The 138,610-nt window shown below is 51.6% G+C and overlaps 7 protein-coding genes across 45 annotated transcripts; 4 read left to right on the top strand and 3 right to left on the bottom strand.

Moving 5' to 3' along the window:
• Window positions 1-5,553: 5,553 nt before the first annotated feature.
• NAGS (N-acetylglutamate synthase) lies at window positions 5,554-13,477 on the top strand. The gene is made up of 7 exons (XM_081577308.1): window positions 5,554-7,554; window positions 8,148-8,422; window positions 8,538-8,751; window positions 9,056-9,236; window positions 10,061-10,232; window positions 10,329-10,511; window positions 11,883-13,477. The coding sequence occupies exons 1-7, from the start codon at window positions 7,129-7,131 to the stop codon at window positions 12,034-12,036; spliced, it is 1,605 nt and encodes a 534-aa protein (XP_081433434.1). The 5' UTR covers window positions 5,554-7,128; the 3' UTR covers window positions 12,037-13,477.
• TMEM101 (transmembrane protein 101) lies at window positions 13,453-16,971 on the bottom strand. The gene is made up of 4 exons (XM_081577310.1): window positions 16,806-16,971; window positions 16,301-16,481; window positions 15,281-15,427; window positions 13,453-14,499 (listed from the first exon to the last, which is right to left on the bottom strand). Exons 1-4 carry the CDS (start codon window positions 16,940-16,942, stop codon window positions 14,191-14,193), a joined length of 774 nt encoding a protein of 257 aa, XP_081433436.1. The 5' UTR covers window positions 16,943-16,971; the 3' UTR covers window positions 13,453-14,190.
• Window positions 16,972-27,451: 10,480 nt separating this feature from the next.
• On the bottom strand, window positions 27,452-46,943 carry LSM12 (LSM12 homolog). 2 transcript variants are annotated; one of them, XM_081577306.1, is made up of 5 exons: window positions 46,756-46,943; window positions 44,827-44,960; window positions 31,427-31,536; window positions 29,896-30,022; window positions 27,452-29,108 (listed from the first exon to the last, which is right to left on the bottom strand). In XM_081577306.1, the coding sequence occupies exons 1-5, from the start codon at window positions 46,877-46,879 to the stop codon at window positions 29,016-29,018; spliced, it is 588 nt and encodes a 195-aa protein (XP_081433432.1). In that variant the 5' UTR covers window positions 46,880-46,943; the 3' UTR covers window positions 27,452-29,015. The 2 variants fall into 2 exon arrangements, with proteins under 2 accessions (XP_081433432.1, XP_081433433.1); XM_081577307.1 differs by lacking the exon at window positions 44,827-44,960 and having other exon boundaries at window positions 46,796-46,943.
• Window positions 46,944-49,509: 2,566 nt separating this feature from the next.
• Window positions 49,510-54,313, top strand: G6PC3 (glucose-6-phosphatase catalytic subunit 3). 2 transcript variants are annotated; one of them, XM_081577303.1, is made up of 6 exons: window positions 49,510-49,834; window positions 52,201-52,307; window positions 52,718-52,808; window positions 52,997-53,115; window positions 53,295-53,436; window positions 53,654-54,313. In XM_081577303.1, the coding sequence occupies exons 1-6, from the start codon at window positions 49,617-49,619 to the stop codon at window positions 54,015-54,017; spliced, it is 1,041 nt and encodes a 346-aa protein (XP_081433429.1). In that variant the 5' UTR covers window positions 49,510-49,616; the 3' UTR covers window positions 54,018-54,313. The 2 variants fall into 2 exon arrangements, with proteins under 2 accessions (XP_081433429.1, XP_081433431.1); XM_081577305.1 differs by lacking the exon at window positions 52,997-53,115.
• Window positions 54,314-56,174: 1,861 nt separating this feature from the next.
• On the bottom strand, window positions 56,175-93,113 carry HDAC5 (histone deacetylase 5). Of its 33 annotated transcripts, none has more exons than XR_014078913.1 (27): window positions 92,724-93,113; window positions 87,444-87,654; window positions 80,483-80,554; window positions 68,267-68,523; window positions 68,041-68,185; window positions 67,843-67,957; window positions 67,379-67,509; window positions 67,104-67,250; window positions 66,901-67,013; window positions 66,471-66,602; window positions 66,026-66,248; window positions 64,534-64,745; window positions 63,511-63,801; window positions 62,620-62,785; window positions 61,632-61,765; window positions 60,962-61,082; window positions 60,450-60,499; window positions 60,203-60,310; window positions 59,722-59,777; window positions 59,492-59,579; window positions 58,376-58,653; window positions 58,181-58,278; window positions 57,900-58,018; window positions 57,069-57,202; window positions 56,690-56,774; window positions 56,382-56,547; window positions 56,175-56,296 (listed from the first exon to the last, which is right to left on the bottom strand). XR_014078913.1 is itself a non-coding variant. In XM_081577285.1 (27 exons), exons 2-27 carry the CDS (start codon window positions 87,463-87,465, stop codon window positions 56,257-56,259), a joined length of 3,351 nt encoding a protein of 1,116 aa, XP_081433411.1. In that variant the 5' UTR covers window positions 87,466-87,654; window positions 92,724-93,113; the 3' UTR covers window positions 56,175-56,256. The 33 variants fall into 33 exon arrangements, 27 of the variants coding, with proteins under 27 accessions (XP_081433411.1, XP_081433422.1, XP_081433417.1 ...); XR_014078910.1 differs by having other exon boundaries at window positions 68,267-68,526; window positions 80,483-80,557; window positions 92,976-93,113; XR_014078912.1 differs by having other exon boundaries at window positions 80,483-80,557; window positions 92,976-93,113.
• A 16,501-nt stretch (window positions 93,114-109,614) lies between these two features.
• On the top strand, window positions 109,615-123,250 carry HROB (homologous recombination factor with OB-fold). Of its 3 annotated transcripts, none has more exons than XM_081577269.1 (10): window positions 109,615-109,852; window positions 110,876-110,926; window positions 113,703-114,869; window positions 116,187-116,270; window positions 117,225-117,365; window positions 117,991-118,099; window positions 118,287-118,372; window positions 118,712-118,837; window positions 120,339-120,456; window positions 122,602-123,250. In XM_081577269.1, exons 1-10 carry the CDS (start codon window positions 109,850-109,852, stop codon window positions 122,691-122,693), a joined length of 1,977 nt encoding a protein of 658 aa, XP_081433395.1. In that variant the 5' UTR covers window positions 109,615-109,849; the 3' UTR covers window positions 122,694-123,250. The 3 variants fall into 3 exon arrangements, with proteins under 3 accessions (XP_081433395.1, XP_081433394.1, XP_081433393.1); XM_081577268.1 differs by having other exon boundaries at window positions 117,225-117,371; XM_081577267.1 differs by having other exon boundaries at window positions 109,615-109,951.
• A 3,327-nt stretch (window positions 123,251-126,577) lies between these two features.
• Window positions 126,578-135,372, top strand: ASB16 (ankyrin repeat and SOCS box containing 16). Of its 3 annotated transcripts, XM_081577272.1 has the most exons (6): window positions 126,578-126,666; window positions 127,624-127,867; window positions 129,998-130,265; window positions 132,566-133,058; window positions 133,387-133,500; window positions 134,008-135,372. In XM_081577272.1, the coding sequence occupies exons 2-6, from the start codon at window positions 127,819-127,821 to the stop codon at window positions 134,191-134,193; spliced, it is 1,110 nt and encodes a 369-aa protein (XP_081433398.1). In that variant the 5' UTR covers window positions 126,578-126,666; window positions 127,624-127,818; the 3' UTR covers window positions 134,194-135,372. The 3 variants fall into 3 exon arrangements, with proteins under 3 accessions (XP_081433398.1, XP_081433397.1, XP_081433396.1); XM_081577271.1 differs by lacking the exon at window positions 126,578-126,666 and having other exon boundaries at window positions 127,477-127,867; window positions 133,417-133,500; XM_081577270.1 differs by lacking the exon at window positions 126,578-126,666 and having other exon boundaries at window positions 127,477-127,867.
• Window positions 135,373-138,610: the final 3,238 nt, after the last annotated feature.

The raw sequence follows: 138,610 nt of genomic DNA, 5'->3' as shown, positions 1-138,610 counted from the left end.
CCACCCCCAGATCCACTGCTCGGGGTGCGCTCCCACCGGCCCCTCGCGCAGATCGCTTGACTGCAGAGATCGCTACACAGGCGGACGGGACGCGGCCAGTCGGAGGCTCACCAGGATCTCGTACCGCGTGGCCGGGCCGGCGTCACCCCCTCGTGGCAACAGTGTGTAATTACAGCCTGCGGGCGCTCAGGGAAACCCTCGTCCACCACCCGCTGAGGACCAGACGCGAAGTTTGGGGTGTGGAGCTGCACCCTGAGTTCCCTGAGTCCGGAAGGCTGACTATTCACCCTTAGGACAGTTCCCTGAAACTTGCTGCCCCTTAACCCCCTACCTACACATTAACCTCACCTCTAGACATGCACATCTCAGGATGAACCCCATGAAATTTCCATTAGTTGACCTTTTAAACGTATAAAGAACACACAAAAACATCTTAGTACAAATGACACGTATGAACTCTGTCCCACATCTCATCTTCATACATGCAACACACACACACACAATCCTCTCTCCTCTGGAGAACACAAGAGCTTTCAGCCAAATGACACAGAAATATCAAGTAGTACCACAATACCTTAGCCCCGAGCGCCACACAATACCTCAGTCCCTGGACGACCACAAGCACACACACAACACCCCTCGGTCCAGCTCCCCAACCCCAGCCTCTTCACCTCTCCCTCTCCTCCTCCTCAAACTCACTAGGGACCTCCCCATATCGAAAACCACCACTTCTGACCTCTAGGGACCAGCTCATGTCTCTACAGCACTGCTTTTCAGACTTTAATGTCCATAGAATCCCCTAGGGGTCTCGTTAAACTGTAGATTCTCACTTGATAGGCCTAGAGTGGACCCCAGATTGGGCATCTCTAACCATCTCCCAGGTGATGCCACGGACCATTCTTTGAGTTCCGTGGCCCTGCTTCTTTCTCCAGCCTCGTTTTCCCCAGGATTTCCATGCTATGGTCTTATCCCATGCCCCTTCCCAACTCCCTACCACCTGACTCCCCACCCTACCCCTCCACCACCCCACTGAACAGTCACAGATGAGTGAAGCCAATGGCCCTTTCTCAGGCTTTGGGACATCTACACAGAGGGCTGCCCCTTCCTTCTCGAAACATCACCATCTGCGGATTCAGGGTGACTCCTGGTGGGCCTCCTGCCCTGCACCCACTCTAACCTCTCCTCTTCCTACAGCCCTCCTTGGCAGCTCATGCCCAGGGCCCAGGGGCTCATCTATCACCCTCTCCATGCCTCTCCAGCCTTGACCTCTCTCCTGAGTTCCAGGCCCCTTTTCCAATTGTCTGCTAGGAAGCTCTGCCTATACCCTGAAAGCACCTTATGTCCACTTGTCTGAAACCAGCCTCCTAGGATCTCTGTAATAATGGTGGGGATTCCCTGGTGGTCCAATGGTTAGGACTCTGTGCTTTCACTGCCAAGGGTGCAGGTTCAGTCCCTGGTCAAGGAAATAAGATCCCCTAAGCTGTGTGGCATGGCCAAAGAAAAGTAACGCCTAGCTTTGTGGCCTTGTGTGAGAATCAAGTTAATACATATCACATGCTTAGAACAGGAAGAGTTTGCCTTGTTTGTTTTGCTGTGCTGCACAGCTTGTGGGATCTTAGTTCCAGACCACAGCAATGAAAGCACCAAGTCCTAACCCCTGGACTACCTGGGCATTCCCAGAATTTGCTATTATTATACTGCATGCTCAGTCGTGTCCAACTCTTTGCGACCCCATGGACTATAGCCCTCCAGGCTCCTTTGACTACAGGATTCTCCAGGCAAGAATACTGGAGTGGGTTGTCATGCCTTCCTCCAGGGGATCTTCCTGACCCAAGGAATGAACTCGCCTCTTATGTTTCCCGCATTGGCAGGCGGGGGTCCTTACCACTAGTGCCACCTAGGAAGCCCATTGTTATAGTAGCCCTTCCTGAAATAAATATCCCCAATACCTAGAGATTATAAACTCAAGGAAGACCCTTCTTACCATAAGGCTATGGACAAATCCTTCTTCCTCCCTCTGTTTCCTTCTGTCATCTCAGATAGAAGGGCTCTATCAGATGTTAACATGTCTGCATGTCAGCCTCATCTTTCTTAAACTGCGGATAGTTTATTCCTTTTAACAAATTCCCAGGACAGCAGGGAGAGTGAGGCAGAGAGTAGCGAGCCCCCTGCTGGACAAAAGGCTCATGACACACTTAGAACTGAAAATCTTAAAGCCATAAATCTGCGGGTTTCCTCCTCTACCTTGTACTATGTATTTGTGGAGTATTTAGTATTTCACATATTTATGCCTTGGAGGAAAACTGTTTGGAATGAGAAAACTAGTTATTATTAAGCGTTGAAATTATGTCAGACTGGGAACATGCACATTTGGGAATTCATTGAATCTTGTATTTTGCAAATGTCCAAGCATTCATAAAAGTTGAGATTATATAGTGAATCCCCTGGATCCATCACCCAGCTTCAACACATATCAGCTCCTAACTCATGGTCAGTCTTGTGGCTTTGTTCCTCCACTCCACTTTCCGTTCTCTTGGCTTTTTTGAAGCAAATTCAAGGCATCTTATCATTTCATTTATAAATATCCCATATGTACACTAAAAAACATGGGATCATTTAAAAAACATTAATGCACAATTATATCAGACCTAAAACTTAATATACCAAATATCTTTTGTGCTTCAATTTCCCTGATTGTCAAAATGCTTACTGTTTGTTCAAATCAGAATCCAAATATACAATCCTATTGTATAGCACAAAGAACTATATTCAATACCTTATGATAAACCAGAATAGAAAAGAATATAAAAAAGAATATATATATTACTACCCACTCCAGTACTCTTGCCTGGAGAATCCCATGGACAGAGAAGACTTGCAGGCTACAGTCCATAGGGTCACAAAGAGTTGGACATGATTGAGCTACTAACACACACACACACACACACACACATACACACACACATACATATATAACTGAATCACTTTCCTGTACAGCAGAAATTAACACAACATTGTAAATCAATTATACTTCAATTTTTTAAAAAAGAAATCCAAATAAGGACGAAAAGGGACTTTCAAAATACATCTTTTGATTTATAAGTTCATCGTTTCCCCTCCTCCTCTCTTCCTTGAAATTTGTTGAACAAACCAGGTTGTTTGCCCTAGAAAATTTGCCAGGAATTGGCTGACTGCATGCCCACCGAGAGCTTTACATCTTCACCATGATGCAATGAGATCAAGTTTTACGATCGTTCCCCCATTATACAGGTGAGAAAACTGAGGCTCAGAGAATACATGCCTTGCCCAAACCTCTATAACCAAAGAAGTGGCAGAGCCCAGGCCTCCTGTATTCCATTCAGGGAAAAAAAAAAAAAAAGGAACCTCATCCTCAGAGCACCTATTTCAGTACCTGGCATGTACTGAACAGGGAAAAGGACTGCCTCAGGGTAGCCTGTGAACAGATTCCACAGACCCGGCAAACCATGAAGGCAACCTTTCCTTGCCATGGGCTCCACTTTTTATTTTTATTTTTTGCCACACTACAAGGCCTGTGGGATCTTAGTTCTCTGACCAGGATGAGATCTGCACCCCCTGCATTGGAAGCACAGAGTCCTTAACCACTGGACCGCCAGGGAAGTCTCATACAGCCTCTGCTTCTTTCTCTCTGTTCTCTCTTCATTAATTCATCCAATAAATAGTTGCTGAACACTTTTCACATGCCAGATGCCATCACAGCATGTGAATGAGTGTGGCTGTGTGCCTCTGTACATGTGTAGATGGGTGTGGTCTCGAGGAGGAGTGGGGTGGGCTTCTAACTCTGGATGTTGTATATGTGTGTGTGCATGCGTGTGTACACAAGTCTGTATACATTTGAATCTCCAAATCTACATGTCCCTGAAACTGTCCATGACTACAGCTGGGTGTATACCTGCATGCTCTCAGTATCTTTGCACATATATGTACATGTGTTTCTATGTATGACACAGTTGCTGAGAAAGTCTCTGCAAATATGCAAATGTGTGTCTGAGCAGAACTGTCTCTCTCTGTACATCTGTGTGTCTACACTTGTGTATCTCTCCATGTGCACATGTGTGTCTGTGAGACTATAGATGCTGGGAGTCTCCAGGTTATGTACTCTGTGTCTCTGTACATCTGTGTGCATCTTAATGGATGGTGTGGGTCTCTGCTTTTGTCTGCTCTGTGTATCTGTGTGTGTGTGTTTCTTCCTGTGCTATGATCGAGACTGTCAGCTACCAACCCTGGCCCCTCACCTGCCCAGATTCCTGTTACCTCCATTCCACTTATACTTAAGTGGCAGCCAAGAAGGACTCTAATGGGAGGGAAAATCTTGACCCTTCAAACCTGCCCCTGTGCCCGGGGCTGAGGCCCCTGCTGAGGGGAGGTGTCTGGAGGGGTTGGAAGGTTGTGTCTGCTCCCAGCATCTTGAGGACCCAAGACCTGATAAGTGCCCTGGGATTTCCCTGATGCTCTAGTAGTTAAGAATCCACCTTGCATTGCAGGGGGTACAGATTGAATCCCTGGGCAGGGAACTAAGATCCCACATGCCTCGATGCAACTAAGTGTAGCTCGCTGCCACTACTGAGTCCCCAAGCCACAACAAAGGCTCCCACATGATGCAACAGAGATCCTATGTGCTGCAAGTAAGACCTGACGCAGTCAAATAAATAAATATTTTTTAAAAAGATAGGAGCCCAATTCTGAGCCCATTGGCAACAGGTTTTGCTCTGAAAAATGAAACATCAGCTAGTTCCAGAGGGAAAAACATAAAATTCAAGCTGGAACCATAGACCAACAGTGATCCTGCAGGCCTTCAGGTCAGAGGGGTGGGTGAGGTGAGGGTGCTGACCCCACACACCCACAGACGTCTCCTCCAGAAGGCAGGGTCAGTTCCCAACTGTAGGCTGGCCTTCCCCAGGCATAGTGACCCCAGGGTCATCTGGCCTGGAGTTAATCATCTACTTAGGGTATCCCTGGGTCCCATTGGCTGTCTACAGACACAGCCCTCTGGGCTGAAGCCCAAGGAGAGGGAAGGAGATCCCCAGCTAGCGTCAGCCCCACCGGCCAGGGGAAATGGGGGCATGCTCTTGGCTACTGGGTCTGGTGGGCCCTCAGGAAGCCCCCGGCTGAGGAGGGAGACATCAACTCAGCCCTCAGGGAGCCCAGTCTGAAAAGAGAGGCTGTCCTTGCCCTCACAGGGGCCCCGAGTTGGCAAGAGGCAGGACTCAACCACAGCTGGGGGGAAAGGACCTGGAAGGGGTACACATTTGTGTTGGAAGAATTGATGAGGGGCCAGGACAGAGGCAGGAATCCAGAGCAGCAAAGGCGGGAGAGACCCAGAAGTAGGAAACTGAGCAGGGAGGGGTTGGGGAGGGTGGGCACTCTGAGGAGGGGCTTGGATGGAGAGACCAGGAAGGGAAATCACATTTGAGGGTGGGGCTCTCTGAGAGCAGAAAGAAGGAAAATCAAGATGCCCCACTGGATTCTGGGAAGTGGAGGGGGGTGGGCAGAGTAAAGAGGGAAGAGAAAGGCGGTCCTGGAGGTGGCCCCACAGGGCAAGGTGTACAAACCCTCCCTCTCATTGCTTCACTCTCTGTTGGAACCCAGGATTTCGAAGTAGGAAAATGGAAAAGTCAGCAGAGATCACAGAGGTCAGTTCCCGTCTCTCGCTGCCAGGAGTCTCCTGCCCAGGACAGTACATACATGTACTGTGCTGCATGCGTGTGTGCCTGCTTGTGTAGCGTGCACCTGTTATGGGAACATGTCTTTTGATGGGGGAGGCCCAGGAAGGGTCGGTGCACTCACCCAGCATCCTCTGCGGTACTCAGGAGAGAAGAATCTAGACTATGCTCCCCACGCAGGCAAAGCCCCAGAAGTCCTGACTTCCAGCACAGGGAACACAGAGCTGTGTGGGGGTGAGGTGGGAGGACCTCAGTATGCCAAGGGTCTGGCCGTGACACTAACAAGCTGTGTGACCTCAGCCAATTCATCGCCCCTCTGCAGTTGGTTTCACCCTGCATAAGGACAGAGGGTGGGACCCCATCGGAATATAGTGTACCCGAGGGCAGGATGTGTACCACTGATTGCGCACTGATTGGGTGTTTTTAAGCAGCACTCGTATACAGTATTAAGCAATAGTGAATCACATCCTATGAAAGTTTTCAAGTCCTTTGCACATCTTGCTTAATAACATGAATCAGGAACAAAATTGCTTTGCCTCAAAGACCAGCTCCACTGCTCATGAACTGAGCGACCTTGGCCCTCACATATTTCTGTGCCTCAGTCTCCTTATCTATAAAATGGGTATAATAAGAGTGTCCATTCTGGAGTCATTGTAAGGCTTCAGTGAGTTACTATTTGTGAAGTGCTTTGCACAGGGCCTGGTGTTCTGCATGTGTCAGCAGTTATTCTACCAAGGAAGAAGCCTCAAGCTTGCTATGAGATCTCTACCACCTGGCGCTTCCTAACCATCTTAAGCAGTCAACACTACCCAGCTGGAATTTATAACATTTTTTAACCTCTTTATTTGTAAGGCTTTCTTAAAGTGACATTGGCCTTCTAGTTACAGTCCTAATGTGGATAAATTCACAAAGACAAAATTCTTCAAGGTGGCACCCAGTAGCTGGGGTTTGGCAAACCCTGGTAACCTCCACGTGATTCCATCTTCTTTGAGCTCAAACAGGGCAGAGGCTTCCCCGACCTCCGGGCTTTCACTCTTGCCCCATTAGCCTCCTTCCTTGGTCAGGCAGCTGCTCCGCCCTCTTGCCCTAGTCAGACTCCTCCTGGATTGTTCAAGACCCCTAAGAACGCCAGAGCCACCTTTGGCGTCCCTGAGCCCTTCTGAAACCGGCCTTGGCAGCAGATTAGACACGCAGCCACCCTTTATCTCGGCCTCGTGACTCTCGCTAGTGGGTTCCACCACCCCCCTCAGGGGCGGGTTATCCTGTCAGCGCCGCCCCCTGACCCATGGCCTGACCCGCGCCCCCCACCCCGTCGTCGCCCCGCCCCGGACGGCCCAGCCCCGCCCCTCTGCAGGTTAAGAGGCCCCTGAAGGCAGGAGCTCCTAACAGACGGTCACTTGTGGGGGGGCGATCCGGTCTGGTTGTCATGGCGACGGTGCGGATGGCCTGGGCCCTGTGGGCCGCGCCTGCGGGCAGGAGGCTCCGGGGCCCCCGAGGCACCGGGAGCGCCCGGAGGCTGAGCTGCGGCGCGCGGCGGCAGGCGACCAGGGGTACCAGCCCGGGCCGCCGACTCAGCACGGCTTGGGGGCCGGCCCAGCTAGCCCAAGAGGAGGCCGAGGGAGCCAAGGACGACGTCCATCCGTCTGCAGAGGAGGAGCCGTTGTGGACGCCTCCCCCCGCCCCCCCGGGGCCCCCCGATTCCCCGGGGCCCCCCGCAGGCCGCTCCCTGGTGCAGCGAGACATCCAGACCTTCCTGAACCAGTGCGGGGCCAGTCCCGGGGAGGCGCGCCACTGGCTCACGCAGTTCCAGGCCTGCCATTACTCCGCCGACAGGCCCTTCGCCGTCATCGAGGTGAGCGGAGCCCGGCGTCGGCTGGGTCACAGACCAGGGGGTGGGGGCTGTATCCCGACGTGTTGCCGGGCCTGGCAGGACGTGCTGTCGATTGGGGAGGCGAACCAGGAAGGGGATCGATGGAGCCCTAAGAAGCGCCCAGGACTGGGAGAGGCCGCGGCCCTCGAAAAGCCTGGCTCCCAGCCCGAGTGAGGAGCCTGGGGTCTCCAGCCCATGGAATGTGATGCGCCAGAGTAGTCCTCCCACCCTGGGCAGAGTTAGGGGTTCAGTTCGCCATTGGGGAACCTGGAGAGAAGCCGCCTGCGCCACCCCTCCCCCTAAGGTGTCCTAGAGTCCAAGGTCGCAGGGAGGAGCCGAGCGAGGAACGCTAGTGTGAGATAAGAGGATGATGGCAAGACCCAACGGGGCAAAGGGCAGAGCAGGTGGGCGCAGGTGACTAGAAATGGGGTCTGATAACTCCTGGGCAGGATGGAGACACCACCCCCGCCCCCGCCCCAAGAGGGGGCCCTGAGGACCAGGCTGGAGGAACAAGCGGGTGAGGAATGAGTCAGGGCGGGCGTCGTGCCCCCTCCTGAATGCCCACGCCTCCGCAGGTGGAAGAGGAGGTGGTCAAGTGCCCTAAGGCCGTATCCAGCCTGGCCTTCGCCCTGGCCTTCCTGCAGCGCATGGACATGAAGCCGTTGGTGGTCTTGGGGCTGCCTGCTCCCACAGCGCCTTCCGGCAGTCTTTCCTTCTGGGAGGCCAAGGCACAGCTCGCCCAGAGATGCAAGGTGCTGGTGGACGCCCTGCGGCACAATGCGGCCGCCGCCGTGCCTTTTTTTGGCGGTGGGTCTGTGCTGAGCGCTGCTGAGCCAGCCCCCCACGCCAGGTGAGTGCGGACCCTGCCTGTCCTGACGTCCTTCGATCACGCAGCTCCGCCCACGCACCCCCAGCCCCGCGGGGCCCGGAGGCGATCTCCTTGAGCCCCACGTCTTGGTCCACAGCTACGGCGGCATCGTCTCCGTGGAGACCGATCTGCTCCAGTGGTGCCTGGAGTCCGGAAGCATCCCCATCCTGTGTCCCATTGGGGAGACCGCCGCGCGCCGCTCGGTGCTTCTGGACTCGCTGGAGGTGACCGCGTCTCTGGCTAAGGCGCTGCGGCCGGCCAAAATCATCTTCCTCAACACAACAGGCGGCCTCCACGACAGCAGTCACAAGGTGTGTCTCCTCCTTTCGGGGCCCCAGTCCGCGTGACTCCGCGCCTCTGCTGAGCTTCTCTCTTGCGGCCCCTGCACGCCTCCCCGATGGGCCCCAGAGTCAGTCTTTCCGAAGCCGCATGGGTCGGGAATGGAATGTCAGGGAGGGATTCAGCCTATACGGTGTTCAGATCCGAGCCCTCCCTGGCAGAGGACTCCAGGAGGAATTTAGGCACAAGGGGTTAAGTGACGAGAGATCCGTAGGGCAGGGACGCAGTCCTGGTGCGGCTGCAGATCGGAGGCTCACCCCCTAGTCCGGGACACAGGTCCTGAGTAACGTGAACCTGCCCGCCGACCTGGACCTGGTGACCAATGCCGACTGGGTGAGCACTAAAGAACGCCAGCAGATTCGGCTCATCGTGGACGTACTCAGTCGCCTGCCCCATCACTCCTCCGCCGTCATCACTGCTGCCAGCACGTTGCTCACGGAGCTCTTCAGCAACAAGGGTGAGGGCGAGGGCAGGGGCGCGCCGGGGTTTGGGGCAGGGGGACAGGAGAAGCCACAGTAAAGGCTTCCTGCCCTTGCCAAACCTGGGGGAGGTTTGCAAGGAGGTGGACCGGCCTGGGGTGGAACTTGGGTGGAACTAGGCAGGTGGGCGGGACTTGACTGGGTGGGAGGAACCACAGGCCCAGCGGACCCAAGTGGAATGGGTAGCTCAGCTGGTAAAGAATCCGCCTCCAAGGCAGGAGACCCCGTTGGATTCCTGGGTCGGGAAGATACCCTGCAGAAGGGATAGGCTACCCACTCCAATATTTTCGGGCTTCCCTGGTGGCTCAGACGGTAAAGAATCCGCCTGCAATGCGGGAGACCTGGGTTGGGAAGATCCCCTGGAGAGGGCATGGCAACCCATTCCAGTATTCTTACCTGGAGAATCCCCATGGACAGAGGAGCCTGGCGGGTTACCTCCAAGGGGTCGCAAAGAGTCCGACAGGACTAAGCGACTAAATACACGCACAGCACAAGAGAGGTGGGCGGGGCCAGGAGCCGGGTGGGCAGGGATGGGCGGGACTAGGGGAAGTAGGTGGAACCACAGGTGAGGGGGGGATCTCGAGGGACGAACCGCCTAGGAAAAGCATCTCCCTGAGTGAAAAGCACAGACAAGTCTATGCAGACCATAGGAAGCATCTCATTATGGAGAGCTCCCAAAGTAGGTAATTGTCCCACCAGACACCTTCCTATCTGGAACCTCCACCAGGCTGCGCAAACGTAGGAGTGGAGGGGATCTTGATCTCCGGCTGATCGAGCTCCTCCTCCTTCATCTCACCCCCAGGTTCGGGGACGCTGTTCAAGACCGGCGAGCGGACGCTGCGAGTGCGCTGCCTGGACAGCCTGGACCAGGGCCGCCTCGTGAACCTGGTCAACGCCAGTTTCGGCAAAAAGCTCCGGGACGACTACTTGGCCTCATTGCGCCCGAGGCTGCACTCTGTCTACTTCTCTGAGGGGTGAGCCTGAGGCCCCCGAGGGCAGGGGCCACGGGACAAGCCGGAGAGTTTTGGGTCAAGAAGAGGTCCTAGCCTGCCTCTCCCCCGCTGCGCCAGGTACAACGCGGCTGCCATTCTGACAACGGAGCCGGTACTGGGGGGCACCCCGTATCTAGACAAGTTTGTGGTGAGCTCCAGCCGCCAGGGCCAAGGCTCCGGCCAGATGCTGTGGGCGTGCCTACGGCGGGACCTGAAGACACTTTTCTGGCGCTCCCGGGTCACCAACCCCATCAATTCCTGGTAGGTTCTGCCCTTCCCAGCTCCCCTCTCCAGCTCTCACCAGCCATGCCAGGGAACCCCAACCCGGAAGGCTGGGCCTCCCCTTCTTTTATTAGCCACCCTTCCCCCATGAGAGATGGCCCGCTCATTGTGGCCCCACATTCCCCAGGAAGCAGACCACACATGGAGCCTGAGATTTCCCTAGAGGCAGAGCACAGTTAACTCTGCTTTGTCCTGTTAAGGTAGATGCCTTGAAGACAGTCTGCACCAAGGACGCAGCCTGCCTCTCCCAGGGTCTGGAGAAACTCAGCCTCTTGGGTTTTAGGCCAGGCCCAGTCAGGCCAAGCTCTGACCCGAGACCCACTGCATCTCCAGTGGGACACCCCCTCCTCTTTTTCCTTCTGCAGTTATCCCCTCATTCCCCTACTACTCTGCTCTGTGGGCACCAAGAAGGGAACAAGAACCCCTCCCCGGGCTGCACAGCCAAGGCAGTGTGGAGAGAGGAAAAGGGAGCCTCACTCAAACCCTCCTAGCTTGTGACTCTGGCTAGTTAGCTAACTTCTCTGAGCCTTAGCTGCTCCTCTGTGAAAAGAGCATAACACCAGGCTATTGGCTGGTGCTATGAGGATAAAATCAGATTACAGACCTCAGGTCCTAGCAGAGTGTTCAGCATATACACACATACCCCAGAGATACTGCCAGTTTGGTTCCAGACCTCCACTATAAAGTGAATATTACAATGAAGCAAATCACATGAACTTTTTGGTTTCCTGGTATATATGAATGTTTACACTATACTGTAGCCTGTTAAGTATGAAATAGCATTATGTCTAAAAAAACAATGTACATACCTCAAATTTAAAATAGTTTTATTGCTAAAAACTGCTAACCATCACTTGAGCCTTCAGTGAGCAGTCATCTTTTTGTTGGTGGAGGGTGTAACATATTGCAATTACCAAAATGCAACAAAGAGACATGAAGTGAGCAAACGCTGTTAGAAAAATGACAGATAGACTTGCCCCCCACTGGGTTTCTGCAAACCTTCAATTTGTAAAAAACACAGCATCTGCAAAGCACAATGTGCTAAGTCGCTTCAGTCATGTCCGACTCTTTGCAACCCTATGGACAGTAGCCTGCCAGGCTCCTCTGTCGTTGGGATTCTCCAGGCAAGAATACTGGAGTGGGTTGCCATATCCTCCTCCAGGGGATCCTCCAGACCCAGGGATTGAACCCAGGTCTCTTATGTCTGCTGCACTCTTAGGCGGGTTCTTTACCACTAGCGCCACCTTAGTGAAACACAAAACGAGGTATGCCGGTAGTAGGTTCTCAATAAATGAACCAGTGGGTAGTGAGCCCTGGCCTTGCCTAAAACCTATCTCCCACCCCCACCAGGTACTTCAAACACAGCGATGGCAGCTTCTCCAACAAGCAGTGGATCTTCTTCTGGTTTGGCCTGGCTGATATACGGGACTCTTATGAGCTGGTCAACCATGCCAAGGGGCTACCGGACTCCTTCTGCAAGCCAGCTTCTGACCCAGGCAGCTGACCCTCTCTACCAGCTCTTCAGGCCCTGGGACAGCCAGTGTGGACCAAAGGCCATGCCTGCTGGAGGAGACCCAAGGCAGCCACAGGCTGGACCAGACATGCTGGCTGAGTGAAATGCACAGGAAGCAGCAGCCGTTACTCTACCCTGCCCAGAGAAGGGCACCCAAGGGAGGACAAGCACAGAAAGGAAAAGGGCCTGCCCAAGACCCCCCACTTGCTCCAAAGCCACAACCAGATGGCCCTGAATTTTCAGTCTAGGAATTTGGAGGGAGGAGGGCTTGCCTTTAAGGGCTCTACTCAAGGCTGAAGGGTGGGCCAGTGTCTTTGACCACTGTGCTGTTTTGAGGCTTCCTTGCCCAAAATATCACCCGCATCTGCCTTCTATTCCACCATTCATTTTAATTCCTTCGGGTCTTGCAACTTCTCAGGAGGCCTTGATTAAAACGCAAGTACTTGTCTGAAAGTCAGCTCACACTTGAAAGGAAATTAGCACTGACCCTCTAGGAGCAACATCTTGAGGGCTGGGGAACCAGGGGACTCCTAGAGGGAAGAGAGGAACTAAACAAGGCCGAGCCCCTGAGACGAATGCTGCCACCACCTCCCTCAGCCAACTGTCAGCAGCCCCCAGAGGGGCTCCCCTACCCCTTAGTTAGGAAACATCTTCCATTCCACAAACTTGACTGACAGCAGCCCCATCTCCCTTGCCAGCCAGGGCTCAGACCCAAGCCCAGACTCGGAGGTCTTCCCTTCGGCCCCCCTGGAGGTTGTGTCTCCATCTTTGCAGGAGCGGGACATCTCAGACAGGCGAGAGTCCAAAGCCTGAGGTTGCATTCAACATTTCTGACCCCTACAATGTGCCAGGCTCCACACTGGCTGCTGAGGCTACTTTCTGTCAGGAGGTGTGTGGATGTGTAGGAAGGGACCAGGGGCTGTTGAGAGACCAGCCCCCTAGAGCAGCCTGTCTTCCCTGAGGAGAGGGGTGGCATCGAGTATACAACTGGGTGTGGGCTTTAGACAGACCTGGCTTGGAATCCAGTTCTGTGGCTTTAGGCTAGTGGCTCAACCTTCTCTGAGCCTCCATTTCATCATCTGTGAAATGGAAATTCCTCGGCCTCAGAGTGGACCCTTTCCCTTTAGCTGCCCTTGCCAAAGATTTCTCTGAAAAGAGCTGGTACCAAATAGGGAGGAAAAGACAGGCCACGACAGGGACTGAATGAAAGGTCAAAGTGTGTACTGCAGGGAGCGTTTGCAGACTTATAAAGAGAGCCCAAGGACAGTGGGGACTCTCAGGACAGGGGAAAGGTCATGGGCGGGTCAAGGTGGGGCTTACCCCAGCATGGTCTTTCAAGAAACCCAAGATCAATCCTAGCCAATGGCAAAGTGCCCCGTGGGGAGAACAGAGAAGCAAAGCCAAACGTCTATATAAAATGTTTAATTTTGGAGGACTGTGTGGTCTGGTGTTTGGGAGGGTACTCACCCACAGCAGGCCAACCACGGAGCTGGAAACAGAAGGCCAGAGGCAGGAAGCTGGCCACTGCCTGCCCCACCCCTGCACACTCTAGAGTACACTGGGGCCTGCTCTGCCCTCGAGGTGAGTGACAGCTAGTGCTGTGTCTGCTCCTGGCACACTCTGAGAGCCCACAACTTCCGTAGTGCCCGGCCCCTCTACTCCACCTGGGCTTGATCCATGTGTCAATACACACACTCGGTCTCAGTCTCAGAAAAGCACTGCAGAGCCTAGCTGCATCTGCCAGGCTCAAAGAGGGATCTTTCACACTGGTTCACTTCCGGTTCTTGGTCTTCCTCCCTCTGTCTCCCACTCTCAGTGTCCCCTGCCCCCACCCCCATAGCCCTGCCCTACTCCGTTTCCTGGGATGGGAGACCCAGGAGAACAGCTGGCCTCAGCTCTCCTCAGAACAAACAGGAAAAAGAAACCCATAGGGCAGAGTCATCAGGGCTCCCACCCCAGCAAGGCCTGAGCCCAGGAACTGGGGAAGAGACCTGCCTCTTACCAACATAACACACACACATGCACATAACACAAAGGATCAAACAGACCAAAAAGCATAAATAAACATAACTGGGCCAGCAAGGAGGAATGGAGGGTGGCCTTCAGTGGCTCCCTGCACCCATTCTCAGACTCCCACTGCGCAACTCAGCCGTCAGTGGCCAGGATGACAGCAGCCCCGAAGATGCCCACACTCTCTCCAAGGAGCTTCATCTGGTTCCAGAACTCAACGCGTCGCGTGTTGTGCCAGTAGGCCACATTGCCGTCAATGAGCAGCATGACCGGGGGCAGCAGGACGGCCAAGATCTGGGCAGCCAGGGTCACGTAGTAGCCCGACAGGAAGGCCAGGGCCAGGACGCCATAGAGCACGAAGAAGAGCTGGACCATCAGCTCCCCGCCCGGGAGATGGTTCAGATACGCCAGCCGGTCCTCCTTGCTGTGCTGCAGTGAGTAGGCCTAGAGACACACCGTCCTCTGAGGCTCTGAATAGGCTGAGGAGCCTATTCTGGGAAGGCTTCCCCTGAGATGCAAGCCAGCCCCTACCAGGTGGGCTTCGGACTTCCCTCTCAGACTTGGGGCTTTTTGAAAGTAAGGGCTGTGTCTCCCCTCGGACGAGGGAGCTCCGTGAGGTCAGGGTCTCTGTCTCTCCTGACCCTGGGGGCTCAGAAGGAAGGAGGGTCCACAGTCAGACTGGGGCTCTCACCTCTGAATACAGAGCTCTGCACATGGGAGATGGTGCTCCGTATCTAAGATGAAGCTAAGTGACTTGGGGCCCGTTCACATTCCCTTCCATGTTGGCCCCACTCCCAGCACCAGGGAGGATGTAACTGGCTCTGCCAGGCAGCCCCATCAGCTCTAAGTGGCAGATCCCCAGCTGGGACCTGAACTCTACCAAACCTCTTCTTTGTCCCCTCTCTCAGTCCTCTGGGGGGTGAAGCCATGAGAGGCCCAGTCCCTCTTGTCCTCCTGGCTCTCAGGCTTGGGACTGAATGGTCAATCCACCCTCTTCTCTCCCTGGTGGCAATAATGTTGGAAGAAGGGACTCTCAGCCAGGTCTCAGGTACTTGAAAGGCCCCCAAGGCCCAGAAGCTGGAGCAGGCAACTGCTGGGAGTCAAGCCCTCAGAAACTACGTGCAAGCCTCATTCTGTCCACCTCCCTGGGTTCTGCCAGGCACCAGGCATCGGTTCACAGCTCACTCCCAGTAAAGCACCTCCAGTCGACAATCCCCCAACCTACCACACAGACGAGGTAGATGCCCAGGAAGACCTGGCCGGTGGACTGCAGGGAACGGCTGCGGGGTTTCCGACGGTACAGCTCCCCAGCACCGCTGGCCAGCACAAGAAAGCCACCGATGATGGCAACTGTGCGTGAGTACATACGGACCTAGGCCAAGGCGAGGGGACCCCGATCAGAAACTGAAGCCATTGCACTTCTCCTGGCTGCCCAGAGCGCAGAACTGCCCATCTCTACACATCCTGGTCCATCTGATGAAGCCTCTTACCATTGCCAAGTGTAGTGGGCAGGTAGAGCAGAGAAAGATAATTCTTTTTATCAGAAGTGGAAATTGAGGCCCAGAGGGGTTAATAAACTTGTCCAAGGTCCTACAGAAAGTGGCAGAACCCAGATACAAAGCATTGCCCCTCTCCCCATCCCCAGGCCTGCACATTCAAAGTTCAATATTTTTTCTGCCATAGGGTATACTCTGTTCCCCAAACTAACCAATATCTCACTGTCCGGTGGCTATTCTCACACTTGCCTCCCCTAACTGACTGCCAGTCCATTTCTTGTGGGTAATGCCTTGGTCCAGGCTCATCTCCAAGCCTGTAGTGCCTGGCATAGGTCCTGAAATCTACAGGATTAAATGCTGCTCTCGGATTAGGTAAATTTCATAAAATCTGATGGATGGACTAGGTACTCTCTATAGTTCCTTTCGCCCTGGTTCTGATAACTACACTAATGGTGTCGAGTTCTGGGTGACCTGGGTTCTGGTCCCACCTGTAATGCTAACTATGGTGTAATTTTGGGAAAGTCTGTTTACCATCTCTGGACCTCAATTTCTGCACTCTGAGGGGGAGGTTTGCTGGTCTCTAAGGTCCTTCCATTCTTATGGTCTGTAATAACCGCTACAAACCAAGGGGTTCAACTTTCCTAGGCTTCGCACTGTGCTCCTGGCTAGTACCAGGCAATGTCCAGCTGTCCCAGGCACTGGCTCCCCCGGCACTACAGCCAAGTCCCGCCAAGGGGCGAGGTGCTCACCTTCAGCCAGTCCCCGTAGTGGACGTAGCCCCCGACGTAGGCTGCATAGGTGCTAATGGCAAGCTGGAGTGCGGCCCCCAGCGCGAACCAGCGCCGCTTCACTCCAAAGGACATGAAGCTAGCGCACAGCACGGCCGCCCCCATGTCGAAGTACAGGTAGGGTACTGGGATGTCGGGCTTCCTGCGAGTAGGGAAAGGGGAAGGAACGAGGACAGAGTGAAGCACAGAATGAAGCGGGAAGAAGAGCCTTGAGACCCCTCGGGTTCCCGCAAGCTCCATTGCTTCTCCAAACCTGAGACCCCTCTCATGGCTAGGACCCCCGCACTACGCTCGATGCCCAACATGCTCCGGACCAGAGTCCCTAACAAGTCCGAAGTCCCAGTTACTCCCAGTCCAAGGGTCCCAACTTCTAGGCCGCAACTTCTTCCCTACCCGACCGCACCCCCGTTCCTGGGACGGGCCGGACCGCCCCCACCGCGTTCGGCGACCGCACGGACCCGCTCACCGGCGCGCCTCGGCCCTCTCAGCATACAGCATGAGTTGGCTGAAGCAGCCCCAAAAGGGGCAGCGTGTGAGCAACACAGAACCCAACTGCATGATCAGCTGCAACATCCACCGTCGCGAACCCATCTTCGACGCCATCTTGAGGAAGGGCAGTCCGCCGCAGCCTCACCCGGCGGCCAGGGAGGCCGGCGCCAGGATGCGACGCGCAACTTCCGGGTCTCGCGGGGTTTTTTCCCCCCCCTTTTCCGTCGGGAAACAAAGCTCTCACTCTCTAGTTCTGGACTGAAGAAAGGATTGTAACTGCAGGGTTCCGTTATTCTTTCTGCCCAAGGAGGCTCAACGGTCCTTTCTTATAGCTGCAAAATTGAAAACTAGAGTAGAGGAAGGAATAGTAAGCGAACTAGCCTTTGAATACATTTAAACCTGTGCTCCAACTCGAACGCAACTCTGTGACTTTCAGCATATCTCCGATACTTCCCAAGACTCATCTGGGAAACTGGAATGACATCTACGTCACAGGGTTGCGAAGTTTAAAGGTTGACAGTGTTGGTCCTAGCACATAGTAGGGGTTCAGTGAATGGTGTACACAACACACACACGAAATCACACACACACACACACACACACACACACACGAAATCCCTGTGCTTCTGTTTTAAGTCTAGAGTAAGAGGTTCTCCTCAGAGCCACTCGTAGAGAAATTGGGTTTTGGTTTGCCTTTCTTCTGTCCCCTGAGAGAAGAGAGACCTGACGAGGACACACGGGTCACCTCAAGCAGTCCATTTCTCTGGCTCTAGCGCTCCGACTCGAGCCCAAGCTACCACTTTTTGCCACTTTAGCTGCATCAGGCTTCCGACTGGTCTCCCCCACTTTTTCTTTGGCCTCGTTTGTTCTCAGATCCTCTGTTTTGTTCTCATAACCATCAGGCACCTCTCCCTTGACTCACTTAGTACATTAGCGATTGTATATTTGTGATTTGTCTATTGATGACTAGATTAACACTAGATTGTGAGCTCCATGAGGGCAAGAACAATGTCTGGTTTCTGCCTACTATTATATCGTCAGGGCCAGGTAGACGGGATGCATTCAGGAAATGCGTGCCAAATAGATAAGTAAATGAACAAAACTATATCATGTCTCAGTAACTATTTGTTGAACAAATGAGTGAAAGTTCGGGGCACTCTGGGATTGCCACCACACGGCCACCCCCACCTATCTTCCTGCACCCCCTCTACCACCCTGCAAACATACAAATTCATCTTCTAATATTGAAGACTCTATGAGCACTTTCATAAGGTCCTTTAATTCAGGTGTGTTTCCATTTCCCTGGGGAAGGGAGAGGGAGCTTATGTTGAAGTAGCATTTCTGAAGATATGAATTTAAAATTCCCCATCAGCCAGTGAAAGCTGGACAACAAAACACTTTTCACATCTAATTTTTTTTTACAAAGTCACTATGATTAAAGTCTGGGTGTATCAGAAAGAATGTGAGAAAGGGATATATCCAGGCAAACAACTAGGGAATGAGATTGTGTAATTGCTGGGGTAGGGAGTTGAGGGTGGGAAAATTCCAGTCAAAGAGAATGAGAAAAAGAATGGGTTAAAGGTTATTTGGCTACCCTTCCTAACCCCTACCACCACGGGGCAAGTTTTTACCAAAATACAGGCATGCGCACGCACACACACACACAATACAGGCACATACTACAGTATCAACTTTCCAACTGTTTTTCTTTTTCCAATCTCCTCACTTATCCCCGATTCAAATGAAACAAAATGCACAGCCATCAGGAAGGAGCAAAAGTGCTAAGAACTGGGATTAGTGTATGTCCACAAAATAGTTCTAGAAGCCTGCCTGGCTTGTGCCCATGGGAACAATACCCTTACCCACCCTACCTCCATCATAACTTTAGCAACCAGCTTCTGATCAAGTCCCCAGCAGCATAGGCCAGGAACATGTGTGCGCAAGAGAAAGATTAGGATGAATGCTTTCCTTATAGGGCTTCCCTGGTGGCTCAGATGGTTAAGAATCTGCCTGCAATGCAGGAGGCCTGGGTGCGATCCCTGGGTCAGGAAGATGCCCTGGAGAAGGGGATGGCAACCAACTCCAGTATTCTTGCCTGGAGCATTCCGTGGATAGAGGAGCCTGGTGTGCTACAGTCCACGGGGTCACAAAGAGTCGGACGCGACTGAGCGACTTTGACTGTACCCACCCCACCCCAGTTCCCTCTGGTCTTTCTAACTTTTAGTTCCCTCGTCCCCAAAGAGGTGTTGAGAACTAGGGGCCAGACTGCTTTTCCCAGGGCTGGGAAAGATGAGAGCATTGTGCTAGATCAGGGGGAAATAGGTGAGGGAGCGGTGATCGGTCCTAGGCCCTGAGAGTTGAACACAGCCATTTCTCTCTCCCCTCCCACCACTCCTCCCACCCTGCCTGGGCAGACAACTGAGCCCCAAAGACCTCTAAGGACCACCCCTTTTCCAGTCTCACAGCTCCATCTTCTCTCCCTCCCCCAGCTGCCTCTCTAGAGAGCTCCCCGGCTCTCTGGTTCCCCCGGGGCCTCACCTGCACTTGCTCTCAACCATAACCATGGTCACAGCCACAGTGACCAGCCCAGCTGGGAATCCACACTGCTCAGCACCACCCCACCAGCTGCCCAGGGCCACAAGTCAAGTAACCCAGGCTGGCTACACACAAGTGCCACAGGTCACAGTCACCTACCCAGGGGTTTGAGGCAGCAGCAGCGTCATGCCTGCTGTCCAGATGACCACCATATCTTGAACTTGAGATGCTGCAGTCAGTTTACAATAGAGAGGAGGCCCAGTGCTCAGGGGGCTACAAAGGCCTTGGCCTCCAGCTGACTAATGTCAGTCCCAGCCAGGGAGCACTTCCAGGCTGGCATGGGGGCCAGGGCTGCACCCCCGACTTGCTGTGCTGGTTCCCAGCCAGCTCTGCCAGCACAGGTGGAAGAGGCCCCCAACCCCAGCGGTGCCCAGCCTAGCCGGGTTGTGGCTCAGGTCCAGCCGCCCCAGGTTCCCAGGCTCCACAGGCTGCAGGGGTCCAGGCTGGCAAGCAGGTTATGAGAGGTCTAGACAGAGTGGAGAGCATGGGCTGATGGAAAAGTCTGGGCGCAGGGGGCCCAGCTGGTGTGGCTGAGATACAACTGCTCCAGGACACCTAGGCCCCCCAGGGCTCCACCAGCCAAGTCCCACAGGACACTGGGAGACAGCAGCAGCACCCACAGTCCACACAGACCCTGGAAGGAGCCACTTGCCGAGTGGCCGAGACCATTGTGGCTCAGCTCTGACAGCCAAACTATCAGGGAACCTGGAAAGGGTCTAAGCAGGTGGAGGCCTCCACAGTCCACACAATGCCCAAGGCTGGGCAGTTTCATGGTGCTGGCCCCAAGCAAAGCTAATGCCCCCACTGTGGCCGTGGCCACACCTGCTCCATCCTTGCCCCATGACGGGATGGAGGGAGGATGGCACCAGGCAGTCATGGATGCTGAGAACTTGTGTTACTCTCCTCCATCCAAGATATTGGGAAGTGTGGTGATGCTAGGAGCGAAAAATAAATGCAAACATGACTCAGGACCTCACCATATGCCAGGTCCCCAATGTGGTCTGAAGGACACCTTCCCTCATCTCTCAAGATCTTACCTGCTTACCTAGCAGGTAACAGCTAGGTAAATAGCAAAAGCTATTTCAGCCTGAGATCCCAGCCTCCTGACCCTCCCATCCCCAGCCACCCCTCATCCCATTATTCCTACTAGGATGAAAAGCAGTCAGGGAAGATCACCTTTTTAATTCTCTAGACCTTTTTTACTCCCACTCCACACTCCAGCTCACTTATCTCCCACACGATCACAGAAACTCCCCCTCCTCCTGCAAAGAGCTTCAACTAGATCTTGGCCTAATCTGACCACCGAAGTCAAGGCCTCCAGCAGAATCCCTGTGTACTCAGCCTCTATTCCTGGCACTATACTTGCTGAGTGCAGCAGCAGCAGCAGCAGCAGCTCAGGAATGGAAAAGGAATCTCAGCTCTCGTTACCTGCCTCCCTGGCCTCCTGCCAAGCCCCACCACCCAAAGCAGAAGCAATCAGCTCTCAGGAAGCCATCATCATGAGGCTGGGGATAGAGGACAGGTTGAGGAAGTCTCCAAGCCCTTTTGGTCTTCTATCCAGGGGAGCAGGACCCTGCCCTGCTTTTCTAAGAGGTGTTCCCCTTTCCACCTCCTTCTCTCTTCTGGAGCCCCAGGCCCTCCTCTATTTCTTGTCAACCATGGAAACAGGGAGAACCCTTGGAGCCCTCCCTCAAGTCATAAAGCAGACAAGTGTCTCTTTTTTTCATTCCTACTTCCTGCCTAAGACAACTGGACACAAAGGAAGGGAATATTCTCTCTTGTTCTCACTAGGCCAAAGATCAAAGTACTCCTCTCTGGCCCTCAAGGAGTGCCCAGCCTTTCCTTCTGAAACAGGGGCCTGGGTCCAGGGTACCCAGTGCTTCTGCCTTGCTCTGGGAAGCCAAACATGTTACTTTCTCTCTAGGTTCCTAAGTGTGCTCAGGAGCTCCACCCAGCAAACTCTTAAGAGAATAATAACGGCCATATGGAAGAAATGGTTACCAAGGGCCAAGCAGCTCATTAGAAGCTTCATTTAATCCTCAACTGAGACACTCATTTCACAGATGAAGGAACTGATGCTTGGCAAGTTTAGGTAAGTTGCCAAGTCATACTGCTAATTAGTGGCAGAGGTGAAATCTGACATGACTCAGGCCTGTCTGAATCCAGGCAAGCACCTGACCACTAAGCTACAGTGAAAGAGTGGGCCATCATCCCTCATGCCATCCAAACAGCCTCCTAAGATGTCAAGCTCACAGGTGAATAGTACATATGATGCCCAGAATGGTAAGGGAAGATGAGCCACCACCAACCTAGGATATTAGTCTCAGCTTGTGGTTGATCAGACTTGAACCCCTTTGATTTAATTCAAGTGATCTGGTTCAAGCAAATTATACCAGAAAAACTTGAGGAATCACTATCAATAATCTTTGAGAAAACATTACAAACAGAAGGTTGCCAGAGACCAGAACCAAGCACAAGTATCAATTTTTAAAAGTCAGTTGAGTGTAACAACTGTTAACAAAATTCAGAGGGCTCATGAAAGTCTCACTAGTTTACCTGAAACATGATGGCCACTAGGTGCCCACGTGAGTCCACTAAAAACAAGTTATACCCAAACAACTTTATTTCCCTCTTTGAATAGAGTTGTTAGATGGCTATCACAGACAAACATCCGGATCCTATTAAAGTCTCTCATGCTATCCCTTTAGATACTATGAAAACAGTTTATAAAAACTGGAACACAACACTGGGATAGATAACTAGTACACCAGACTGTAGCACCAGGATTTTTTAAAAGTTCTTATAAGAGGTTGGACTAGTTGGCTTAAAAAGACTACTGCACTGGAGAAGACAAGACAGCCCCCAGTCATTATCTGGCTGCTTGACTGCTTCAGTGCCCCTCACTCAAGGGAGTGAAGAGCAAGGACCAGATCGCAGGAGACGGGAGCTCTTGCCTCAGTTCTAGAGCCACTGCAGGGAGGACAAAAGGGTGTGGTACAGCTAGTACATGTTGCTTCTCAAAGTAATGAGCTCCCCACTAATAAAGGTGTTCAAGTAGGGGCAGCCAGGCAAGGATGCTGTAAGCGAGGATATTTAGACTGGGAAGCAATTTAAATATCCATAGAAGCTCCAAGATCATGGGCATTTCTAAGTGCTAGGATACCTGTGCTGAGCTTCAGATACCACACATGGGCCACCCCTAGAACTAGAAGCATGCTCTCTGCACACTGTTCACGTACTGCCTTCTGGAGTTACACGGCTGCATATCCTTCCCATAGCCAGCACATGCGACTGACAGCAAGACACTTTCATAAAGGCTAATCTGAACTAGAACTGAACTGTATTTGACACCAGCCATGCACCTGGAGGGGTCAAGGGGCCACTGCTATCATCACCCTCTCTTGCAAACATCCTCAGCTGAAGTCCTTGATAAACCTCCTATCCTGCTTATACCCAAGAATCCACCCTCTGTGTCTACACCAAGTCACAATCAGTACAACTCACCCAGTGGCCACGTGGTTACAGCATAACACATGAGCATACACATCTAAAGGGCACTCAGCAACTTACGGGAGTTCCGTTGTGTGTTTACTGAGCCACCAGCCACATACTCTTTCACCCTCATCTCCCTGCCAAATCTACAAACACACCTGCAATGGTACTGTCTTCTCTTTGGAAAGACCCTGATGCTGGGAAAGATTGAAGGTGGGAGAAGGGGGCGACAGAGGATGAGATGGTTGGATGGCATCACATACTCAATGGACGTAAGTTTGAGTAAACTCCGGGAGTTGGTGATGGACAGGGAGGCCTGGTGTGCTGCAGTCCATGGGATCTCAAAGAGTCGGACATGACTGAGCAGCTGAACTGAACTGAACTGAAAGGGCCCCATTCAATCAGAGGCCAAAACCTCTACTGTGGCCACGGATCTCATCTATTTCTCAGCGTTCAGGACAAGGTCACAACTCCTAAATGTCTAGCTCCAGTCTGGTCCTATCTTCTGAACTCAAAGCTTGTTACCCATTCACCATTGGTTCTTCAGCATTTCATGGGTGTGACAAAATAACAAAACAGAACCCCATTTTCCCACAAGCCTCTTCCTCTCCACTGTTCACCACTCACTGAGAAGTCACTCTTTGTTCCTCTTTCCCCGACCACCTTGTCCTCACATCCATCAGCCAGTTGTCTTGTACTCATGTTTGTCACCTCTTGCCTGAACCACTGCAATAGCCTCTTAATGCCAAGTCTTTTATTTTTCTTACATTTAATTTTTATCTTGGAATATAGTTGAACAAAGTCTTTCTACTTCCACTGTTGCCACTTAACATTAGCCTAAGTCTCTTGACAGCTTGAAACCCTTTAACGGCTCCCACTCTGTCAAGAACAAATTCCGCTCCCTAAGACAATGGCTTCAAGGCCCTGCATAATCTGGTTCCTGCCAATTTCTCTGTCATGCTCACTAGGCTTCAGCTGCCTATAGTCTAGCAGTTCCTAAACATTCCAAGGGCTTCCCAGGTGGCATAGTGGTTAAGAATCCACCTGCCAATGCAAGAGAGTTTCCATCCCTGGGTCAGAAAGATCCCCTGGTGGAGGAAATGGCAAGCTGCTCCACTTTTCTTGCCTGGAAAATCCCATAGACAAGAGGAGCCTGGAGGGCCACAGTCCATGGGATTGCAAATAATAGGGTGCAACTGAGCACACACACACACACACCAGCATTCCAAGTTCCTGTCAACCTCAACTTCAGTTCCTGCTGGTCCCTCTATCCAAGCACCCTTGGCTGGCTCCTTGTTCTTCAGATTTCAGCTTAAATCACACCTCAGAGGCCATTCTAGAATATTTTCTTTATAGTAGTACACGGACCTCCCTACAGTAAGCATAAGCAACTACTTTAACCTAGGAGACAGACCAGAAAGGAGGCCAGACCAGAAAAAGCAGCCACCACTTCTTAGTCCCTATGCTAAAGACTAACTGCTGGAGTCAGCATGAGGATTCGTTCAGGGAAAGAGAAGAGAGGCTGGCTAAAAAGTCACTAGAGAATTGCCTTACCCTCACCTTACTCTGTCTTTTCAACAAAACTAGAAATATGGGAGGCCACAGTCTGACCTGCCTTGGTCCTAGCTGCCAGTCTGCTCTTGAGAAACCTGCTGCTTTTCAAGCTGAAACCAGGTATACCTACCTTCCCAGTTCCTCCCATGTTCTTTACTGGTCCCTCATCCTTTTTCTTAACTTGACACCAAGCTTTCCTCAAAACTCAGTCAGCCTGGACCACTTTTCATCTTGGCTCAGGCAACTCATCCAGTTATTAAAATGATGGCACTCAAAATGACTTCAGTTACGTCAATGGCTGAATGCTAGGGAGTACTACATTATCCTTATCTTAGGGCCTCAAAATTCCCCATCAGACCATTAACGATAAACCAAAATAATTACAGTGCAAGTCATAAATGCCACGAGTGATACAAATCTTAGGAATCACTTTCCATTTTCACCGTCAAGGATGGCCTCACAGGTGGCACTGAAGAAAGCATTGTAGGAAAAGATAGAGAAGACAAAGCTGAAGATTATTGAGGCTGTAAGTAATCTTAGAGGTCACCCAGCCTCATGCCTTTCATATATGTTAATTCTAAGATGCCCACAGGTTACAGAGTGCACCCCTGGACTGGAGATGAGGGAACTGGTTGGCAGGTTTCTTTTGACGCGTTAAGTGTGCTGTGTTTTCAGAAATGTTAGGGGCAGAGAGAAGGGTGTTAACATCGAGAGGATATGAAAGACGTCAATAATGTTCTGGGCAGTCCTGGATGGAACGTGTTAGCCTTGCTTTTTTGTGTTCCTGTAATGAGCCATGTAAGGCTTTTATAATATTAAAAAAACAAACTCATGTTGAAACTTTATTACCCAGCAGCAGTCTATCACCAGTGGATGGCAGCCCCACAGCACCCCTTTCTCACCTGTAAGGTACTTCAGGGGTTACGTTAAACCCCTGAAGTTGAGGCAATACATGCCAAATTCAAGTTTCTTAAAGGGGAATGCTCTGGCACCAGCAGCCTCCAGCAGTGATCGGAAAGCAAATCTGCTATGTAAACAATGACCATCCTCCAACCCAGATGATCAATCCCAGTTCCCAAACTCTGGTCCCCACCACTCATCCCGTCCAGTGCAGCTTCTAATAGCAAACATTCCCATTATACAATCTCAGCATCTGCCATATTGGCAGGACAGCAGTCTCTTATGTATGACCGAAAGCCTCCTTGATCTTCCTTTATATCTTATGGGAAAACAGATTTTGATACATTTGTAGTTTCAAAAACATCAAGGAGCCTTTACCTTGAATCGGTGGTTCCCAAGCTGCAGCCCTTTAACTAATATTGAAGTGCTTGAGCAACTTTCAAAACACCAAACAAAAATCAGCAATGAGCTGTTTAGACTTACACAGCACAGATTCAGTATCAACACATTGTGGGAAGGCTGTTTATACTGTACTGACCAGATGCTCTAAATAGAAGTAAACCCAAAGGCACAGATGTGGCTGTGGGGTGGTGACCAGGCACTGAGATGTAAGGGTTTGTGTGTGTTTGAGGAGAAAAGAGAATGCCTCAAAACCAAGGAGACACTGCAAAACCACCAGTTCGGGTTCTATCAGAGATGCAAGCCCTCAGCACTGCATTATTTCTTCAAATCTAGGTGACAATTCTTACCACACTCACCAGTCTTCTCTGTACTCCACCCCAAACCTGGTTAACAGAAGTGAGCAATACAAAAATGCCATCAGTTCGCCAAGTCCCAGGGCAGCATTAAAGAGCCCATGAGTGCATAAAGCCTGGGGTTCATTCCAGCTCTGCCACTGCGGGCAGCAGCGGTACTCTCAGCAAGTCACTTAGCCCTGGTGGAACCCACTCACTTTCTGTAAAATAAGTGGTTTTCATATAATCAAATTTCTCAGAAACTTCAGTGAAGAGGTAGAAATGAGATCTGAGAGACTGAGAGGGCAGGGCTCTAAGGACCCCAAATGTTTTACCTATTAATCTCACTTAAAATGACATCTAGACAAAGACTTCTAAAACAAAGTTGGAGCTTCTGAAAACCAGTTAATCCAGTCTCATCTCCAGATTTAACCACCCTAGGAACAAGTTAAAATGCATACTAACGTTTATAGAGGACCTTCTACGTATTAACCATTTTAAATATCTTATTTGAACCTTTACAAGCAACTCTAGGAGATGAATATTAGTTTCATGTTCACAACTGGGGAAACCAAAGCTTGGACAGGTAAAATGACTTATCCAGTCAGGAAGTGAGGAGATGGAAGGGCAACAATTTGAAACCAACTATTTTTTTCTCCAAAGCCCTTGTTCTTCCTTCTACACTGCTTGTCTTTCCCACCATACTAATTTCACCTCTTGAATCGCTCTAAGTTCCCCCACATCATTTCATAAACTGAAACCAAAGTCAAAAGTGCTTCCTACCAGAATAGTTGGTACCTGCTGCCTCCCATTCACAGACCTAGAGACTAATGGGGAGGAAGTGATGATATGGAACGCGTGACACAGAGCTTCTTCCCAGGACCGCCACTCCCCGTGTATTACCTTCACTTCTTTAAACGCATCTCTCAGGTTTTCTAGACCTTGCAAGGTAGGTCCCCTCTCTGCTCCCTGTTTTACCTTCTCCAGAAGCCTACACTTCCATGCAGACTAAATCAAAGGCTTGGTACTTTAAATCAAGTTCTGGCCAATGGCAGGTGATATGAAAATATACTTCTCAGTCTTCTCTCACTTTTCCTCCAGTCCTGGAACAAAGGTCTTACGTATGTACCCACCCAATTCATTCCTCTACTCCACTTACACACAACTCCCAACCCTGGATCCCCTTCTTATATACTTGGCACTGTACTTCTGGATGAGTTCTCAGGGGTAGAAGGAGAGAGGGTAAGAGTAGGAAGCAGAGTTTAAAGGGAAAGATTAAACCAAACACACACATCCTCAGATCCCTCCCTCTGGGGCCTCTAAAGCACGCACAAACCCGAGACATGAGTGATGGTTAAAAAAATTTGGGTTTTATTGTTTTTGCTAAACAATACTAAAAAAAAAAAAAAATTCATTTTGAAGGCAGGGCTTGAATTATTTAATTTTGATCCATTTATTTAATTAAAAAAAAAAGGAAGGGGAAAGAGATCATGGCCAAAAAAATATTCATTAACCCCCACCCCACCCCCAAAGCTCTAGCCAGTCACGTGAGCATCACCCATGTCCCACGCCACAGTGCCTGATACACACTCTGCCCCTCTGGACCGCCTTGGCAGAGGGGCAAGGGTGCCAGGTAGCTCTCAGCAGGTTAGTCAAACCAGACAAACTGGTGGGCTAAAGTCCAGAAATTCTTCCCAGGTTTTCTGCCCATTGGCTGAGCACATACAAACTGTCGTAAGCTTGTAAAATTTAAGGGGTGGTGGGGAAGGTCATAAGAGCAGTACATTGGCAGAAGAGAAACGGCAGGTCACCCAAACTTTCTCCTGGGCTAGTGGCTCTGGATACAGACTTAAAGAGAAGTCAGGATAGGAGGACTCTGGGTTTCTTATGAAAGAAAACCATTCTTCGAGGAGAAGCTGAGATGTGCCATGCAAAATAGTTCTTCCTACAGAGGGCACAAGAGACGGGGCAGCTGACACTCCCATCGAGGAGACAGGAGGGTGGTGAGAAACTTCTTCTAGTACCATGAAGAAAAAGGCAGAAGGAGAATCCTGAGGTTTTTGCCAAATGTGAGACTGGTACACGTATAGTTAGAAGACTAAAAAGCCACCAGGAACCCTCAAAGCCAGATCCCATCTGCAAACACTGGCTCTACAAAGTGCTGCGGGAGATCCTCGCTGTGCACTAAGTCAAGTTAGGTGCCTGGCTATGGGTGGTGGGGAGGACAATACATTTTTATTCTCAGAGGGATGAGGTGGGAAGAGTGGCCATGATCTAGTAAAAAGAGACCTGCAAGAAGCAGAAAATATTTAGAGAACATTTTAATATATATTTTCATATATATATTTAAAGTTAAGAAAAATAAAACTAATTCAAGCCATGCCCTGTGCAAAAAAAGAAAAAAAGAAAAAAAAAAAAAGAAAAATTTAAAGTGAGACCTTTGTCTGCTGCTCTAGTCTCAACTTAAGTATCACAGTCAGCTTGTTACTTTTATTTTGGAAGAGAAGATGTAAAAGTTTCTTTCAATCACTCGGAAGGCAAGTGTAGCCACTTATAAAAACAGAATGGCAGAGACAGACTGGGAAAGGAAAGTCAGAGGTGAAAGGGCAGAGCAGGAAAGGAATTTTCAAAAATAAAATTAACAAGGTGACTGTTCCAGAAGGGGGCTGTGTAAAGGACATGGTGGACCGAAGTCTGTTAGTCAAGTAATGATTCAACTTTTAAATTATTCTCTTGTTCTTTTTTGTTGGGTGTTTTGTTTGTTCAAGTCTAAGATTTGGAAACGCTGACCCTCTGTTAACAAGAGCCAACGGGAAATATAGGATCCCTTCCCTCCCCCGGCCTGCCTCCGCTGAAGCCACCACCATCGCCTCCTTGGCTGGATGCTGGAAGAGTCCTCCGTATATGTGGACTCAGGATGACAGGGCAGCCTCCTTCTGTGGTTGCTGGGCTTGTGAACGCTGCAGTATCTTTTGGCTTTCCACGTCTCTAAAATGTTTTTCAACCTGAAAGACATCAGTCAGCCTAGATCAGAAAAACAGATGGGCACACAAGGCCTCCCACACAGTTCATGCTCGACTTCACCAGCCCCGTGCTGGCTGTCCAGCTCATGGATCATTCAGCACCGCTCCCCTTGCTGTCTGCTGGCCTTCCCAACAAGGGAGGTGGGGGTCCTCTTGTATCAGCCACATTTTTTGCAGCTTCAGATAAGACTGTCTGAAAGAAGGTAAATCTATAAAGTAGAACACGAAGGGAGACTATTATAAGCCAAACTCCCTCTCCCCTCCTTACACAAGTGCAAAATGAAAAGCAAGTAGGGAATTACAGTCTTAAAACTTTTTACACCCACAATGTTGGTCTCCCAATACTCAGTTTGTTTTTACAAATGCTGCGACTCAATCTAGAAAGTCAGGTGACATATGCAGGGTCATGGATTCCAACAGCCACTGATGTATACCAACCAGCCATTCCTGAGAAGAATACAGCCTGGGAGGAGAGGAACTGCTCAGGCCCAAAACCATGGAATGCTCTGAATAATTCCAAAAAGCCACAGTGCAGGGAACACAGGGTTGACCACTTGCTTTATTCTGCATTGCCTGGTGGTTGCATCCCCACAAGAGTATCCACACCATGGCTGCAGAGCCCCAGCGAGCAGGGAGGCAAGGTGGTCAAGGCTGCTCACAGGCTGGCCATCAGAAGGCAGGGACTGTGGCGAACGTCCTGCCCTGATGCTGGAGGGGAGAAGGCCGAGCAGTCATTCTCTTCCTACGGCTTCTCGGCTCCTTTACTTACTATTTTGCGTACATGGCTCAGTGCACTCCCCTCTTTGCCTTTACAGTTTTCCACTTGATATGGGGGTGTAATAACAACTTCTTCCATGACTACGATGTTTTTTTCTTGCCATTTACAGTCTTTAATGCTGGAAGGAAAAGAGAGCAGGTGAAAGTCACCTCTTGAGAAGCATCCCACACTTCCTGCCTGATGAATAAATAACTCCAGAAAGCTAACCCCAAGTTTCTAGCTTACTACTCAGTCAATAACTAGATGCCAGCAGCCCACAGGGAGAAGTAGCCAAGAAACACTTCCTGGGTACCACTGGCTAGGAAAAGCACTGGAACTGATGAACACTTATTCCAAGGATGGTCCAGAGTGTTCCTCTGAAGTTTAAGGGGCCTGAAAAAACACAGAAAACTTGGTGGTGGCCTCAGAAGTCCAAACTAATTTAAGTTACAAATAAACAGCTAGGCTCAGCCCACTAGATCCAATTTAAATAGCAGCCTAGGGCAGGAGCTGGCAAATTCTTTCTATAAAGTGTCAGGTAGCAAGTATTTCATGCTGTGCAGGCCATACACTCTCTGTCACAACTATTCTTCTGCATGCTGTACCTCAAAAGCAGCCACAGATGATACATAAACACATCAGGAGATCTGGCCCGCTGGCTGCAGTTTGCCAACCTTTGGCCTAGGGTGAAATGGCACCTTTAAAAAGATAGGAGAACAAACTCCCGCATCTTACTGCAATCTCTACTCTGCTCCCTACTCCATAATGCCGCTCCTCAAAGAGGCCCCTCTCAATTATCAGACAGCTGGGTACTTGCCAGACGGGGAAAACCCATCCCATTTCACACTTGGGGGAACCCAGGGCAGCTGATATTACTAAGCGAGTTCCTTCACATACCTGTAAATGTTCGGATACTCACACCATGGCCTCAAACGGCTCTGATGCCAGCTGCCATCTGTGCACCAGACCCAGGTGGTTAAATAGGGTAACAGAAGGCAGCAGGGGGGAGGGGGAGTGTCAAATGTTTCAGTTTTTCAGCAGCTAGGGAAGCTAGTGGAGAGTCAAATGACTTCTGCTGTGACAAAATGTCTTTTATGAGGTGGTAATAAGGTGGCCTTCTGCTCTCCCTAATTCCCTATGTTCACCCCAATGTATAATTGGGGAGAGTGAGATAGATATAACTTTCCCTCACTAAAACTGCGTCAGCTTTTAGAGAAAGGTACAAGATCAAAACAGTAAAAGAGAAAGAAATCACTAGTTCTAAATTATGGCATACAAGGTATGGAAGGGATACTCAGGGATAATCTAATCCAAAACTAAGTTTTACAGATGAAGACACAGAAGCCCAGAACAGATAACCTGTTAGTGATCTTCCAAATGGAAAAGCAACAAGCACCACATCCCTGGATGCGAGATACTGCCAACACACTACCCAACTTCCCTGGTGACATTAAGAAACACAACTACCCACAAATCAGCCACCAGACAGCTCAGCCAGGCAGCATCCCCAGGGCAAGGGACCCCTATGCTCCCCCCAACTCACGTCTTGTGTATGGTCTGGAAGAGCTGCTGGCCCTCTAGGGAGACACCAGCGCTGATTGCATAGGCCTGGCTCAGCTTCTCCTCCTTCTCTGTCCGTGCTTTGCTGGCAAGCTAGGGTGGGCGAGAGGAAAGAGACTCAGAAAAACATTCACCTTCATCCTTCCCAACATCAGGACGTAAGCTGAAGAAAAGATGCTGGAAAAGACTGGTTTGGGTAGACTCAGTTTTCTCAGAGATCAAAAGTGAAACAAACAAGGGATTTTTCCCTGACAGTCCAGTCATTAAGACTCCGCACTTCCACTGCAAGGGGCACATGTTTGATTCCTTAGTTTGGTCAGGGAACTAAGATCCCACATGCCTCACAGCATGGCCAAAAAAATTTTTTTTAATTTTTAAAAGTGAAACAAACAAAAACGCACACAATATACCTGAATAGTTACTGCTATTCCTGGCAAACACCTATTCCTTCCGATATTTACTGAATGCCTACCATGTGCCAGACATTCACTATACTAAGCCAAAGATACAGCAGTGAAAGGGGCAGGGAGACAGACAATAAACAAAAATATAAACAAGATAACTTCAGACAGGGCTAAGTGCTAGGAAGAAAACAGAGCAGGGCAAGGTTATAGAGAATGACTGGGGGTGGGGTATACCTGACAGAAAGTGATGGTCAGAGACAAAAGGCAATGCAAACATTTCTATGAAAGGAGAAAACTAAGGATATTTATCAGCTACTGTGCTGGAGCCTCAGGATTAGAAACTAATGTCTACCACACCTTCAAAGACCAGGATTTGAGGTTTTAAACACTCAACCATTCTAGTACTGTTATCTGTGCTCACATGGGGAGCCAGGACTCAAGGAAATCTAACCAGGCACCGTTGACTTGGGCTACAGCTACTAGGCTCTTTAAAAAAAAGAACAATCTACATTCTATCTCATGTCTATTCCTTAACTGCCCACTAGTGAAACAATCATAAGCTGATCAAGAGTTGCAGTAAAATCTAACAGTGTACTCAAATCCAGTAAATCGCTCCCAGTAGGGTTGGGTATCAGGTCAATCCCTACTGCCCCTCTAATACATTTCTGGTCCCACCACACACTACTGGCTGCTGGATTACAAAAGAACAAATGTGTCTGAGTGCAAGATGAAATATACTGATAGTTAAAACAAAAGGCAGATAATGCATCTGAAAGTCAAACAAATGACTTAGAGATTTTTGAGATTCATGAACAAGAACATATACTTAGTATGCTGATGCTGAAGTATACTAAAGACATATGCACAAACATACACATGAGCACAGACAACCTGGCCCCAACACCAGCTCCTTAATGCAAAGAGAGATCATACCTCCAGCACATTCCAAAGTATCTAGATGCTTAAGAGTTCTTAAACATTCATATTCTGCCTTAAGACTAACCCTTGACACCATAAACCAAATATAGATTCACCAGGGGGGAAATAAGCAAAGTGTCTAATTGTTGGCAAAATGAAGCACTTTATTAAGCATGAGTTTGACTATGAAGAAGAGAGAAAGCGGCCTTCAATCAGGTTATGGGGAACTGAGGAGTCTCAACTGACTCAGTTTCAAAGACTGTCTGAGAGGAGGAGGTGTGAGCACAGCTCACATATGCTGTCATTTCCATCTCCTTAGGTAAAAGAGGGAAGAAAAGCCAAGACTCTGTAGGGATTTAAAGCCAGAGCTCCCTTTTCACTTGGTCCCCAGGACATGGAGAGAGACAGATACAGCAGCAGTAAATAATCTTTCAAACCAGGGCCTGCCACTCTGGACCCACCAGGCAATAACTTTACAGAGAAGGAAATGCACAGGGCTGACAGCTTTCGGTGAGCACTGGCAATCCCAACTACGGCAAGGAAGCCTGTGGCTTGAAAGCAGTCACCTCCATGGTACAAGAACAGGTAGGGGTGCATTTTTAAGCAACAACAAGCAAACCTTACTCAGTCACCAAGAAAACCCTGGTAACAAGGAGTTTCCTTGAGTCTCACTTTCCAAACAACCCTGTAGGAAATCTGAAGTCTCCAAGAAAAGAAGGGAAAACTGGAGGGAAGCAGCATGCCCTTGGATTCACCAAGCTCCTGCAGATCTCCTGGGAAGTGGCTTGTGGTCAGGCAGATGTTTACCCCAAGAACAGGCAGAAGGGTCTCACTCCGAGGTCTTTTTAAAAATATTTGTCCCTGAAGACCAAAAACACCTCCCAATGTGAATCAGACAGAGCTACTTCTATAAAGCTTGTGCTGACTAGACAGTAACATCACCCATTCAGGAAGACAAGAGTTGGTTCCAGAAAACCAGGCATCTATGCAGAATATTTAAGAGTGAAATTGACAAATTAAGCTGGGGGTGGCAGGAACCCCTGGAAGAAGAACCACTTTTGAATTTTTGCCAGAGGCAGAATAAAACGGATATAAATCTCAGCTGGAAGTGATCTGTTTGGATGGCCTGAGTTAAAAGCAACACAATGGTTATAGAACAATGATTTGAAAGTACACACTACCCCCTCCCCAAATACGTTGCACAATCTCTTCTAAAGACTTTTAAAGCAAAGGAGAATGGACCAGATGATTCTTCATGTCAATCCACGGTGCAGGCTGATCCCAAATACTAAATGATACAAACGAGAGCCTTGAAAAAAGTCAGCAGAAATCAGTGTAAACTGACCATCTTTCAATTTACCTCAATACCCTCAGCTATTCTACCTGTACCTGCAAATGTGGTTTGAGGACTTAAGATTCACAGCAAACCCTGAAGCCTTCAGTTGTTGGTTTATGAACTATATTTTCATGGCAATCTGAAAATGCTTAAATCTGATATTCAACTACAGAGATCTGCTTCACTAAGAAGTTGTATAAACAGGGTAAATTTCTCCCAGAGAGGACTGCATTAAGTAGGCATGAGGAAGATTACCTTCACAAAAAGAAACTAGAAACATTTTTTTCTCAAAATTGGGGTGAGAGGGGAAGGGAGATTACCTTGCTCTTTTTAGACAAGTTCTTGAAAACCCGTGAAAAATGACGATAAGCCTCCTTTTGCAAAGCAAGTGACTCTCTATGCTCAAGTCAGCCGTAGCTCTACATACATTTCCCCATATTGTATTTCTGTAAACTAATGCTTATCTATAAATGGTCCAGTTACTCTAAATTAGTAAGTCTGTGGTTACTGTCAAATTGCCAGAGAACCAATAAAAGCAGCTCCCAACAGAGAAGGTGTCGGATGTGCCTTTTAAGCTTGGGAGGGTCATCAGGATTGCAATTTTTAAATTTAATAACTATCACCATACTACCCCCATTTTCAATGCAAGCCTCTTCCAACTAAAACTGAAGCACTAATTGGTTAGACTCTTAACAAATGTTAAAGGCACCAACTTTAAAAATACACTGGGTTTAGGCAAACCTCAGTTTGCCTAAATCTACAAATACATGTTACTAATGTGTATGTGGCCTAACTGAAATAACTGCACAAGACAACCTGCATTTACCTTCCTTTCCTTTTATTTTGTATGATTCCCAATGAAAACATTCACTCCTTGTCTACAAACCAGTGCTTCCTCCCTTGTCCATTTTATATACAGGACCTTGATGTGGGCAACAGAGAAGTGCATGAACTTGACACCAAAGCACATCAATATCAAAAGGCTTCTAGTCGCGCCTGCTGCTGGGTGACCTCGAGTGAGTGAATCAATGAACACTAACAACATTCTCTCTCTTCCTGCACTGTGACAAGAGGAAGCAGCCCCAACAACAACATAATCCAGGCATCTTGCCTCATCTGTTACTTGGTCACCAGCTGGGCCATCTTATTTCCACATACGCAGACCAGGAAGGCACAGGTGCTGTGGGGGATCCAGAGGGACTCCTACTGCAAGTATTCAACAGGCTGTGACAGCTGATCCAACAAGGGAAGCAAAGTCCAGAGAAGAACCTGCTGGATATGACCTACTGACTCCGCTAAGCCACTCTGGGTTTGTCTTCCCTGTGTAGACAACCAGCTGTCCTCACAGAGGGGTTAGGAAGCACTGCAGCAGCTGCCCAAACTGCCAGTGCTGCCTGCAAGGCCTGGTGGAGGGTGAAGGGCGGCAGGCCAGAACAACTGTCATCCGAAGGGCCCCGCTTGCTCCTGCCGTTTTCATTCTGGGGAGTACTCTTGGAAAGCCCTCATTCTTAGTCAGCAATAGGCAGGCTCAAAACTATGTCTTCCAACTATCAGTATTCCCAAGTCTCCCTGCTCCCAAGATGAAAGGTCCTGTCTGAAAATTTCTAATAAAATACTGTTCTTTACAACCTCAGATAGCTAGGAACTCAAAAAACAGAGGACCCTGCTTGAAATCATGTCCCAGGATACCTAACAGTGAACCAAAACACTGAATCAAACGGGGGAACAGTAGAGCCAAAGAGGCCTGGCAGTTAACACTAAAATCCTTAAGAGCCAACTTGCCGAGTGAGAACTTACTCCATGCAATGCACTAAGCTACACTTTACATGTATTAAACATTTAATCTGCCCAACAATTCTGTGAAATAGGGAATAAAATTACACCTACTGAACAGATGGAGAAACTAAGGCACAGCTTTTAAGACACCTGCCCAAGTTTACCAAGTCACAAGTGGGAGAGTCTAGATTTGAACCCAGACAGACCGACTCCAGGGCGTGTGTTCTGAACTCTGCACTATACCCCAACAGTTCCACCCAAGAGAAATAAGTCTAAATTGTTGAAAACACAGTTATAAACTTGAATGTAAAAGAAATGTTTTTTAAAAGAGAAAATATTTTAAAAGACTCAGCTGTCATCTTCTCTTCTTATCAGTGAATTCTGACATTTCCATCAAGGTCCCCTGTCCAGAACACAATTGTCCACCTTTTAGTGAAGGGCTCCAGTCTTGCCCTAAATCTCAAGAACATCCTTTATTTGTTTTGTTAAAGGTAATTCATAGGAATGCTTTTAAGAAAACAGATCCTGTGTGAGAAAGCATTTTGAGCTGATAATGATAGGTACCCATCATTTCCTGATGAGCCAAAACTAGAGAAGCTAAGTCAAGCAGGTCTCCTGTACTACGAAGTTAAGGTACCTTAAGTGCTTTGAGCCGTGATGAAAAACACCCTGCAAATCCAGAGGCCACACTGCCACCTCATTCTCCAGGCTCTGGCCATCATACTATTGTCATATAATAGAGGTCAGCCTCAAGTCAGTCAGCACAGGCCATAAGCAAAGTTTATGGCTCACTTGGCTTCGAACAAAAACTAGTCGTAGGCAAAGTCGATAGTTTTCCTTGATTATTTTTAATTATGTCACCAAAAGCTGTTCAGTTACAACAGACAACTAAATTTCCTAGACACCAACAGAGTAATTTTCTAGTCCTGAGACCCTGACACCAGCACTACTGTGGAACCTCCACAGGACTCTGCCAGGAAAAAAAAACTGGCTGGAATATAAGCTGAAATTTGACCTCAACAACCTATCTGTGAGAGTGTACACTCATATTAAACATCTCACAGATGGCTATGAGGAATAACATGGGTGAAAGCACTAGGTGAGCTGTAAAGCACTGTTCAAATAGCACTGTTAACATTATTATTATTAGCACAGAGAAGGTGGCTTGTAGGTTATTTCAAAAAAATTCATATAATCCAACCTTCCTTTAGCCAATGAGATCAGGGCTTGCTCTCTTCTGCTTTCTGTAAGAGCTGCTAGAGAGGCTATAAATCCTTAACAGAACCTCTTCCAAAATACAACTGGAATAGTAAGTTGGAAAATGCACTTTATGTGCCAAAATGGGCGCTTCACTTATAGAATAAAGAGCTGATTTTATTCAGAGATAGTGGAAGAACCATGTGCTGTCCTTTCCTGGGCTCTAAAGAGGGCAGAAAAAGCAACATAAAAAAGAAAAGCCACCCCCTTGTTTTTTACCCCCAAACAAAAGAGATTCCAGCTCAAATCCCCATCTACCACTCCCCAGCTGCATGAATCTGAGCAAGATGTATAACTTCTCCTGAGCCTCAGTTCATTCATGGGGGCCCATCCTAAAGGCTGTTCCTAGAGTTCATTAAGATATCTACCTGACACCAACAGTGCCAGTACAGCGGCATTAGTCCTCTCCCTTTCTTCTGAGAACCACCACTGGTTTAGCTCACTGACAAAACAGCAAAAGTCTTTAAACTGCAGAGATGGACAAACTGATATCAATCCAAATCAGCCTGATTCCATTTAACTTCCCTCCCTTTATCTAATTAATTGTCATTTATTCTTCAAGACCCTACTCCACTGTCACATCTGAGAAGCCTTCCCTAAAATGTTCACTACTCTATGCCAAGCACTGGCAAACTATACCTGTGGGCCAAATTCATCCAACCACCTGTTTTAGTTAAGTTCTCCTGGAATGGTATCACCCACTGCTGCTTCTGCTACAAAGGCAAAGTTGACAGTCGTGACAGAGATGTATAGTGCACAAAGCCTAAAACATTTATTATTGGGCCCTTAACAGAAAAAGTCTGCTGCTCCCTGCAAAAGTTAAACCCTACTGCCCCTCATCACTCCCAAACATGAGATTCTTGAGGGCAAAAGCAGTGACTTAGTCATCCTGACATACCCAGCACCAGGAAGGGAGTGGTAGGGAGAGGGAAGTGGGATAAAAGGAAAAGAAACCTTGACTATCAGAGATTCACAGAACTAACAGTTCCCAATTGTTAAGTGACTAACACACGGTCACACAATTCACTAGCAGCTCAGCTGTGAAAAGAATCTAGTTCTTCAAACTCCCCACATGCTACCACACCAGACTGTTAGCTTTTAGCACGGTATATAGCCCCACTGATTTTCTAGTTCATGTACAATTTGCTTCACTCTCCAGGGTAGCTTCTGGTATTTACCTAAGCTAGTCTTAAATTCCAATGCTATAACTTGACTGCACTATTTTGTTTTTTCTTCCCCCCAAGCCTGATCTCTGCCAGGAAACTTTCAGTTAGAATGCCCCTTTCTTAACACTGTAAGAGATACCACCGCTGATATCAGTAAAGTGCTTGTCTGAATCATCCCTGTGTCAGAGACAGAATGTAGAGGGGACTGCAGCAACACACATGGCACATCTCTGCCAGTCGCTCGGACCCAGCAATTTGTGTCTTCAGGTGGACGAGTCTCCTCCTCTCCATCTCCCCACCACATGATGTCAAGAGAGCCCCCTTTAGAACCAAACTCTTGACCTAAGGAGGCCCCACCAAGTCAGCAGGCTGCTGTGTGCTATAGCCTGAACTAAGTCATGAGCCCTAGCCTGGAATGCTGCACCCCTACTATGGCTATGACCCAAGTTTGAATGCTACTGAACGTGACCTCCTTCAAAGGCCAGTGATTTTTAAAGTGGCATCAATCACTCTACCTCTGATTTCATCTCACACCACTCACTACTTATTGGGCCCCATTAACTTAGCAATGATAAGGTCTTCCTCTTCACCCTACACTTTTATCTTCATGACACTTCTGTGAGGAAGCAGCTGTCCGCTCAAAGCCAGATGCAAAACTTACTGGTAGGCTCTAACCTGGGACTGTGGCCTTGACAACATATTCTAATCAAGTGAGCCAGTAGGTAATATGTGGCTTCCAGGAGCCAGAAATTTTCATCTGACAACAGAGTCTTGCTTCCCCTAGACAAGTAGTTACTTCCCTTCCTATTTAAAAAAAAAAATTATTTAATTTATTTATTTGGCCGCACTGGGTCTTAGTTGTGGCATGCGAACTCTCAGTTGCGGCCTGTGGGATCTAGATCCCTGAGCAGGGGTCGAACCTGCATTGGGAGCGCAGTCTTAGCCACTGAACCACCAGGCAAGTTCCTTCCCTTCCTACCTTTATACATAATATGAACACATTCTACCTTTTACTAATATATCTATACCTACGCATAGGGTGGCTAGGTCATCTGATCCTACTTGGTGACAAATCCATACCTCAATACATTAGGGTCAAGATATGGTCAAGGGCCCAGTTAACAGACTACGTCCATGAATACAGGCCACGATGCTGTAGCTACCAACTACCTCAGGAATTTTCTCATACTTGAGGATTATCCCTCACATCAACAAAAGCCATAAGGATAATCTAAATCTTAGCTTTCAAACTTCTTAGAACTCAAAACAAAAACCAAGTGAAGTCTTCCCTGTGTGACACCATCCCGAAAGGTAAGCAAGATCAGTTCCTTTTAAAAGTGAACGTTGTGGCTTTCCCATTTTCTCAGCCTTTCCAGGCCCTTCCACAGACCAATCTCCAAGTGTCATTTTTATCCAAAGGCAGCCAACTTCTTCTTTATTACCACTTGCTGATGAAAAATTCTTTAAATCTCTTCTTCCTGGTTCTTCTCCATTTAATCAGCGCTGTTTAGTAAGGTATAATTGGGTAATAAATACTCACACCAGGCTGATAAATCAGTCAGTAGTTTGGTAAGGGAGGTAGATGCCTTATCTGTGAAGTTCAGTTTTCCATGCTTTGTCTCTTTTCCTGCCTCCCCTCACAATATACAAATATCTCCTCCAGAAAGTCTTCTCCAAGTCAGCAAAGTGATAAGACAACTTATACCTCATTTGATGTACTGGAGGCATTTATCTAAACAGATGAATACATACACTTGCCTTGGCTGTCTCGATGAGTTTTTTACCTAAGAGTCTCAGAAGTTGAAAGCACAATCTCCTAGGTTCTGTGACTGCTCACTCTAACCTTCTGTACTCAGACAAGTGTTCGCTTAATTATGCCACTCGATAACACTGCCCTAGAAATTCAAGTTAATGCTGGTCACCAACGAGAGGAATCCATATACTATTTTGATTTTTCCCAGTCTTGGGATGGCAAGTTCTGATACCTGAATGAATGTCAGATCCAGTATCAGGAAAGACTGACACAGTAACTAACACTGCCCATGTTCTTGGCTGCTCTCCTGTCATGATGCCCTCCTCCCCCCATCCTGCTCCTACACCACAATTCAAGGAACATCCACCCACTGACTGCACACAGCTAATGCTGGAGAAGAGGACTAACATGTGTCAACGCTGGTCAACCTGAACCAATCCTCCAAACAACTCTATGAGATATGTACTAACATGATTCCATTTCTATGGTGGGAAAACTGATGCTTAGTAAAGTTAACAGGCAGAGAAGTGACATAAGAGACATACCCACTTGCTTCTAATGTCCCTTCTGACCATACAACACAGATGTTTCTCTTTACTCAGAAATATTACTTAGGATTATAGCCACTTACATACTCATTTCATTTCACCAACCTACTCTGTAAGTTCTTTGGGTAAGCACACAGAAGCAGAAAATACATGGGACTTTGCTATCAAAACATCAGACTTGAGTTCAAGTCTCAGTTGAATTATTTACTAACTGAATGACCTTAAGCTAGCGACTCACCCTGAGACTCAGTTTACTCTTCTGTAAGATGGTGATGTTGAGTGAAAGTCACTCAGTCGTGTCCGACTCTTTGCGACCCCATGGACTATACAGTCCGTGGAATTCTCGAGGCCAGAATACTGGAGTGGGTAGCCTTTCCCTTCTCCAGGGGATCTCCCCAACCCAGGGATCTCCCGCATTGCAGGAGGATTCTTTACCAGCTGAGCCACAAGGGAAGCCCAAGAATACTGGAGTGGGTACCCTATCCCTTCTCCAGCGGATCTTCCCAACCCAAGAATCGAACCAGGGTCTCCTGCATTGCAGGCAGATTCTTTATCAACTGAGCTATCAGGGAAGATGATACCTGACGTGATGGTACCCACATCATAAGAACTATCGTTAGAAGTAAATGAGATGTTTGTTGATTGCTGTTTTGGAGGATGGCATGTAAAAATATTGGTTCCCATGCTACTTGCCATATAACCTAGAGCAAGTCACTTAAACTGCTAAGCCTGTTTCCTCATCTCTTAAACTAAAAGGAAAAAAAGTACACTCTAAAGATCACAAAGCATGGTTGTGAGGATGAAACAAGATGTGTCAAAGCTCTTTGTAAATTGTAAAGCACTAGAAAAATGTAAGGAATGGTCCCCAACAGAGTTTACCACAATGCTGTGCATAAAATAATTTTCAGTACATGTTTGATAAATGCTACCAACACAAAACTTTCTTAATGTTGACATAAACCAAATTATCTGAAAGCACACATAACTCATGGTCAATCTTTATGCCCAGAGAACAAGATGTGGAGTCAATTCAAAAAAACTTAAGAAACATTTTACTTCACTCTACCACACGGACCCTGGACTCTCATCGTCATGCAATATTTAAACCTTCCTCATGAAAGGAAACTAATGAGATTTCCCTGGGGGTCCAGTGGTTAAGAATCCACCTTTCAATGCTGGGGGCAGGTTTCCAATGCAGGGGTTCAATCCCTGGTCAAAGAACTAAGATTCCACATGCCATGGGAGCAACTAAGCCCATACTACAACTCCTGAGCCCACGCTCTAGAGCCCACGTGCTGCAACAAGAGAGAAACCTGTGTGCCACAACTAAGACCCAACACAACCAAACAAAATTATTTTTTAAAAAGTAAACTAATAAGCCAGACGTCAAATAACCTGAACCTCACTTTGATTGGCTTTGGTGTACTTTTGTACTTTTTAAAGTCAGGAAATTTGAAACAGTTTTTACAGAGTACAATGTTACTGTGGAGTAGATAAAACAACATTCAAAGCTTCTACCTTCTGCAACCCACTGTCCTCTTTCAAGCTTCCTCTTACATCCCACTGCTGTGAACAGACATAGGACATCTTAGCTGCAGTGAAAGTGCCAATCGAAAGCAAAACAAGCTCATCTCCAAGAACTGCTAGTTCACACCGTCCTCAAGTTGAGCTGGAATTAAGTATTTCCTTTAAAAGGCCTGCTCTTCCATTTCCTGTTGGGTCAGAGTAAACATTCAGTTTGTATCAACAGGTTTAACTGAACACAGCACTTACTATTTCAGCAAGATGAGCCATCATGTGATGGGATCTCCCACTACACAGGTAGTATTCCCCAAGACCACAGTTTTCTTCCAGGGATTTCGGGGCACTTTTAGTTCCCTTCTAAAATGCTTAAACAATCCTCCATCTTAAAAACAAAACAAAATCAAACCCACACTCATGCTCTTAAATGAGATGAACTTTTCATGTCCTTCCAGCAACATGCAGCTACCCAGATTAGCTGTTTTCAGTAACATGAAGAGTCCAACAGGCTCTTCTAACTGAATCTCAGCAAGCATCACAAAGCATCCTCAAAGGTTCATTTCAAGGGAAAACCAATATAGCTTACTCATAAACATCTCAATGAATGAAGAATAAATAAATGAAACCCAAAGAGAGCTCTTCAACCTAATTTTAGTCTTAGTTTTGGACTCCTTTTTCAAGACTTGGCAATCAGACCTTGTGGTAAGGTCTGAGAGTAAGAAAAGTAAAGATTTCTGGTATTCCCTAACCTATTACCTCCTGCTGTTTTCTGAAAGAGTGGGTAAACAACTAGTTTACAATAATGCTAGAAGACAACTGATCAGCAGAAAGCAAAACCTTAAAGGCAAAGATAATCCGCAAACTAATAACCAAGAACTATTTATACCTGAGGTCAAATGTAAGCAAAGAACTGCTTCTTAACAGCTCCCACATTTAACAGTCCCATCCACATCACTCCAGCCTCTCTCACACAAATGGTGGCACTTCGTGGTACAAGAGCAGAATCCTAGTATCTTTTAAATTTGAAAAAAATCTATCTTCTTGCAGATAATCTTTCCTCAACTACTTACTAAAGGCTGCTACTTAGTGGCAGACTTCTCATACCCTACAAACACTAAAGAGTAACATAGAGCCTTTTCTCCCTTCAACAAACCAGGCATAAGCTATTTTATTTGAATCTTTTAAGATCTCTTCTGCTAATAGATCATCCGAAGATCTCTAGGAGGAGTAAGCCAGGGTTTCAAAAATCCACAGGTATAAGAATGAGACAGTCTGTATGCAACAGCCTTTAATATGAAACCCAAGACCTTTCTGAATCTGTCCTCAGACATCACTGGGAAAAAAAAAAAAAAAAAATCCACACGGGGCATTTCCCTGGAATTTAGAAAAAAGGGAGCTCCAGATTTGAGGTAACTACATAATGCCAGCCTCAGCTACCCTGTGTTGTTTCAGCTGCCTGAGTGTTCCCTTGCTTTGCTGAATTGTAGCAAACACACTACATTCCCAAGTGGGGCAAAAGAATATATATTATTATAACTTTTATAGAGGGAAAAATTTCATCACACTAATTCGACAGACTTAACAAAAGACAGCTGCTACAAAATCTGATGGCCTAACTTATTCATTCAACAAATATTTATGAAGCACCTACTCTGTGCAAGGTTCTGTATATTCAGTGATGAACAAAACAGGTATACTTACCATTCCCACAAAACAAAGTTTGGTGAGATAGAAAAGTATACACAATTATAAACACAAAAAAGCTATGAATAGGATAACAAGTCCCAATTTGCCAAGGACACACCAATCTAAACTTGTCTCAGTGTAAAACAAAAGCACTGCCCTCCTCTACTCTTGAAAATGTCCCATATTGGACTGGAAATGATACGTCACCTTATCTCTGAAGACTAGAGTACTGTAAGAGAAAATAATGGAGGCATCACTTTAGCGTGGGTGATCAGAGAAGACTTCTTGAAAGAGGTGCCATTGAACAGTCCTGATGGATAAGGCTCTAGTCATTCTGAGAGCGTGTTCCAAGTACAAAGAACAGCAAAAGTCAGACAGGGCTTGGGTACCAATATTGATCAACATGAACTTCGGCTGATGGAACTGAAGAATCAGAAAAGTTATTTGAAAGTTCCCAGAGACCAATTTATATAGCCGAGATTAAAATATCCTAAGCCTCTAAATTTGTTAGACCTCGAAATTCAAGCATAAAGATAAAAATGAAGCTCTATGGCAGCAGTTTTCAAATTTTTGTAGGTCATGAATCCCTCTGAGAATCTGAAAAATACTCCAGATCTTCACCCAGGAAACACATGTATATTCTTGTGTGCACACATAAACAATTTCAGGAGGTTCAGAAGGAAAGCCCATACCCAACCCCACCAACACTGGAACTTCACACACAGACTACAGGTTAAGGGTGGGGGAGAGCTCTGTTTCACAAAGGACAAAAGTCAGCTCTCAACTCTATTTCTCTCTTCAGGCATTAAGATATTTCTTAAAATTTTCTGAAGATATCAGGGAACAAAGAGATAAAAACTACAGTGATATATTTTTTAAAAAATATGTCAAAACAAGCCAATTGTAAATCCCTGAAAAAAATGAAAAAAACATATGGACAATATATGTACCATCAACAGTCAATGAGACTCAAATTTCCCATCATTTTGGAGACCCAGAATTACCCTCAAGTCCTTACCTTACTAACGTTGAGTGAAGCTAGGGGAGGAGGAGTTTCTGTTCGGTCATTAATTATTTCCACTTCTGAAACATACTGTAAGTTTATAAGCAAGATGTCTGCGTGGTTGGGCTTTCCACTGGAAGAGGGACATTCTGGTGAAAAAAAATAAAGTTAAGGAAAACAGGGGCAAGCAGAGCACTGGCACATCCCAAAGGGGCATGGAAAACACATGGCGTGTGTAAAAGGTGTGCCACAAGCAAGAGGGGGGAGTCCTACAAGAATCACAGCTCTTCTCAGCTAATCTTTGCCTGTCACCTTCCTCCCGCTCAACCCCATAACCAAAAGATCTCAAGCTTTTCAAGGCCAAACACAATCCAAAATTGGAAGCCTCAACAGGGTTTCCGTCACCTTCTCTTTACTGGTTTTACGAAGAGGCTTAAATGTAGTTTTAATGCTGTATGTATACTGTCCGTCTTGAACCTAATGAACCACACAGGAGAGCAAGTACCTTCTGTTCTTGGTATATTTCCTATATCTGAACAGATCTTTTCACTTTTTCTGATTTGAGACTTTCCATTTTGCAGAGGCGAAAACTACAGCACTGGAAAGGAAGCTCACTCAAGGTGACCCAGCTAGTTAACCCACTCATCCATCCATTCATTCTCCAGCCATTTCTCAAAAGCATATTGCATGTCAATTGAAAGAGTAATTCCTCCTTCCAAAATCCTTCCAACTAAACCACTAATGCAAAAGATCTTATATGGTTCAGGTACGAATTCTCGTGTTTAAAAAAACCGAGAAAACACAACTATTTGAGCTGTAATTAGTTTCAAAGGACATTTTCCTAAGCTAGAAATCGACAACTAGTGTTTAAATGAAGCGGTTAAGTGAAATAAAATACTTGCCAGTCAAAGGCAGCAGACCCAGTAAGAAACTTCCTTTTGAAAGGTGCCATAAAAGATAACTCTTAAGAAAAAAAAAAATCCAAATAAACCCACCTGTGGCTCAAATATAAGGGGAAGGAGGTGGTATTACAACCAGGAAGTATTTTGTTTCCAAGATTGAGCTTCCTGGAGTAATTCAGAAATCATTTCCACACCAAAGAAAGAGGCCACCTTTTCCATCCTGTTTAACACTGCCAGATTTAAAAGGCAAGGCCACTACTGTGGAGAAGTCAGGATTCTATGTGCTGGCCTGAGCAAAAGATAACTTACTCTTTCACCTGTAACCCACACGTCCATACACAAGCCCCTGAAAAACGTGGTCCTCTCTCTGGACCGGGTTTCCAGTACAAACATCTCCAAAAGAGCAACTTCCAAATGACTGAGAAGCCTAAGTTCAGCACCCCGTCCCCAGTGGCACCACGCACACACAAGCACCAGCGAAACAAGCCCCTACCCCCAGTTCTGCTACGAACTCTGTCCTGCAGTTACTGTCCCCCAAACAAGCGAGGCCCATTTGGTCACACACCACCGCCCTGCCGTGGACCACATCCCATCAGTAGACAACCCCTCCTGAACTCCATACCCATGTCCCACTCACTAGCAGTTCCTTACTCAACACACCCCCTCCCCACTTGATTTCACCCGCCCCCCTCCATCCGGGCTCCAATCACCAGCCCTCTCCCACGACCACCCCTCTCCTGATCACTGGGTCCCCTCTCCTAGCGTTCCCCCGAAAAGCCATCCGCGTGTCAAGTCCCCCTCCACCCACCCTCGTTCACGGCCCAGCTCCCACAAGGGGTGGGCGACAAGGGTCCCCAAGGCGAACCAAAGGACCAGGGAGAGGGGGAGGGGAGCTTAGGGTCGTGCGCATGCGCTCCGGGCGCCGCGGTAGCCGGTCGCCCCTAGGCCCGGAGAGGGCCCCAGCCACCGCCGTCGTCCCCCGCCCCCCCACCACCGCACACACACGCCGGCCCGGCCTCGGGCTCCGCACAGGGAAGGATACTTAAAGCCAGCATTTTGGACTGGTAGTCGAAGGCTACCACCTCGCCCTGCAGCCGCTGCTCCTGGCACGTCCGGCACGACACCTGGCTCCCAACGCTGAAGTACTCGCCCGGAGGAGCCGCCATCTTGGGAGAGCAGCCGCGGCCGGCGGCGGCGGCGGCAGCAGCGGGCGAAAGCCGGGCCCCCAGTGAGCGCCGCGCCGCGACGCACGGGGCGTGCTGACGTCACACGCCAGGGCGTGGCCTGAACTGGGTGGGGCGGGAGCCTAGGTGGTAGAGGAAAGGAGAGGAAATAAAAGAGGAATCTGAATAATTATGTTTGTGGAGCTGCGCCCACTCGGTAAAGTGCTTGCAAGGTCCATTTTAGAAGTTAAAGATAAATGACCTATGTGGAATGAAAAGGAGAGACAGGAGAGAACTCCAGTCTCCGTTACGTGCACACCTTGACACGAGTTTAATGAATGAACTCTATTTTACATATGAGGAATCCGAGGTTCAGAAGACTAAACGAAACTTGCCCCAAACGATTACACCTAATTACAAAGTGGTAGTGGAAAGGACATTGGCTACAGAATTAGCTAAACCAGAATCAGAATTCCACTGAGTTACATGACCTTGAGCAAATTACTAAGTCTGATTCTGTTTGTTCCTTCTGTACTATCACTATCGAGCATCCAACAATCCTTCAATGTAGGAATCAATATCCTCATTTTACAGATGAAGAAACTAAGTCTTAGACTAAACTTTGTCCAGGGTTGCACAACTAGCAAGGATTCAGTCTGTTTCCAAAGATGGTGCTATTAATTTTTATGCTGTATTAGGTAACACTTCACACAGTAGTTAGGAGGAGTGGAAGATAATGAAATAATGTGTACAAATGTATGGCATGTAGTTACTACGTGGTAGTTCCTCCATGATCACCCATTACCGTTGAAACTCAAGATGCTTCCCCATCACTCTTCTTGCCCTGTCCAGAGCCAGAAGGAGGAGCAGTGATAATGACAAAGGAAGCCTTGGGGCAAGAGTTTTGCCCCCCCCCCCATTAATGACTATCTAACATACAAGACAGTTTTCTTAACATGTAAGTATGATGCAGATGCATTTTCAACCCTGCCATCACCAGTCACCATCTCTAACCCAACTAACCCTCCACTATAGAAATTCTAGAGCCTCATGTAACAACTGGCAAAGAGAAGATGGCAAAGGACCAGTCCTGGCACTATTTAACATGAACAAATTTCAAACGTGTTTTCATGCCTTGCAAGGGACATCAACTTCATATTAGTACAATCATTGTAACAGAAATAAGTATATTTGGGCTTATTTCAGAGAACTTTCATGTCTCCCCCATAACAAGTCACATGTAACTGCCACTCAACTTTTCATATAACATTGTGATTTTAGGTTCTCAGGCACAGAGCCAGCAGGCACTGTTAGGAAAAGCTTCCTGGAAGAAGTGAAAAATCTGAGACCTGACAGACAAGCATGGAAAGAGTGGCCAGGTACCAGCAAGAGGGAACTGCAGATGCCAGGACCCATAAAAGGAGAGAACTTGGTGATTTCAGGGAGCATAAAGTAGCTTAGAACTGTATCATTAAACAGAGTGTGGGACTGGACTGATAAAGGCTATCTTAGCTAGAGCACAAGCAAACTTTCAAAAGACTTAGAAAATGTGAACTTTTTCCTTGGGGCAATTGAAAAACATTTAGCAAGGGAATGAGATTTGAATAGTTTCCCTTCACCATACCTTTTTAATTAGTGAAATTAATCTCTTTCCAATTAGAACCCAGATTTACATCCTTATTTTCACCTCTCAAAGAACTCACAAAGAATAAAGTTGCTTGAGGTAGGGAAACAACCACTTCAACAACCTCCTCCCACCTCAACTCTGCCTCTAGGCAAGACCTCGCCTAGACTAGCTGAGATTTCCGTTTTCTGTGTGTGCTCCTCCAGAGGATTATTCCAATTTTTGTCGTAGGTGTGTGCTCCTTCTCTCTCACCAACCTAGCTATCTCAAGGTTTACCTGCCCAGAGGGGTTTTGGAAGGCAAGGTGACAGGATGACGAAAGGAAAGGGGCAAGGCAAGCTTAGAACTGGGAGGAAGGGTGACTTAAGTCTGTGCTACGTGTAAGAACTCTCAAGCCTTTAGGGACGACCCCTCAAAATCAAGAGGCTGATCTGTCGGCCACCAAATCCATAGCGGATGAATTCAAGCAGGAGAGTCTTGGACTGGCGGAGGAAGGTGTGGATCGGGTTAGCCACCTGTGTGTGCAAATTTAGGGTCCCACTTCAGCGCCGATCGGGGATGCCTGGCTTCCCGGAGCAGGGGTTGTCTTCTAGCCTTCTCTCCAAGAGATCTCCAAATATCTTTGGAGGGCAGCGGTACTGGAGGAGAAAGGTCTGGTCCAGAAGGAATCCTAGCTCTGGATATTACATGTCCGTCTTCACAGCAGCAAACTAAGGACCCTGGACGCACCGCCGATCCTCAGGTTAGTCTGTCCCATGACCCGGAAGAGTAGCAAGAGCCGCCTCTACGCCCTACGTCCACGTGCCGGCAATAGCAGCCACGTGGGGCTCTGCGGAAACGCCTTCGCAAAGATTTGTCCCCTACGCTGCCCAGTAAAGAGGAAGGGCTGGGAAGAGCGCAGAAGGAAACGGTACCGGCAGGAGGCCCGGCTCGCGCGAGTCTAGGGCTGCGAGGGGCGGGGCCGAGGGCGGGGTTTTCACTGGTCACCGCCAGGGGGCGGGGCCTCGTTTCCGAAGGGTGGGCTTTGGAGGGCAGTGAGTAGCAGTTTCTTCGTCACCTGGACTCCTCGGCTTCCGCCCTACCTCAAACCCTGGCCGGACCAGCCCGGGAGTCGCCATGGAGTCCACGCTGAGCGCGGGCATCGCGATGGCCGAGGCACTGCAGAACCAGCTGCCCTGGTTGGAGAACGTGTGGCTCTGGGTCACCTTTCTGGGCGACCCCAAGAGCCTCTTTCTGTTCTACTTCCCCGCGGCCTACTATGCGTCTCGCCGGGTGGGCATTGCGGTGCTCTGGATCAGCCTCATCACCGAGTGGCTCAACCTCGTCTTCAAGTGGTGAGACAGCGAAGCCCTCCGGCGTCCTGTTCCCCCACCCCCAAGGGCCCTGAGCCTTGTGCAGACCCTGATTCCTCTCAGAAACGGCCTCAAAGGCCTGACTCCCCCCTCCACCCCTACCCCCATCCCCAGGGAACCTTAAGACCTCCCAACCCCTACCCCATGGCCACTGACTTCTCCTCTTTGAGCATCTTTGTGCATCTTGGACTCAGACCTCAGAGTCCCCATCCTAATCATTAGACTAGTGTTTAACGGGCCTAATCAGATAAATCACTTAAGGGGGCGTGTTTAAAATGCAAATATTCCATCCCACCCCAGACATACTGATTTTGAAACTCCAGAGGAGAGCCTGGGAATCTGTATTTTAAAAAAACATCAATGGTGACTTAAGTAGCAGAAAGTCCTGCTTCTCAACTCACTCTTTGATTCATTTCTTCATTCATTTATTTGACAGAGTTTTTAAGAAGCTTGCTTTGTGCCAGGCTTCAACACTGGCTGCTCAGGACAGAAAAGGCTTCCAAGTTAAGGTGTGGTCACTGGGCCATGGCCAGCAACATAAGGAGCATTTGAAAACTTGCTAGAAATGCAGAATCTCAGGCTCCAGGTCGGAGCTCCTGAATCATTATCTACATTTTAGCAAGGACCCCAAGTGGTTGGTGTGCACAGTAAATTTCAAAAAGCACTGGGGCTAAAGCTTTGTTTTTTAGGGAACACTTTCTCTTCTCCCTTTTCACCTTCATTCACTAGTAGGCTCTGACACAGACTTAGAAGCCAGGAATCCCAGGCAAGTGAGTAGGGCCCTTGGGGCTTATCTCTTTGTGCCACCTGTTCTCTTGGGTGCAGAAGGGAGCTATACTTCCCGCTGGGCGTGCAACTGCACCTCCCCTCACCTCAGCATCTATTGCCATATTGCCAGCCTGGGGGAGGGAAGGGAGGTTCATAGGAGACACTTGAATGGGCTAGAATGACTTGCTGAAAAACCAAATACCTTCCCTTCCACTTCTCTCTGCCAGGGCTTCATCCCTACTATAAACGGTAAAGCAGTTGTCTAATCATTTCCTTCCTACTGAATTGCCGTTTGCTTTGTGCTGTCCTCCCTCGGAGTCTGTATCAGCCTTCCTGTCTTGTCCTGTTCCCCTAAGACCATTGATTCCCACATGGCAAAGCCCATATTCATTTCCTAAGTATGTGTTGAGCATCTGGTGTGTGAACCAGGCTCAGTTTTAGGCGGGGAGAGGCAGGTCCCTTCTGTACCTCCTTTCTCAGCCATTGGCTTCCTGGCCAGCATCTCTGCTGTTCTCCCAGCTTTTCTCTTTCTAGCCACAGCAGCCTCTGCAGTGTGTTTTCCAGGGTCCAGTGAAGCACCTAGCTTAGCCAGGGGATTTTGAACTGTTTTGTCTTCTTTATTCTCCCTCAGCTTCCCTGTGCATTCCCCGCCTCCATTTTTTTTTTTAATAGAAGGACTTTATTTATTTATTATTTTGGCTGTGCTGAGTCTTCATTGTGGCGTGGGAGCGCTTAATTGTGGTGCATGGGCTTTCTCTAGTTAAGGCACATGGGCTTCTCCTTGGGGGATGCTCAGGCTTCTCTTGCTGCGGTGCGTGGGTTCAGTCGTTGCAGCACATGGTCTTAGTTGCCCTTCAGCATGTGGGATCAGACCCACATCCCCTGCATTGGAAGGCGGATTCTTAACCACTGGACCACCAGGGAAGTCCCTCCCCCTTTTCTTATATTTGTTTTATTTATTAGTTGGCTGTGGCAGGTCCTAGTTGTGGCACATAGGATCTTTAGTTGCAGCGTGCACACTGTTAGTTGCAGCATGGGGGATCTAGTTCCCTAACCAGGGCTCATACCTGGACCCCCTGCATTGGGTGTGTAGAGTCTTAGCCCCTGGGCCACCAGGGAAGCCCCGCCCCCACTGCCAGTTTCAAACATGAGAGACTTGCCTAAGTAACTGAGGCTGGAATTTGGGAAATGGAGAAAAGAGAAGCAGCAGAGTGAATGAGGGTCTGGGAAGGAAAGAGTCAGGTCCCTGGCTCTCTGTAAATGACAAGAGCAGAGCTGGCCTTGCAGTGAGAGGGGTAAGAATGGGACTTTTGAGCATCTCACAGCATGCTCACGCTCACCACAATCTCTTGCCTCCTTATCACTTTTTTAAAAAATGCACACTTTCTCCTGTTCCAAGGTAAAAAACCGTGGCAAGGCAATGACCCAGAATCAGATGTCCTCTCTGACTCCACCCTATAAGCCCTTCAGAGTATTCAAGGTGTCCATCTGCCTCACCCCCATTCCCCTGGCTTTTGTGTGTGTGTGTGTGTGTGTGTGTGTGTGTGTGTGTGTGTATAGTGGCATCTGCTCTCTTCTAGGTTTCTGTTTGGAGACAGGCCCTTTTGGTGGGTCCATGAGTCTGGGTACTACAGCCAGGCTCCAGCCCAGGTTCACCAATTCCCCTCTTCTTGTGAAACTGGCCCAGGTGAGAAGCCCCAAACCTCCCTCACCCAATGTGGTTAGCGTTTAGTGAGTGTTCGATAGTACTTTTCAGCCGGGACCACCTAATCATCAGAGGCCTAGTCTCCCAGTTACTGGGCCAGAGAACAAAGTAACCCAGGGAAGAATTGTAGGAGAAGAACACCCATGCCAGTGTGCCAGTTGCTCACCTTGTATCGACTAGAGCCAAGTTGTCAAGGCAGAAATCTGAGAGCAGTGACTGCAGGATGGGGGACGGGAAGAAGGCTTCAGGGCAGAGGGAGCTATGGGCCAGTGCTGGAGGCAGGCTCTCTCGTGGCCACAGGGAGGCAGCTGTGTTGAGCTATCTCCGGGTGCACCTGGGCTCCCACCAAACTCAGCTCCCACCACGAACTGAGTTTCCGAATCCCCCGGCAGGCAGCCCTTCCGGACACTGTATGATCACAGGAGCTGCCCTCTGGCCCATAATGACGGCCATCTCTTCCCAGGTGGCCACTCGGGCCCACAGGTACACCGTGGCATCACCCACCATTGGGGGTGGGGTGATGGTACCCTGGACCCAAAAGCCGCGCAGCAGGGCGGCCTGGGAGCTGGAGTTCTGGGGACCCCGGGTTATTTGGTCAAAGTGCCTGGGTGCTCAGGGAAGCCCAGCAGTGCGTGGACATCTCGTGAACCATCTGCTTCTCTTCTTTTTAGCCGATGGGTGAGGGTGATTCCTAGCTTGGCTTATTGCACCTTCCTGCTGGCGGTCGGCTTATCCCGGGTCTTCCTCTTAGCACATTTCCCTCACCAGGTGTTGGCTGGCTTAATAACTGGTGAGCAACTGGGGCAACGGGGTGGACCCAGAGGGTGCCATTGACAGTGGGAGGACCAGTGTATGATCTTCCCATTGTACAGCCAACCCCAAGGCCCCCTTCTGACAAACTACCCTGCTGTTCGGGATGAGGGTCATATCCCCAAACTCCTTGAAGCTGCTGTCACCCTGCTTCCCTAGGTGCTGTCCTGGGCTGGCTGATGACCCCCCAGGTGCCCATGGAGCGGGAGCTAAGTTTCTACGGATTGACCTCGCTGGCCCTCTTGCTGGGTGCCAGCCTCATCTACTGGACCCTCTTTACACTGGGCCTGGATCTTTCTTGGTAAGTTCTGCTTTGAAGCTTAGGGAAGTCGGGGTCTGTCCTGCCTCCCCTGTATCTGGCCTGGTGGCTCTCTGGTTCGCTGTTGTTAAATAGGGACACGTTGCCAGTTCACATACTGTCTGCTGAACATGGCAGTAGGCCCCAAAGGATAAAAAGCCATCAGCCCTCTGGGTCCCAGGGGAATCTCTCTCCTGGCAAAGACTCTTGGTCTCCACAGGTCCATCAACCTAGCCTCTAAGTGGTGTGAGCGGCCCGAGTGGGTGCACTTGGACAGCCGGCCTTTTGCCTCCCTGAGCCGTGACTCAGGGGCGGCCCTGGGTCTGGGCATCGCTCTGCACTCTCCCTGCTATGCCCAGGTACGGCGGGCACACCTGGGATATGGCCAGAAACTAGCCTGCCTTGTGCTGGCCATGGGGCTGCTGGGCCCCCTGAACTGGCTGGGCTACCCACCTCAGATCAGCCTTTTCTACATCTTCAATTTCCTCAAGCACACCCTCTGGCCATGCCTGGTCCTGGCCCTTGTACCATGGCTAGTGTACACGTTCAGTGCCCAGGAAGCACCGCCCATCCGCTCTTCCTGACTCTAGGTGCCTCCTACACCCACCTCCCCTCTCACAAAGCCCATGCTCTGTGACCTCCATCCTTGGGAGGCAGCTCCGTCCACTCCAGCCCCCAGCAGGCCCTGTTCATGTTGAATTTTCTACTTCTCCCACAACCTGATCTCAGCCCCAAAGAAGGGCCTTTCCTCTCCCAGCAAGGTCCTCCTGCCTTCCCTCCCAACTCCCGAAAGAGCAAAGGCAGCAGTGAGAACAGTGGGTTTCTGCAACACTGTGAGGGGCTTGGAGCAGCCCCAATAAAGCCCTTCCACACCTCTGGACTCCTCTCTTGCCTTCGTGAACATCTCCACTGGACTTGGCTATGCGCATGCAGGGGAACCCTTGCCAGACAGCTTGTTCTGCACCCACTCCAACCTTGTGCCCACAGAGGCTGAGAGTCAGAAGGAAAAGCAAGCCCTTTAACTCTGGGCCCCCTTCCTACCACCACCACCTCGGCCACACAGAGGTCCCAGGAGATGCTGTGGCTACGTTCAGGGAAACCTTGTTCTTAACCTACGGGACAGAGATCCCACTCCTTCCCACCCCAGCCTGTGCTTCCTAAATTGGCTAGTCCAGGGACTGGAGAAAAGAACAGTAGGAAACCCAGAGAACAGAGACATTGGCCCTAGAAGGCGCTGCCAGAAACAAGTTTATTTCCACAAGGACACACAGTGTAACAGGTTACAGGATACTTAACTGAAATCTATGTCCAGGGAAACAAAGCAAGGAGTGGGTTTACATGAGAACCAGACAGGCTGTGGGAAGAGGGAGGGGAAGGGGCCCAGAGCTGGGGCTCAGCCCCACACCCCAGGAAGATCTAGAACACGCTAACAACACGCAAGACACAATGCATGATGAACCTGTGGTGGTGGGACTCCTGCCCCTCCCCTGGCTCCCTCAACCCTGCTCAGGCCCCCATTAGGATAATAAATATGTAAACAGATTGGTGGGGCCCTGGGGAGGGGAAGAAAGAAAGAATATGTGGGGTTGGGGAGAAGGAGGGAGGAAGACTCAGCCCCCCAGGAGCTTCTTCCCATCTTTGGTTTCCCACAGGCTGGACAGCATTCCCTAAAAGTCTTATGGGCTCCTAGCCCTGGAAACAAGGCTAGGCTGGGCTCCTATGAGAGAAAGGACAGCTCCCAGCCTCATCCAGATCTTAGTTTCCCTGGGCATGGCCCACAAAGGAAGCCCAGAGGAAGGGAAGCTAAAGCTGAGGGCAGACTCCTGGGTTCTGTCCCTGCACCTTCTAGAACCCCCACCCACTCTCACCCTTGGCTTCAAAGCCAAAGGTCCTAGGAGGGAGTTGGGCCCTGACCCTTCTGCTTGCAGCATGCTGGGTGGCTGGGGAAATCTGGTCCTGAACAGCAGGGGGGCTCTCACCAGCCTGGAGTCCCCCTGAAGGGACCACCTTCTCCCCCTCCCCAGACCCTGCCAGCAGAGGGGCAGGGAGGCCAACAGATTACGAGGGAGAGCAGGCCTGGTTCCGAGGCTCCTCTTGGTCCCTCAGAACCCGAGAGTCCAGCCCCCTCCCTCCCCACACACTTTCCCTCTCTCCAGCCCCTCAGAAGGGGAAACAGGCCCTGAGGAGTGCAAGGCAAGGCTGCCCTGCCCACAGACCTCAGGCCTACATCCTAGAGCACAGAGCTGAGGCCGGGAGAAGAGTGGAGGAGAGGGGGGCTCTGTGGAGATGGTGAGGACACCAGGAAAAATGGTGAGAAGCGCAGGGCAGGAGCCCACCTCCCCTCCCCTCCACATCTTAAGACTGTAGAGGGACCCTCGGGATCCTCCCCTGGGGCTGGAGAGGGGAGGAAGGTGAAATTAAGGCATTTCCCCCTAAGTCAGCTGAAGCCAAGGCACCAAACTTGCTGTTCCCTCCTCACTCAGGGAGCCCCCAGAGCCAGAAGGTGCTATCTGGGCCCCGTGCCCACCTCGAGCTGGCCCAGGCTCCAGGGGGAACAAGGACAGGACGCAGAAAGTGGGTGTGGGAAACAACATGGGGGAAGGCCTGGATGGGGTACCCCTCACTCTCCAGAAAGAGCAAACTTCTAAGCTGAGACATGGGCCACGGAGGCGGAAGGGGGGCCTGAGACAGCTTAGAGGAGCAGCAGGGGCGAGGCTTAGAGACCCACACAGCACACGTTGTTGAATGTGTGACTTTTTGTTTTTAATAGAAAAAATAAACAAAATCACAATGATGAAGCCCAGAGAGATGGGGGCCAGGGCGTCACAGGGCAGGCTCCTGTTCCATGGGCTCCTCTGCCGGCCTGTGGGGACAAGCACAGGGAGGGGCGTTGAGGCAGAGGTGGGGGGGCGGCTTGGGCGAGGGCTGGGAGGTGGGGGGCACCTCACCTGGGGCTGTGCTCCCGGGCTGCAGCCGCCTGGGCCTGCTCGGCCCCCACCGACAGCAAGGCCATGGCGCTCACAGTCTCAGCCTCCTCTGTCTCACCTGCCTGGGCCTCCCGCAGGGAACGGCCTAGGCCAGCAGCGAACCTCTGCACGCAGCTCCAGTGTTTGCCTGTGGATGAGGGGTGGGCAGGGGGTCAAGGAGGGGCAGAAACCCCCAACTGTATGGACTTCCCCAGCCCTGGCATGCACTCAAGTTTTTCGCCTCTACTCAGCAAGCTGGGGCCCGAGCCCCTCTGCCTGTCCCCACGTACTCTGGATCTCGATGACTTTCTCCAGTGTGGCCACTGCGTTGATGTTGGGCTTTTGCTGCAAGACTGCCTCGTCCAATGGCTGCAGCTGGCAGGCGAAAGAAGAACAAGCTTAGGGCTGGGAGTGGCTGTGAGGTGGCCATGGCTGCCCCTCTAACCACCCTAGTCAGCCCCACGACAGGGGCAAGCAGAGCCTTTTGAGAAACCTCTATTCAGAAGGCCTCTGGCTACCAGCTATCCTTGGGAACCAAAAAATAAAAAAGCCTCCCCCAAGGACCCTGGGTGCTGCCTGACCCAGGAAAGCATCCCTCCCCCACCCGACTGGCCCCTTGGCCCCTGGCCTACTGGCCCACCTCCCCCAGCCCCTCTGTGCACCCCTTACCTCCACGCTGAGCAGCGCAGAGACACAGGCCTCAGAGGCATCACAGATGGCGGTCAGGTCGTGGCCTCCCTCCAGGGCCAGCACCACCCGGCCCCCTGCCAGCGTCATCAGCTGCCTGGTCAAGTGGCCAAAACCTTCAGGGAAGGGTGAAGGGAGGAGGATGAAATGGTTAATGAAAGAAAATCAACTCAAGAAAAAGTAAGAAAGGAGAGAAAAAGAAACACAAGAGAAGAGACAACACAAAATAAGATGGTGGATTTAAACCTAAACAGATATCCATAATAAAACTCAATGTCATGGATTGAATGTTCCATTAAAGACAAAATGAAGAGGCTAAAAAGATCCAGTTGTACATCTCCTAAGGAGAAACCACCGCTGAAACATGCAGGGTCATCAGGCTCCACCCCTACAGCTGCACGAGGAGGTATACTCCCCCACCTGCTGTCCCCTCAAGGCCAGGGTTGGCAAAGGGAGAAGGGAGGATGCTGCCAGGATGATTCCAAGTCTTAGACCTGCCCCAGCGCTCCTCCCGGGGCTTCCCAAGTGGCGCTAGTGGTAAAGAACCCGCCCGCCAATGCAGGAGACCTGGGTTCGATCCCTGGGTCAGGAAGATCCCCTGGAGAAGGAAATGGCAAACCACTCCAGTATTCTTGCCTGGAGAATCCTATGGACAGAGGAGCCTAGTGGACTGCAGTCCACAGGGTCACCAAAGAGCTGGACACGACTAAAGTGACTTGGCATGCAAGCACGCACAGTGCTCCTCCCAGCTTCCCACTCATCCCCACCATCTTCACTGCTCCATAGCCTCCCTCAATCCCCCAGCAGGCTCACATCTGGCGGTGACAGAGTAGCCACCCAGCGGAGACAGGTGTCCCTCAACAGCATCAAAGCCAGCGGAGACCAGGACCACGTCAGGTGAGAACTCGTGGGCAATGGGCATCACCACTGTCCTGCAAAGGGAGGGCCCGAGCTGACCCTGGCAGGTGACTCGGCTAGGCCTGTGTCCCCACAGGGCCGACCCCCTCCACCCAGACCAAACTGTGTGCTTTCTGCCCCTCCCACGGCAGGGCCCGGGGGCTCCCACCCCTCCCTGGGCTCTTCTCAGTCCCCACCTGAAGGCCGTTAGGTATTCCACGTCTCCGATGGGGGGGTCCACACCTCCCGTCCATGCCACGTTCACATTGTACCCCACGCCCGGCCCTCCGCCAACCTGGCAGCACGGTGGGGGGTAGGGGGTTACTCGCACTGCCTGAGGAGCCCAGACGTTGCCCCGCCCTCACCCTGCCTCCAGCCCTTGCTCCACTGACCTCTGTTCTGCATGGAGGGGCAGTTGGCCGACGTGGTCCTCCCACTAGGAGCCCAGACTCCCCAGGTTACCAGCACCACCACGGGCCTCCACGGCTCCCTGCCAGGTCCCATTCTGCTACCTCCCCGCGGGCCCTGAGTTTGAGCCCAGGAGCTGTACCTCTTCAGGAGCCCCGGAGCCCGGAAAGAAGTTCCCGTTGTCATAGCGATGCAGGGAGATGTAGAGCACGGAGGGATCGTTGTAAAATGCTTGCTGGGTGCCATTGCCATGGTGAATGTCCTAGCAGGGAGGGGTGGAAGCGTCAGGAAAAAGGCCCAGGCTCTGACCCAAAGGTCAAAATTCGCCTTGCCCCCAACCCTCACCCTATGGTGAACTCTGGGGGTGCAGCCTGCCCCTAGATACAGGGCATCCATGTTCCATTCACAATGAAAAGCCCCCCACGCTTCTTTAACCCGGGTCCACGGGCGGGGACGTGGCACTGCACAGAGGAGACACAAAGCCAGGAGATGAATGGTGGTGGCTCTCCCTGCAAGCCCCCTCTACTCAGCGCAGAGGGGGACAGTACGGTTAGCCAGGAATTGAAACATTCTGAAGACGAATCCAGTATGATGAACTCTGAAGCCCAAGCTAGGCTTTAGAGAAAACAGATCCCTTCTTGCCAAGGCTTGCTCCTGGCTACTCCTCAGCTCACAGGGAGCGGTAGGGGCCTCTCCCTCTGCTGAGAGACACAGGGGTGGAGAAGCTAAGTGACCTTAGTTGGGTGAGTCCCCCAACGGCCCCGTGTCTCCATTTATCGAATAGACATCCTACTTCTCAGGAAGCAAGGTGTCCATGAAGCAGTACCATATGTCAGCCCCCAGTCAAGAGGGGTTCTAGCAATGGCAGGGGATATCTCTATCACTCAAGGCAAAAAAAACCTCCTCGGGGGTGGGGGGGCAGCAGCTAAAACCACTTTCGAGTCTCCCCCAGTGAAGAGGGAGCCCCAGGGGACTGGGAGGGCTGGGCTAGCACCCCAGAGTCAGCAGCCCAGCCCCATTCTGGCCCCTAAGGATGAAGGGACAGGATTGGGCTGGGGGCTTCCTGAAGGCTGACCCTGGCCCCGCCAGGCACTGCCTACCCAGTCCACGATGAGAACCTTGCCCACGTTCAACTTCTGCTGCAGGAGCTTGGTTGTGATAGCTACTGAGTTGAAGAAGCAGAATCCCCTGCGGGGTTGGGGAGAAGAGGGCAGGGCGTCAGCCTTATTGGATGTTGGCTCCGGGAGCCACAGATACACAGTGTCGGCTCTGCTGAGAGGGAGAGGGGGTGAGGGTGGGGGGTCCAGGGCAGGGCTGAGGTGGCACTCACATGGCTGTGGATTCCTCCGCGTGGTGTCCTGGGGGCCGGATGATGGCAAAGCCATTCTGGAGAGGTATGGACAGAGGGACAGAGAAGAGAGGCGGACAGGCGGGCAAGGAGGCCATGGACCGGGGTAGACACAGAAGAAGAGAAGCATAAGGCAGGAAAAGAACACATGTGAGAAACGTCAGTCACACAACCTTTAGGAGTGTGGCCAGCCAAGGGCCACATGGGCCAGGAACGACCTACGGCCTCAAGACCCACAAGAGCACCAGATGTTAGTGCCTCGTGGTTGTCTCTCTTTACCCCTCCTCCCCTAGCCCGCCTGGAGCTGTCACCTCCTCCTCACACCTGCACCTGAGAGGTGAGATAACAGTGGATGGTGCCCTACTGGTGGGAAAGCTGAGGCTGCCCCATCCCCTGCTGCTCAGGCAGCAGGACCAAGTCGTTCCCCCCCAACCCTCACCCCGGCCAGCCCACACACACTCACCTTGAGCTCCCCTGCGGCCACCTTGAATGCCAGCTCCACCAGGCAGCCCACCGCCATGCGCACGGCGCTGGAGGAGTGCATCTCGTTCCACACAGTGTCACTGTCCACCTGCAGGGGCAGCAGAGCGGGCTTCAGCGTGCCCCCTGCAGGGGGAGGGTGAGAAGGGGGTGCAGCCGTGGTGGGGGAAGGGAGGGGCTGGAGCCGGGAGCACTGCCCGCCCAACCCCACAGGCGGATGCCCTACTCACCCCAATGCCCCCGCAAGGCAGCATGGCGTACATCTTCTGGCTGATGGGGCCTGCAGGGAAGAGGGACAGAGCTACGCTAGAAGGCACCTCCACTGCCAGGGCCGCAGGTGGGCGTGTGCAGCGGGCAGGGAGCTCAGTCACAGAGAAAGAAGGGCAGACCCCAGCAGAGAACAGGCCACTGCCACCCACGCCAGGTGGGAGATAACTGTCCCCCGTCCTGAGGGGTGATCCTTCCCCAGGGGAAGGTGACGGGGAGAAAGGAGCCTGACAGGTGAGGCAGAAGGGCACAGCCCATCACCAGGCCTGACCGGTCTCCTCCGCCCTCCTGCACGCACCCCACCCACATGCTGTAGTCTGTGTGAATGGCGCCCTCTGGAGGCGTGTGATGTGGCACCCACACCCCTGGAGACCCACCTGCCTACCAGGTAATGATCTTCCTGACAGCCCCAGTCCCATCTGGGCAGCAGACCCGGCCTGGCCCACCACCCCTCCCTGCTGGCCGCTCAGCTCACCGAGCAGCTTCTTGCTGTCCAGCTTCTGCCGGTTGAGGGGGCTGGTACCGTAGAGCAGGGTGTGGTACTCGGAGTGCACCGTCTGGATCTCGTCCAGCGTGGCTTTACGACCCCGGATTCGCTGTCGGGAGAGAGGGGAGCAAGAGGTGGGGCTGGTCATTAGGCTGGCGCTGCGGGCCCAGCACCTCTCTCCGCCCCACAGTCTGGGCACATGAAGCCACCCTCTAGCCTCAGGAGATCCAAAGGTGGTTGCGGTCTTTTTTTTTTAATTGATCGGACATTGCTATTCTTTTTATTTTTGGCCATGCCGTGCAGCACACAGGGTCTTAGTTTCCCAAGCAGGGATGGATCCCGGGTCCCCTGCACTGAAAGCGCCGAATCCTAACCAATGGCCCTCCAGGGAAGTCCCAGGAGATACAAAGCTTTTTGAGAAAGTATGCCCTGGTCCCCCAGGGACCCCAGCCCAGGACCCTCCCCCATTCAGCTGGGGACCATGGGGGCACCAGGCCACAAAGGATGGAACTGGGAAGCACATGGGGGCCTGGCCCTGAAGTCAGGGGTTGTAAAGAGAATGAGGAAGAGACACAGACAGAGGCATCCCTGACAGGAGAAACACTAGGACTTTCGCTGGGTTTGAGGTGGAAGCTGGAAGGAGGGGGGACACCCTTACCTCACACTTGCTGAGCAGGCCTGTCTCCTGCAGCCGGGACCAGATGCTCTGGATCCGGCCAGCGTGCTCGGGGTGCACGTGTGTGTTCCCGCACATGCACTGGTGCTTCAGCATGAACGTGTCATAGACCACACCTGGGCCGGAGACACACCTGTCAGCCAGCACAGCTCCAGGCTCACAGCCCGCCCGCCACCCTCAGCGGAGCTCACCGAGCTCCCTGGCCCACCCTGGTCCCAGCCCTCCTCGGCGCCACTCCAGCTGCCTTCCCACACGCTTGCTCCTCTTCTCTTCCTGACATTCCTTTCCCCCATCACCGCCTGTCAGCAGTCCCCCTGCTCCTCAAGCCTCCACCAGGCTGCCTGACGCCGCCATCAGTTTTGACCTCACAGCACCTCCTCCTTCCCTTTGTCCCCCGTCAGAGCCTCTGTGTGCTGCCCCCTACCCCTACACCCTATTGGTGAGTGGGGACCATCCTCAAGTGGGGTCCCTCAAGGGGAACATCCGTGCCCCTACAGAGCCCAGCACTGGGCGGGTTCACGTGGAAGAGCCTTCTAGAATGGACTGAGGCCTCATTCTTAACTTCAAAGGGAGGAGAAAGAGCGAGAGGAGCACGGCCCCACTGAGACAGCGGGCTCCCTCCACCCAGGCCTCCAGGGCAGAGGCAGCGAGGAAGCAAAATCAGTGGTCCCTCGTGTGGGTGGGGGGCCCTGAGAAAGGTGCTGCTCCCAGAGTACATGGACATTCGCCCCCACCTGCCCAGTGAAGCATAGGCTGCCACCACAACCACAGGTGGCTGTGCACACAGGGAGACAGCCAAGGCCTGTTTTCCCTCCCTTCAGGGTGTTCTGAGGGTCCCTGGCTGTCCCTCCAGGGCAGAGGCTATATCTCATCCCTTCACAATGCCCAATACGGGATGCCATGCCATGCACAGCATGCCATCCCCCACAACACACACAATGGAAAGACAGCTCATGGGGGAAGGGCTCACCTGTGGTGAAGAGGTGCTTGGTGGGCTGGTCTGGGGGGCTCTTCATGCCCCCAGGGGCAGCAGGTGAGGACTGGGTGCGGCCCAGGGCCTGGTGGGGCACAGTGGCCAGGCTGAGGGGTGCCTGGTACACCTGCAGCGGCTGCAGCTGCTGGGTGTCCGCAAATGCCTGGGAAGGAGAGAGCGGGAGGGAGCCTGGGTGAGGCTGAGGCTGAGACGGAAGTGAGGACAGGTGCCCTGGGGCCTCCCGGGGGGCCTGAATCCAACCCTTCTCTTCCGGATCTCCTTCCTCCAGCTCTTCCCTCCAGGGACAGGAGACACTCCAGTCTTAGCCATCTCCATCTCCATCCCCGAGAAGATGGGGAGGGATGGGGGGGACGAGATGAGTCATGCTACCAGAGTAACATTGAGGTAAGCGGCTGGGAGGGATGGGGGCGTGGGAGGGGGTGGGATGAGTCAGGCCCCAAGGGCTCAGCTGTGTCCGCCATGAATGGAGTGTGCGCTTGCTCAGCGCCAGGGCAGACTGTAGTAACAGCGGGGGCGGGTGTGTACACACGCACGCACGCAGAGACCGACGCACAACCAGCCCTACGTAGGCAGAGACGCAGATATACACAGACCACGTGCATCCAAGTGTGCGTGTGCACACGCACACACACACACAGAAGCAGACAGGCGGGGGCAGTCATAGTCAGAGGGAGGGGCTGGCAGACGGGGCAGAGAGAGCTCTAAGACTGATACCAGCTCTCTCCCTTCCACAGCCCCTTGTCTCTTTCCTGCTCCCCTGGGCACAGCCTGGAAAATGCAGACTGCGGAGAGGGAAGGGCAAAGGCGGAAAGAGGAGGCGGGAGGACAGACGGGTGGTGATCAAGGGCCAGGGCACAGGAGGGCCACCTTTTTGTAACCAGCACTGGACTCCTCCAAGTCGGGCCCCTCTTCAGCACCGCTTTCGCGCTCCTCGTCCTTGACCTGGATGCAGTCCTCCTCCTCCTCCTCTTCTTCCTCCTCCTCCTCTTCCTCCTCCTCCAGGTCTTCCTGGGTGCTCTCACTCTCCGTGGAACCTTCTCGGGGTATGGTCAGGGCTCCCTCCCCCAGCAAGGCCTCCTGCTGCTCAGTCAGCTCCTCCTCTGTCTCCTCGGGGTGGGTGGTGGGCTGCCGTGGCAGCTCCCCCGTCTTGGTAAGGATCTGGGAGCAGAGCCAGGAGGCCCATCAGCTGGGAGGGGGGCACAGCCGTGCAGCCCGAGGCCTGGGAGAGTCTACTCCTGCCCTCCTCTCTCCCCAGCAGCCGCCCAGCCCATACAGAGCTTTGATGTGGACAGAAAAAGGCAAGGTGGGGACTTCCCTGCTTCTCCAGTGGTTAAGAATCCACCTGCCAATATGGGGGACCACAGGTTCGATCCCTGATCCTGGAACTAAAATCCCACATGTTTCAGAAGCAAACTAAATCCTCGCACCATAACTACGGAGCCTGCACTCTAGAGTCCATGCCCCACAACAAGAGAAACCACCGCAATGATAAGCCTGTGCACTGCAACTAGAGAAAGCCCGCAGCCAAAAATAAGTAAACAAAATGAGTTTTAAAAATAAATAAATATTCTCCTCCAAAAAAATACAATATATTCTCTAAAAAAAAAAAAAAAAAGGCAAGGTGACTCCTCTGATGCAGCAGGGAGTGGCCAAGGTGGTCAGAGGTGCCTCTGTCTCTGCCAGCCTGGCACCCTCTGTGTCCTGCCCCTAGCAGAGCCCCGGATGTCAGCTTCTCCCAGCTCACCTTGCCCAGCCAGCCCAGCACCCTTGTGTCCTGCCCCCGGCACAGCCCCGGATGTCGGCTTCTCCTGGCTCACCTTGCCCAGCCAGCCCAGCACTCTTGTGTCCTGCCCCCGGCACAGCCCCGGATGTCGGCTTCTCCTGGCTCACCTTGCCCAGCTGCAGCTGCTGCTGCTTCTGCTTCTCCAGGAACTGCTGGTGCTGCTGCTGCATGACCAGCTGTTGCAGGGCCTGGGGGCTCTGGGGCAGCGGCGAGGACTGGGTGCGGCTCAGGGGCCGGTGCCGCGGGAGCTTGCCCACTGTCCGCATGCTGGTGGCCACGCGCTCACCCGTCACCAGCGGGGACTGCCCGTGGAGTGGCACTGTGAGGTGGGGGAAGGGGAGCAAGCATCACCGGTAGGGCACCAGGCTCCCCACTCCCACTCCAGACTCTCCTCCTTCCAGATCAGCGCCACCTACCCACTGGGGTGGGGCGGGGTGGGGGGGAACCTAGGAGAGGCCTGGAGCACCTCTACCCCCAGACCTGAGCCCTATTCTTCCTCCTCCCCACAACTGAACAGTCTTGCTGCTCAGAGTCACCACCTCTAGCAAGCCTTCCTGGATTCACTGTTCCCTCCCTTTAATTCATTTAGTCAAACTTTTATGATAGGCCCAGGAACATTTTTACTAACGTATCAAGAGTTCCTGGGCTTCTGTGGTGGCTCAGATGGTAAAGAATCTGCCTGCAGTGCAGGGACCGAGGTTCGATCCCTAGGTTAGGAGAAGGGAATGGCAACCCACTCCAGTATTCTTGCCTGGGAGAATCCCATGGACAGAGGAGCCTGGCAGGCTACAGTCCATGGGGCCGCAGAGTCGGACACGACTGAGTGACTAACACACACACACTACATACTCCCTTTAATTCACTTACAACTACACAGTTTTGGGCCCTCCCTGTGCATTAACAATGACTAGTTCTCCCCAGCTGTAAGACCTCCCTGATCATGAACATGGATCCCACCTGGCTGAGAAGCCTAGGCACCAAGATCATGAGACTTTTAAGCAGACCCTCTTCTGATGCCGCCAGCTCCTTACAGGCTGTCTGTCCAAAGCTGTGCTGTCCAATCCCATAGCTGCCAGCCCCACATGACCACTGAGCACTTGCAACATGGCCTGTCTACACTGAGATATGCTCTAAGCATGAAATACCCACCAAATTTAAAAGACAGTATGAAAAACAAAATAAAATATTTCACTGCTAACTCTTTATATTCATTATATATTCCAATAATAGCATCCTAGATAGACTGAGTTAAGTATATGTTATTAATTTCACCAATTTATTTTTGCATTTTTTAACGTGGCTACTAAAACAAACACTTCAAAGTACATGTGCCGCTTGTATTACATTTCTACTGGATGGCACTGCCCTGGAATAGGAGCTCCATTACAATGGTAGAGGTTAGGTACAATGCCTGATTGGCTGCAGGGACTCAACAGCATCTGTAGAATGTGGAATAAATCAATGATGCCATTGAGGGGAGCTGTGACACAGCTGGTGAGTATCCCTGGCTACTTCTCCCGGACAAGTGGTCCTTCCAGCTGAGCCCTCAGGATGGGGTCCGACCACGCCCCCTCCCCGCACAGCTGCCTGCCCACTCACCAGCGATGAGGGTGCTCTGCTGCCGGGCTTGTTCCAGCAGCAGCACGTGCTGTAGCAGTGAGGCATGCCCGTGGGGGCTCGAGTCGCCCTCCAGTGCCACGCCCAACAGGCAGCCAGGGATGGAGGATGTGCTCATGAACTTGCCGGTCAGTGCACCACCCTGCCGCAGGGACTGGAGGGCCTGCCTCTCGGCCTCCTGCTGCGTCGACAGCTTCGGGGAGGCCTGGGGTGGGACGGGAGATGGCAATGAGGGAAGGGTTTATACTGCCCCCCAAGGTCTGCCAACGTTGGACCAGCATCCCTCACCTACCCTCTGCCCACCCCCACCTCCAGCTTTGGGGAAGACCTTCTGATCTCCCTCAGGACCTTGGGAGGACAAAAGCGCCAGCTGGGGGCATCCAGGACCAAAGGCCTCAACACCTGAGGGCACGTGCCCCGTACTCACGGTGAGGTGCGAGTTGGTGACAGTGACCGTGGCCTGCAGCCCTAGGGAGATGTTGGGCAGAGAGGGAGACGTGTAGAGGCTGAACTGGTTGGGGGAGGTGTCCGGAGGGAGGGCCCGGTGCTGGGGGAGCATCTGGGGAGTAGTTGGGAGAGACAGGCGTGAGAGCAGGCAAAGGACGGCCACCTGGGGCCGGGGCCAAGGCGGAGGGCTCCGAATGGCACCCACCTCCCACACCAAGCCCCACCTGGGGGGAACTGAGAGGTCAGAGCCGTGCAGAGGCCCACAGGACACATCCCACTTCGGGGCAACAGGTCCCTCCAGTCTGTCCATGCGGGGCAGAAAGGCCCCTCCTGGGCACTCTCAGCCAGACAGACCGCATGGGACAGGAAGCAGCTCTGGCCCACCCGCCCAGTCCCTGGTGGGCCTGTACCTCGGTGGGGATGTTGGGAACCGAGCCTGTAAAGCCATTCTCCGCGATGGTGCTGTGGGAGCTGTTGGGAGAGCTGGGGCCAGAGCCTGGTGCACTGTTACACACGGCGGACACTACGGGAGAGGCAGCTGTCACCTGGGCCTGCTCGGAGCAGCCCCCCAACTCCACGGCCCTCAGAACAGGGACAAGAAACGAGCCCTTACCCCCAGGTCCAGCACCTGTGATCTCAACAGCTCTCTTCTTAAAGGTGCTAATGACAGTCCCGTCCTTGCGACGCAAGAGGGGACTGCTTCTCCGCTCGGCCACCTTCTGCTTTAGCCTCGAACGTACTTTTAAGTTGGGTTCGGAGGCTGGGGAGAAGGCAGCCGGGGCTCAGACACATCCGCACAAGCGGACACACCTGCAGCCTGGCCCTTCCACATTCCCACCTCTGCCTAACCCCGCCCCCCCATAACCTGGGCGGCCAGGCTGTACTCACCTGTTTTGCGGAGGGGGAAGTCATCGCGGCTGTCGTAGGGCCCAAGCAAAGGCAATTTGTAGGAGGGAGGCGTCCCAGGGGGGCCGCTCTGGGGAGGGGAACTCTGGTCCAAAGAAGCATGGTGGGTTCCCCTGCGGGGTGGAGGGAAGGAATGGAGACATGTCTAGGGGATCACCGAGCCTTTGGAGTGGAGGGAGGGGATAGAGACAGGTCTAGGGGATCATCCAGCCAGCTGGACCCACCACCGAGCAATCTACGTTTATGAAACATCCACTGCCTATGGTGATACGAAATGGATCTTGGGGAGGGCAGCGAGGAGAGAAACCAGGAGTAGGGGGGTCCCATCTCCTAGGAGAGATTGCAGGGTCCCTACATGACTTCAGCCCAGGAGCCCCATGCCAGCCCGTAGCCACGCAGCCCTTGAGCTGGGCACCTCTGCAACCTATGCCTGTCAAGGAGCGTACCAGCATTTGGGATGCTGTGGGAGGGAATGGTTGAGGCCGCCTGGTGTGGGCTCCTTTGACTTCGACAAGAGGAATTCCTGGAGCCGTAGCTTCACCTCGGTGCTGGCGATGGCACCTGTGGGACAGGGCATGGCTGACCCAGGAGCTGGAGGCCAGGACCCCATGGCAACCCCCCACCTAGAGGCTCCCCAGCCTCACTCTCTTTGCTCTTCTCCTTGTTTCGAAGGATGAGCAGCTGCTGCTCGAGCCGCTGCTTCTCCAGCTCCTCCTGCCGCTGCTGCTCCCGCTGCCGCTGCTGCTCCAGCTCCTGCTGCCTCTTGGCTGCCAGCATCTCTTGCTGCTGCTGCAGGGGCAGTGGGGAGGCAGGGTGAGCTGAGTGCAGGGCGGGGCTCAGAGGTCTGGGTGCCCCGGTCCCCGCGCTCACCTTGAGGTGCTTCTGCAGCTGGACTTCATGCTGCCGGGTCAGGTGGTCATGCTGTTTCTGGAACTCAGCGAACAGGAGCTGCTTCTGCAGCTGCTGCTGCTGCTTGAGCGCCAGGAGCTCCTGCTGCAGTTGCTGCTCCCGCAGCGCGGGGTCCATGGGGCCTGCCAGAGCTCCCCGCAGCTCCACGGGGCTGGGGCTGCCTCCTTCCCCACCCCCCATGGAGTTGGGCATGGCTCCTGGCAGCACCGGCTTCACCTCTACTGCAGAGAGAAGAACCAGGAAGGGGTCAGCAGGCCATCCACACTGGACCCTGGCTGCCATGCCTGGGGCCCAGAAAGCTACCAGGCAGGATTACTAGACCCCCAAGAGAATGTGGGACAGGGTTGGGGGGAGTCAAATCCCTCTGCTCCATGAGTATAGCCTTCTGCCTTCATTAAATGAGACTGAAGCCATGAACTTCACTACAAAAATGTGCATAAGCAAAGCAGGGTACCTGGAAGATCGTGAGTATTTAACAAAGACAACCACTGGACATTTTATGTGAATTATTTGGTGTGTGCTAAGTCACTTCAGTCGTGTCTGACTCTGCGACCCCATGGACTGTAGAGACTGCCAGGCTCCTCTGCCCATGGGATTCTCCAGGCAAGAATACTAGAGTGGGTTGCCATGTCCTCCTCCAAGGGATCTTCCTGAATTACATTCGTGATAAGGAAACTGAGATTTTAGAGAGGTTTAAGTAACATGACCAAAGACAGCCCAGGTGATCAATGAACCAAGATGTGAATCCAAATCCTATGCTTTTAACCACCATCCTTCCTGTGCTTCCTCCCCCACCTCTCAACACCACACCGTCCCTGCCAAGAAGCCTATAGTACAGGAGAAACCAAGGCATCGACATTGGGTTCTAGAACTGATGGGGCTGGCAGCCAGGGACCTCAGTAAGCCTAGGAAAGGTCTGTGGACACCCCCAAGGACAATGGACAGTCTATCCATTCTCCTGTTCCCTGCCTCACACTCAGCTAGGGTAGATGGGGTGGGAGGGTGAGGCTATGGGAAGAGCGGGTGGGGTGGGAGCAGGAGGCTGCAAGGGAAGGGGGTGCAGGGCGGCACCAAACCAGGGACTGGAGGGGGCTGGGATTCAGACTCGCTTCCTTTGCTGGATTATCTCCTTTCAACAGTTTTATTGTAATTATCCTGAAAATGCCGCTATATATAGAGTGAGCCAAACAGCAGCTGTGCCTGGGGGGAGGGGGGAGGAGAGAGAGAATGGGCAGGCAGGCGCAGGGAGGAGGTGGGAGGAGGAGACAGGAAAGGAAAGGGAATCAGACAGGAAGAAGGGTAATGGCAGGGGTGTGGGGGGCTGGAGCCTAGGCAGAGATCTCAGAACTCCAGTCCCAGGGAGAACCTGCTGGGAAGAGAAAAGGAGCGGAGAGACCTGCTGGGCCCCCAGAACTTGGGTCCAAGCCCCCACGTGGACAATGGGCCAAGGGGCCCCAGGGAATGGCAACAGATTCCAGTGGACTTATGGGAAAAGATGGGTCTCGACCTCTTGATCCCTGTACACTGTCCTCTGGCCACTCAATGTCATCACTCCCCACCACTGCCCTGTGGTTGCCAGGGCAACTGGGCAAACACCACGCCAGCAGGGAGCCCCAAGCCCAGCCCACACCCCACAAAGCCTCCTGACGCCTGCAGGAAAGGGAAGGCAGGCTACCCACTGCCTGGGAAGGAGGAAGCGAGAGATGCAGAGCCAAGCCGTCTTGTTCTTTTCCATTTCTTTCTCCAAAGACAGCCCTCACTTTCCCCACTCCGGTCCAGGGAGGTCACAGGGAGCTGGGAAGACTTTCCAGTGGCAAGAAGGCCCACGCCAACCCAGACCTGGAGACAGAAAGACCCTACCATCCTGATGGCAGCCAGAGTCCCCTGCCCTCGCAAACAGGCCCAGGCCTCTACCACCATCCCTTATCAGGAGTGGAGAGGGAGCTGGAAGGGGGGTGAAGGGCTGAGCTAATAAGAAAGTCTCCCACACTCTCTGCGGTCTATGAGCCTGGCTCTCTCCAGGGAGCCTGAATGAATGAGTGTCATCAAGGAAGGGGCAAGGCCTGCTGAAGGCCAAGGTCATGCTATCCTCAAGGCTGAACGTGGCCCCCGGGACCCACTGGAGGTGGGAGAGGGAAGGTAGCATGAGCAAAGGATCTCCCTCGCTCCCCACCAGCACTTCTTCCCCCAGCACAGCCGGGCACATTCCTCTGTGGTTTGCCCGCCAGCCACACTGACGACTCTGCGGCCACAAGGCCAGAGCCACATCTGCAGGAGTGGCCAGATGTGGCCAGGAGGGTGGGGTTACACACACACACACACACACACACACACACACGCTCACTCACTTTCCCTCCCAACCCATGTCCTGCCCCAGCACCAGGAGGAAAAACCCTGGGAAACTACAGAGACCCTTTCTGGAGGTGGCTGGTCCTGTCTGGGGTACAAAAGCAGGGTGGCAGCAAGGAGCCAGCAGCCAGCCTTGGGTGTCCCCAGCCGTGGAAATACCCAGCAGGGCCCCAGGCTGGCTGGAGAGTTATCTGTTCCTCGGCAAGGCTGGCTTGGCCTGTGGCACTCTGATCGCTCGGCCAAGAGGTGGACAGGCTTCAACCTGCTGCTCCCGGCAGCGCCAGGGCTGCTGGAGCCGGATGCCAGCCCGCCCGTCCAGGGAAGGGCAAGGGTCCAAGCGCTCCTGGCTCCCAGCAGATAACCCTGCTTGGGCTGGAACTGCCGCCAGCAGTGCTGGCTTCCCCTGCCGGAGCCCTGCAGAGAAGGCACGGGCTCGGACGAGGGGACTCTCCCACCGGGGCCCCTGTGCAGCCGCCACTACCACAGCAGCAGTGGAGACGCTGGGCCCTGCGCTGCCGTTGCGGCCGCGGCCCCATTGGTATGCAGGTGGTGGGGCGGCCAGTGGGCTCCACCGCACAGTCTTGTTCCCACACTAGCAGGAAGCACAGGCGACTGGGGAATATTCATCTGCAGGCCCTCTGGGCCCAAACAGGAAGCGGCACCCCCTGGGTCTGCCAGGTAGTAAGCCAGCTCCATCCAAGATGGATGGTGCCAAGACTGGACAGCTAGAGTCAGGGAGGTCGGCAGTGGGGTAGGGGGGACACAGAGCCCCCCTAGATGTAGTTTTCTGGGCACAAAAGCTAAAGCCTGCCACCCCTCGAGGATCTGCGCCCTCGGCCAGTTTGGCATGAGCAGAGCAGGTGGCAGTGGCGGCCATGAGAACCGAGCACCTGGAAGGGGAAACGGGTGTGTCACGACAGGAAGAAGCTCTCAACCGCCTCCTGGTGGACGGAGAAGGACGGGAGGACTTCTGGAAAGGGAAGAAAGGAGATGCAAGGACGCTGGTCCCCAAGAGGGAAGGCTGGGGACCCTGGCTAGCCAAGGCCAGGGAAGGGATCACGTGGGAGAGCACGGCTCCCTATCCCATGCCTCCGCCTGACAGGGTTACAGAAGTCGAAAGGAAGCCAGCAACTGGCTCAGGGACCTCCTGCAAAGGGAGACAGAAGGAACCAGGTCTGCCCTGCTCCAGGAGCTCTGACCTTGCCTCCTGGGAGCCACGGCCATAGGAACAAGCAGTAACAGCATCCTGTCCCCCAGCTTTCGGCAGGACTAACCAACACTGTCTCCCTGGAGCAGCCCCAGCTCAGGCAGCTAGGTGGGCAGCCGTCAGAGAGTGGCCCCGCACACATCAGGCTCTGGCTTAAAGGGAACCACTCTGCCCTGCTCATGGGGACAACTGAGCAGCACCAGTGACACTTTACTGACACTTCCTTCCCATCTCGCTGGGCTTCCGGTCTCTCCATGAACCCCATCAGCCCAGTGGGGGCTCCCACAGCAGATTCTTTGGGCAGTATAACCAAGGATAGCCTGGCTCCTGGCATGCCAGAGGGTGGGGGGGGTGGCGGGGGGGCAGCGGGGGGGGTGGGGAGATGACGCAGGTGCTGACAGGGTAACCTCTGGGATGACTGCCAGCACAGGCTTAGACTAAAAGGAGAATGCCCAGGCAAAGGGACACTGCTCCCAAGCAGACAAGGGATTCTAGGACACGAGCAGGTTTCAGCAGCACCTTTGGGAAACGGGTTCAAAATAAAAAACAGATGGAGCCGCCCAAGGGCAAGGTCAAGCCTGCCTCCTGCTCTAAACAGACCACAGGCTATGCCCTAACTCCCAGCCTTCTCTTGGAGAAGTCACCAACTCCAGTGTGCCTGTGACCCAAACTCTGCTGCTGCTGCTGCTGCTAAGTCGCTTCAGTCTCTAGCAGCAGGGAAATGGTACCTGGAGTTCCCCCTGGAGAAAAGTCCTGGGGCACACCGCAGTGTGTGGACCCACCCAGCAGACCTAAGAAGCAGAACACTTGACTCTAAAAAGACCCTGCTCCTGGAAGCCCCCAGCCACAGAAGGCTAGGGGAAGGAGGGGAGCCAGGGCACAAAGAACGTGAGGGAAGATCGCATTAAGCAGTGTGGAATGTCTACACACCCCCAACAATAAGAGAGGAGGGACTTCCCTGGTGGTCCGGAGGTTAAGACTCAGTCCTTCCGCAGGGGGGATGGGTCCCTGGTCGGGGGACCTAAAATACCACAGGCTGTGTGCCGTGGCCATACAAATAAATTAAATCCCCAAAAAAGAGGGGCGAGGAAGAAAAGGAATTCTGTTTCAGCCAGCTTGTAACATGGATGAGGAGACCAAGCCTCTGAGGCGGCTCTTCAGGAGATCCCTCCAAGGAAGCAGCAGGGCCTCAAAGCCAGGTGTCCTGACTCCCGGCTCAAGCGGGTTCACGAACCCCAATGCCGGCCATCCCGGGCCCTGGAGAACTGACCCCTCTGGAGAGTAACGGGCTGGCAGCCCACCCTAGAGGACAGTGGCTTCCACCAGCACCCAGGCCCCCAGGAGCTCCCTCAGCAGGCCGGGGAGTCAGCAATTTCCTTAAACGTCCAGTGACCTCGTTCTGCCCCTCTGGAGAATGGAGAAAGGCTCTCACCCCTTTCCTGGTCTGGAGGGATTTTGGAAGAAGGCAGGGAACAGCATTTCATACTCCTCCCCGTGACGCCGATGACCCCTCCCCAACGAGGACGGTTTCCCATGATCTATTTCTGTGCTCTTACGTGACTAGTGAGGCCAATTTAGGTTCGACAGGTTCTACCACAATGCAGACAGTATTTCCACATGTGCGAGCTGGGGATGACTCTCACCTAGCAATTTTCCCAACTCCTCCTGCAACGCAAGCCAACACACATCACGTAATGGTGAAGAGCGAGGGTTCTGGGGTAAGAGACGCCAGGGTTCAAACTGGGTACTTTCTGGGTCAAGACACTGAGCCCCCTCCCTGCACTCCAGGTGGGCATCTGTGAAATGGGAGGAAGCACCCACCTCCCAGAGCTGCCGGGGCTCCAGAGAGATAAGACATGCAGTGGAGCTTGGCACAGAGCCTGGGAAAATCTCAGGAGGTACTGGTGGAGGCTATTAATGGCTCCTGACATTTTTGGTGTGTCCTGGACCACTTGGGCAGTCTAGCAGAGCCTATGGACCACTTCTCAGAATGTTTCTAAAGCGCATGAAATAAAATACGTGGGATTCCGTGGGGACAAGTTCATAGATGGCCTGAATTCTAAGGAAATCAGGCTCAGACCTCTGCCAGGATGAAGCCTTAGCTTTCTCATGTCAGACTGTCCCAAGGTCACTCTGTGGTCCTGTCCCAATCAAACCCCTTCCGGTGGGCCCCGCACAACACAAGCTGGTGTGGCTAGAAACTGGATCCCAGAGCTGGAGGAGGCACCCCTTGGGAGGAGCCCTCTCCCAACGGCAGCATGTCTCTCCCGCCTCCCTTGCCTCGCTACCTCCAAGAAGGACCACACTGTCCTCTGAGGCTCACCCCCCAGCAGTGGGGCCTCTCCGTCCCTTCAAAGCAGTTCTTAACTGAGATGAACACAAGTTTTGGTCCATGCTCTTGGGGAACCAGCTTCCAGCAGGGGGAAAGCCTATAAAGGCATCTAACTTTTCTGTATCTGCTCCAGACAACACTCCTCTCCCCAGTACCATTCTACATCCTCCTGAGGCCAGGACTTAGGGGACCCTAAGCCCCTTCTAGTCAGAAGCAACATGAAACCTAGAGGGGTGGGATTTGGTAGGAGGTGGGAGGGAGGTTCAGAAGGAAAGAATATATGTATATCTATGGCTGATTCATGTTGACATATGGAAAAAAACAACACAACATTGTAAAGTAATTATCCTCCAATTAAAAATAAATAATTTTTTAAAAAAGCAACATGAAACTGATTTCAAAGACTCTTAGAATGTCACTGAAGGAAGGGCCAGCAGGATCTGTGACTCAACTCCCCCAGTTGACAGAAGAGTAAAGTAAACCCAGAGATAGAAGAAATTCATCCAAGGTCACCGGGAAAGGAGGAGGCAGGGCTTAATTCTGGGTCTTTTGGTTCTCTCTTGTTGCTGTTGTTCAGTCGCTGAGTCGTGTCTGACTCTTCTGTGACCCCCTAGACTATAGCCACCAGGCTCCTCTGTCCATGTGATTTCCCAGTTAAGAATACTAGAGCGAGTTGCCATTTCCTTCTCCAAGGGATCTTCCTGACCCAGGGATCAAATCCACTTCTCCTGCATTGGCAGGCGGATTCTTTACCACTGAGCCATCAGGGAAGCCCGGCTCTCTCTTACCTTCCACCAAAAACCAAGAGAAATCTAGAAAGTTGTTCCTAAATTTAATGAGAGATGGAGCAGAGAGCTAGACTCTGTATGCGGGGTTGAGGGATCTAGACGGGGCACCTGGCTGGCCCCCAGAATACCAGAGCCAGGTGTGCAGGGGAAAAGGGGACCAAGTGAAAAGAATCCCAGAAACCTTGAGGTAGACTGTGCCTCTCAAGGGCAGCAAAGTCTTAATCATAAGGGATAAAGAGCCCTGGGTGTTGTTATTGCTTAGTCGCTCAGTCGTGGCTGACTCTTTGCAACCCCATGGACTGCAGCATGTTAGGCTTTCATGTCCTTCACTATCTCCCGGAGTTTGCTCAAACTCATGTCCATTGAGTCCATGATGCCATCCAACCATCTCATCCTCTGTCACCCTCTTCTCCTCCTGCCCTCCATCTTTCCCAGCATCAGGGACTTTTCCAATGAGTTGGCTCTTTGCATCAGGTGGCCTAAGTATTGGAGCTTCAGCATCAGTCCTTCCAATGAATATTCAGGGTTGACTTCCTCTAGGATTGACTAGAGCCCTGGTGGAAGGCACAAATCATCTCTCACTAGCAAGGACGGAAGGAGTCACTGGTCTTGGGCTGCTCTCTGGAGGAGAAGTAGATTCACTTCTCTCAGCCCAGCCATTTTCAGGAACCACTCAGGCACTACGCCAGAGGCAATTAAAAGGCACACTAAAGACACTCAAGAGTCTGCAGCTGTTGCTGGGACTGCCTGCTCCACACCTGGGGAGGACAGCAGGGGCCCCAGGGCAGGAGCCCTGTCTCTCCTCCGCAAGCACAGCCCAGCCCTGAGCATCCAGCAGGGCGCCCTGTGCCCCTGGCCACTTGCCATAATCCCCAACCCCGCTGACGTTTAGACACCTGCTCCCCAGGGTCTCAAGATGCCCTCCGTCTCCAGATTGCCAGGCTGCTGGGGGCTGGATTTGACTCTGACCGGGGCAAAGGCCTCCATCCTTCTGTTGTAAGCCCTTCTCCCAAGAGTCCCAAAGCTCACCGAGGCCTTCTAGGGAGACAGGCAACACCCACTGGCAGGCTGCTAGGCCCCACGACCCCTGTCCACAGGACCCCTGTCCACAAAACCTTTACGCCAAGCATGGTCTGAGCCTACCTACTCACATCGGAATCATCGGAGATGTGTTAAAAATGCTGGTTCCTGGGCCACCCTGTGGAATCTGAAACTTAGGACTGGGGGGAGTGGTACGGTTTGGAAATCTGCATATTAACATATCCGCTTGGTAATTCTGTGGCAACTGGAAGTTTGAGAACTACTTTCGCACAGTGTCCCCCGGCTGGCGACACTCATTTCTGCTGCCAACCTGACAGCTGTTACAGCTGTGTGCGTGGACACAGTTAATTTGATTTCCTGTCTGGCAGCTGTGCAGCAGGGAAGGGACAGCTGAGGGTCTCAAAAACAAGAGGAGGGGATGAGGTAGGAGGGGATGGGAGCAGGGGAGGTTGTCTGAATCGGACAGGGTGTTCAACTTTGTTCCTGAGCCTGCTCTCTCCCTTGGGTCGAAATCCTTATGCGGAGGGAAATAGCTGATCCAGTGGCCCCCAGTATTTAGAGAAAAGAGTCTCCTCTCAGAACCCTCAGGAGTCCTCAAGGCCAGACTGGTCTCTCTTGTCGAGAAGCACGAACTTTGCAAGCACAAAGACGGGCACACCACGTCCGGTGGTTCAGGTTGTGACTGTACAAGGGCACCCAACAAAAGGGCCAAGTTGCGGGCTGAAATCCAGCCCATGCTCCAAGCGCACTAAGCCATCCACTCTGGTATGAGTATACAGCCACCTGGAAGAAATGCTAATGCTATGCTAAGTCGCTTCAGTCGTGTCCGACTCTGTGCGACCCCATAGACGGCAGCTCACCAGGCTCCGCCGTCCCTAGGATTCTCCAGGCAAGAACACTGGAGTGGGTTGCCATTTCCTTCTCCAGTGCATGAAAGGAAAAAGTGAAAGTGAAGTCACTCAGTCGTGTCCGACTCTGTGCGACCCCATGGACTGTAGCCCACCAGGCTCCTCCGTCCATGGGATTTTCCAGGCAAGAGTACTGGAGTGGGGTGCTGGAAGAAAGGCTGCCTTTAAAAAATTTGCACAGGGAAGCTCTTGCGTAGGTTAGCAGTAGCCTTACACAAAAACCTGGGTCCAAAGCCCAAAGTCATTTACTCTGCGACCTTCGGCAAGTTCCATAACCTCTCAGATCTTTCTCAACTGTAAAACATAACTATTAATACCTTTCCAAAGGAAACAGGTAAGGAAAGCGCCAATACCCATTATTTAATACATTATAATATTAATTTCCTTCCCACCTAGTTTCGCCCTTTCGATCTTCCCACACCCCGACACCTACACACTCACCTACCTAGCCAAGCTTGGAATGGTATGAAGAATGTGAACAAGAATGTCCAGGGGAGAGGACTAAACAGGGGGTGGTCCAGTGGCTAAGCATCCGAGCTCCCAATGCAGGGGGCCTGGGTTCCATGCAGACCCCACATGCTGCAACTAAGAGTTCACATGCCCTAAGACCTGGTACAGTCAAATAGATAAATAAATTCTTTTTTAAAAAAAGAATGTCCAGGGGAAACCCCAATAACAAACACAAACCCCACAGCACTCCCAACATCCACAGCATCCCTTGCCGGCATAAGCGGAATTCACACCCTCCCTCACTAGGGAAAGAGAACTCCTCCTCCATGCCTGCTTTTAACATCCTGCACGTTGCCCAAGCAGCAGCTCTGGCCAATCCAGGCCAGAGGGAAATCCAAGGCCCAACAGAAGGGAGGCAGGGGAACCCCCAGCACCGCGTCCCTGGGAATCTCACAACCAGAGTTCAATCTCCTGGGCTTCCTGAGCTGAGACCAAGCCTGGATAAGAAGGGTGCCCATTGTGGGCTGGGGGGGAGCTAGGCAGAGACCCCATCCATCGGGGAAGCCCTGACGGTACTAACAGAAGCTGTGGTTTGTCCTCCTCCTCCAACAGGAACAGTGGAGAGCACCCCGCATCCTTCGTGGGCTCGCCTGCCAAGACTCTGGCTCACCCACTGGGGCAACTTACCATATCTGTCTATTCACCTAGAGGGCCAAGCCTGAGAATAGAGCCCAGGGTTCCTGCTGTCAACCAACCCTGGATGCCAGCCCCCTCAAGCAACATTCATTCATCCATGTGCCAGGCACCGTGCTAAGAGTGCACAAGACAGTCCAGAGAGCCAAGGATACCCCTCAAATAGGGTTTCAAAGACCTGCTGCTAGAGTGGGCAAAGAGCTCAGGGCAGACACCCACCCTGGAAAGCCCGCTTTCCTCAAACCCTAGGGCTGGGGAGGCCTGGCGACACACACTGCCCACGAAGTGCTCCTGGACACCTGCTTTTTTAGCCACAGGCTTTTGCATCCTATCTGGAGACTGATCAAGAGATGGAGAGAGGGGGCGGGGTGGGGAGGGAGGAGGGGATAGTGGGGGGGGGGGAACACCAGGCTGCCTGGGCCCTCATGGCCATGTTTATCCGGGGTGGATTCTTTTTTAACCCAAAGGTTAAAGCGTTTCTATTTGAAACATCTATTTACATTCCAGAGTCCAAAAAAAAAACAAGGCAGCCGAGATCCAGGCCTATATCTGTCCCCAGCCGCGTCACAGACACAGCATCAGAGCTGCAGAGGGGGAACATTCTTAGCCCTCTCCCCGAGCCGCTGAGGTGACTCACACCTCCCTCCTGCCAGCATGGACCACGCCACCGCTCAGAAGGCTAGGCAGTGTGCGTGTGTTGGTTTCGGGGCGGGGGGGGTGCCCACAGGGATCTAGAGAGCCAGACTGGCTGCGGGGTCTGGGGGGGGGTCTATGCAGAGATGGGGAGCCTTTAGGAAAGGGATGGGGGCAGCAGGGATCCAGCCTGCAAGGATTCTGGGGTCCAACTTGAAAGAAGAGAGGACATGCTGAGGAGGAAACTTCAGGCCAACAGCCAACTGCTTCTGGAAGGCAAGGAACAGTGGGGACAGGGCAGGATGGGTGGACTGATATGGCATCTGCCAAATGTGGTAGAGCCGCCTCCCAAGCAGAGATGCTCTGCACAGTCAGCCCTTTGCTCTCCAAGAGACCACCTTGACTCCCAGGAGCTTCAAGGTAGAAGTCAGCAGATAGGGTCTTTAGCTAGAGCTGTGGACTCAACTGGACCAGGGCTAGACTGGCCCCCTGTGTTTAACCCCCTCCCAGGGGACTATGCACAGACTCTGCACCGCTGGCCCTAGGGTTCCAGTCCCATCCCAGAGGCCTGCATGGTGGGCATCCTCAGGGCTGGTCTCCAGGGTTATGCCACGACCTTAGGAGACCACATGGGTATCCCTGCCCAGGCAGATGGCTGGCCTTGTTTGAAGGGTTTTCCAATCTTCCCCAAACCTTCATCCTCTGACACATCCCAGTCCAGCTGCAACCTTATCCCTGGACAGCTTAGGGCCAAATCATGGGTGCCTGTGCAGGCACATGGCTCCCACCTTCCGATCCAAAGCCTGGGACCCACACCCACCTACCCAGAGGCAAAGACTCCCTGTACATACACACAGACACCCACACCCAAGTGCCAAGCCACTGCCAGGAGGGGCCAAGCGGGCATGGGTCCAGCAGGCCCCTCCCTAGAGGAAGCATCTGGTGGTGCCGGCCTGGTGGGGAGGCTGTGCCAGGAAGGCCTGATGCTGCCAACAGGTTCCTGGGAGGGAGGGAGGGAGTGGCTCAGCCCTGGGGGATCCCACCCCCAGCCAAAAGTCCCTGCTGAGAAGGGGGCAGGGTTAGGGAGTCCTCAAGCCCAGTGAGCCTGAGTAACATTCCTTCATCCTCTTGTGTTGACAATAAACCAAGGCCTGGGGGAAGGAGAGATATAGGGGGTGGGGGTGGTCAAGGGAGCCAAGGCCCCAACATCCCAGCTGCCAGCCTCTGCCTAACTCAACCAGAACTGGACAAGCCTCCTCCCCAGGTGTCTGATTCCCAGGACACTCCCGCCTGTGGACCGGCAGGAATCAATGCAGTGGACCCTCTGACCCCAAGAACCCACCCGAGGAGTTGGGGGCGGAGGGGGAGACTTTATTCTTATGGACACTCCGGCTCTAGTTTCTTCTCTTGTCCAGACCTGGGAAGCGGATGGCCTGGAGGCAGGTCACTGACCCACTTCCTCCCCTCTTGACCATGGTGCCAACTAGGCCAGGATCGTCTAGTAATCCACAGCCCCCAGCAGTGGATGCCGACCCTGCCAGCGGCCAAAGAGATGCTGCGCAGTGCAGCTGGAGGGCGTGGTGGGAGGGCAGGTCTGGGAGAGCAGGGAAGCCCACCTCAGAGAGCACAGCTCCCCTGACTGCACATATTCTCAACAAAGACCTCCAGAAAGATCTAGGCAGGACCCCACCTGGGTGAGACCTGGAGCCAGACGCTCAGCCGCAGAGACGGGGATGCCCAATGCCAGAGGGCAGGCGGGGACACGGAGGCACTTACCTGTCACGGGGATGCTGTGCAGAGGGGTCCGGGGCAGGATTTCCAAGGCTGGTTCCCGGCCTGGCATCCCATCTGCTGAGAAACAGGATTCCGTCTCATAGATGGTCTGCAGCATCTCCACCAGCCCCTGAGCCTTGGGCACCAGCAGCATGCCCGGGAGGGGCCGCCCGAGGCGGGGAGTCAGCCACGGGGAAGGTGGTCAGGCGGGGCCCTCGCGGCTGCCCGGGGGCTCCCTCAGGCCACGGCTGCTGGGACCAGCACGATGGGGAGGTGCTTCATCCGGCCTGGGCACTCCTGGCAGCAGGAGGAGCCCGGAACCCCGGAGTTATGGGCCCAGCGCCCCTCTAGAGGGGCATCCGACCACCGGCCTCTCCAGAGCTCCCGGGAGCGGGGTCTGGCTGAGCACTCAGGGGACAGGAAGGGGAGCTGGGCAGGCAGGCGGGCTCTCTGTGTTCCCTCCCAGCCCTGGGTGACAGCTCTGGGCCCGGCTCCCTGCTTCTCCTTCCCGAATGAGCCGCCGGCAGCTGGCAGGAGACTGAAATAGCAGTTGGGGGAGGGCCCTGTCTATAAATAGGTGGAGCATGCTCAGGGAGCCGCCGGCCGGCTGCCAGGAGCCCAGGCCTGGCGGAGGCCCCATGGGGGGGGAGGGGGAGGCGCGTTCCACCCCAGGAGGAAGCGCCAGGGAGGGGGATGGGAACTGGGAAGAGCCTGCACTCAGGGCCAAGGCCACACAGTCGGGTGGCCAGAGGCTGCGCTGGGGCAGGGCTCCGGCTGGAATAGCCACACATCTGGGAGCAGCTCTGGGACTGCTCTTCGCAGGTGAGGGGCTAGAGCCCCCAAAGCCCAACTCTGTCCTCTATGTTCCCTCGCACCATCCAGAGCAGATAAAGCAACTGGAAGGGTCTGGGATAGGTGGGCAGACAGGGCCACCAGGCCAAACTGTGCATCTTCCCATGAGTCCCTCTAACAGCCGATGGGAGCTGATTTACCTTCTGCCCTTTTTCAGACCTGGGAGGTGCCTCCCCACCCCCCTCGACCAGCAGGGAGAGCCCTGAGCAGCTAAATGGTAGCTCCCTCCTACTTATTGGGGTGTCACTTCCAGAGGCCGCTCAGCTTCCTTCCAGGGGGCAGGGAGACCCTTCTGGGACAGGCCTCACCCCACCCAGAGAAGGGAACCTGGGAGCACCTGCCTGTACTCAAGAGCACAGGTAGCTCTTCCCGCGGCGAGTGCAATGCTAAGTAGCACATAGGTCACCTCGTTTATTCTGCACGATGACCTTGGAAGAGAGGTGCAGACGGGGAAACCAAGGCACAGAGAGATGAAGTCACTCAGGTCATACAGCCGCTTGAATGGTAGGGCTGGGACATCTGAAGTTCATGTCTGAGTTCTAACCACCACAGCTCCTGCTTCCTGCATGGGGGGCACGTGAACCTGCCCCAGGGTTTCCATTAACAGGTACAATGACACCACCCCTCTCCAGGACCCAGGTAGGAGGAGACCTGGGGTTGTAGCCCCTGTAAGAAGAGTCGAGGGGCTGCCAGCATCCAGCCCTTCCCCATCAGCCCCAGGCCTGGCAGAGCAGGGCCCGCTTCTGAGGCCCTGCTGGGACCTGAGACTGGTGTGCCATGAGGACCGGTGATACCCCCACCTACGCTTCCCACTGCTGGCCCATCCCTCCTCCTGAGATTGTGCCTCCCACTGATACAGAGATCCCACTTGGCCCCCTGACCTCACTGGAGCCTTTTAATAGCCGGGTTATTCCTGGGTCTGTGTCCCCCTCCCCCTTCCTGATGTCACAGCTGCTATTTTGGAGCCCCCTCCTGGCCCCTCCTTGCCCCCAACTCTAGGCATGGAGCCAGGGACACCTGTCCTCTCCCCGGACTGGATGACCTCACCCTCCCGTTTGGAGGCCAGGAGGAGCTGGCCAACCAAGGACACAAGAGATGTGGCTCCTGCCAGCTGGGGACAGCAAAGGGGCCTCCTGCCCTCAGGTGGGGAGATCACATGGATGGGGAAGGGGAAGAGGTGGGCTGTCCCAGGCGCTAGACTGGCTGGTAAGATGGGTATGAGGGAAGCTGGAGGTTAACAGGAGCTAAAGAAAGCTCTGAGCCTCAGCTTCTCAGTCAGGACAGACTCCAGAAAACTGGTGATGGAGCAGTGCTCCCCACAGGGGTCTGGAGTTGGTGGACACTTCAGAGGAGGTCTGGGGACTCTGTTCAGCACTCTGTGCCCGAAACTCATCCTGGCCAACCAGGCTCCCCAGAGAGCAAGGGGAGGGAAGGTCAAGGTCTCCTCAGCGGGGTGACAGGCAGCAGTCTTGAGGGAGCCCAGAAAGCTGGGGGCAGCAGCCCGGCCCAGCCAAGACTCCACCCACCCACGCTGAAAGCAACCAGAAGGGCTGGCTAGCCCTGTCCTGGCTCTCTCTCTGCCTGCCCCAGGCACAGGAGAGTATGGTAGAGGAACCCTGCTCTGGAAGAGAGGAAATCATCAGTTACAATGACTCAAAAGGCAGGGCCCTCAGAACGTGGAGCAGTCAGAATCCTAAGGAAACACAGCTCCCTGTTTAGGGAAGCTGGGAGCCCCTGAGAGGCTAGGCACCCAGAGGTGGCCGAGCCAGGGGTTCAGGGCAGTTCCCAGCACTGCTACAACTTTCAGCAACAGCTTGAAGTGGGAAGTAAAGTGTCAGACACAGCCAGACGATCATCAGCGTAGTTCCCAGAATCCTCCAGGGCAGTAAGAGAGGAGGCCTGGGATGGGGACAAGTGTCGTTTTTTTTCTTCTGAGGTTCAAGTGATGCAACATCTTCCTAACGTCTAACCTCAATCCTTCCTGCTTTATTAGCTCCTCTCCTCGGGGTTCATGTCTCTTCTCCATGCCCCCTCCCCAGCTCTCCCATGCATGCGTCGCCCCACTTATGTGACAGAGCACCCGCCAAGAATGGGTCACAGCAGCCTCATGAAAAGCAGGCACCATCCCCTCCAGAGCCACGATGACCTCGTTTGCTCCCTCCCTCCCTCAGAGGCTGGGCTCAGGCCTCCTAACCCTTTAAATGTGGAGGAGAACCTAAAGTGGTTCCTTGAGCTCGTGAAGGCTCCTATCTTCTGGGCCCATAAGACTGGGGTGGGGCCCTGACTGTAAGGAAGAAAGCGAAATCTGCTTTGTGCAGAGTATAAAAGCCGAGGGTTGGTGGGGGGGGTACCCCGGACGGAGTGCAGGGTGCAAGCTGCCATGGGGCCCTGGAGGCAGGCCTGCCTGCCCTCCCGTTCTCTCCTGCCCTCAGAGTCCAGTCATGCCGGAGCCTGTCAGGACGGCCCGGGAGCCGCCATGTGCCAGGTCCCATGCTGGGTGCTGGCTGAACCCTCTCATTTGAGACCCAGCCCAGGGAAAATGTGAACACCTACTGTGGCATCTTCCATATCCCCTCGAGGTTGACCCTGCCTCCTCCGACCATTCCATGCTAAGCCTTCAATCCCTTCGGAATGGTGGGACAGGGGAGGGTGACGCTGATCTCAATCCACAATGAGTTCAGAGGCGTGCCAGGGGGCATCGAAGTGGAGAAGGGACACCAGAGTCCACTTCCCAGACCCCCGCCCCATTGACGCCTCTGACCCACTTTCTCCTCCTTCCCCGGGGGCGCAGAGGCAGAGGCTGAGCCTGAGGCTGGGAGGCAGGACACCGAGGTTCCTGGCTCCACCCCACGCCTATGCCCCAGTTTCTCTGGTCACCCAGAAAGGAGGGGGCAGCCGGGAAAGGGAAGGAGAAAGTGTGCAGCGAGCTGGGAGGTGCTGGGCAGAGGTGCTGGGCAGGCAGGCGTTGTCATGAAGCTTGTCTCCCTCCCACGCTGGGGCTAAGGAACCTGGCCGCCTCCTCCTGGGGCCCCGTCGCCATCTAGACTGGCTCAAGGGGCGGGCCTTCCCCGTGCCCACGCCTCTTGGCCACAGCACAGAGGACAGGGCAGTGAGGGACCAGAGTGGGCCCAGGCCCCAGGGTAGCTCCTCCAGGCTTCAGGGGGCACATCCTGTCAGTCCTTCACATCCACTGATGGGAGCAGGAATGAAAATGAAGCCTCACTCCTCAAGCCTCCTGGTGCCCGAAGAGAAACCAGATACCAGGCAGCAGCCTCCTCAGGGAAGCGGGCAGCCCCATCAACGGCCTCTGCTTGTCCTCCCAGGACTGCAAAAGAGGCAAATCAGGTCAGATGCTGGCATCCAGCCCAGCCCAGAGGGAAGTAGATCAGCTCCCACTCCCCAGGGAGGACTGGGGAGCCCCAGAAGTAAATATCTCGAGATCATCTCCACCTGCCACCCCTCACCTGGAAGACACTCTCTCACTAACTTGTCTGCTGTGAGGGCAGGGATGGATCATCTCCTACTTTTCTTTTCCAAACAGGAAAGCTCCTGCCCTGAGACAAAAGGAGGGAAACTGCCCCTCACCCAGGCCTGCCCTTCTGAGCCCTGAGGGAGAGAGGGGTGAGTCTTCAGGGACTTGGGAGAGGGTGGGGGTGCTCAGACACCTGGGGGACTAACCACTCTCCTCATCCCCACCTTTAGCCCCAGGCCTGCGGCCTCATGCTCTTCCTAAGCTCCCTGAGAGGGACACCCAGCTACAATTCGTGGTTTCACTGGACTCCCGTGGAGTTCAGGCAAGCAGTTTCCAGGCTTCTGCCAGGCACCCGGCACCCACAGCCTCAGCCCAGATGCCACCCTGTGCTCTGGGAATGGCAGATGCTGGGCCCCTCGATGGGGGAGGCTGTGCAGAAGTTGGCCCTCTCCCCCGGTCAGAGCAGCTGGAACTCCACAGCGGGGAGAGGCAGGCCTGGAGCCCAGGAAAAACTTGGTAGGAAGGGACTTGGGACGCTGCCCCTGAACAATGATCCCAGTCTGAGCCTGGCAACAGTCCTAAAACCAGCTTTCCAATCTCTGGCCCCCTGTCCTTCTCCCTCCTTGCTGAACACAAGCAGACGGCATCTCCCCCTGCTGGGGGGAGCGAGAAAGCCAGCCAGGAGGCGCGGCCAATTCGATGGGCCCCTCCTGGCCGGGCTCAGGGCTGACGGACCCTTCCAGCCCCTGCCAGCTCTGGGACAAGCGGCTACAAGGAGGATTCAGCCCACCTGCATCTGGAAAGACAACCCACTGACCTGATCCGGCCGAGGTTGATCATCTTAGCCTTTCACTGTAAGGCACTAAAATCCCAAAGCTGGAAAACGTCCTTCCGGAGCGACCAACAGATGCCTCTGGCCAGCTCCCCTTCCCCTGGCCAAGGGTTAGACCCCAGGCCTGGTGTGACCAGATATGGCTCCCAGACAGGTCAGTGTTGTAGCTCAGAGGAAAGAAGCAGTTGGCACTCTTGTTAGGCACAATCGACCCTGCAAGGGGCAGCATCCAGCTGAGATGGCCAAGGGACTGTTGAGAACCCACCAGGCCTCTCCTTCCCCTTCGTCAGCCCAGCCTCATAGGAGGAAGCAGGAAGTCAGGGTAGCCCACCCTCCAGCACCAGAGTTCCACAGACCTCTCTACGTCTAACACCTAGCACAGCCCCTGCAGGGGAAACGAAGGCAGGCACTGGCAGGAGGTTTGCAGGGGGGACCACAATCCCAGCAGGAGGGGGCCCATCGACAAAGCTGACTTGGTGAATCTCAGGAGCCCAGCCTTCCCCAGCTGGCACTCTACTCTGTCTTGTGCCCGGACAATGTCACGATGGAAAGGGCAAGAGGAGGGGGCACAGCCTTGACCAAAACAAATATCACAAAGCCAACCAATCCCACCAGCTTCTGGCTTCCCTGAATCTGTTGGAAGCCCCAGGACTGTGGTCAGGGCCACACGTCACCAGCACGCGGTCCTCACGACAGGAAGCCACCAGATCGAGCACAGTGATGATGACAGGGAATGAGATGGGCCTCGACTCCTCCCTGATCCTGCTCTGCATCATCCTGCTAACCAGTTTCGGTCTCCAGGCCCTAGTTTCCCTGTCTCTGAAAGAATGAAAGGTATCTCCCACCCCAGCAGAAAAAAATGTAAGTAATAGGAAGGGGGGGGGAGCTGCTGGTTAAAGTTGAGCAAGATGGACTCTGACCCTTTTAAGTCTGTGCAGAAAGAGACAGCCAAGGAGGGAAAGCAGTTATTACTCTGACCACACTGACCCATGACCCCCTGTGAAATCCTGAGGGTCCAGCTCAGGCCGCTTGGACACATCCACATGGGCACACATCCAGACTCACCCGTGCACAAAGCTGCCTGGAGTCCCACCCACAGACTATTTCTGGCAGCACTAGGCAGGCTTCTAGGAGCAGAGGGGAATAAGAAAACTCAGGGCTGGAGACCCCAAATTAAGAATCTTCCCTGTCCAGGGCATGTCTACCTGGACTCAAAGGAGAGAGCCAAGTCTCCTCTGCCAACGTATCACTGCCCACCCCTCACCCCAATACCACTCATCCCAGCACAGGCTAAGGCTGGAGGTCCTGCAAACCTCCACTGAGAAAAAGAGTATGGAACACAGAGTATGGAAAAGAGTGTGGAACTTCAGCAAGAAGGACGGACACCACCACGACAAGGAAGCTGGGCATTCAGCTATCAGAGGGAACTTCTTCCAACATCATCCCCAGACCTCCCGGAGGGGCTCAGGGGCACATAACCCCCTCACCCCTTCCTGTTTTGGTGAACAGGGGCAGGGTGGCATGGAACTGAAAGCCCCTGAGTCAAGAGGGCCAGCCTGGGATCACAGTTGGACCCATGCCCTCCCCGGGCTAGGCTAGACCATCAATCCATCAACTTCAGGTCTACCCTTTAGTCAACCACTCTGGGCTTGCCTCTGTCCTTTTCTCACCATGCTTCTCCACTCCTGACCCCTCGCGCTTCCTTATGGCTCAGATCCTGAAGACCAGCTGGCCTGGGGTGGATATACCCATACACCCCATTACATCCAAAGCCACCCCAGGTGCCTTCTCCGCCTCCCAACTCTTACCCGACTCGGTGGGAGAGTTCATGCCGGCTCTGGGCCTGCAGGAAGCTGGCGTTGGGGGCTGGGACGGGAGGGGGTGGAGCTGCGGTGATGTCAAGAGAGACAGACGATAACAGACAGACGGACGGGACAGGAGCCCGGGGCCGCTGGGCCTCTAACGCCCATCCGAGGCCATCCTTCGGGGCGAGGCAGTCAGGCATTCAGAACGGCATTCCTGGGGAGAGATGGAGCAGGGTTAGCGGGCCCCAACTCAGGAACCTGGGGGTGGAGGGAGACCTTGGAGCTTGTCAGTTACACCTAGGGAACAGAGGGAGGGCCACCTGCCCAGCAGCACGGCACTGGACCAGACCTAGTTTCTTCTCTTTCTAACTAGTGAGGCTGCCAGCTCTCACGGAAAGGGAAATGGCTACTGTAACCACATCCAAACTCCCTTTCAGGTGACCATGTCCACTGCCAGGTGGGGAGACCTCAGAGACTCCCAAGGGCGCCAAAGGTGAAAGTGCAGGAAGGCTTCTGAACTCTGTCCAGGGCAGTGGAGAGACACAGGGCTGATCTGGAGCCCCTCGAAGAACTTAAGGGAGAGACTGGTCCTCCAGCCCCATAGCCTGAGCTTGGATGCTCATCTTCTCCCTACTCCCAGATCCTAGTGTCACCCAACCCTGGAAACGCCACGTGCTTCTGCCTTGGTCTCCCTCATTCAACAACAGGTTGCCCTCAGAGAAAGAAGGCAACAACTGCTCCTTCTCTACCCATTAACCATGCTGTTTCCAAGAATTTCGAAAGACAGAGACATTCATCCCACATCCGGCGCCCTCTGGACTAGGGGTCCAAGGCCCATACCCAGGGCCTTGCATGTGTTGAATAGGTTGTGCCCCGCGCAACGAGGTCTGAAATCCAGCCTCTGCTCTGCCTGCCAAGCTACACAGGCTGAATCCACCCAGAATAAGGGATGCTATTTTCCACTTTGTACAAAGACACCAAGAGACCCAGCAGCAGGCCTGCTGAGGCCAGTAGAGTAAGAGAGGATGTCCCAGTATTACAGAACCATGTGTTTGCCAACTGTCTCCACTCCTCCAGCTCCCCAACCCCCTCTAGCCCCACAGCTAGCCCTCAAGCCTCAGACACTACACACGCACCCACCTGGGCCCATCCCTAAAGAGTTCATGATCCACCCTAGACATGATCTCATTCATTTTTTTCCAAACGAAGGCAGGCCTTCCAACACCTAGTGAAATGGAGGGAGCAGGAAGCAATAGGAAGAGGCCAAGTTTTAAACCCTAACTCTGCTCCCCAAACTAGGAAGAGGCAGTCACTTCTGCCCCTGGACAGCCTACCTCCTGGCCGGATTAATTCTTGGTAAACTTTGCATTCTCATGAAGGATGGCCAGGCACAAGGTCCATATGGGGCCGAGGAGCCCAGGAGTCAGCCATGGCAGGGACACAAGAACACAAACATTGACACACACACAGTTATACTGCACATATACTAGGAGGATCTCAAGTCTTCTACTGCTCCCTGGGCTTTGACTCGGTAGCCAGGGAAAGGTGCACTCAGATGGGGAGGTGGGAGTAGGCTGAGAGAAGGGGCTGAGTGGCTCCCAGCAGGCACAGGTGTGGGGCAAGGTCTGAAGAGGCTATGCAGGGTTGGGGCCAAGCTCAGGAATGCAGCAGGTGGGGCTGCTGGTGCCCTGGCAGGGCCCACGTGGGCAGACAGCTCAGCCCATGCCCACCCCGGGGCTGGCGCCCAGTCCTGCTCACACCCTTTCCCGTGGGCTGGGGAACACAGGTTCAGAATTTCCCACGATTCCCAGCAGCCCAAGTGACCCAGCCCATCTCCTCAGTGAAAGGAACCTCCACAACAGGGCTCTCAGGAGGGGCAGAGTCTCCACGGGCCAAAAACTAGGTTAAGATCCGTCCTGAGCCCCCATCAGTCTTCAACCCCTGGAGAGAAGAGGAAGGGAGGGGCTCCCAGAACTCCCAGGAGGCTCAGGGCTCTGAAAGGCTGCACTCTGGCCCACCCTATCACATGTAACAGGACCCCTGGGACCCCATCCACCTGCGGAGAGTGTCTGCCAACACTCCCAGGAAGCCTCCCTGGGAAACAAAGCAGCGTTCACTTTGATCACTCATGGGGACAGGCACAGATATTTGACTGGGGGTGGGGGGAAGGGCTGAAGGGGGAAAAGGGGAGCTTAATGGGGAATACCTGAGCTGTCTGGTCCCTCCTCAGCCAGAGAAACTCACTGCTGACCATTGTTATAGGAAGGTCGGGGGTGGAGGGCAGTTGGGGACCAAGAGCTCCATGGCTCCCGGCACTCTGATGCCAAACCAGTGAGCAGCCTGGCTTACAAGACATCACAAGCAACCAGACCCCAGGGTCCTGTCTGAACCCCCTGAGAACTTGTCTTCCAGTCAGACCTCTGTCCCACTCCAGGATCCAAACCCACCTCCCACCTCCAGCCAGGGAGGCAGAAAACCAGCTCCATCTCACCCTCCAAGCTCATGGCTAAGCTGGGGGAGGAAGGGCAAAACACCCTAGGGTGATACTCCACTCCATTCACAGGCAATACAATCTCCAGTGGAGGGTGGGAGGAGAAGGGCAGACAAGTGAGGGGCAGGCGGAGGATGCACTGCCTCAAAAGCCCCAAGTTCACAATGCGGCCCCGCAGGTATCTCATCCCTCAAGGAACGTGAACTCCACCACCACGAGCCAGTCCCTTCTGCCAACACACCAGCTCTGGCCCTGCTCAAGACAGGCCCAAGTCCTGAGCACTGAGGCCGGGGACCCCTCCCCAGGTGAGCTGTCAGAACCAAATCCTATGACACTGCTCCCAGCCTGAGATGTGCCCCCAAAGTCTTCATCAGAAAGCCACAAGCCCAAACATCCCATCCCAAGGCACAAAGGAACTCTCATCTTGACCCCTCCTGACCAGGGCCCAGGCCGATCACTTTCCCCAGACTGGAGTCTTCCCCCAAGCTGGCCCACCAGAAGCCTGGAGGCTGATTAGAGCCAGGAGGGGTGGCTGATTTGGATGTCAGGGCCCCAACTAAGGGAGGGAGGAGGGCGACAGGGGAGGAAAAAAGGCACCAGGCTGACAAATTCATTTTTGCAATCGGCCCATTTCTGTTTGTCTGCTCAGACGCAGCTCCAGGCATCTGCACAAGCCAGATGGAGGGAGGCTGCTATTTCTAGAAAAAAGAGAGGGGGGGTGGTGAGAGGGGAGGGAGGGATGAGGCAGAGGGCAGAAGACGGGGTCTGTTTGCCCTAAAACCTCAGGCAGAAGGATACCCCCTCACCAGCACTATCAGACAGGGTCCCCATTCAAGAAAGGGCTGGGGCTGGGGTGAGGTGGGGTGGGGGACAAGAAAGGCAGAGAAAGTTTAATTAGCCAAAGTCGGCTACAATAGGCCCCCTCACGGGATGCATCAGGTTTTCATTCATGAGCAAGCGACAGTGCTCCAAAAATGCCAAGAACCGCCCCCCCTCGCCGTCTCCCCCCCACCCCCCACCAAGAGGAGTGCATCCTCTAGCAGGCTGGCTGAGCCTGATGCCGTGTTCCAGACATCCCTCCTCAAAGGGATGTGAGTAGGAAGAATTAATTATTAAAGAGCAGCTGGTACTTCAGCACCAACTGCACTCCCCCCAGCTCCTATAGCTGTTGCCCCCCCCCGCAGAAACACAAACTACCAGTGCACCCCCTCAACATCCCCAGGCCCCATTTCTAAACACACAGCTAACATGCCACCCCTAGGGAAGGGAAAGCAAACCTTTGTCTCTGCAGCTACTTAGAGTGGGTGGGGCATGTGATACTGCCAGCCCCCCCCTCCCAATTACTCCATCGAGCCACACAGGAGGGTATACTGGGAAGGGGAGGCTGGCACAGAGCTAAGGTATCCTCCATCCTTGCCCCCAAGTAAACTGCACCTGGTATCTGCTCTCCGGCCCCCCCGCCCCGCATGGATACCTTCCCAGGATAGAGTGGAGATGCTGGCGGACCCAGTCCTTTAACTCAGAGACGCCCACCTGCCTTATCTGGACACAGCCCACAATCAAGTCCAAGGGGAGAAAAGCAAAGGGAGGTTTCAAGAGAAGGGACAGAAGGCAAACCAAGAGCTCCCCAAGCTTTATGTTTAGGAGGAAGAGGAAGGAGGGAAGACTGAAACGAAAAAGCAGGCAGCCCCCAACATGGCTTACCCACCATCCCCAGCCCAGCCCAACGTCTCAACAGCCAGCACAGGCTGAGGAACTCTGGTGCTTAGAACTCAAACGGAGGACCCTTCCTGCCTACATTCTCTAAACCTGAAGAGGCCCAGAGCAGGACCCAGCTCCCGGCTCCAGTCCTCCAAAGCAGACTGGTCAGGGGTCCTTCTGGCTAAGACTCCTGGATCTCTCATCCCCTGCCTCCTTTTGTTCCTATGGTCTGACTCCATCCTTCCCTCCCAGTTGGACCTTGAACCCAGTTACCACCAAACCCAGTTACCCCAACGGCCGAAGCTAATTTCAGGCCCCAGAAGCACAGTGGTCACTGTCAGAGTGGTGGGTCTCTTGAGCACCCCAAAGCAGCTGCAGCTGCCACCCTTCCTTTTTAGGGATACACCTCACCTCAGAAGGCCAACCGGGGGAGTATCAGGTGGTCACCTCCTCCCCAAAATGAGGCACTCTCACCTTCCCCTCTTCTCCCCCACCAACCAGCCTCCCAGATTAATTACTTATTACCCAGCCAGTTCTCATCTCCCCCAGGTCCCCAAAGAAGGGTGGGGTAGGGAAGCAGCTCCCCTCAAGTTAAAAGGCACGGGCAGCGCCCCCTCCCTCTGTGAGACACAGACCCGGGATGAAAAATGGGGGGCATTCACCCCAGACAAGAAGTGGGGGGGGGGAGTAGCTTTCATCTCCTAGATCTCTCTCTGGCTCCAGGGTGTCAGACGGGAGAAGAGGGTGGGAACAAACGCAGTAACGCCTCACTAGGGAAAGGGTGCGAATAATGGGAGAGAGAAGTAAGGTGGGCCCGCCAGCCCCCTCCTCGGGCATGTAAGTCAAGGACACAAAATCAAGGATGCGTTCCGAGGTATGGGTAGAAGCGCTGTGGCGTGGGGGCGCCCCTCACCTCAGAGTACCAAGAAAGGCTGTCCAGCGAAGAGGGGTCTGCACAGAATCCGGGTGCAAGGCTCAAATCGCTCTGCAACGCACAGCGCGCCGCCCGGGAGAGGGCAAATCAGACAGCCCGGGCCGGTCTCCCAGCCATTTGGGGGTGTGGGTCGCGGGAAGACGGACCCCTCCCTTACCTGTAGGGAAGGCGCCCCTGCCTGGGAGGGGCAGGGAGGGGCGCGGGCAGTAACCCCGAGGCCCGGCTCCCGGGCTGGCGATGCTCCCGGGGGGCGCCGCCTGGCACCCGGGCGCCGGGAGGAAGGAAGAGGGGCGCGGAGCTCGGCGCGCGCTCAGGGAGCCCGCGGGCAGCGACGGTAGGAGGAGGGGGCGCTGCGTCGCGTCCGGGGAGCCTGGGGGAGATGGGATCGGGGCTGGTGCGGCGCGCTCACCCCCTGCGGCTCGAGCACCGGCTTCGCGGGCGGCGGCGGCAGCAGCGGCGGCGGCAGCAGCGGCAGCACCTCTTCGACGGCTCCTCCATCTTTGCGGCGGCTCCTCCGGCTCCGCTCGCCGCCGCCACCAACAACAACATTCGGAGACGTCACTCCCGTCACGTGACCCCACCCGGTGCTAAAAATAGACCCAGACCCCCCCCCCCCGACTTCAGCCACCACCAACCCCTCCCCTCTTTCTTGGCCCTCCCCGCCGGGCGGGGCCAACAGCGCCACCGTGACAACTTTTTAAAGGGCCAGTACCCGCAAAGGGTTGGGCTGGGGAGGGGGAGGAAGGCAAGGGATCCGAGCCCTGTGAGCAGTGTTGGAAGGAGCATTGCGGGCTTATGGGTTTGGTTCCTGGGGGCTCGGCCCTTGGGATGCACGATTTTCCTCCCTGCGCTTCCTCCACTTCCTTTTCAGACCGTGGATGGTGCAATCGTTGCCTGCCTAAGCTTCTCCTTAACACGCCCTCCCGCGGTGGGGGAGGGGACCTGGGGATGGATTCCTAGGGGCTGGGAGGGCCTTGGAGGCCCTAGCTAGGGGGCCATGCTGGGGGTGGATGTCTGGGACAAGCCTCGAACCCGCCAGCTCCGACCGCACACACTAAATCTGTGCCAAGCCAAAAAAAAAAAAAAAAAAAGACTGGGAAAGGCCAGGGCAGGGTTGTAATAGTCCAAGGCCTTCAAAAGGAAGACTTCCGGTTCCTGGCTTCGGTGCCATCCTCTTCTACAACTCCGTAACTCAGTAATTCCACTAACGAAAATGTATCCTAAGGAAATAACATTGTTGTGCTCAAAAATGAGTATGGAAAGAAAGAGATTGCTTCTAATGATGTGAAAAGTTGGAAACAACATAAATATCCATCAAGAGAGGATTAACAAATAAATTAGGGCACATCCACTCAGTGGAATCCCATCCAGATCCAGACATTTAAAATGATACAAATCTGTATAGACCTTAAAAGATGCTCAAGATACGTGGTTTTCTTGAAAATCAGGAAACAAACAAATACTACAGAATTGTTCCATTATTTTTTTGTCTCTCCCCCTTCCATTATTATAAACAACAAACTACATACTACATCCATATGTCTGAATATGTATGTGTATTAATAAGCCTATAAGAATTTATGCCAAAATATTTACCTTTGCTTTCCTCTTTATCTTTTTCTGTATATCTGAAATTTTGCAACTATCATGTATCACTTATTGGAAAAAGTGAATATATAAATGTTTCTGTAATAAATAATAAAGGTTCTTCCTACAAAGTTGCTCATGAATAAGTCTCACCCATCTTCATCCCCACCCCTTTTTTGAAGTCAAATCATCTCTCATTTGCGATATTCTAGCTGCCGCCCTGGCCACTCCACTCCCTGCATCATCCCAGCCATCTCCCAAAGCCAGAATGACCTTTTCAGAACACAAATTTACTCAAGGGAGGGCTTAAAAGCTGTCCACCTTTGTCACTGAAATCTGTATCTGGCCCAGAAAACTAGCTTTCAAACTTTAGGGTACTTACAAATTACCTCAAGAACATGTTCAAAACTCCTGAACCCTAGTGACAGTGTTTGTTTTTCAGTGGGGATGGGCCTAGAATCTTCATTTTTAGTAATTTTGCTGCAGCTGGTCCTCTCCCATATTTGGAAAAAAAAAAAACAGCCTAGAAACTTCTACATGATCTGGTCCCACCTCACCTCTCTTCCTTTAGCTCTCTGTATTTCAGCCATTGTGGCTTTCTCTTACATCATTGAAAAGCTAGTCTCTTGTTCCTCAGGACCTTTGCACAGGCTAGTCAGTTTTTTCTCTTTCTGAAGTGCTCCCCTCCCCTCTTCTTGACCTGGCTAACTCTTATTCATCCACAGAGCTCAATTAAATATCACTTCCTTAAGACTCCATGCTTTCACTGCCAAGGGCCTGGGTTCAATCCCTGGTTGGGAAACAAAGATCCCACAAGCTGCATGGGAATGGTCAAAATATATATATATATATATATATATATATATATATATACATGTATATATATAAAACTTCCTGTAAGAGGCCTTCCTTGGTCCTTTTAAGTTGGATCCTCTTGTTATCTTAAGGTTGTATGCCTTCATTGACCCTGATAACAATTTGTAAATATACATCTGTTTATAGCATTATTGGATTAGTGTCCATCTCTTCCTCTGAGGAGTATTAAATGATTAAGCAAAGGTGAACAGTTTTTTTTTAAAAAGATAACTTCTTTTTTAAAATATTTATTTATTTGGCTGCATCGGGTCTTAGTTGCTGCTCACAAGCTCTTCGTTGTGTCATGTGGATCTTTCCTTGCATCAGGCAGGCTTAGTTGCTCTGTAGTTTGTGTGATCTTAGGTCTCCAACCAGGGATGGAACCAACATCTCCTGCATTGCAAGACAGATTATTAACCACTGAACCACCACCAAACTCCCAAAGATAAACAGTTTTTTGACTGTGGACTCTGAGCAGAAAGGCCACCTCAAAAAGTCATTCCATGTCACTCCAAGACAGGGGTCTTCTTGTGTCTATCCTATAATGATGGTGCCATTTGCTGTCATTCTTGTTTTTTTTACTATCCAGGCCACATGGCATGTGGGACCTTAGTTCTCCCACCAGGGATCAAACCCATGTCCCCTGTGTTGAAAGAAGGAGTCAACCACTGGACTGCTAGGGAAGTCCTGCATTAGCTGTGATTCTTATGCAATCTTATGACATCTCTTGGGTGGTTAGGTTCGGTTGAAGTTTTGCTTTTTCAGTGCTTATGTTTTGCCTCCCCAAGCAGAGTAGGAGTTGCCTGGGAAAAGCAATAAGATCTTTTTTTTTTTTTTTTTGCCTTTCTAGCACCTAGCACTCCACCTGAAACATAGCAGATACAGGTTCAGGGACATTGAAGACTCTAGAGTTTTTTCTCTCAGGATCTCAGAACATGGGGAAAAATCTTCCCATCAGGTACAATAGATGTCAATAACTGTCTTATGGCCAACCCTTTCCCATTCCACAGATGAAGGGACTGAGGCTCAGAGAAGCTAAATAACTTGCCCAGAGTCACAGAGTTCATGCAAGCAAGAACTCGGATTCAAACTCAGATCTCTCTGGCTGTCCCCCAGATACTAGGGAAAGGACCTGGGGGAACTTGATTCCCAAGTTCAACACTCTAGCCCTGATCTCTGGAGGTTTCTGAGATGAACACATTGTCCCTGCCATAGCCAAATGCCCCAGAAATTAGAAGAATTCACCATATGTGGCCCTGATGAGTCTTCAGATTTTTCCTTATCTGGTAATTGGGATTAAATATTTCCCCATGAATTCTTCTTGTTTCTTGAGTATAAACAGAAAGTGCTGGAGATATGGAAATGAAACTACCTTTAAGGATCTTAGAGGTCTCTCACAGAGAATAAAACTATCTTTTGTTATGAGTCCCTGTGCTGTGCTGTGCTTGGTCACTCAGTCATGTCCGACTCTTTGTGACTCCACGGATTGTAGCTCACCAGGCTCCTCTGTCCATGGGGATTCTCCAGGCAAGAATACTGAGTGGATTGCCATGCCCTCATCCAGGGGATCTTCCCAACCCAGGAATCTAGCCCAGGTCTCCCATATTGCACGTGGATTCTTTACGGTCTGAGCCACCAGTGAAAGTGAAAGTGTTAGTTGAGTCTGCTCTTTGCAACCCCATGGACTGTAGCCTGCCAGGCTCCTCTGTCCATAGGATTTCCCAGGCAAGAATACTACAGTGGGTTGCCATGCCCTCCTCCAGGGGATCGTCCCCACCCAGAAATCGAATCCAGATCTCCTGCATTGCAGACAGATCCTTTACCAGCTGAGCTACCAGGGAAGCCCTAGGAGTCCCTAGGGTGAGCCATTGCCAGGACCATTCACCATGGAAACGGGAATTACAAGGTTGTCTCCTTAACCAGAGCCTCAGATTCCCCGTGTAGAATGATGAGGCAGAAGGGATCAACTAGCTGACTGGAAAACTTCTGACCCTGGGACCCAGTAGTGAATTTGGACTCTTGGTAGAAGGAAATTAATCTTGGAGAAGAGCCAAGTGTTTAACCTATAACCTGACGGGTTGGCAGCACCATTGGACTTTGAGAAGGAGGCATCAGGGCTGGGAAGAGGAATGAGGACTGGTGAGCAACACTGTTAGGGGCTCTGGGAGCTCCTACTCCTGTCTTAAGTCACCAGAAATGTCCTGGCCAGTTCTTGGAGCCAGACAGAGGGCAGCCTTCCTCCCTAATCAGTGGATGCTATGGAACTCACAGATACCCCCAGCTCCTCCACCCGCCTCTCACTCACCCAGAATCTAAAGTCAGCATTGCCTGGGGACTTCCCTGGTGGTCCAGTGACTAAGACTCTATGCTCCCAGGGCAGGGGCCCAGGTTCCATCCCTAGTCAGGGAACTAGATCCCACATGCCGCAACTAAGAGTTCGAATACTGCCGATTCCACATGCCGCAACTAAAGATCAGAGATTCCAAGTGACGCAACTAAGATCTGGTCCAGCCAAATACATATTTTTTTCAAAAATGAATAAATAAAGTTAGCATTGTTTGGAGGGACAGACAAGGTACCCAGTACCAATGTGCCCTCACCTGAAACTCTCACCCAGATCCGGGGATAGAATTCTAGAGGCTGTGGGGCAACCCTTATAGAGTGTTCCAGCCTACAGTTCTGGTCTCCAGTGTAGCATCACTTTAGGTGGCCCTTCTGGCCTCCAAAGAGTGCCTCGTAGGGAAATAGTCACCACAGCTGTGCCTAAATACAGCATTGAGTGGAAAATAATACAGAACAAGGAAGAACTAAGCTGGTAAACTCATGCAACACACATTTACCAGACATTTATCACAGGAAATAGGCATTCTTTAACACTGTTGTCAATTACCAAGAGCAGCTTGTTCATAGAAACATGTTGTTTCTAGTTCATTCAGCAAGAATTTATTGACCTCATTGAAAAATCATGAGGTCAGCACAAGACTAGTTACTTTGGGGATGGCAAAAAATAAGAAAACAGGACAGGAGACAAGCAAACCTGGGTCCTAGAATCACTCAGGGCTTTCCTGGTAGCTCTGCTGGTAAAGAATCCACCTGCAATGGCAGGAGATCCCGGTTCAATTCCTGGATTGGAAAGATCCCCTGGAGGAGGGTATGACAACTCTCTCCAGTATTCTTGCCTGGAAAATCCCCACGGACAGAAGGCAGTAGTCCATGGGGTTGAAAAGAGTCAGACACAAATGAGTGATTAAGCACAGCACAACAGAGGATCACTCCATCCCGGTGTGCTATTGGATAAGTCCCTCTGGGCCTTGGTGTCCTTATCTGGGAAACAGGACTGGACTGCTGTTCTCTGTGGTCCCTTTCAGTTCTTACCCTCTGAAAACCCCAAATTAGATGTGATGACAGCATCCAGAGTAGTGCTGGGCTTCAGAATTTAGGCTGGGTCTTCATTCCTTCAGGGGCTTTAAGGTTCAGTCCTGCCCATGGGTGATTTACAATATGCCCAAGAGCCAAGGGGCTTCCCAGGTGGCACAGTGATAAAGAATCTGCCTGCCAATGCAGGAGATGCAAGAGACATGGGTTCAGTCCCTGCGTCAGAAAGATCCCCTGGAGTAAGAAATGGCAACCCACTCCAGTATTCTTACCTGGACAAGTCCATGGACAGAGGAGTCTGGCAGGCTACAGTCCATGGGGTTGCTAAGACTTGGATATGACAGAGCTACTGAGCAAACACACAAGAGCCAAAAATGAGTTTATTTTAGGGCAAACAATTCATGTGCCCCAAGACATAAAGCAAAAGACATGTCACAGAGAATTATAATGCAAACTGCCCTCAGGATGCCTAAGTATGGCCCAGGTCTCCCAGTGTGACCCTGGACAAATCCCTTCTCTGTGGCCCTCTATTTCTTGTAGGATGAGACTGTTGGACTAGATTTCCTTCCTTCCAACTGGAGACATTTCTGGAGGGTCCAACAGGTGAGGTTGAAAAGGAAAGATGGAAAAACAATTTTCTCCTCCCCTCTCTCTCCTGCCTTCTTCCCAGGGCCCTCTCCTCCAGGCTTAGGGCAAAAAGAAACCAGTTTCAGGCCAGCATCCAGGATATAGTCATGCTTGATTAGCTGAGATGTTTGGGGGAAGAGCAACAGACAGGGGCCTAGGTAAGCTGCTACCCTTCTGGACCTCAGTTTGCTCATCTGTAAAATGGTATGATTCAATGGATGATGTCTGAAGATTTTTCCAGCTCTGTGAGCTAACAATTCTAGAGCTGTAGCTTAAAAAAAGAAAAAACAAAACAAGCATGTGTGGTGGGGGGAACTTGCCTAGTGGTGCAGTAGTTAAGACTTCACCTTCCAATGCAGGGGATGCAGGTTCAATCCCTGGTCAGGGAGCTAGGATCCTACATGCCTCTTGGCCCAAAAACCAAAACATAAAAACAGAAGCAATATTGTAACAAAGTCAACAAAAGACTTAAAAATAAAACAAAAAATAAGTGGGTCCTGGAAGGAGATGTTGGCCCCAGTCATTCCTCACTTGAGAGTCTTACCTGGCGCTTGACACCTTCTGTCCCTTCCTAGGCCTCCTACCTCCTGCCTTCCTGGCCCAGAGACTGGAAGCAGGCCACTGTCTCTTCACTCAGCAATGACCAAGCCTTGAGAAAGTCAGCATGGTAGCTCCTAGAAGAAGCCATGAATTTGCTTAAAAATAGAGACTATTCTGGGTGCAGCTATCACCACTTGTCATGGTACCTTTAATATATATGTTATTTAGAGACAAAGCTGAAAAAAGCCACCAGTATATGGACCAAGAGCCTCCCACAGCAGCTAAAGGTCAGCAAGTGACCAGGAGGCCTGGGACAGAGGTAGATCTTATGATAAAATTTCTCAGCCCGACTCCCCAAGCTAGAGACCCAGAGTGAGGCATGTCACTGAGGCTTCTTACCCTGCCAGCAGCAAGACAACGAGCAGGAGGTCCAGGGGGCCGTAGCTGAAAAGGAAACCTACCCTCTCCTCCACCGCCCTGCTGGGACCTGGAAGTGAGGCCCAGATTTCCTGAACTGTATGGGTTCCTGCCTGCCTGCTCAGGATTCGAGGCCACGTGAACACAACAGTGCAAGGGCAGCTCTGGCCAGTCACATCCTGTACGTCCGCAGTCCCTCTCGAGTATCGTCTCTGGGCGGGGCATGCACACCAGGGAGGGGATGGAGGGTACAAACGTGCCTGCCCTCTGGGAGCGTATGAGCCTGTGGAGACAACAGAACCCCAAGAAGCGGAATGAATGAAGCGGTGGTAAAAGAGGGAGCTGGGAGACACAAGCCAACTTGGCCTCTAGAAGCTCAGGCCAACCATTTGCCCTCTCTGAGCCTCAGATTCCCCTCTGTAATGGGAGGACTGGACGCTTTGATGCTGGGAGACCCTCTTGGCCCTGAGGTCATGAAACAACAGAGACCAAGACACACGGAGGGGCATGGGCCCAGCCACACAAAACTGGTCCAGTTGGCTTCCCTCCAGCAAGTCATCTATGGTTGACATACATTTTGCCCCCTTTCTGCATAAACATGTATTGAGAGACTGCCTTTTGGGAGGTTCTGTCACATATATTACTATTCTCACCACAATTCTACAAGGTAGATGCTATGTATTCCATCTTATAAATAAGGAGACAGAGGCCCAGTGATGTTAAGCAATCGGTAAGTGGCAAGACCAGGGCAGAGGGAACTTCTTTGGTGGTCCCGTGGCTAAGACTCCATGCTCCCAATGCAGGGGGCTCGTGTCCAACCCTTGGTCAGGGAACTAGATCCCACATGCCACAACTAAAGATCTTGAATGCCACAAGGATCAAAGATCCTGCGTGCCTCAACTAAGACTCAGCACAGCCAAATAAATAAATAAATAAAATATTAAAAAAAAAAAAATGACCAGGGTAGGACCCATGCTATCTGGGTGGGGTGCCAGATGAGGTCTCCTCAGGTTTGAGGGGTCTCCTCTGTATAGGCAGAGACATCTGTGTCCTCTTACTCCTGGGAACTCCTTGTGGACCCAGACACCCCAACAGGAAGGCCTTGAGTTACGTGTCTGGAAGGCACATTCCATCATCTTTTAAGTAATAGGGGCTCTCTGGCATATCCACTGAGGATTCATCCTGTCCATTGGACAGAGCAGCAGGCTAGACTTTACCCACCCCATTTGACTTCATCCTGCCAACTCCTCAAGATGAGTGTTGTTGCTATTGTTATTATTATCATCATCTTCACTTTAAAGATGAAGGATCCGAGGCCCAGGAGACTTAAGGAACTTGCCCAAAGCCACAGACTCGGTAAGTTAAGACACAAGGATCTGACCCCAGGTTATCAGAGCCCAGAGCATGATTAGTTTAACCACTGGACCCAACCCCACTGAAAGGGTAAAGATCTAGACCTGGATTGAGGCTCTGCCACTGAACCAGCTATGTGAACTTGGAAATTCATTTGATACTTTATCTCTTAGAATTTCCTCACCCATAATAAAGGACAGTAACCTCCACCACTCTGGGTTGCCAGAGCAGGACATGGGGGTACTTGTGTGAAGAGCCGGCACAGGACAGGGCAAAGGGTAAGCCCAACCCTCATCTCCTGCCTTGATGTTATCACCCCTTGGTTTGGGCCAGCTGAAATGCTACTGCCACTCCCACACCCTGAGTAAGGAACTCACCTTCTACACCAGAAATGACCTCTGTCCCACACTTTCTCACCTTGCTATTTGCAGATCCTGGGTTCCCATCCCACTCTCCCAGACATTGTAGAATTGCTCTAGGGGTGGGTAGGCGTGCAAGCTCAGATGCCCCAGAGATGCTGCAGGAACAAGGCTTCCAGACTAGGGTTGCCAGAATTAGGAAAAAAAGAAAAGAAAGTCTGCGCAGTTAAATTTACATTTCAGATAAACAAGGAATAATTTTGTATACTTATAGAAAGAGTTCATGCCTTTTAAAAACTTATATTATTTATTTTTATACTTATATTTAAAAAATTATTCCTTATCTGAAACTCAGATTTAAGTGGTTGTCCTGTGTTTTATCTGACAGTCCCTACTCCTAGACCTCAAGGTCAGGTTGGAAGATAGCCCAACAAATAATTTTTTTGTTTTGTTTTAATAATTTTATTTATTAATTTATTTTTGTCTGTGCTGGGTCTTCGTTGCTGCATAGGCTTTTCTCTAGTTGTGGTGGCACGTGGGCTCAATAGTTGTGGTTCCCCAGCTCTAGAGCACAGGCTCAGAAGTTGCTTGTGGCTCAGGGGCTTAGTTGCTCCACAGTATGTGGGATCTTCCCAGACCAGGGATTGAACCTGTGTCTCCAGCATTGGCAGGTGGATTCTTTCCCACTGAGCCACCAGGGAAGACCCCAGGAAGTGGTTTTTGTTAAGAAATTTTAAACAAAAGAACCCGTTTTAAGTATACAATTCAACATTTTCTAAGTAAATTTACCACATGTACAACCATCACATAATCTGGTTTCAAAAACATTTTTATCGCCCAATAAAATGCTCATTTACAGTTAATTCCCATTATTACCTCCCCCACAAATAGCCTTTTAAAATATTTAATAAATAATATTTTTCTGCTGTAAAAATTCATACACTCTTAATGTAGAAACAAGGGGTGGGAGTGAGATCAGAGAAGTACAAAGAAGAAAATAAAATCACTCCTAAGTGCATAATTCAATGAGAACAATTATTAGTAATTGGGTAAATGCTTTTCTAATTTTTCCCATGCTCATATTTTTTCAAGAAAAATTATATCACATTATATCACACAGTATCTTACTATTTATTTTTTTGTAATACATCATGAAAATATTCCCATGGCATTAAATCTTCTTCCACAACCTCATTTTTAAAGGTTGAGCAGTATTCCATTGTTTTATTTTTTAAAAATATTATTTATTTATTTGAGCTGGGGGGTTTTAGCTGCAGTAGACATAAACTTCAATCCTCCTTGAGGCACTCAGGATTTTTAGTTGTGACATGAGAACTATTAGTTGCTGCTTGTGGGATCTAGTTCCTTGATCAAGGATCAAACCCAGCTGCCCTGCTTTGGGAGCATGGAGTCTCAGCCACTGGACCACCGGGCAAGTCCCCCATTGTGTTGTTTTACCAGTTTCTTTATTCAATCCCTTTCTGATGGACATTCGGGTTGTTTTCAGTTTTTCACCATTTTAAATAATGCTGTGATCCACCTTATTATAGCTAAATCCTTGCACACATCAATTATTGTTTTCTTAGAGGTGGAGCTGTTTTGTCAAATATCTTGCATGCATGCACTTGTGCCTGCTCAGTCGTGTCCGACTCTCTGCAACCCCTTGGACTGTAGCCCGCCAGGCTCCTCTGTTCACGGGATTTTCCAGGCAAGAATACTGGAGAGGGTTGCCATTCCCTTCTCCAGGGGATCTTTCTGACTCAGGGATTAAACCCGTATTTCTGGCGTCTCCTGCACTGGCAGGTAGATTCTTTACCACTGAGCTACCTGGGAAGCCCATTTTGTCAAATGGTCTACGCACTTTTAAAGCTTTTGATGATTTATTTCCCACCTTGTAGGGGACACCACCCTGGGACCCAGTTGTCCAAGTCAGAAGCCTCAGGTGCAGTTCAACCCTAGAGAAGAAGGCTGGCTGATACCTGGTGGTGGGATTCAGACTGGTCCTTGCAGGAACCGGTCCCGGGAGTGCAAAGGAGAGAAGCTACTAGGTCCTGAAGATTGTCAGGTACTGGGGGAACTCTGTGGGATCTCCCTGGAAACCAGAAGAATACTCTTGCCGTTACCCCATCGCCTCCTCACCATCAGCCACAGGTGCCCGAGACAACAAGCTTGAGCAGCTCCTTCCCTGCTGCCCCCTGTTTGTTTCCTGTGCTCCAGGCAAGCTGGACATGGCTCGCAGGAATCTAGCCAGCTGCAGTCTGCCCTGAGCCCCGCCCTCCCCCACGGTCCGGAGAGAGTCAGCGTCGCTTCCAGGGGCCGACCTTGGCACCCCCCACCCAGGGGTCGAGCCTCCCTGCCTTCACCCCGCAACCGTGGAATTAGACCGCACGCGGAAGGCTTGGGGAAGTGGGTGTTGGGCTGGGGGCGTAGATCTTGTGACGACTCACATGCCAGCGGAGAGGGAGAAAGGGGCTGGGGGAATGAATGGATTGCAAAGCAGAGGGGAGGGGCCAAGGAGAAGAGCTTCGGTGCCTCGATTCCACCGCGTCAGTTTCTTCAACATCTGCAGTGCGTGGGGCTGAGCGATCCCACTGGGGAGTTAGGGGGGGTGGGCTGGCTGACGTTTGCTTCCCGCCCGCTGGGTTGGCCCGAGCAGTTCATGAATGACTCACCTCATTGTCAGGCTGATTCACTGCTCGCCTGGGGACTTGCGGGAGGATGGGGGGATTGAGGGGAGCTGGGGCGGGGGCGAGAGGGGGGGCCGGGGGAGAGGAAGCGGCAGCAGCCTCCTTGCTGGGGTCCGGACGCGATGGATGGGTTTCCAGGATAAGAAGGAGGGGCGTGCACATGACTTGGTCCGTGGAGAACAAGCTTGAGGTTCTGTCACTAGTCTACCTGTGACTATTTACATTTAAATTAATTAAAATTAAATCCAATGAGAGCTTCAGTTCCTCAGTGTCACCAGCCACACTTCAAGCTGTCAGTAGCACGTGCTGTTGTCAACAGCTACTCTATTGGATAATGCCGAAATGTTCTATGCGACAGTGGTGGTCTACACAGCCTTCACATACACAACGCCACACAGACCAGACCTTCCGCCACCCCCGTACACTCAGACCCCCTCCCCCCCGTAGGCAGCACATAACACAATTCCACACACATTCCACACCCTCATTCAACATGCAACAGCCACCTACCGACACATCCCCGCAGAACTCTCAGTATGTATACACACTTCCGGTGTATGCCACTGTCCATGGGAAGACAAATGTAAACACATAAACATGCATCATCACTGTGAATTGCATACAACTGTTCATACGATCAAAATACAAATTAGGACGAAATGTATTTGCAAATATGCTGAAATAGATGCAAACTCAAGCCATGTGGTTCCCATAACAAATCTCAGCACATGTTTTCAAACTGGAGTAGGGGGGAAGGGAACCCACATTGTTGAGCCTCTGCCAAGGTGCTGGGCATGGAATTAGCCATTTCAATGTGTTAATTCATTTAATTCCACAGCAGTCCTGTGAGGAAGTTGTATTATTCCATTTTCATAGAGGGGACAGCTAAGTTCAGAGAGGTAAATTAACTTACTGAAGGTCACACAGCCAGTTAGCAGTATGGTCAAATATGAACCCCCATTTATCTAACTCCATAGACAATGCAGCATGCTGTCTCCAAACACTCCCTCTAAACACACACACACACACAGACACACACACACAAATACAGGTGTGCTCTCTCCTGTACTTAAGAAGGTGAGGCTCCTCATCCAACAAGTACAGGTATTTGGGGAAGTGAGCATGGAGTTGCCTAGACTCCTTTGTACTCCCTTCTGACAAATAGCATTAGGTCATTCAACAAACGCTTGCTAGTCTTCTGTGTGCTATGTCCTGTGCCAAGTGCTGGCTCACAAAAGTGAAAAGTCATAGTCGGTTGCTCTGAAAGAGTTCAAAGGCCAGCAGGGAGGTATGAAGAAAACTTGAAGACAATACAGGGCATGCAAGAGACCTAAGCTATCACAGCCCCCAAGTCCAGGGAACCAAGAAGAAGGAAACCTAAGTCAGTCAAAGAAGGCTTCTTGGAGGAGGCAGCATGTGACCTAGGGCATGAAGAGTGAGTGGGGTGGAGACAGATTGGTATTGATTGGGACATTAGTTGAGAGATGAGATCACTTCCCAAGTGCAGGAGACACAAGAGACCTTGGTTTGATTCCTGGGTTGGGAAGATGCCCTGAAGTAGGAAATGGCAACCCACTCCAATGTTCTTCCCTGAAAAATTCCCTGGTCAGAAGAGCCTGGCAGGCTATAGTCCATGGGGTTGCAAGGAATCATAGAACAGATGCACATGAGAGATGAAATAGGACAGGAGAGCAGATGCCGGGGCACTGTAGGTGCTGGGGAATTTTTTTTTTTAACCCCACCATGTGACATGAATCTTAGCTCCCTGAGGAGGAATTGAACTGGTGTCCCTTGCAGTGGAAGCATGAAGTCTTAAGCACTGGACCACCAGGGAAAAAAGTCCCAGCCCTGGGGATTTTATATATCATCCTCAGGTGACTGGAAGGGATTGAACATTTTTTATGATGGAAAAAATAGTATCCTGTTTGCATGTTGGAAAGAATGGACAGAAGGCAGGAGAGCTTGGACTAGGGAGACCGTGCAGCAGGCTATGGGGATTGTCCAGGCAGGAAATAGTAAGGCTTGATGTAGAGTGTAAGATCCGGACAAGATAAGGGATACAGGGGGATGAGGGATCAGAGTGTATCCTGGCCCTGAGACAGTGCAAGGCAACAGCTTTCCCACCCATGAAAATGTAATGAAAGCTATGATTTTCTTTCAGAGCAAGGCATATGTGCATAGGCACGTGATGTTTTGGACGTAATGATAGGGGATTCGTATTCCCTGAATCCCCAGTTTAAGAGCCCAGTTCATTGGAATTCTAAAAGGCAAAACAATGTAGTGGTTAAGCTTGTGGATGCTGGTGTCAAACTGGCTGGTTAATTATCTTAGCTGCAACACCTATTAGCAATGTGGGCTTAGGCCAGACATTGCCCCTTTTCCCCTCTGTAAAGCAGAAGTGATCCTAGCACCTATATCAAGACCTGTTGCTATGAACAAGTGAGTTAATTCATGTGAATTAACGAACCTTGCCTGGAACACAGAAAGTGCTCAGGGAAGTCCTGGTGGTTATTACTATACACTGTTGTTGTTACTGTTTAGTCGCTTGGTCATGTCTGACTCTTTTGTGACCCCATGGATTTTAGCCCACCAAGCTCCTCTGTCCATGGGACTTCCCAAGCAAGAATACTGGAGCGGGTTGCCATTTTCTTCTCCAGGGGATCTTCCCGACCCAGATATTGAACCCCCATCTTCTGCATTGGCAGGCGGATTTTTTACCACTGAGCCACCAGGTAAACTCATTACTATAGATTAACTCAGTACTAAGGAGACATTCCCCTTTGTACTCAACTTCACAGCTGAAGTTCTGGTGTCTTCTGGTATGGGTCCTCCTACCTGAGTCCTAGAACCCACTTTTCCATTTCCCAGAATCTACCCTTCCTTTTTGGTCTGAGTCTCCATTATCCTCAACCCTGGTTATTAGTAGTAAGCCCACTAACACCTCTTCTAAGAGAAGGAAGAAGAGGACCAGACTAGATCACCATGGGGATCTAGTCTTTGCTTTTACTTTGGAGGAAAGTGTCAGGAAGAAGACCTGTGACTTGGGGGAGAATCCTTCAGCATGAGAAAGTGAAAGTCACTCAGTTGTGTCTGACTCTTTGTGACACCATGGACTATACAGTCCATGGAATTCTCCAGGCCAGAATACTGGAGTGGGTAGCCTTTCCCTTCTCCAGGGGATCTTCCCAATCCAGGGAGCTAATCCAGGTCTCCTGCATTGCACATGGATTCTTTACCAGCTGAGCCACCAGGAAAGACCAAGTATACTGGAGTGGGTAGCCTATCCCTTCTCCAGCGGATCTTCCTGACCCGGGAATCGAACTGGGGTCTCCTGCATTGCAGGCAGATTCTTTACCAACTGAGCTCTCAGGGAAGCCCAAGTCAAATCAGCATGACTGTCCTCCCCAAATTTAAAATCATAGACAACTTCCTCACTGTGGCCTGCCAGCCCCTCTCCAAAATGTCCCTGGCCCACATTTTCCATTTACTTCAGCCACCACTCCCACCCCCATCCAAGTTCTAACAGGAGGTAGAGGTGGCATTTGCCAAGTTCACTGAACTCAGAAAGGCTGTGGAGGAGAAAGCATAGGACTTCCAATCAGAAGAGCCACCAGCAAATGACTGTGTGACCCTGAGGGAGTCCCTTTCCCTGTGGGCCTCAGGTTCCTAATCTGTAAGTAATACCCACCCCTCAGTCTTCGTGGAATCTTGTGAAGACAAAATGAGCCAATGGTTAAAACTGGAAGATGGAAACTACGGTGTGGGTAGGAGTTGATAGTAATCCTTTTGGCCTTTTGGCCTCTGTGACGTCCCTTCACCTGGAGCTTTCAGAGCCCAGATCCACAGGAAGCCCTGTAACTGGGTCTCCACGACTATCTACAGTTGGGGGCCTGGGTTCCCTGGGAGGAGAGGGGGCCTGTAAATGGGAGGGTTGGGGGCCTGTCCCCTAGTTCAGAAGCACAAAGGCCTTGGAGGAATTCCTAACTTGGATGAGAGTTAGAGGTTCAGGTGTCCTCTCTCATCACCATTCTGGCCTCCATTCTGACCTATGACAGGTTAACTGGTCCACAAGGAACAATGATGGAAGTCATAGGCTTCCAAGAGGTCAGACCAGGCCAGGCAGTCTGCCCTTGGGAAGATGCATGGCTGGTTCAGATCAGATAGTTAAGAACTCACATCAGCTACCTTCCTCCTGCCTTTTAAGTCCTCAAAACTATGCAACCTGTGCTGTCTCTCAACTGCTTCATGATAAACAAGAAGGAAAACTGAGGTCAGGCTGAATCAGTAACCACAGTAGGCTTTAGTGATAACAACTGGACTTCCCAGATCACTAGGCCCTCTCCTGGTGTCTATCTTTTGTTCTGTATCTCCCTGACTTGTTCATATTTTATTTATTTATTTAATATATATATTTTTGGCCACTGTGTGGCTTTCAGGATCTTAGCTCTCCAACCAGGAACTGAACTAGTGCCCAAGGCAGTGAAAGCATGGAGTGTTAACTACTGGACCACCAGGAAATTCTCTCCCTGACTTGTTCATGAACTTGAGAGTACAAGGAGTCATTCATTTCTCTATCCCCAATGTTAAGCATTGTGCCTGATACATAGTAGTCGCTGTGTCTTTCATTTATTAATTCTATAGAGCATTGTTCTAAGTGCTGGGGATACATAGTTGCACAAGCCAGACAACATCCCTATCCTCATGGAGCTCATGTTCTAGTGAGGAAGACACACAATAAAGATGTAAACCATGACGATTATCAATAATGAAAAATGCTGAGAAGGAAATTAAGCGTTGCGATGGGGCGAGGGATGTTACTTGAGATATTAATGTCACAGGGAATATCTGACATCTAAACTGAGACATGAAGGATGAGAACAGCCTGACCGCGAACATCTTGCTTAATAAATATGTGTGGCAAGAATAGACGGATTGATGGATGGATGGATGGAGAGATGAACAGACAAACCAACAAGGTGGATTCTGGTGTGAATGAGAGTCACGCTGTTAATACTCAGTCCCTAGTATGCTTAACACAAGAGAAGAAGGTGGGCAGGATGGGATGTAATGGGCCCCAAATTCCCAACCTTGCTCTCACCGAGTGCGCATTGAGCAAGCGGATTGGATCCAGGGTCAGCTGGGGGGCGACCGAGAGCTCATGCCTTTCCCTTTAAGGCTGGAGCGGAAGACCGCGGTGAAGGGCCTTTGTGTCGGCGGGATAGAAAGAGGCCCGCCCCTTTAAGAGGGCGGAGACGCTGAGTGGCGGCGGCTTCGAACGCGGCCTAGGGAGCCAGACCCCAGGTTCCCGACCACCCTCCTTCGGCCCCCACCTGGGTTGCAAAGACGCCTCTCTCCGACCTCGCCCCAGAGACACTGTCGCCCGGACTCTGACCTACCCACGTGGACCAAGGCCGAAGCCCCGGCGACCCCTGGAGTCAGGGTTTGTCCGGCCAAACCGCGGCCGGAGCCTACTGGCGGTCGCCATGGTAATGCCGCGCCTGGGACCACCCGGCCGCCGGGTCCCCCGGCCGCAGGGACCTGTCTTCCGGGTTCCAGCCTCTCCCTCGTGCGAGCTGCAGGATCGGGTTAGGGTTTCACGGAGAACTTGGTGGGGTCGGGACGGCTGAGCTCTAGTCTGGGCTCGGCTTGGACACGCCCGGGCCTCCAAGGAAGGTCTCTCCACCCACCTCCCTCAGGGCTTCAGCTCCCAGTCTCTAGCCTTCCGTTTCACCAAGGAAGACTCCGGTTCATCCTTACCCTTGTACTCAAACGTCACGCCTTCCGGGCCCTCCCCCTCCCCCAACCATTCCAGTCTGGTTTTTGACATTGGGCGATAGGTCTCCCTAACTAGCTCTTGCTGCTTTGGCAGCTGGAGTTAGGCACAGCCCTTGGCTCTAGGGTTGACACACTTTTAATGCCGGCCACAGCAGCCCTGCTGTCCAGAAAGGAGGATCTGTGGGGACGGGTGGGGGTGAGGGGAAGGTGGAGGGGGTACATCCCACCCTCCCAGGACCCTAGCTTCTGGGTGTTAGATAAAAGGAAACCACTGACTTGTCTTTCAGAATCAAGGCCTCTGTGCTGGGCATGCTTGGATTTATGGTAGTATCCCTTACATCTGACAAGGGTTCCCCAGGCCAAGCCTTTGGGGGTGTGGCAAAATCCTTAGACCCACATGCCCTGTACTGGGTCTAAAGAATGACACAGGCTCCCTTGGGCAGCCTTCCCTTTGCTTCCTCCCTCTTATTACAAGATTAACGCAGATAGACCTAAAGGAATTATTTTACAAGACAGGATTCTAAATCATCATCTAAGTCTTTAAGTAAACCCCATCTCTCCTCATCCTTTATTCCTTCCCCAACACGACAGTAAAAAAAAAAAAAAAACAACCAAGCAAACAGAAAACAGTACACCTGATGTCTTGTTAGAATTAGGAAAAAGCAGAGTGAAGACAAAATGTACTTGCAAATGGTATTTCTCCTCCAACCTCAATTGCTTTGTTTTCCTTTCAGGCATGCAGCCTACAAAAGCTGTTTGCTGTGGAAGAAGAGTTTGAAGATGAGGTAAGGAAGTGTTGGTGATCAGAGATGGCACCCAGGCCTAGAACCCAAGTTTCCTTTTACCTGATATGTGTATTTTTTTTCCTTTTTTCTCTGTGAGAGGCTGAGAGATGATGAGAAATATAAACAACCCACTTAACTGTCTTAGAAACAAATAAAAAACCAGAGAGATGAGCTGCTTAATTGTCATACCTTCAAATTATAAGGGCCTTTGCCTGGAAGCTGTGTCACATGGATGATTGGATCCACCTTCACGATGACATACTTCACGTGGGAAGAAAGTTTATAGAGAGGCAGAGACAGCACAGCTACTAGATAGCAGGGGGCCCAGGGTCACCAGCTGGCCACCAGAGCCAGGGCAAAATACTTCATTCTCTGGCCTTCCATTTTTTCCCTTATGACATGAGGGATGTTCTTCTGCCTCAAACATTCTTCCCTTCCCTCCTCTCTCTGGAGAAGATAAGGGATTAGATTAGACCTGAAGCTAGCATCTTAGAATCACCTCTGCTGAGTCCCTGCCACATACCCAATAAATCAGAATTTCTGGGGATGGGTCCAGGCAGGGGTACTTTTAATCTCTGGGTGCAGCCAGAGACCACTGAACTAGTGATCTGCAACACTGTCTTCCCACCCAGATCTAACAGATGTAGTTTCATCTGGGTGGCCCAAAATTGTTATGTCAAATCCTTTTCAAAAAGAAACAGGATTTAAGTGAATAAAGCCCCCAGAGGTAAATTAAATTGCTTAAGAATACAACACTGGGCTTCCTTGGTGGCTCAGTGGTAAAGAGTCTACCTGTCAATGCAGGAGAGATGGGTTCGATCCCTGATCTGGGAAGATCCCAGATGCTGTGGAGCAGCCAAGCCCATGCATCACAACTATTGAGCCTGTGCTCTAGGGCCGGGGAGCCACAACTACTGAGCCCACATGCCATAATTACTGAAGCCACATGCCCTAGAGCCCCATGCTCCTCAACAAGAGAAGCTACCTCGGTGAAAAGCCTGTGCACTGCAACTAGAGTGTAGCCCCTGCTCGCCACAACTAGAGAAAAGCCCATGCAGCAACGAAGGCCCAGCAAGCTAAAAAAAGAAAAAAAATACAGCACCAATAGCCAGCACCAACATTAGACATGACTCCAGTCTAATGTACATGGAAACTACTAATCTACGTTTATAGGCTAGAGTTTCTCTGGTTTATCAATGACAAGCCATTCAGAGCTACTTTTTGACTCCCAGTGGTTTGCTTTTAAAAAATCACTTTTAGATTTGTCTGGATGCCTAATTTGTGCCTAGTGAGATGGTGCACCAGGGACCTTTGTGGCAGCCACAGCCCCACACTTCCCTCCCTTTGAAGCTTTTGAAACCTGAGGTTTGAAGGGAAAAACAGACCTTTTAAAATTCCCTCTCTGGCTTGTCTCATACCCTGAGGCCCCAAGACATAGTGACAGAGGCATGTATGAGTTCCAGTCCTGGTTCTGTGAAGTTACTTAGCCTCTCTGAGTCTCGGTTTCTATATCCATAAAACAGGGATAATAATAGTACCTATTCATAGGGTCATTGTGAGAATTCATTGAGAGAATTCTGGTAAAATGTTTACATGGTACCTGGCACCCAGTGAGGTGCTTCACATGTTAGGTGTTTTGTTATCATTTGGGGACTTGATTTTTGTTTTTAAAAATAACTCAAAACTGCCAGCTTTGCCAAGGAGATATGTGTCCTTGTCTTTGTCTTTCAGCTTTGGAGATGTATAATTACAGACTGAAAGAGTGACCCTCCTGGGTCTTACCAGGTCAAGATAGGACTGCTAGGCTAGTAATGGAATTAAGAGTGAAGGACCCTGACAGCTCAAGTTTCTGTTCCATGACCAGTCCCTTCCCCCTTCCCAAGGCAGATGACATCATGTCTGAGAGGGAGCTCTTCAGGGGAAAAGGGCTCCATCAACTCCCAGGGTCATCAGGATTTTATTCCTGCTGTAATTCTAATATTATTATTATTACTAAGTCCTAAAGTAATCCTGTTGGAGTATGCTAGTCTGATAATACACCGAGCAGGAGAGATCCTTTCTCTAGCCTAGACAATCTAGTGCGGCAGCAGGGGTTGGGGGTGGAGGGGACCTTCCTGTCAGTTAAATCAGCAGTTCTGACTCAAAAACACCCTCGGAACAGGTCTGTTGCTCTTGAAGGTGTCAATCTCACCTTGCTTCCCAACTGGAATCCATACTTAATTTAACTTGCCTGAAAAGCTATATTTAACTTCTGCCTATTTTGCTGGATCCAAGGCCTCTTTGACTTACCGAAGACTGTGTGTGTGTGTGTTTGTGTGTGAGAGAGAGAGAGAGAGAGAGAGATGGGGGGAGGAGAGGGTTGAGGACACAAAGCAAGACCAGCTCCTGAGTGCACAGGCTGGACACCAGAAAGCTGATTTCCTTGAGACGGGTGTGTGCCCTGGGGAATTTGTTTGACTCCTTGGTGACCTGGTTCCTTTGCTTCTCTTACTGCTCCAACTGCCACCACCACCACCCCCCCTCTCCCCTACCCCTTGAGACTGAAGAAAGAGAGAAGCTACCTGAAGACTTAGCCTTAGAATGTGTCTGGCAGAAGCCTATGGCAGACTCTTGGGTGAGGTCAAAGGTGGTGAGAGAGTCTACAACTGCCGTACATGTCTTGGTTTCCTGCTCGTGTGTATCTGCACACACAGACACACCACATGCCTGAAACAGTAAAAGCACAGTGCTTCTTGATTTCCAGATGCCAAGATCCATTGTCTCTGCTTCTTTGTAGGATTTCTTGTCGGCTGTGGAGGATGCAGAGAACCAGTTTGCTGGCTCACGGCCTGTAAATGCTGGGTGCCTAAGACCTGTCTCCTCCCGGCCACAGGAGGCCCAGCTGCTGCCTCGAGTCACTGCCCCACCAGAGGCTGTGGGCCCGCCAGCCCTGGGACTCCGCCTTCCTACCTGCGGTGGGCCTAGGGCCACTAGGGGCCCACCTCCCACAGGAACAGCTCCCCTAAGGCCTGCCTCGACATCCAGCAGCTGGACTGGCAATCAGGGAAGAGTGACACTGACAGAAGTGCTTGAAGAGCCAGGAAGACCCCAGGCCTCAGCCTCCCACCCCCAGCTCACCTTCAGGAGCAAACAGCAGGTGATTGGTGGCTTCGAGGGGCCTGAACAAGATGAATTTGATAAGGTCCTGGCAAGCATGGAACTGGAGGGGCCCAGCTTGGAGCTGCAACTTGGAGTTCACAGTGAAGCCACAGGAATCCTGCCCAGCTGGCAGCAGGAGGACTCCACATTGGCTAAAAAGGCTCGGGTGGCTGATCTGAGCAGACCTTGTCAAAGGAGGCCTGTGCCTGCCCCCGATGTAACTGGTATCCCATCAGCCCGGGATGCACCCCCAGAACCCGCGATCCTCTGCAGGACTCCACAGCCTCACTTGAGACCTGGTGCCGCGGGTAACTTTCCTGTTCCAGCTACCTCAATGGTTCGTGCTCAGCCACCCCACTGGGAAGTCTCTCCCGCAGGTCCCCCTCCTCGAACACCCCAGCCTCTCCAAGCTGCTGGCAGGCCCATTCAGAGCAGCCCTCAAAATCGCTTCCCTGCTCAGCCATTCCGGTATCCAAACACCTGTTCAAGTGGCAAACTCCGTTTTCTTAGACCACAGACTCCCAACTCAAGCTGTGCTGCTCCCTCAAAGACCAGCTGTGGACTGTTTCCTCAGGGCCCACTCCAACCCCGAACCCCAACATCTTCGGTCCTGTCTCCTGTCTGCACCCCGAAGGGTCCTGGTCCCTCCCCGCTCCCTCAAGCCGCTCTGCAGACACCTATCGTCACCAACCACCTGGTGCGGCTGGTCACCGCTGCCAGCCGGACACCCCAGCAACCCACCTGCACCTCCACCCGCGCCAAGACGCGCCGCTTCCCCGGCCCAGCAGGGCTCCTCCCTCACCAGGTGAGTGACAGCTTTGCTCGGGCCAGAGCCAGAGCTCCCCAGGCAGCTCCCCAGGCCACTGGAGAGCAGCCAGGTGTGTCCCAGCACTGCCCAATCCCAGAGGATCTTCACCCCTGTACCCCGGCAGGAAGTGGAGGAAGGAAGGGCAGGGGTTGGGGGCATTTCAGAGCTGTGGGAGAAGTCAGAAGTGGGGAGAACTGAATGCCTGGAAACCCACACATGGTGGAGATGCCTAAGGCTCTGAGAACATCACAGTTTCGATTCATTTGTTGAGCACCTACTGTTTACTGACCCTGGGGCAGGAAGACTCTTTCTCTAATATTTACTGAGGACTCAGTGTGTGTTGGGCCCTTTGTTTGGACCTGAGGATACAGAAATTAACATAGAAATAGCTCTCATCCTGCAGAGTTTCCAGGGGAGTGGAAGAAGGAGACACAAACGATTATTCTTAAAAGGGACAGAGAGAGTAGAGATCATTCCCTGGGTGCTGGGGAGACACTAGGCTACTTGTGCTTCCTAGGTGGGCTTTGGATGGATGAGTAGGAGATTTACGGAGGTGGATGTCGGACCGCTGTGTCCTGGAGGACATTTCAGCAGTGGAAGGACGGGAGAGAGTGTGTGCAAAGGCACAGATTCTCTGGGAGGTCCACGGAACCACTCAATGTGGCTGGTGTGTGGGGTCACCACGGAACCACTCAATGTGGCTGGTGTGTGGGATCACCACCGTGGGGGAGTTGGGGCTGAGCCTGGAGTGTGGATTTCGGCAGCAGTAGAGAGACAGGGTCCCTCAGACTACTCTTAGATCCAATCCCAGATAATTGGACTCTGAGAATCTGGTCTGGTTGTGATAGGTTATCCCTTTTCCTCACATATGAAGGATGTTTTCTTCAATCAGAAATGATTTCTACCCATTTACTTGCTCTTCCCTGGCACTTTAAGAGAAATCCAAGGAAGCCATGTACATTCCTCCTGGGTTGGATCCCTGTCAGGAAGGGTGAGGTCCCCCAGAAGGGGTTTGGGGAAAGCTACACTGTTACTCACTTCAGGCCTCTCTATTCAGGTCATCACCCCCTTCAGGAAGCCCCGGGGTTTGTTCCTAAGCCAGCTCCAGCTTCCTCACATTTCCCCAAACGGTCCCCAAAGCATCTTTTTTGAGCTGCCAGCGAGGCTCTTGAGACTTCGTTAGGAGAGATGTAATATGTGTTAATTGTCCCTGATAGTTTCCTGAACTCATTATATAACCCAGACAAGAAGCTGTACTTGTAAATAACAGCTGCTGAGCTTGCTCTCACCTTCTCCTCCTCTCTCCCCTCGTAGCATAGCGGGAAAAATCTGGACGACATCATGGTTTCCACGCCCCAGACTCCGACTCACGGTGCTCTGGCTAAATTCCGGACAGAGGTAACTGACTCCATGCAAATGTTAACTTCCTGGGACTCATTTAAGAGTGAGAGACATCCTTGTGTGTTTCAGAAGCTGAGAATCAGAATCAGTGCTGCTCAGCCTATTTTCTGGGGTCACACGCCATAGCGCATTGAGGGACGCCCGTCCTGATGCCAAAGGGATGTTAACTGATGCCGTGGGTTCAGCCTTCTTTTCCAGCTGAGAAAGAGCAGCCTGGCTAACTCCATCTGCCCTCAGCAGAGGAGAGTGTAATAAGTATCAGGAAAGTGTATCTTGGGAACCCTTCTCTCAGGTTTCTGGGAATCAAGCTGGGAAGCTTGTGCCTTCACCTTGCCTCTGGTGGGTTCCCTCGTGGTGGGTGAGACTCAGCCTCCCTCCTCCCTGGGATTCTGGTTGACCTGCTCTGCCCCCCAGACCCACTTTTGCTTTTAATTCTCTCTAGAAGTTTTTCTCTTTGCTATAGCTCTGTATATCCACCAATCCTTTTCAGCTCCAAAACAGTAAATACTCATCTGAATTTAAAGCATTTTTTAATATAACAAGGTGTACCGTTAAAGCCAGAGGCATCTCAAATAAAATATAATTGATTTCAAAATTGCCTGGAAGCCTATAAATGTATGTGGGGGCTCACTAGCCCTGAGACTTTTCAAGTTCATTACAAGGGACAAGCGTAGCTAGCCTTTTGCATTAATATAATTAAAGTCAGGTCCTGATTTAAAATAAACTAAGTTACAGAGCACCTTTGCTCTTGTTTCTCAGTGAAAGATGTGATATGCAGCAAGTTTTCACATACCCTTTTCTGAACCTTGAGATAAATGAAGGGAGAAAGCATGGCCACCATGCTGCAGGGAATTCACCCTTGCTCCCCCACCGCTCCATCCCGGCTCAGTCAGGGTCTCTAGCAAAGTGGACCCATGAACACCAGGCTCCCCTTCTGCTCTGTTGTGCCAGGTTGTTACTAATTCCCAGGCGTCGGTGGAGGAGGACTTTGGACGAGGGCCCTGGCTGACCATGAAATCTACTCTGGGTCTGGATGAGAGAGACCCTACTTGCTTCCTCTGTACCTACAGCATCATCATGGTGCTGCGAAAGGTAAGGGTTCTGGACGCTGAGACCCAGAGGAAAGGCTGTTTTTATATCTCTCCCCAACCTTCCCTGCTCCACCTTAGGAAAGGGCACTCTGTTTGCTCCCTTCTACCCTAGGCCTGTCTCTGAGCAGCAGCATGAAAATACTGTTGGGTAGTATCTTCCACTCACCTACCTTTTCACTGTCATCCACAGTATCAGGCACAGGCAGAAGTGGGTTACGGGCATGTCTCCATACATCTGAGTCCTGAATGAGGTAGGGTAAGCACACTGCTCCCTTTAGAGCTCCCCTTAGGTCAGAGGTCACGTGCAGACGCATGTTAGTGCATATGCTAACATGTTCCTGCCTGTGGTCTGCATGATAGAGATCTATATAAATATATACACATAAACACATAAGAGAAAGGAGGCGGGGGAAAGAAAGAAAGGACCTGCCAGCTTCAAGTCTGCCAGAGGGAGATGGCTGAGCCCTTTAAACTGCCCCTTGGTCCTCCACAAAGGAAGATCATCACCACACTGGTACGCTGCATCACCACCACCACCCCCACCCCTCCCCAGGTTTTCCTGGCTCACTTGGGAACCTTACAGATGGGACATGGCTGGCTCAGCAAATGCCTCTCCTTGTAACCAGGCAGCCCTGAAGCAGCTTCCTGGGAACAAAGTCCCCAACATGGCGGTGATGATCAAGTCCCTGACTCGGAGTGCAATGGACGCCAGTGCGGTTTTCAAGGACCCCACGGGTGAGGAGTTAGGTTCTGGGAGTGTCTGACGAGTGGCCCCGTTGAGGTCAGCAGGTGAAGAGGAGCCACCCTCTGCATTCACAGTTAGGAAAACTGAGGCAGTGAGCCACCTACTTCCCAGCTGGGCCCAGACCAGGCACTGTGCTGCCCTTGACCCCAAGACTGATGGGCGGCATGGTGTTTGCAGGAGAGATGCAGGGCACGGTACACAGGTTGCTGCTGGAGACGCGCCAGAATGAGCTGAAGCCTGGCTCAGTCCTGCTGCTCAAGCAGGTACTCTTCCCTTCCCTCCACGGAGAAAGCCTCGGTCATCTCTCTGATTCCCTGCCCTCCCAGGCCCCAGGCAGAGAGTGACTGCTGTGGTGCTAGACCCTGGCTTACTGGAGCCGAGTAAAGGCCTGACTTCCATCCTTCAGGGGGTGGGTAGTAGTGGGAGTGGTCTGTGAAGGGCCAGGGGTGGGTAAGTGGTTCTACTCTGGCACCAGGGCTGAGGCAGGGCTGATTTCTGTGATCCTGGTGCAGAGGCCACCAAGGGAGGGGCAGGCGGGACCAGGTGGCCATTGGTACTCTGTCAAGACACTGGACCCCCCACCCACCCCTTCTCTCCTCCAGATCGGAGTATTTTCTCCTTCACTCCGAAACCACTACCTCAATGTGACTCCCAACAACCTGGTCCATGTTTATAGTTCAGATTCTGGAGATGGGAACATCTTCAAGCAATCTCAGTCCTTCCCTAAGGTAAGAGGAGCAGGATGGAGCGGGGATGGGTAGAGCCGCTCTCCACCTGGACCTTCTGGTTTCTTCCCATCCTCCATCCTGAGGAGCAGGGATGTGAAGTGGACAGTTGCCCTAAGGTGAAAAGATGCCTTTGGGGACAGGGCCATCGCCTCCTGTCCCTGGTCCAGCCGCCTGCCAGATGGCACAGTAACAGGACCTAGAGGAGCAGCTGGCTTCTGAGTGATCCCTGAGTGTCTGATGGCAGACTTGAATGTCATGGAGCATGGGAGTCACCTGAGAACTAACCAAGGTGACAGTCCACAAGGGGGCGGGGCCCTCGGTGAGTGACTGAGGGTTGGACTTGCTGCAGGGGGCTGTGCAGAGAACAGACAGCTACAGATGGTCTGTCAGGTGAGCCAGCCCTTGCTCGACATCTTTCCCCCTGCTAGGTGAGGGGACACCAGCCCAGAATGCCTTTGGGAACCAAGAAAGACTGAGTTCCAGGCAGCTCCACTCCAGGGTGAGGGTGCAGAGCCCGGCCTTGACTTGGCACACAGTGTCCCCTCTGTGGCCACCTGCACCTTTGTGGGATCCTGGGTTGTTGTCATGGCCTGGCCTGGGGGTCAGAAGACTTGGGTCATGTCCCTGCTCTGCTGGAAATTTGTAACATGACCTTGGGCAAGTCTTGTCCCTTCCCCTGCTGTTGCTTTGTCTATAAAGTGAGTCTATAAAGTTATACTCAATGATGTCTAGTCAAGTTATGCTTTTAGCTCTAACTTGCTACTTCTCATCTTTCTCCCTAACCTTTTACATTCTCTCAGTATCACCCCTTTCTAACAAAGCATCTTGATTTCCTTTTAAATTGCAAGTCACCCCTGGACTTCCCTGGTGGTCCAGTGGTTAGGGGTAGGATTCCTTGCCTCCACTGCAGGGGGCACAGGTTCAGTCCCTGGTCAAGGAACTAAGATCCTGCAAGCCAAATGGCATAGCCAAAAAAAAATCCAAGTCATCCATACTTGTTGAAAAAAATTGAAATGGTACAGAATAAAGAAACATAAAACTGACCGTTCCCTGTTTGCATTCCCTAGGGCTAACCATGGTTAACAGGTTTAATTACTAATTTTAATTACCTATTCATATATTAGCTATTTGGGGGATTGTTAACAGCTCATTTTTAATTCCAGCCTAACTCCTTAGTATATTTCTGAATGGCCTCTTCACTATCTGCTCCAGTTATAGAGATCCCTAAAACATCAGATACCAACTGAATTAGAAAAGAAAATCAGCCAAAAAGTTTTTTGGTTTTGTTCTATTTATTTATTTTTAAATTATCTGCTCTTTGGAGTGTTTGATATTTCAGCTACCTCCCCAGCGTGGGCTAGGTGACTGGCCACTGCCACATTCCTCTGTCCTGTCCTTCCTGAGCCCCCACCTATTCCTTTGAGCTTGTCTGGGTGGAGATGGTACTGTACAGAGAGATTTCAGGGGCACAGGTATTGGTAACCAGATCCTCTGTCCCCAGGATCTCGGAAGTTTCCATGAAAGCCTCCAGCAAGAGAGTGAGAAGCCTGGGAAAGGCCTCCAAACAGCACAGAACCCAGAGGCAGGGGCGTACCCCGAGAAAGAACTCCCAGAAGCAGGTAAGACCGTCAGTCCACCCAGGGGCCAAAAAGATTCTCCTTCTATTTCCTCTCGAATAGCTCAGGCAGATTGTTCTGGCTGCATCTTGTTCCTCTTCCCGTGAATCTTGGGATCTTACAGAAATTAGATGTGGTGTCTTTCCTGGCAAGGCTGTAGGCCACAAACTAATTAACACAAAGAATGTGATCCTCAGCTCCCGCGTTTCCAGGCCATGTGCTGTTAGCCACAAGGAGGAGATAGACTGGCGCCAGCCTTGAGTCTTCTGTGGGCTGATGGCTAAACCACAGAGGCAGATTTCTCCATCCTGACTAAGCTCCGAGGCCCTCCAGGTGGTGCTAAGGGGTCCAGCATCCCCATGGTTAGGGTGGGACCAGGATACAGACCTGAGAGGCCCAAATACAGACCTCTTTGTGGAAGGCCAACTTGTTCCTCAGGAGGGAGCCTCACGCAGGTGATGCTAACACAGTCCAGGTCTGGTCCTTGGCTCTTGGATCCCACAAATGCAATCCTCATGGGATTATGGGTAGGTGTCTCCATGTTAACCAAATTCACAATAGACCATGGATAAGCCACAGAGCCCATTTATTTATATTGTATGAAAAAGTATCTACCCTGTGTGCTGGAATCTTCTCTAGAATCTTCCACTATCTCCTTGTAAGTCAGCTTGAGGACAAGCCAAACCCTCCTCAGAAGGTTGCTGGTGGTCATGGAATAAGAGTGAGGCGAGCTGCCTGTAGAATGTTGTGGTTGGTGTCACGTCTCCACAGCAGGGACAGACCTGCTAGGCAGGCAGCACTGGGAGACACAGATGCGGATTCCTGCTCTGAGTCCCATTCTCCTTGACTCACACTGGCTGCTCACTCCCCTTCATTCACCCTAGTGTTTCTCCAGACAGTGTAGCCAGTGAGCAGCAGCTTTTTTGTTAAAATCAAATTCCAGCCCTACTTCCCTGGGTACAATGCTGGTCACCCTACTTAAATTTAAATGCCCCCAAACTGACTTCTGGGCTTCCCAGGTGGCACAGTGGTAAAGAATCTGCCTGCCAATGCAGGAGTCATGGGTTTGATCCCTGGGTTGGAAAGATCTGGAATAGGAGATGGCAACCCACTCCAGTATCCTTGCCTGGAAAATTCCATGGACAGGGAAACCTGGCGGGCTACAGTCCATAAGGTCACAAAGACTCAGACACGACTGAGCATGCACACAGACTGACTTCTGCCCTTCTAAGAGCAGTGTTTGTCCAGTGTTCTGTGCCAGACTGGGAGCTGGCCTCTGCAGGTAGTTTCCAGCCTGACTGACGCTAGGGCTGCCTAGTTCCGTCCATTCAGTGGGCGTTTTCTAGTTGGAAGCTGTGGCTCTGGCGTCAAATGGATGCGCACTTGGGCAAGTTGTCGACCTCTTTAAACCCTGTTCTCTTGGGCAAAGTAAGGATTGTAACAGGAACCACCACTAGATGCCCTCTGTAGGGGCCCTGTGAAGCCAAAGTGAAGTGATGAGTGTAACGTGTGCGGGCCTGTGCCTGGCACCAGGTGTGCCCCCAGTACATGTTAGCTGCTCTTGTTCACAGTCAGAGCAGCAGAGGGGGTTACTGAGGTCAGCTCTCTTTCCAGCTTCTCAGGCAGAAGTACCCATCTGAGAACTGTAGTCAGGACAATTACTTCTGTCCTCTCGGCTCACAGAGGCACTTTCGGAGAGGGGACGGTGACTTCTCCCACCATGCAGAGTGCAGATGAGAGACCAAGTGAATGAGCTGTGTGGTTCTGAGCGTATCTAAGGGCTTTTCCCAGCCTTCTGTCTCCCTCTGTCCAGTCAGACGGTTGCACTAGGAGACCTCTGACGCCTTTCTGCTCAGGTGCTATGCTTCAGGATGGAAATAAGAACCATGGAGGCCCAGAGGGAGCCCCTTTCTTTGCAGGGTGACCTGGGCATTTTGCCTCTGCCTTTTGTTGAGTGTGGGGAGCGGAAAGGAGATGGGAGGCAGGCCAGCCTCAGGCCCATCGATGTGGGGACCACTGCCCAGAGAGCCCCCTCCCTAATTGCAGCTGGGTTCAGACCCCCCTGAAGGGTGGGAGCTTCAGCTCTGAGTCACAAGGAGCCCTCAGGTTATCACTGAGTCTCCCCACCCTCCCTGTCCTCCCTTGCAGATGACCTGGATGGACTCCTGAGCGAGCTCCCTGAAGACTTCTTCTGTGGGACCAGCAATTGGGACTGCCCCAAGGCAGGGCACCCGCCGTGAGCTGCCAGCCTCTCAGCACCGTGGCAGAGCTCCGGTTGTGTCTGATCACATGCCTGGGAGGGAGGAGGGCCAGCACAGCTGAAGAGCAGACAGAGTTCTGGGACCTCTGTGGTTGTTCCCACCCTGGACACTTTCCCCGAGAGCACCCTTGTCCCTCGGATTCCGCACTGTCGTCACTTTGGGTCTTCCTTTGGCAAGCGGAACTCTGCTCAGGGTTGGATCTACTGTCCTTCAAGCCCTTGGGTGCATATCCCTTCTCCTCCTCCAACAGGGAAGGTGTGTCACTCTCCCGCCTTGGCTTGACTTTAGAGGATGCTGGGCCTGGTTCCTTGACTCCCTAGTCCCAGGACAGCAGAGGAGCCAAGAGAAGCCACACCATAGCAGTGGCGAACTGTCCCTCTGGACAAGGAAGGAACACACTCAGGCTTCCCTCTGCTTTGTCTCTTGAGGCCTGTAGCTGCCCAGCTCACCTGTGCATCTGGGGCTCCAAGGTGCGGGGGCATGGGTGTGGCTGGAGCATCTTATTCTGAAATAAAAGCAGCCGCCTGCTTCACCCACCTCCCTCTCTTTCCCAGCCTCTCAGCTCCTTGTCCTATCTGCCCTCCCCCTGATGCCTTGGCCTGGACAGAGCCAAAGCTACTCATTTTCTTTTTCTTTTTTCTTATAGACTTTTTTTTTTTTTTTTTTTTTTTTTTGCTGCATTGAGTCTTAGTTATAGCACATGGGATCTTTAGTTCCAGCTTGTGAACTCTTAGCTGCAGCATGTGGGATCTAGTTCCCCAACCAGGGATCAGTCCCAGGCCCTCTGCATTGGGAGCTCAGAGTCTTAGCCACTGGACCACCAGAGAAGTCCCTATAAACTTTTTCTTTTAGACCATTTTAGATTTACAGGATTATTGCAGAGATGTTACAGGGAGTTCTCCTATACCTCACAACCAGTATAAGACCCAGTATTGACACATTATTAACTGAACTCTATGCTTTATTGACATTAACCCAGTTTTCCCCTAATATTCTCTTTCTCTTCCAGGGTCCCACATTACATTTAGTCATCTTGTCCGTATAGACTTCTCTTGGCTGTAGTAGTTTCTCAGACTTTCCTTGTTTATTAATGACCATGACAGCTTCCAGGAGCACAGGTCTCACTTCTTGTCAGATGCCCCTCTATTGGAATTTGTCTGGTGTGTTTTCATGATTAGACAAGGGTTATGTGTTTGGGAGAGGAAGAGCATAAACTTGACCTCCTGTTCTCATCGCATCATATCAAGGGTTGGTGTTGACCTTGATCACCTGGCTGAGATAGGGTTTGTCAGGTTTCTCCACTTTCAACTCTTTTTCTCCCTTTCCACACGATACCCTTTGGAAGGAAGTCACTCTGCCGCCCACACTTAAGGAGTGAGGGGTTATGTTCTGCCTTTTGAAGGGCAGAGTATCTACATGGATGATTTTAAATTCTGCATGGAAGATTGGTCTGTTTTCCCTTATTTTTTGTTCAGTCACCCATTTATTATCAGTATGGACTCATGGATATTTATTTTATGCTTTGGGTTAGAGTCCACTACTACTTTATTCTGTTGCCAAGCAACTCTTCACCACTGTAGATTCTCTGTACCACTTTGAAGGCAAGAATTGGACAAGGGTCATGGGTGGGGTATAAAAGGTCTAATTATACCAAGTAACCAGCCAACCTTGTTTTCCTTTATGGAATGAAGGGAAAAGAGGAAGATGCTGTCAACATATGGTTGAGGGGATGTGAGCCCAGTTTGATGGCCAGCTTTGCCTCCCTCTGCCTCGGCATTCACCAGGCAGCTGTGAGTCAGGGCCTCCAATAGACTTGGCACAGCTCTGGGGAAGGCGTTATTCTCCCTGTTTCCAAAGAGATCCCATGGATCCCAGCCTCAAAGCTGAAGGGAGCAAGTGCCTTAGGAACTCCATGTTCACCTGGCGGCTGGTGGCAGTGGGACTCTGTTCTAGAAGGCCTTTGTGGCCCAAGCCCAGGAACGGGCAGGAGCTAATTCACCAGCTCCGCCCTGTCACACTCACTTAGTCTTCTTGCTTGAACACCTACCTGAGGTGGTTGGATGGCTTCACTGATTGAATGGACATGAATTTGGGCAGACTCCGGGAAATGGTGAGGGACAGGAAGCCTAGAGGGCTGTAGTCCATAGGTTCAGGAAGAGTCAGACACGACTTGGTGACTGAACAACACCTGAGCACACCACGTACTTCCTTCTCTTCCCCCGCTGCTAACTCCCCAGCTCTGCCTCTCTAGCTAGAGAGGGCTAGATCTGGGCCAGAGCCCTTCTACTCCAGTGGTCTTCGTGCACCTAAACCACCCATTCCCCCGGCCTGTGTACCCATCCCCCCTCGGCCCCTTGGAGCTCTGGTCTTCACTTTAACCATCCTGGGAGATGTCCTGGTTTCTTATGTGCTCCATCACCCCACAGGCTCTGAGCTCCCAGAAGGCAGGCTGGGTATCCAGTCACCTGGCCCTGTTTCTGCCAGTAAAACTGGGCTCCCTGTGGGTTCATGTGTGGGTTGAAGTAAAGGCCTCAGGAAGTTAATGCTGCACATAGTTTTTCTGCCCTCAGGAAGTTAAGGCTAAGGACAGGACACAGAACATATGGTGTCTCTGGGGACTGAGCTGTAGTCAGCACCTTCAGGCCTGTGACAAGAAGGCTGCAGAGAGGCTGGGGAGGTCAGTGCAGCCTCAGACCCCGCTCACAATGACTACTGTGAACCTCGGAGAAGGCCCTTCTTGGCCGCACCCACCTTGCCAACTCCCAACCCTGGGAACCCAGCTGTGGGTGCTCAGCCGGGCCGTTGGTGGGGCAATTAAAACACTGAATGGGTGCCAACAGGGTTAATCACAGCTGCATTTATAGGGGCACCTTTCTCTGAGGATCTCCAAGCCCTTGCTGGGCATGATCTCATTGCTCCTCTGGGATCCCCCACCCTGGAATATCACCAAGAAGCTGGGGCCAGAGTGGGTGAACAGCAGGGTAAGGGCAGAGCCAGAAACAGCCCAGGCTGCTGCCACACATGTGGGCAGGCAGATGTGTGTCCGCTCTGGTGGAGAACGGGGGCCTTCAGTCGACGTGCTGCACATAGGAGGCCAGCCTGCAGCAAGACCTACTGTGTGCCATGTCCTGCTGGGGACCAGAAACCCTACTGAATCCATTCAGGTCCTGCTCTGGAGCCCATATCCAGTGCAGCAAGCTGTGGGCCACAGTACATGGGCACACATGAGGTCCTCCAGGAGCATGGATGGGGAAGGGGCTGGAAGCTCAGGGGTGGGAGACCTGAGCAGGTGTCTCCCAGAGCAGGTGACCTTTGAGGTGGACTTTAAGGGATGAGTCAGAAGGGACTTCCAAGCAGAGGGAATGGCAGAGAAGGGCGAGGAAATGTGAGGGGAATGGTTCCTGACGTGGAGCTAAACCAGGGCATGGGGGTTAGTGGGAGAGGGCAGAAGTCAGCAAACATTTTTAAGCTGGGAAGTGAACCATTTCAGACATTTCATCCTTCCCTATGGGCAGTGGAGCAGAAGAGGGGACACCAGGTAGAAGGCTAGGCTGGTCCAGGTTAAAGGTCTTGAGATGGTAACTGAAAGTGTGAGAATGAGGTGGAGAGCACACGCGCGTGCGTGCGTGTGCGTGTGTGTGTGTGTGGACTGGGACAGCCAAGGCGTGCACCTACAGTCAGGGCAGGATGGGGACAGGCCGACCCTGAGGGGCCGAGCGGCCACCCTCCACCCACGAGCTGAGGAGAGCTTCTGGGGCCAGGATTGGCCAGCCTCCCTCCCGCCCTCCGCTTCACTGCTTGGAACCCACAGCAGCTAGTGCTGTTTCCCGGCCTCATTCCTCCCCCTAGAGGCTCCTGAGAGCAGAGCCACTTTGGGTGAGTGGTTTTGCAGCTTGAAGGTCTCCACGGTCCCCAGAGCTGTGAGGTCAAGCCCTTGGTCCTCCTCAGGCAGGTATGTGAGCCCTTTTAGGAGCTAGGGGAAATCAAACAAGAAAACTCTAACCAAGATTCACTGAAGGCAATGTTAGGGACCATGCTGTCCTGCTTGGAAGGTGGGGAGAGGCACTCTTACTGAATCACTCCATCTCTGGAGTCAGACCCACAGAATCCCAGCCTGGCTCCCCTTCACAAGCTGTGACATGGAGCAAGTGGTTTCACCTTGCTAAGCCTTAAGTGCCTCATCCATGAAACAGACATAAGACCACCCATCTCAGAGGTGTTCAAACTGATAATCAGCCTGATCATATAATTTATTGTCAAAACCAAGGTTGCTTTTTACCCGGGGGGAGCCAAGAAATCTGTATGGTGACCTGAGTAAAGGTGGATATAAAAACAATCTGAATATTGTAAAGCCATGTGTAGAGTTAGTGTTGTTAATGCAGATGCTGAGCAGAGCTGTTGGAACTCTGATGTGACCTGCCAGTATTTCCTGGGCTGGGGTCTGGTCTCCAGCCAACATCAGAGAGGCCTGTCCAGTCCATTTCCCTGATTGATTCACTCACCTCGGACCTGGCCAATCCAAGATACTCACTCCAGAAAAGTGGGAGAATGCAGACCTGGGGTTCAGCTGGGGGCCGGCTCCCCAGTCAGAGGGTATCCACAGGGGCCATCCCAACCCTGGGCTAGGGGTTGGCCCAACACTTTCTCTGCACCAATATCATGACTCTGGGCAAACCCTGTTTACCAGAGCAGCAAAGGGCCTATTTATAGCCTCAGCTGCTCCTTTCTCTGGGTCACGGGTGAGGGGGCAGGGTGGCTCCTCAGAGCAAGGGTGGCAGTCAGGCGAGGGAACCAGCCCTGCCCAGCTGCTGCCACCCAGACTCCTGGATCCCCCGCCCTGGGCCCCCCTGCCATGGCGGAGGAGACCTTCCCCTTCACCTCCTCCACCCTGCGCTCTCTCCGCCTGCAGCGGGAGTGGCTGGAATGGGAGGACCGGCGGCGGGCAGCAGCCCAGCAGTGCCGGAGCCAAAGATGCCCCCCAAGTTCCCGGGCCCGGCTCACTAGGCCACGTCGCTCCTGCCGGGATCCAGCTGTGCACAATGCCCTGTTCTCTGGTGACCTGCAGCAGATCCAAGCCCTGTTCCAAGATGAAGACGCTGCCAACATGATTGTGGAGACTGTGAGCAACCAGCTGGCCTGGTCAGCTGAACAGGGTGAGGAGCACCCAGTGGGGGCAAAAGAGGAAGGGTAGGGAGGAAGGTAGGGGTGGGGATGGGAGAGAGCATGGGCCCAATCTGCCCTCTCCAGACCAGAGAATAGACCATCCCCTCCCACTGACCATTTTAGATCCCTCCTAAACAGAGCTGAGGCATACTTAGTGGTTTGTATGTCTTTTCAGAATTAAAGTTATATTAACATGTTGTTGGAATTACATAGAAATACATGTATGTGTGCCAAGTCTGACTCTTTGCGACTCTATGGACTGTAGCCCGCCAGGCTCCTCTATCCATGGCATTCTCCAGGCAAGAATACTGGAGTGGGTTGCTATTTCCTTCTCCAGGAGATCTTCAAGATCCAGGGATCGAACCCATGTCTCTTGAGTCTCTTGTATTGGCAGGAGGGTTCTTTACCACTAGCGCCACCTGGGAAGCCCACATAGAAATACAGTTATATTCTAATGCAATTTTTTTCTCTGGATATATATGCACATGAATATTTTTTGTCTTATAGAATGAAATTATACACCAGATGCTATTTATAGCCTGATTTTTTTCATGTAACATGTTTCTGTGGCAATAACCGTAAGTCCATATAATATTTTAAATAGATGCATAAATTCTATGGTATGGTTGGCCCATGGTTTATACAGTGTTAGTCTCTCAGTCATGCCTGACTCTTTGAGACTCCATGGACTGTAGCCCACCAGGATCCTCTGTGCATGGGATTTTCCCAGCAAGAATACTGGAGTGGGTTGCCATTTCCTTCTCCAGGGGATCTTCCCAACCCAAGGATCAAACCTGGGTCTTCTGCATTGCAGGTAGATTCTTTACCATCTGAGCCACCCAGGGAAACCCAATAGATTGGTTAGATTAGGTTCCTTTTAAAAAATCTACTTTAAATGACAATATGACCAACATCTTTGTATCCTTAGGATCTATTCTGACCAGAGTGTTTGTCCATGTAAGCCAAATGATAATAAATCAACTATCTGCCAATAAAAACTAATTTAAAAAAAGATCGCTCCATTCTTAAGATTGACAGGAGAAAAGAAGAAAAAATAAAGACCAAAGACAAAAAAAGAGGAAAAAAAACCCCAGCACACACAAAAAAGAAAAACTGATTAACAGGAAATTGCCTCAACCCCCACGTATGGATTTGGGGGTTCAAAATCCTTGAAGAATTTATGCTGTTAGTCACCACTGGCTCCAAAGTCCTTCAGGTGTTAGAGATGTGACCCCACCAAGGGCATCTTGATCTCATTCTGCAGCACGTCCCCCATCTCCCAAATGGAACTTGGCCTTAATGTCAATCTTAATAAAAAACAAAACACGTTTTACCCAAGATTTAGGAAACCCAGGGATTCACTTCACTACAATGCAAACAACTGACAGCCGGATATTAGGTATCTGTGTCCTTCGAACAAGTTCTTGGCTATTTCTACAATTTGGATCCAACACCAGTCCCATGATCAACCCCTCCTCCTACCCTTCCTTTCCCCACCCCCACCTCTTATCCCCCTCCCTCCACCCTTCCCCACACTTTCACCCCACCCTCTCCACCACAGGAATATCCTAGGACTTCTTCAGTTTTCCTCTGGCTACTCCCCAAGTCAGTTCCAGGCCCTCCTGTGCATAACTCCTTCCGCTCCCAAATATTCGAGTGCCCAAGTTAACAAAAAGAGCCAAGGACTCCACCAGCAGCTCAAAGATCCAGAAGTTTCCTTAATAGGATTCACCTCCTTAGCTGCTCTTGTAGTTTTAAAGAGCAATTAAGGGAATTTGCTGGCAGTCTAGTGGTTAGGACTCAGCACTCTTACTGCCAGGGCCCGGGTTCAATCCCTGGTCTGCGAACTAAGATCCCACAAGCTGCTCAGTAGGCCAAAAAAAAAAAAAAGAGCAATTAAATGTTTCTTTCTATGACACATATGTTTTTCACAGACTGACAAACTGTTCTAAAAGGCTGTTCCAGATTACACTCCCAAATGGGGGCTTGAGGGAGCCCCTCTCCGCAAGTACAGATGGGCACAGGGTTTGCGCTCAGCCCAACGTGCAGAGTTGTACACGACAGCATGCCCTGCCCGCTGGCCTCATACACACCCCCCTAAAACTGCCTGCTCTCTCCAGGGTTCTGGGTGCTGACCCCCAAAGCCAAGCACAGTGCACCTCTCACCATCGCTGCTGCCCGAGGCTACACCAGCTGCGCCCGCTACCTGATCCGGCAGGGAGCTGAGCTGGATGCTCGGGTTGGGGGCCGGGCAGCCTTGCACGAGGCCTGTGCCCGGGCCCAGTTCGACTGCGTGCAGTTGCTGGTGACCTTCGGCGCCAAGGTCAACGTGTTGTCCGAGGAAGGCACAACCCCCTTGCACCACTGCACAGTCCCCGAGTCCTTACAGTAGGTGCCCAGGGGCTGAGATGGTTTCGGGAGGCGGAGTGTGTGCGTGTGTGTGTGTGTGTCTCCAGCTCACATAACAGAAAACATCTCCTCACAGCAGCTTGGGAGACAGGTCTCATTCTATGAGGATAAAACTGAGACTCAGAAAGATTTCGTGACCTCTCCAAGGTCACATCAGCTAAGCCCAGGAAGCAGAAGCCCTGTTGCTTTGGGGAAAAACTCTTTTCAATTGCAGTTTCATATTGCCTTGGAACCCTTTGCAGCCACATTCCTAGTTGTTTAGAGGTAGGCATCAAGAAAGATCTGACCCAATGTTTTCCCATCTTAATATGAGGCACACCTCCTCTTCCACCTTTTTAAGGTCAACAGGTTCTTGGACCCTCTACATGATGATATTTGCACTTTTACAAGTCAGGTCCACAGATAGGGCTGTGGGGGTAAGGAGTCAAGGGTTCCTGGAAGACATTCCACAGCCCCAGTGCTGGGGCCCTCTCTCCATGTAGATCTAGATCAGTGATGAACCCAGAAGTGATCCAAAATTTCCAGTCCTTTCTTGAGTTTTTATGGGCACATGGTGTACTTTCTAGCAGACTTGATCCTTTTTCACCCTCTTTTATTTTATTTCTGGCTGCACTGGGTCTCCCTTGCTGCCTAACAGCTTTCTCTAGTTGTGGTGAGTAGGGGCTACTCTCTAGTTGCAGCACTTGGGCTTCTCATTGGGGTGGCTTCTCTTGTTGAAGAGCCCGGGCTCTAGGCATACAGGCTTCAGTAGCTGCGGCATGTGGGCTCAGTAGTTGTGGCACACAGGCTTAGTTGCTCCGTGGCATGTGGAATCTTCCCGGAACAGGAATCAAACCCGTGTCCCCTACATTGGCAGGTAAATTCCGACCACTGGACCACCAGGGAAGTTCAGACTTAATCCTCTTAACTGAAATGAGAATGGAACCTGACTGAGTGAGCTTCTTGGAGTTATTTAAATTTAGTATATACAATAGAAACAAACATTAGTCTATGATTAGAATTTACCAAGGAAATAAATTATGTAGTTTGTGGCTGGCTAGATGCTGCTCAACTCTTGGTCCCTGAGCATGCACTGAAGGGAGCTGGAACTCTGTTTTGGGGAAGGACACTTGGTCATCAGGGTTTCATTGGAGTCTGATGGATCTGCTCCTGAGTTTCTAGTGGCTACTGTTCTGGCTTTTAAAATTACTGTTAGTTTAGTGTCATCATTAATTTAGTTTGCAAGCATGTTTGGTTTACCCCGTGGTGGTTTAACGACGTGCATTTGCCTCAACACTGTTTGACCTATAATTTTTCCAGGAACTAGAAGACTGAACCAGTGTTCCCTAAAGCTGTGCTCCCTATAGACCGTGCTCCCTAAAATCTGGTTTTGGTTGTTTGGGTTTGGTTTTCTCTAGGGGGCAGTGGAGTAAGGGGGACACCCAAGTGCCTTTCCTTTGCTGGAGTGGGTGTGGCTGGCCAAGAAGGGTGGTCTTCATATTTGGGAAGCCCTTCATGTTTGGAGGCAGGAAGAAAATACTAATTAGGACTTTGGACTTTTGTGGCAGGGGGGTGGGGGGTGGGGAAGGGTTACACTCAATTTTCTATGCTTCATAGTGTACAGATCGGAGAAGGCAATGGCAACCCACTCCAGTACTCTTGCCTGGAAAATCCCATGGATGGAGGAGCCTGGTAGGCTGCAGTCCATGGGGTCGCTAAGAGTCGGACACGACTGAGCAACTTCACTTTCACTTTTCACTTTCGTGCATTGGAGCAGGAAATGGCAACCCACTCCAGTGTTCTTGCCTGGAGAATCCCAGGGACGGGGGAGCCTGGTGGGCTGCCATCTATGGGGTCGCACAGAGTCGGACACGACTGAAACGACTTAGCAGCACCAGCAGCAGCATAGTGTACAGATTAGGGGGTGTTCAAAGCTTTTTTTGAAAAGTGGCTATCAAAATGTTAGGAGTGGCCACTCACAAGTGATTCAGAACCAGTCCTTGGGGTCCCAATCTGATGGGGGAGTCAGGTTAGACTCTGGGAGGGATGGTCTCAGGCAGTGAGTATTAATTCCCCTGCAGTCACTAACTTGCTGTGTGTCCTGAACTGCATCACAACCTTTCTGGGCTGAAAACCGAAATGCTCCGGGTGGCTTGGATGGGCTGTCCTGCTCTTCTGTCTAGTCATGGGGCCTCTGTGAGTCTGGCGGTGGTCACCAAGCTCTCCTGAGCCAAGAAGGGTGGGAAGAAGGGGTCAGGGATGATAGGATTTGCCTCGGGAGCCTTGTACCCTGTCCCCAGGTGCGCCAAGCTGCTGCTGGAGGCAGGAGCGACTGTGAACTTGGCCGCGCGAGACAGCGAGGTGACGCCCCTGCACGTGGCGGCGGCGCGCGGCCTGGAGGAGCACGTGGCTCTCTACCTGGAGCACGGCGCTGACGTGAACCTACGCACCAGCCAGGGCGAGACGGCCCTGAACGCGGCGTGCGCTGGGGCCGAGGGGCCGAGCAGTAGCGGACACCACCAGGCCGCCGCGCGCCTGCTTCTGGAGGCTGGGGCCGATGCCCGGGCGGCCGGACGCAAGCGCCACACGCCGCTGCACAACGCCTGTGCCAACGGCTGCGGGGGCCTGGCCGAGCTGCTGCTGCACCACGGAGCCTGTGCGGCGGTCCCCAACGGGGCAGGCCACACGCCCATGGACTGCGCACTGCAGGCTGTCCAGGACGCCCCCAACTGGGAGCCCGAGGTCCTCTTTGCTGCGCTGCTGGACTATGGGGCCCAGCCTGTGCGCCCAGAGGTGAGAGGCTCCTGGTGGGCAGGGGGTGCCTGGAGCTGACATTGCCCAGCCACCAGGGAAGAGAGGCCAAAAGATAGAGAGCCCATCATCTATGCCAGAGGTCAGTCCCCATCTTTGGAAGGACCAGCGAGAGTTATGGAGGAGAGTGTCCAACAGAGAAAAAAGCCCCAGAGGAGATTGGAACACACTTGAAATGTGGGATAAACTGAGGCTAGAGAAGGATTAGGAGGGACTCAGATCTTGGCATCTCAAATTTGGATGTAACTATAGTGGCCCAGGCTGGTTGGTAGAAGCATTGGTGCCCTTAAGAATCTCTTTTGGTTTCTAGATGCTGAAACACTGTGCCAACTTCCCTCAGGCCCTAGAAGTCCTGCTTAATGCCTACCCTTGTGTCCCATCCTGTGATACCTGGGTGGAGGCCGTGCTCCCCGAGCTGTGGCAGGTATGTCCACCACACGGGCACAGCTCCTTCCTGGGCTCTGGGGGAGGTAGAGAGGAAGGGTGAACCCTAGGCCTGTACCCCCAGGATGGGCTTCCCGGAAGCAGGAGCAAGGGGAACCCTGGGCTGGAGGAGGATGGGTAGAGTGAAACCTCTGGGTTCCCTGCCCCCTGGCAGCTTAGAACAACCTTTAATTACACACATCTCTCTAGCTTCTCTCTTACTTGCATCAGTATAGACATCTATCAGGCATCTCTGACTCAGTAGACAGCACTGTTAGAGTTTGGGGGAGGTGGGTGTAGACATGGCAGAGACCCTGCCCTGCAGTGTGGTCGCAGCTCCCAGACCCCTCCAGGGCCTTTGGTTCTGAATCTGAGTCCTGTGAGATACACCACATGCCCAGGTGGATCCATGTTGTAGAATCTCAGGGCCCCACCACTAGGTCGCCCCCAGAGGAAAGAGCAGGGTCAGGGTTTTGGGCCATCTGACCCTGTTCCACTTCTGGCCTAGGAGCACGAAGCCTTCTACAGCTCGGCCCTGAGCATGGTGAACCAGCCAAGACAGCTGCAGCACCTGGCCCGGCTGGCCGTGCGTGCTCAGCTGGGTAGCCGTTGCCGACAGGCTGCCTCCTGCCTCCCACTGCCCCGGCCCCTCAAGGACTACTTGCTGCTGCATGTGGAGGGGCGTATCCAGTGAGCCCCATGCCCAGCTGCTCCCAGAGTTTGTCCTGCCCCCTCCATCAGTCATCCCTCCCAACCCTGGAGGACCAGTCTCTGACCTTCTTGTCCACACTCTCGTCCACATGGCCTCCGGGGCCAGCTCATCCATTTATTGGCTTCTTGAGCCACCTGCTGACCTCCAGCCTGACCTGAACTTCAGCTCCTCTCTCCACTGGGAAGGTCTGCAGATTCAACCTTTGCCTGCATCCTCCTCCTTTGCCTAAGTGGATGATGGCCCCTCCATCCAGGCAGACCCCAAGCCAGGAGGAAGTGATCTTGTCATCCCCTCTCCCCTGCTCCCCATGTACCTGTTCAGCCTCCTAAAGAGGGACAGACTCTGCCTCTAGCTGTACTGCTAATGCCTGATCTACCTTTGTCACCTTGAAGGAGGACCTCACTGACTGGTCTTGAAATCCCCATATCCTACAAGGATGCTGGAATGACCTTTGGGAATCAGAGCTCTGATCATGACCTTCAGTGGCTCTACACTACCTTCAGGCTAATATCAAAACTCAACAAGGCAGAATAAGTATTTAGTCCCTGCCTCCGCCAAGCTCTCTGGCCTCTTGATCCCCCTTTCCCCTTCTAAGGCTTCTGTAACCCAGCCTTAGCAAATGAATTACCGGATGAGCTGCTCCCCTTAGCTTCCATGCATCTACTTGTGCTGTTCCCTCTGCTTGGTCTACCCTTCCCGCGTCTTTTTTTGCCCTGGTTGAAGCTAATATGATCCTCAAGACTCAGCCCAATAGCCCTCTCTCTGTAGAGCCTATTTCTACAACTCCAGTAGGTAGCCTTCCTTGGTATTGTACTTATTTATTTAGGAACCTATATCTGCCTCAGTGACACTGAGACTGGACTATATTCCTTAAACAGGCCTTTCAGGAAATGGCTGTTGAGGGAGAAAGAAATGCATGATGCCCACGACCCATTATGGTTGTGTTCCCCACCCCTCATTGATGCACAGTGTCTTAAACTATGGTCTTTGTGGTCTTTGAGGGTCCATGACAGGAGAACCAGCCATCAGCTTTCCCCCACTCTCTCTCACTTCCTCCTCTGGTCCCAGAGTCAAAATTACCACCATTCATCCTTAAGAGGAAGCTTTTTAAGCTAAGCCAGTTTTTATGAATGCAAATAAATGATTTGTGCACAGACCAAAGTGTGGCTGTTGTTAGGTTGAAATATGCCTGAGATACCTATCACTCCGTGTTTATTCCCCATCCTTTGTACTCTTCTGTGATTCCCAAGTTTTCTGCATAGATCAGTTGTTACTCTTGTGATAGGAAGAAGGGTGTAAGAACAACACAGGAGGACTTTCTTGGTGGTCCAGTGGTTAAGAATCCACCAGCCAATGCAGGGGACAAGGGTTTGATCCCTGGTCCAGGAAGATCCCATGTGCCTAGGGACAACTAAGCCCATGTGCCACAACTACTGAGCCCACACACCAAGAGCCCGTGATGTGCAACAATAGAAGCCACCACAATGAGAAGCCCACACACTGCAACTAGAGAGTAGCCTCCGCTTGCCACAACTAGAAAAAGCCAGTGTGCAGCAACAAAGACCCAGCACAACCAAAAATAATTAATTACTTAATTTTAAAATTGTGTTTTGCTTTTTTTTAAAGTATAACGACAGGAATTTCCAGACCCTGAACTTGCAGTACCCACTGGAGGAGGTGGCTGTCAGCAGCCTGTTCTCCTGTCCCTTTGCTGAGGTGAGAGACTCTGGGCTCTCCACTGTCACTGCCATGTAGAGTCACTTGGTAGAGATGGATCGGGATTCCTGGGTCAGCCTCTTGCAGCTGCTGCCCAGCCTCCCCTCCTCTGCAGAGAGTTGCATTTGTAGGTATTTCCTTTCAATAACTGGAAAATAGTCTTTGACCTTGTTATACAGAGTAGCAATCTCTCCTTTCTAGATAAAATTTTTACTTTAATTTCACAGATCCAAAAGGCCAAGTGAAGAGAGAGAAATACCCTCACTCTCAGGGGAGGATGCTAAGCTGTCTCCCCCTTTAGAGCAGGCAGACCCCAGTGAGCGTGGCTTTTTCTGTTATACTTACAATGACAAGATACCCAATTTAAAAAGCTCCAAAGACGCATGTGATTATGTATCTGATTTGGGGATGAGATTTTTCCAGGCAAAAGCATAAAAGAAAAAAGACTCGTCTATCTGGATACAGAAAAAAATTTAAATTTGGTTATAAAAGGACTGAATCATAAACACAAGTAAAAGGCAGAATGTTGACAAAAGTATCTGCCACTAAAAAATTTCATTTCCTTGATTTCTAAGGGCAGGAATGACATCTGTTTTATTTACCATTGCTGACTTGGTGCTTGTACAGTGTCTTGCAGAGAGTGGACACACAAATATCTGTCAAAGTAATGAATGGTCATGCTCAACCTCACCAGTAATTAAGGAAATGCAAATTAAAACAACAATAAGTATAATTCTCTTACTAGATTGAGGGATTGTTTTTTTCTGGCTGTGCCACACAGTTTGCAGGATCTTAGTTCCCTGACCAGGGATTGGGCCATTGTGGTAAAAGCACCAAGTCCTAACCACTGGACCACCAGGGAATTCCTTCGGGGGGTACATTTTAAAGACTAATACGCAGTGCCTGTGACAATTTGGAGACACAAATTCTTGCTCATCCTAGGGGGTCAGAAAGGAAACTGCCTCTTCAATGGTTAATTAAGCAATGCCCTTCAATTACTCCCCATTTACACCAAAGGCTGGTACACACGGCAGTATTCATCCCAGCCTTGCTTGCAACAACTCAACATGTGGGAAATGGTAAACAAATCCACACTGTGGAATACAACTCAGTCCTTACAAAGGGTATACCCACAGCAAGAGAGATCTGGGCAGACTGGGAAAGATTACCAAGACTATTACCAAGGTTGAAATACAACATGTACAGCAAGCAAAACCAAACCTCATGATTGGAGATGAATAGAAAAAGGCCTGAAAGGCAGGTGTCCAAGAATTTCCTCTGAGGAGGAGAGAGGAACTGTGCCAGTGGGGCTTTTTATGGTCTGCATTTGAATTTTTGACAAAGGGGTGTACCCATGGATTCTTGTGAAATTTTAAGAAAAATTGAAGAGAAGAAAAGGCAAAAGGCCTAAACTGTTAATTTACAAGGTGGTTGATGAAACGTGACAAATGTGCTAGCTCACCTGCAATCTTGTGAATGTAAATTAAAGAAACAGACACCCCTCTGCCTAGCAAATGGGCAAACATGAAACGACTAATCTAGTGGTTAGGGAAGGAGTACTTTCTGATTTTTTTATAAAATGGATTTACTATAAATGTATTTAGTTAAGGCAACATCCAGGATTCACAGTTACATTCATCACTCTATAGCCATCATAATATGACATAAAGGTATAAAAACACCCAAGTTCAATATTTTAGGAAAAATAAACAGATAAGGACCTAAGACCCATTAAAGTACTGTGTTAATTTTAAATGATTATTATGTATAAGAGGCCAGCTTTAAATAGTGATATAGTCCCAACTGAAGTCTTTGTTCTTTCCTTTCTTTTCCCCTCATAATTCCTCCACCGTCAAAAACATAACCCTGGGGCTTTCCTCATGGTCCAGTGATTTAAGAATCTGTCTGCCACTGCAGGGTATATAGGTTCGATCCCTGCTCTGGGAAGATCCCACATGCCACGGAACAACCAAGCCCATGCACCACAACCACTGAATCTGCGCTCTAAAGCCCACGAGCTGCAACTACTGAACTTGTGCAGTACAGCCTGTGCCCTGAAACAAGAGAAGCTACCATAATAACAAGCCCATGTACGGTAATGAAGAGTTGCCCCAGCTCACTGCAAATAAGCCTGCATGCAGCAACGAAGCCCCATCACAGCCAAATATATATATGTATAATAAATCTTGAAAAACCCTAACCCCAAAAGCTCCTCTTTCAAAACGTGGCCCTAGTGGTAAAGAACCTGTCTCCCAATGCAGAAGACGCAAGACGCAAGATGCAGGTTTGATCCCTGGGTCAAGAAGATCCCTTGGAGGAGGCCATGGCAACCTATTCCATATTCTTGCCTAGAGAATCCCATGGACAGAGGAGCCTGCGGGCTACCATTCTGAGGGTTGCAAAGAGTCAGAGTGACTTAGCGTAGCAGGACTCAAAACACCCTTAACTGCATCCTGCCCTTTGCTGTACACATTCACAAAGTGCATCCCTATCTCTTCCCTCATCTTCTCTGAATGCATCTATCATTCACTTAATAAATTTTTATCAAGTATTTGCTGCATGCAGGCACTGGATAGACTTTGGGAATACTGGGAAAAAAAAAAACAGAACATAGTTCCTGCCTTCAAAGAATTTGGTAAGACAGAAAAATGAAAACTGACATGTAGTGTGAGGAATGGTATAT

The sequence above is a fragment of the Giraffa tippelskirchi genome, chromosome 3 (genome assembly GCF_054371585.1).
Source record: "Giraffa tippelskirchi isolate mGirTip1 chromosome 3, T2T-mGirTip1v1.2.pri, whole genome shotgun sequence".
NCBI lineage: Eukaryota > Metazoa > Chordata > Mammalia > Artiodactyla > Giraffidae > Giraffa > Giraffa tippelskirchi.
Note: the sequence above shows the minus strand (reverse complement) of the source record. Positions and strands in the feature narration are given on the sequence as shown.

Bases quoted from the DNA above. Each gene is read 5' to 3' on its own strand.
- LSM12 (XM_081577306.1), bottom strand. From the start codon at position 46,879: ATGGCGGCTCCTCCGGGCGAGTACTTCAGCGTTGGGAGCCAGGTGTCG. The intron at 44,961-46,755 runs GTATCCTTCCCT...TTTTTTCACCAG, and splicing joins GTCCAAAATGCTGGCTTTAA to AATGTCCCTCTTCCAGTGGA. The intron at 30,023-31,426 runs GTGAGTTGGGGG...TTTTCCTTCCAG, and splicing joins TTCCAGACCATACACAAGAC to CATTAAAGACTGTAAATGGC.
- HDAC5 (XM_081577273.1), bottom strand. From the start codon at position 80,633: ATGCTGCTGGTGCCCAAGGCTCAGGGGCTGGTGGAGATGCTGCAGACC. The intron at 68,527-80,482 runs GTAAGTGCCTCC...TTCTCTCTGCAG, and splicing joins GCACAGCATCCCCGTGACAG to TAGAGGTGAAGCCGGTGCTG. The intron at 58,019-58,180 runs GTGGGGACTGAG...CTCCCTTTGCAG, and splicing joins GAATACCTAACGGCCTTCAG to GACAGTGGTGATGCCCATTG.
- HROB (XM_081577267.1), top strand. From the start codon at position 109,850: ATGGTAATGCCGCGCCTGGGACCACCCGGCCGCCGGGTCCCCCGGCCG. The intron at 118,373-118,711 runs GTACTCTTCCCT...TCTCTCCTCCAG, and splicing joins CAGTCCTGCTGCTCAAGCAG to ATCGGAGTATTTTCTCCTTC. The intron at 120,457-122,601 runs GTAAGACCGTCA...CCTCCCTTGCAG, and splicing joins GAAAGAACTCCCAGAAGCAG to ATGACCTGGATGGACTCCTG.
- ASB16 (XM_081577270.1), top strand. From the start codon at position 127,567: ATGGCGGAGGAGACCTTCCCCTTCACCTCCTCCACCCTGCGCTCTCTC. The intron at 130,266-132,565 runs GTAGGTGCCCAG...CCCTGTCCCCAG, and splicing joins ACAGTCCCCGAGTCCTTACA to GTGCGCCAAGCTGCTGCTGG. The intron at 133,059-133,386 runs GTGAGAGGCTCC...TTTGGTTTCTAG, and splicing joins CCCAGCCTGTGCGCCCAGAG to ATGCTGAAACACTGTGCCAA.
- G6PC3 (XM_081577303.1), top strand. From the start codon at position 49,617: ATGGAGTCCACGCTGAGCGCGGGCATCGCGATGGCCGAGGCACTGCAG. The intron at 52,809-52,996 runs GTACACCGTGGC...TCTTCTTTTTAG, and splicing joins GTGGCCACTCGGGCCCACAG to CCGATGGGTGAGGGTGATTC. The intron at 53,437-53,653 runs GTAAGTTCTGCT...TGGTCTCCACAG, and splicing joins CTGGGCCTGGATCTTTCTTG to GTCCATCAACCTAGCCTCTA.
- TMEM101 (XM_081577310.1), bottom strand. From the start codon at position 16,942: ATGGCGTCGAAGATGGGTTCGCGACGGTGGATGTTGCAGCTGATCATG. The intron at 16,482-16,805 runs GTGAGCGGGTCC...CCCTACTCGCAG, and splicing joins GAGAGGGCCGAGGCGCGCCG to GAAGCCCGACATCCCAGTAC. The intron at 15,428-16,300 runs GTGAGCACCTCG...GCCTTGGCCTAG, and splicing joins ACTACGGGGACTGGCTGAAG to GTCCGTATGTACTCACGCAC.
- NAGS (XM_081577308.1), top strand. From the start codon at position 7,129: ATGGCGACGGTGCGGATGGCCTGGGCCCTGTGGGCCGCGCCTGCGGGC. The intron at 7,555-8,147 runs GTGAGCGGAGCC...ACGCCTCCGCAG, and splicing joins GGCCCTTCGCCGTCATCGAG to GTGGAAGAGGAGGTGGTCAA. The intron at 8,423-8,537 runs GTGAGTGCGGAC...CTTGGTCCACAG, and splicing joins GAGCCAGCCCCCCACGCCAG to CTACGGCGGCATCGTCTCCG.